Source organism: Oryx dammah, unplaced genomic scaffold (genome assembly GCF_014754425.2).
Source record: "Oryx dammah isolate SB20612 unplaced genomic scaffold, SCBI_Odam_1.1 HiC_scaffold_2, whole genome shotgun sequence".
NCBI classification, from domain to species: domain Eukaryota; kingdom Metazoa; phylum Chordata; class Mammalia; order Artiodactyla; family Bovidae; genus Oryx; species Oryx dammah.
The window spans coordinates 164,661,277-164,803,086 of NW_024070186.1; the positions used below are offsets into that span (position 1 = coordinate 164,661,277).

Here is a 141,810-nt window from a genome sequence, read left to right on the forward strand (position 1 = left end):
AGGCTCTAGAGCCGTATTAGCCGGTTCGAATCCAAGCCTCGCCACTTAGCTGGGTGATCTTGAGCGAGTTATGTAACGTCTCCCGCAGTCGCAGGTCCATCCCACCCAGGACAGCCACCATCCCGCCAAACCTGGGCAGGTGAGAGCAAACCTGCGCAGGTGACAAACGAGCTTCTTCCGAGCTGCCCCAGACGGCAACGCTGGCGTGCACGCGCGATTCGGCAGGTGGGCGTGGTCACGAAGCGACGCAAGGAAGACGGGTGCGCGGGGGGTGGGGCCGCGCCTGCGCAGGCCGCCCCGCCATGGCGGCCGCCTGAGCGCCGTGGTGAGAGGCTCGGGTGTGACTTCGGGCTGCGGCCGGCGGCGGGTAAGCCCTGTGGAGGAGCGGTGGCACGGGGAAGGATGCAGGGGACCTCTTGGCACCGAACCTGGCCTTGAAGCACGGGCTGCCCCACGGACTTGAAGCCTGGGTCCCCGGTCAGCCTCAGTTTCCCTAAGCGAGCATGTGGCTGGGCGGAGCCCATGCCTGCCTGTGGGTTTCCGTCTGGGGTCCAAGCAGCCCCCTGGGTTTTGGATTAGGAAGGGACGACGATGCTGGAGCTGTGACTCCTGATTGAGAGGGCATGCGTAGCCCGCCGGCTGGAGTCCTCGGAGACGGCATGACAGAGGGAACGAAGAGTCCAAGGACCGAGGACCCTGGAGCCCCCGACTCTGACCCGCGCCGTGCCCGGGGCCAAGTCCCAGGCCCCCAGCCCTGGGCCTCGGCTCCGGAATTGCGCCCAGTTCCCGGCGACTTCACTTTGACTTTTCACTTTCAGGCACTGGAGAAGGAAATGGCAACCCACTCCACTGTTCTTGCCTGGAGAATCCCAGGGACGGGGGAGCCTGGTGGGCTGCTGTCTCTGGGGTCGCACAGAGTCGGACACGACTGAAGCGACGCAGCAGCAGCCCGGTCATTGATAACCCTGTGACTCCTGGCAGAGAGAGAGAGACTGGGAGGCAGGCAGGTGGTTCAATCCCCCAGATCCTGGCAGACTGCTTTTAGCGGGTAGCCCTGGCAGGGTTAGGATGACAGCATCGGCGTCAGGCCCCCATAGCCTAGCAGAACCAAGGACACTTGTCAGCAACTCCTGTGAGATGAATCTGCAGCACGAAGGAGGGGGCGGAGGTCCCATCTGCATTTGGGGTGTCCTTTCCCACCTCCCCAGTCAGGAGAGGGGACTGAAGCCCATCCAGCCTCAGAATTCCCAGACCGACCGTGAGTCAGCTATTCCTAAGTAGAGAAACTGATTATTGCCTTTTCCCATCTTCTAGCACATCCTTTAATAATTACTCTTATCAGTGCTAAAATGATGAAAGTGAAAGTGTGAGTCACTCAGTCGTGTCTGACTCTTTGCAACCCCATGGACCGTAGCCCCACCAGGTTCCTCTGTCCATAGATTTCTCCAGGCAAGAATACTGGAGTGGGTAGCCATTCCCTTCTCCAGGGGATCTTCCCAACCCAGGGATCAAACCCTCTTCTCTTCTCTCTCCTGCACTAGCAGGCAAGTTCTTTACCAGCTGAGGCACAGGGGAAGTTGAGCACTTACTATGTATTGAACCCTGAAAGTTGATCATTGTTTCATTTAATGCTCACGTAGACCCTGAGACGGAATTCCCAGAAATCTGGTTCTAGGCAAAGCCCCTTAAAGGGAATCCCCTTTACCTAGTACTCCATAGTGGAGTGGTTCCTAGAAAGCTGGGGCACGTTGGATTTCAAAATAGAAATTTCAAGGAGTCTAGATCATACCACCTGAACGCGCCCGATCTCGTCTGATCTCAGAAGCTAAGCAGGGTCGGGCCTGTTTGGCACTTGGATGGGAGAAATTTCAACTGCAGATTAAGAAAGGAGCCTATTTTTTTGTCTATATTTAAAAGTATTGGTGTATAACTGCAGTGTATACACCAATACATCTTTCAGTCCTCAGGGAGCCAAATATGCCTTTAAAACGCATGGTTGGCCTACACTGTGTTTAGACTGGATCCTCTTTGTGGATCCATCCTAATTTTTCAAGTCTTCATTGTTTGAGGTCTTTTGCCTGTGAGGCAACAACCCTCCCCACCCACCCACCCCCAGCATTTCTCCTCCATCACTTTCATTGACACCATGAAATCTTGCATCCTTTTATCAGATTCACCTCACAACCCACTTACTTTGTGCTGGCTTATCGCATCAGATAGAAAAGCCAGCGTGGAGTGACTCTTTTATAGAAAACGTTTGTGTTGGTGCTTTTGCTTGCCTGTGGCCAGTGCTTAAATGTAGGAACTCCAGTTACGTGGACTCAGATTATAGACTGTGGCTTATGACGATCCCATTTTCCAGTTGAAGGAATGGAGGCTCAAGAGGTTTCATGACATTCGTGGGGCACACCGCTAGTGCACACATCTACCCAGATATGTCGGGGGGGGTGGTCAGAGGGTCAGGGATTGTGGCAGATTTGTGTCACAAACACCTGAAACCAACCCCATGACAAGAAAATTGTGGGGTTTATTAACAGTTGCTGTGCACCAGGGACTCTGCTCAGTGCTTGACACACAGCCTCCACATTCTGCTGCCCCCCAATCCTGCGAGCTGAGAATATAGCTGAAGAAACTGGTCCAGAGAGGTGACGTAATTTTCTCAGGGTCACACAGTGAGGAGGTTGGAGACCAGATTTAGCACCCGCTGCGCCCAGCATCACAGCCCTAGGCTCTGTCCACATGCTGCTGCTGTTTGATGGTTTTTGATGAGGTAGAACATTTGGATGGAGGAAGAGCCTTCCTGGTTTTGTTTCTTTTGTGGGGGGGGGGGGGGGGCATGCCTAATGGCATGTGGGATCTTAGTTCCATGACCAGGGATCAAACTCACCCCCTACATTAGAAGTGCAGAGTCTTAACCTCTGGACTGCCAGGGAAGTCTCAAGCCTTCCTGTTTTGTTTTGTTTTTCCCACATTTTAGAAAAGCGTATTTTTGTGTGTGTATGTTGGTTTCTGCCAAACAGCATGAATAAGCCACAGGTATACTTATGTCCCTTCCCTCTTGAGGCTCCCTCCACCTCCCTCCCTATCCCACCCCTCTAGGTTGTTACAGAGCCCCAGTTTGAGTTCCCTGAGTCATACAGCAAATTCCCATTGGCCATGTATTTTACATATGGTAATATCACCCTTTCCTTCCTCCCCTACACCCCCACACCCACCCCTTCCCTGCCACCGTGTCCATAAGTCTGTTCTCTATGTCTCCATTGCTGCCCTGCAAATAATTTCATCAGTACCATCTTTCAGTCGTGTCTGGATTCTTTGTGACCCCGGGGACTGTAGCCTACCAGGCTCTTCCATCTGTGGGATTTTCCAGGCAAGAATACTGGAGTGGGTTGCCATTTCCTTCTCCACCATATATATGCATTAGTATATAATATTTTTTTTCTGACTTACTTTGTATAATAGACTCTGTGTTCATCCATTAGAACTGACTCAAATAAATGTGTTTACTTTCATGGCTGAGGAGTATTCCATTGGCTCTGTGTACCACAACTTCTTTGTCCATTCATCTGTCGCTGGCCATCTAGGTTGCTTCCCTGCTCTAGCTACTGTAAATAGTGCTGCAGTGAACATTGGGGTGCATGTATCCTTTTCAGTTTGGGTTTCCTCAGGGCGTATGCCTTGGGGTGGGATTGCTGGGTCCTGTGGTGGTTTTATTCCTAGTTTTTTAAGGAATCTCCAAACTGTCTTCCATAGTCCAAGCCTTCCTGTTTTTAACCACTTTGCCTCCAGCATGAGTTTCCAAATTTTAGTTACTGCTGGGTCACCTTCATAATTTTTCAAAACCTGTATATCACCTGTACAATGATTCCTTTAGTTGATTTTGCTTTAAATCCACTAACTTTTTAAAGTTTAAAAAGAAAATTTTAAAACAAATGATATTTGGGCAGCTGGTGTCAATTTCTAGGAGGAAAAAAGATTATAGGGAAAAACTACTAAATGTGATGTGTAAATTATGATTAAATACTGCTTTAGGAAAAACTTGCTGCCAGAGACAATTGACTAATGGAGAAAACTGACCGTGAACTGGGTTTTAAACGATATAAAGGAATTCTTAGTTATCTTAGGTCTGCTAATGGTCTTTTGGTTATGTAGGAGCATGTTCTTACGAGACAGACATGCTGAAGAATTATTTAGAGTTAAAATGTCATGATGTCTGGAAGGTGCTCAGTTCAGGGGAGAAAAAAAAACCTAGATAGATTGATTGATCACATATGACAGTGTGAATGATCATTGAATCTAAGCAGTGGATATATGGCTGTTTATTACACTGTGCCCTCAACTTGCTAGTATTTGAAATTCTTCATAACGAAAAGGTTGGAAAAAATAAAAAGGGTGGGAAAACTGTTTTCAGTATAAATGGAAATGTGGATCCCTTGCCGTAAATAAAAGGTTACTATGAAAGTCAGCACAGTGCAAAACAGAGTGACAGTTCTGTGTGTTATCTTGCCAGGGCTCTGAGACTTTCGCCTGCAGGATTATGAGAGGACTCGAAAGGGAAGCCTTTCTTCCAGGGTGCCCGGGAGCGCTCTGCCCCCAGGGTGGGTCTTTCACACCGCTCCCCCCCACCCCAGGAGCTGCTGTCTGAGGACTTGCTCTCGCCCCTCAGGTGCTGCTGTCCACGGTCACTGTGGAGCCCGGGCCCATGGGCACTGGCTCCCGCGCCGGCCATGGACGAGATCACCTTCAGAAGCGACACCGTGCTGTCAGACGTCCACCTGTACACCCCGAACCAGAGGCACCTCATGGTGCGGCTGAACGGCATGGGGCAGCCGGGTAAGGAGCCCCCTGTGTTTCCTGAGCCCTCACAGAAAGGACGGGGAGGACGGCTTGTCTGACTTACCCTCGCACCACTTCTTAGGAGCCCCTGTCTCATGGAGCAAGCCCCTGAGCTTTCCCGAGCACCTGCCGTGTGCCAGGCCTGATGCGATGCTGGAAAAGTGGAAGGAATGGGCAGAACTCTGCCCTCCGGAGCCCACTGACCAGTCGGGGAGAGCTGGCCCTCTACCAGGCCGGCGCCGCCCACCAGGGCTCCCGGGTTTTCTTCCCACACACCCTCCCCCACTCCTCTAGCCCAAGGGATCTTTTCTTCCTTTCTTTTTAATATTTACTTTTATTTAATTATTTGGCTGCGCCAGGTCTAAGTTGCAGCACACAGGTTCTTTGCTCGTCTTTGCCACATGTGGGATCTAGTTCCCTGACCAAGGATCGAACTGGGACCCTCTGCACTCAGAGTGCAGAATCTTAGCCACTGGATCACCAAGGAAGTGCCCCAGGGGATCTTTTGAAAAATGCAGATCACACCACCACCCAGATTCAGACTCTCCGATGGCTTCCCGTGTTCTCAGAATGAAACCAGAGTCCTTTACCTTGGCCTTTGAGGCCCTGCCCGGCCCTGCCCGAGTATCCACACCTCTCTCTCCCGCCATCAATGCCCAGCAGTCACTTCCAGGTCCTTCTGTCCCTCACAGCAGGCACACACCTTCCTCTCTGAGCACCTTTGCGCCTGCTCTTCCCTCTACCCAGAACATTCTCCCCTCCCAGGACCTCCCTGGCTCCTGTCACTCTGTGTTTGCTTATTGCTCTTATTGCTCACAATTAGTCACTCTCCCTTTCCCTCGTGTCCCCCTTTGAATTCCAAGATTCAGGAAACTGGTTCAGGACAGATGAGCTACTTGCCCTGGGGGTCAGAGGGCAGGGGCGGGGAGGAGTCTGTCCCAGGACTGCCCACTCAAGTCCTGGCACCATACTCTTACCGAAACCTGTCCCAGTGACTCTCTGGGCCCCAGGTGGTGAGGGCCCTGGCATCCATATCCCAGCCTGCAGACCTCAAAGCCTACAGCTGTGTGACTGTGGTCAGCTCACGTAACCTCTAAGCCTCAGTTTCCACATCTGTAAAATGGAACACCGCTGTTGTGTTCACGGCCGCTGTGCGGCGTCAATGAGAGCACGTGAGCTGAGTGCCTGCAGCGCAGGCAGAGCGCAGCTGCTCTGAAGGCCACAGCTCCACGGCCGAGTCACACGGGCCTTCTCTGCTGCTGTCAGGACATCCCCACCTGGCGTGAACAGAGTTCCCTCTGCTGTGCAGTAGGACCTTATTTGTCTCTCCCCTCTCCCCCCGCCCAGCCTTTAAAACTCTTTCCAGATGGAAATTGAGGAAAAGAAATACAAAAGGAGACAGTGTAGAAATACTCTACTTGTGTGTTTCGCTTTCAGTCTTCCTGTCCCAGTTCAAGCTTCTATGGGACCGAGACTCTCAGACTGACTCAGGGGCCGAGGGTGGCGACCACACAGAGGGGACCCCTCCTGCCGGCGCCGTCTGCAGCCTTGTGGGGGCCTCCCTGCAGGCGGGGGCCAGCACCACCACCCCAAAGGGGTTGGCGGCTCAGCTGGATGAGGATGGGGACTTGGATGTCGTGAGAAGACCCCAGGCTGCCTCCACCTCCGAGCCACCGGGGCCTCCGAGAGACAAGGTACATCCCACGATTCTAACACAGGAGGAAGACGACGTCCTGGGAGACGAAACCCCAGAGAGCAGCCCCTACAACGTTATCAAAATAGGTAAATAAAGGGCTGCTCACCTGCCGCCAGGGCAGCGCCACAGTGGGTCAGGGCACACAGCCAGTCCAGGCATCGCAGGGTGGGCCGGGTCAGCAGGACCCGAGTGCGGACACTGGAGCCCACCAGGGAGCGTGCCAAAAGGTGGTCTGATCCCCCTCCTACTCCAGGCTCCTCAGTGGCCCCCATTGCCCTCAGGACACAGTCCGTGTGCTCAGCTTAGCTCCGCCCACCTCCCCAGCCTCAGTTCCCACCACCACCCACCCTGTCACCTTCCCTGCGCTTCCTCACCTGCACGCCTCTGCTCAAGCGAACCGCCGTCCCGGAGGGCCTGCCCCTGCCCTGCTTCCCTGGCTGACCCGTTCCCAGTTGTTGTAGTCTGAGTCCCAGCTAAGCATCAGTTGTTCCAGAAGCCTGCTGCCGCCACTGCCACCTGCATCAACGTTCTGAGCCCACGCAGCTGCCCGGCTGTGGGTCGGGGTTGTCGGTGGACGACTGGGCCAGCAGGGACGGGCAGAGGGAGACCTGGCAGATTCCAGAGCCAGATCGGGGCAGAGGAAGACGAAGAGGGAAGTAGGTCCATAGTCAACCTGGAGGAGCGGATGGGCCGATCAGTTGGCCACAGGAGTGGGAGCTAGAAGCTGGGGGGGCGGTGCAGACACAGCGGCAGGAGAGGCGAGGCGGAAGGGGGTCTCAGCAGGCCCTCAGGCAGGGCCCAGAGCGTCCATACCTGCCTGGGGTCAGGGTAGAGGGCGTTGGCGGAGCAGGGATTTTGATCTCTGGAAATGCCAGGAGTGGAAAGTGGCCAGGACAGGAAGTAAACCGGTAGTGATGAGGCACCTGTTGTATTTTGATATCAACCTTCATCACCTCACGTGGTCTCACAGCCCCTCTAGGGCGTGGTTCAGATGAGGTAACAGGCTCGAGGCCGTGCAGTATGGGGCCAGTAAGGGAGGTTCTGAACCCATGTGGACCATCTCCCCAGGCAGGGCTCCAGCCACCCCAGCCCTGCTCATCTGCGGGGAGGAGCCCTGATTTGAATCTGTTCATTGAGGTCCAGAGTCCAGGTGGTGCCTGGGGTTCCAGGTAAAGGCCTCCCTCGATACTGGCCCAGGCTGGGGGCTTGGGGTCCACTGAACTCTCTCAAAAATCCTAATAGAACAGCCACTCTGATGGCAGCCCAGTCAGCGGCCCAGCAGACAGTTACTGAGCGCCTGCAGTTCTCCGGCCAGCTGGGTCTGGATCACCCGGTGGGGACCCTTCTCTGTCTTCTGTGGATTGTCTCTAGTCCCTGTGGGCTTCCCAGGGATGAGTATTCCCACTTCACAGAGGCAGGAACTTGCCCAGGTCACACAGCTAGTCAGCAGCAGAGCCTTGACTCTCACCGGGTGTGTCCGACACCACCGCCCATGTTCCCTACCCACGTCGTGTGATCAGAACATTGGAAAGTTCTGTTGTCAAAAGTCTATTACTCATGGACCAGCTAGGAATTCACAGACACAAGGTTCCAAGTAAATTATGAGCATTTCCCCCACTTTATAGATAAAGAACTGGAACCCAAAGAGAAAGCAGAAGAGGCAAGACTGGAACTTGGGCTGTTAGATCTCAAGTCACTTGCCTTTTCCATTGGCCTGTGACTCAGGCAAGTACTTTAACATCAGAGTTCAGTTTCCTCTTCTGTGAAATGGGTATAATCTCCCCTGGTTGTAAGGAACAGAGGGAGCTGGCCCACATAGAGCTCTTAGCACAGTGCCTGGTGCATAGTAGGTGCTCAATAAACATGAGCTGCCATCAGGTTTCATTCCTGAGGATCAATCTGAGTGCGGAGGAGGGAGAAAGCTGAGGAGGAGAGTCTGAGTTCCCACAGGTCTGGAGACTATACTGCCAGCCAGGCACCCCTCAGACACTGAGACTATTTGCCTCACCCCCTTTGCTAACCCTGGGGTTTCTCATGGGGCTTCCCAGGTGGCTCAGTGGTAAAGAATCTGCCTGCCAATGCAGGAGACTCGAGTTTGATCCCTGGGTCAGGGAGATGCCCTGGAGGAGGAAATGGCAACCCATTTCAGTATTCTTAGCTGGAAAATCCCCTGGACAGAGGAGCTTGGCGGGCAGCAGTCCATGGGGTCACAAAGATTTGGACACAACAGAGCGAATGAGCACGCATGAAAAGTTCCTTGGGCTGGGCTTTTATGCTCTCATGAGGCCACTGGGATTGTTTAAGTATAAACTGGCTTTCCCGTGAATCAGGAGCTCCCCACCCTTGACCCTGGTTAGGGAGGCCTTTGAGCCCACGAATGAGGTGATATTATTTCTGCATCTTGTGAAGGAGCAAACCATGGCTCTGGTGCTGAGAAGGTTGGTGACTCATGCCACCAGCCAGATCCGTGACCGAGCCTGGGTCACCCTCAGGTCTGTGAGCTCAGTCCACGTTCTCGCTCAAGGGAAGCCAAGCACCCCTTAAATGCAGCCGGAGGCAAAACTTAAGTCCACGGGACCTCTGGGAGAAAAGACCAGGCTCAGACTACTGAGATCCCCATGGAAAGGTGCCCCTGGCTTGGCCAGGCAGACTGGAAGGAGGCAAAGAAAGATGGGATGAGGCCCCTCTGCGGGGGGACCCGAGTCACGGCAGGGACAGTGGGCCAGGGGCCGTGCAGGGGCCACAGAGACTGGGGAGGAGGTGGGGTAGGGTCTTGGGACTGAAGGTCCAAGGCAGCTGGAGAAGAGAGCCCCCCGGGAAGACCCCTTCTCACACACACACTCACTCAGACACGCGCGCACCCCTTCAGCCTCGCTGTTTCTTCTCCCGCCCTTGCTCCCTGCTCCTGGTTTGATGGGGGTCAAGCTGCCCTGCTGTGCGTGTGTCCTGGTATTTGATTTGCTGGCCGTCACCATCTCGCTTCAAGACGCAAGGGCCGGTTCTCCTCTAACAGGAAAAATGTTTGCCGTCACTCTTTCTCCTTGATCTCGTAGTTCTGTGCTCCATCCCGACCCCAGCAACCAGCACTAGATTGTGTTCTGTGTTTGAGCATACTTCGAGTGGAGTGTGGGGTATGTGTTCGTGGTTAAGTTGGGCCAAGTCCTCTTGTGACTGGTGTGTGAAGGCTTCAGTGATCTGAAGGAGAGGAATGCTCATCCTGCCTTGGAGGCTAGCGGAGGCCCGCGTGGCCTGTTTCTGCTGCTGTTTAGAATGCCCGCCTCCAGCCCCCGTCCCACCGTGTCGGCCACCTCCCCCGCACCCCGTCTGTGTTCTGTCCATCCCTGTTTTCACGGTGGCCCTTTCTCTCTTGGTTCCCGCCCCCTCCAGAGCACACCATGGCCACCCCCTTGGAGGATGTTGGCAAGCAGGTGGGTAGGTCCCGTCCACTCCCCGCGGCCCTGCAGGGTCTCTTGATTGCCTCCGGTCACCCGCCGTTCCTGCCTCCCTCTCCCCTCCAGGTATGGCGGGGTGCCCTGCTCCTGGCAGACTACATCCTGTTCCAGCGAGACCTCTTCCAGGGTCGCACGGTGTTGGAGCTGGGGGCGGGCACCGGGCTGGCCAGCATCATCGCAGCCACCGTGGCGCAGACCGTGTACTGTACAGGTAATGCCCCGCCATCCCAGGCTGGGGGGAGTGTTCTCTTCACAAAGGTTAACAAACAGCAGTAGGGAGACTGGGAATCTGACCTTGGCAGCTCTTGATTCTGCCCTCTCCCTCGGCTGGCTTTCTCCACCCTCCGCTGTTTTCCCGGCAATCTAGGGTGCAGGGCCAGCAGCTTGACTGGTACCTGTGCTCACACCCCCTCAAGAGAGTAAACATCTCAGGACAGGAAGAATGTGCCTCTAATAAGGCTTAAAGATGGGTTTCCCAGGTAGCCCTAGTGGTAAAGAACCCGCCTGCCAACACAGGAGACGTGAAAGACACAGGTTCAGTCCCTGGGTCAGGAAGATCCCCTGGAGGAGAGACTGGCAACCCACTCCAGTATTCTTGCCTAGAGAATCCCCATGGACAGAGGAGCCTGGTGGGCTACAGTTGCAGAGTTGGACATGACTGAAGTGACTTAGTATAAGGCTTCAGTTCAGTCGCTCAGTTGTGTCTGACTCTTTGAGACCCCATGAACCACAGCACACCAGGCCTCCCTGTCCATCACCAACTCCTGGAGACTACTCAAACCCATGTCCACTGAGTTGGTGATGCCATCCAACCATCTCATCCTCTGTCGTCCCCTTCTCCTCCTGCCCTCAGTCTTTCCCAGCATCAGGGTCTTTTCAAATGAGTTACCTCTTTGCATCAGGTGGCCAAAGTATTGGAGTTTCAGCTTTAGCATCAGTCCTTCCAATGAACACTCAGGACTGATCTCCTTTAGGATGGACTGGCTGGATCTCCTTGCAGTCCAAGGGACTCTCAAGTCTCCTGCAACACCACAGGCTTAAAGACAGGTTTGTTTGTTTTTTTTCCTGATTATGGAAATCTTTCCTACTCTCCATGGAAAATTTGTAGAACAGCAAATAAATTTCATCATAATTTCACAATCCCCAGATAGTGTCAACAGTATGCAGGTCACTGCATGCCAGACGTGGGAAACCTGGGGTGAATGAAGCAGATGAAGTTCCTGTACGCGGGAGGCTTTGGAGTCTATTTTTTAACTGTGTAAATTATTTTTTACAATCTTTTTCTTTGTGTGTACATGTTCCCAAATAACTTAGATCAAACTACATATATTCAGTGCCTTATCCTGTCAAAAATGTCAGAAAATAGAAAGCACATTTTCCGTTGTCATTAAAAGTTACTTATAAATAACTTTTAATGGCTGATTCATGTCAGTGTATGGCCAAAACCACTACAATATTGTAAAGAAATTAGCCTCCAATTTAAATAAATTAATTTTAAAAAATCAACTTTTAATGATCAAACAGTATTTCATCTCTTTTCTCTTTCTTTTTTTTTTTTTTTTAACCATTCTCCTATTGCTAGACATTTGGCTGTTTTCATTTGGTATGGTGTTTTGTTTTTTTTTTTTTTTTCTTTTGCACTGCAACCAATACCTTTTTGCATCTTTGGTTGATAATCCTTAAACCAGATTCCTGGAAGTGAGTGGGACCTTTCTTAAGCTTTTGATGTAAGTGTGTTAGTCAGTTGTGTCTGACTCTGCCACCCCATGGACTATAGCCTACCAGGCTTCTCTGTCCAAGGAATTCTCCAGACAAGAATACTGGAATGGGTTGCCATGCCCTCTTCCAGGGGATCCTCCCAACTCAGGGATCAAACCTGGGTCTCTTGCATTGCAAGCAGATTCTTTACCGTCTGAGCCACCAGGGAAGCCTGTACTTAATGTACTTAATGATTGCTTTTTAAAAGTTCTATTTTGAAATAATGTTAGATTCACATAGAAGTTGCTAGAACAGTACAGAAAGTGCCATGCACCCTCTGCCCAACTCCCACCATAATGACATCAGGGATCACACCCACAAACTGACCCAGGGCAGTACTACCAGCTACGCTCCAGACTTGGCCAGCATGCTTTCTCAGGGACAGTCTACCAGTTTATAAGAAAGTAGGATCTCAGCAGGCTATTATTATTAATGTTACTATTTTTTAAATCTTTAATAGCCGCTAGGCAGAAAGTGGTGTCTGCTGACGCGCTTTGCATTTCATCAGATTCTTCCTTTTATGTTTCTGTGGCACCCATCTTTTGCATCTGAGCTGAGAAAGGGGAAGCCTGGGAGGCAGGCATCCTGCTCAGATACCCTGCGTCAGCCACTGGTCAGGAGTCTGCAATGAGGCCACTCTGTGGCTCCTTGGCAATTGGGTATAAATGGCCGGTGAACTTCACAGAGTCAAGCCACCAAGCAGCGCCTGAGGGCTATGCTCATGCCTGGAGCCTCACAGCGGCATCTCATCTCTTAGTGATTATCTTCCCCTTGAGAGGGTGTGCATGCAGGCAGCATATACAGTTAGTAAGGCCTTTTCGTGAGCACCAGCACCTGCAAACTCACAGCGATTCCAGGCAGCCTGTCACCATCCCCTCTTTCCAAACGAGAGGTGCTGAGGTCAGGTGGCTGGCCCACGGTCACCCGGGGAGCCCCCTCGGGGCTGACTGAGGGGTGGAGGGTGGAGGCAGCCCCAGGGCTCTGGGTCTCCCTCCCCCACTCAGCCAGCACTGCTCCTCTCGAATCCGCTTGGCTCGTTAGAATCCCACACGAGATGTTCTGACAGAAGTACCATAAGGGCGTAAAAACTGCTGACCCAGTCCCGTGCTGCCAGGCACATCCCTCAGTGTTCTCTGCTCCCAGACCCCCGGAAGCAGGGACAGGGCTTCCCACACCCCCACCTCCCCCGGGCCCCGCATGGTCGCTGGGGTGAGACAGTGGTCCAGGCCCAGGGAGGGCCGGGGCAGGGGACAGTGGGGGCTGCTCTATGGCTGCAGGGAGCCCAGGAGAAACAGTCACCAGGCTTCCGGTGCCCTCCACATGCTCACTCTCCTGACTGCCCTGGCCCCCTTCCAGGGCTCACTAAGCTACAACTCAGTTCTGCTCAAGTGGAGGGAAGCCCTGCCTGGTCAGAGCAGCAGGCGGGTGGGGAGACGCAATGGTGGCGACAGTGAGTCGGGCCCTGGGGCGTGGCCGTCAGCCCGCTGACTCTGCTGTGTCCCCACCAGTCACATCCAGACGCCCTCTTGGCTCATCCGTCTTCCGGGGCATCAAAGAGCGAGCCTCGATTTGGAGTCAGAGACGCTTGGGTTCAGACTTTCCTGATGGTCTAAGGATCCGCTAAGGATCCTGCCAACGCAGGGGACACAGGTTCGATCCCTGGCCCGGGAAGATCCCACATGCCACAGAGCAGCTTAAGCCCCGGGCACCACAGCTGCTGAGCCCGTGCTCTAGAGATACTTGGGTTCTACTCCCAGCCGTGGCTCCACCCAACCGCATGACTCTGCGCCAGCCACTTCCTCTGTGATGAGGGACCGTGACACCAGCTCAGGGTCGTTAGATCAAGGGTAGACTCGGGGAGTGTGTGTGTGTTTCATGAGCTCTGAAGATGCTGGAAGCTCTCATTTCTCCTCTCTGGAGTACAGAGTCTGCCCCACGAGGACAATCTTCTCTAAGGAAGAGATCATAAGAAGGAGCCTTAAGGTGAACATGCTTCATTTTGGCATAAAACACACGGGAGGAACGTTGGTTTCCGTTTTGCACATCTCTGCCGCCGGGCTGTGGACAGGAGCTCTCTGCAGGCCAGAGCACGGGGGTTAAGGGCCGTCGCGGCCGGCGCTTCACGGCTGCCCTCTGTCTCCCCAGATGTCGGTGCAGACCTCTTGGCCATGTGCCAGCGAAACATCGCCCTCAACAGCCACCTGCTCGCCTCTGGAGGTGAGGCCTGGCGGGTCCCCGCCCGGGAGAGAGGCTCCTCTGGCAGGTGGGGCAGACACCCAGAACCGGGACACCGGGAGGGCGGGGTTCTGCCCGCACCCGTGGGCGCTCCAGACAGTGGAGGGAGCGGAGGTCCTGGCCTCGTGTCCCTGCACGTGCGCCGTGGCTCTGTCCTTCCTCCTCTCTGCCCACGCCTCCGCTGCGGCCCACCTCCACCCTCCTCCCCGCAGGCCATGGGACCCCTGCCGGGTCTCCCCAGCTCCTTGTCTGACCGCTTCCCTCCCCGCTGAGCATCTTCCAGGGGCAAAGTCTGAGCTCCTCCTCTGGCTCCAGACCCCCTGCTCTGGCCCAGCCGGCTCCTGCCCCCTCTCCTGACAGCCGCACCGTCCAGCCCTCCGCCCAGTGAGCCACAGACTCACCCCACATGCCCTTCCTTCTGCCTGGGGTGCCCCGCTGCCCCATCGGCCTGACCACCCGAAAGAAGAAGCTGCTGATGGAGGCACACACCCCCCTCACACAGCCGGGGGGATTTCCCAGACTCGGACAGGGTCAGCCGGTCCTACAGGCTTCAGACCCTTCAGAGATTGCCCGTTGTTCTTGGAGCAGAGACGCAGCTCCTTTGCTCGTCTGTGGGGTCTGGTCCCTGCCCATTGGCAGTCCCTACCCTACCTCCACTCCAGACATTCTGGCCTGGCTGGAGACTTGGTGCCCTCGGGGCCTTTGTTTGGCTCTTTCCTCCTGTCTGTTTCCCTTCCCTCTGCCTCTTGTGAGTTCCTAATCGGGCTCAGGCCTCCAGCAAGGTCACAGTCCCCTCACAGACCCCCCTTTTCACCCTGAGCCATTGTGTTTGGACATCTGTCCATGTGACTAGTTGATAGGGATCTGCCATTCCACTAGAGCTCCCGCCCCTGAGGGCAGGGCCCCATCTGTGGTGGACCCTCTGTGTCGTGTTTGCTGAGCACCCAGGACAGAGCAGGCCTGGAAGGGAGGAGCATGCATAAAACACCTCCTTCCGGAAGGCCTCCCTGACACCTCATCCACACGAGAGCCCCTCTCCTCCCTTGCACCTGGTGCGTCCTTTTCATATCAGCGTCTTCTACCTGCCGGTCTCCTGGGACAGGGACGTGCCCCATGAGGCTGCTCCCTGGGCTAGCACCAGGCCTGACGCTCAACGTGAAAAGGGCGGGGTGGCGGACTTCCCTGACGGTCCAGTGGTTACTGCTCCATGCTTCCACTGCTAGGGCCCCAAGTGCAGTCCCCAGTCAGGAAACCAAAGTCCCGCAAGCCACACAGCATGACCAAAAAAAAAGAAAAATAGTGGGACGGGTGGATCATGAGGTGAAGTGTGAGGTTCATCTTCCCTAACTGTGCTCAGGGTTTCGGGGATTCTACTTGAGTTTGTTTTGCAGGTGGTGTGGTTAAGGTCAAGGAGCTGGACTGGCTGAGAGACGACCTCTGCACGGGTGCGTGGCCTCCTCGCTCGGGCCCCCGTTCATGGCTCCTCACGCCTCCTCAAGGCCATCTGCTGTGTGGCCTTGACTGGCCAGCAGGGTCCTGTGTCCACTGGCTGATGAGCGGTAGCTGCCCACCTGGCTGCCGTGTGCCAGGCACCCCAAGCTCGTTCTGTTGTTCGGACTCACAGCATCACCATCCCGTCTGTCCTGTAGTCCCTGGGTCACGGGGGAATACGGGTGCTCAGCGAGGTGCGGTGCCTGCCCAGGGTCACAGGCACCGGCCAGGCAGGGTGCGAACCCAAGTCTGTGACCTTGGGGACTGAGACCATTTGCCTCCAGGAGTCGTGGTCACACAGTGAGTCCACGGGGCTAGGAGTGCCATGGATGGAGGGGCAGCCCCTGTTCTGTTCAGGCTGCCGGCCGAGGCAGCAGATCAGGCCCCTCGTGGCTGAGGCAGGCCCGGCAGAACCTCCTGCTGGGATTCAGGGCTGCCCGGCGGTGCCCACTGCACCCAGCCTCACCCACTCCAGTTTCTTCTCCTAAAGCTTACTTCAGTCCATCTTGGTGAGAACTGGTGGCCCACAGAGCAAGGGCTGAGCCCACGGTGTCCTTCCGTTTTCACAGACCCCGAGGTCCCCTTCAGCTGGTCCAAGGAGGACATCTCCCACCTGTACGGCCACACCACCATCCTGCTGGCAGCCGAAGGTGAGGGCACCTCTGCCTCACCGCACGTGGTCCTCGGGGGGTGGTCCTTGGGTGGCCTCCCACCACGCTCCTGCCACTTCCCTTCTGAGCTGCGACTGTTCACGTCCATACAGATTCCGTCCAGGGGTCCTTGGGATGCGCTTAGGGATCCTCCTCCCCGACATTGGCCTGTTTGCTTCCCCTCAGTGTTTTACGACGACGACCTAACTGATGCTGTGTTTAAAACCCTTTCCCGACTGGCCCACAAGCTCAAGAATGCCTGCACCGCCATCCTCTCGGTGGAGAAGAGGTGAGCTCCGCGCGGGCCAGGCCACCCTCGCCTCCCAGATGCATCCATCCGTGTTGTCCTCATCCTTCCTCATCCAGCGCCTGCTGTCCCTGACATGCGCAGCCTCGTGTGACCCCCCACTCAGCAGCATGTGCAGGGGCGCTGCTGCCCCCATCGCACAGCCGCAGGGGGGAGGCTGAGATCTCAGGCTGGAGCTCTGGGGACCCATGCAGGCCCCGCCAGGGAGTGGGCATCCCAGAGCCTGGATACATGGCCGCTGCGCTCGCCGAGACGCTGCCCGTCTATGCCCCGGGCCCCCGTCCGGGCTGGCTGCACTCACAGCCCCTCCAGGGTGTTTACCCCGGGACGTCTTGACACGCTAGGGCTCCCGTTGCGGGAGTGACCCTCATGGTGGATGCAGCGCGGGGCCCGCTACACATGTTTTCCTCTAATTCATAAGCTGCTGCTGCTGCTGCTAAGTCACTTCAGTTGTGTCCGACTCTTAGCGCCCCCATGGACTGCAGCCCACCAAGCTCCTCTGTCCATGGGATTCTCCAGGCAAGAACACTGGAGTGAGTTGCCATTTCCTTCTCCAACGCATGAAAGTGAAAAGTGAAAGTGAAGTTGCTCAGTCGTGTCCAACTCTTAGCGACCCCATGGACTGCAGCCCACCAGGCTCCTCTGTCCATGGGATTTTCCAGGCAAGAGTACTGGAGTGGGGTGCCTTTGCATTCTCCTAATTCATAAGCTAGCCCCCAGCTATCCTGAAGGCAGTTTAGAATCCATAGCAAAAGTCAAAACCGAGCAGACTGACTGACCCAGCAGTTCAGCTTCTAGAACTGGCCCCATGGCAGCAATCGCAGCCAGGCACAGAGCCATCCAGTTGGGTATGGCTGCTCCAGCAGCTTTTACACGATGAGGCCCAGGACTCCCTCCTACTTGGTCCCCATGACCTGTGGCACCTCGTGGACCCGATCACTTGGTTTGAACGTGGACACCTGCCCCTCCCCTCTGAGCGCCGTCCTTCGGGGGTGAGTGGAGGCGGTCACTAACTCTTCTCCCGGGCTTCCTGCTCAGCACGCAGCGGCGCTCACTTAAAGTCCAGCGGGACGGGAGGGACCGAAAGCGCCGGGGGTGACGGCGCGCTCTCCGGTTGTGCACAGGCTGAACTTCACACTGAGGCACCTGGACGTCACGTGCGAGGCCTACGACCACTTCCGCGCATGGCTGCAGCGGCTGGAGGGGCTGGCCAGCGGGCGCCTGCGCTTCGCGGTGGAGCCGGTGGACGCCACGTTCCCGCAGCTCCTGGTGTACGAGCGCATCCAGCAGCTGGTAGGTGCGCACGCCAGCGCCGGGCCACCGGCTCTGGGTAAGGCCGCGGGTCGCAGGCACGGGAGGCGATGAGCCAGCATCCGGATCAGGCCCGGCCCGAGCTCTCCTGGCTGATCGCTGCCATGGGCCCTCCTGGTCTGGCGAGGGCCCGCTGGGTGAATGGTCACCCGGCTTAGGGCACGTCCTTTCCCCGTGGGCTGTGCGGACTCCAGGGGAAGCCGGCAGGCAGGGGAGGGGCCACTTGGCTGGGCTGAAGACAAGAGTTGACGGCCACTCTTCACTGTGAAAGTGTGTGGCCTCGCCGGCCAGGGGGGCGGGTCTAATGGCCCAGGGCCTTCTAACTGTGGCAGGCGGGGTCCTCTCAGGGGACCTCTGAGCTGTCACCCTGATGACAGGGCCAGGTGCTGGCTGGCTCCCCGCCCGGGCAAGGTGAGTTCCTGTGGGAAATGGCAGTTGGGTGTGCTCGGTCCCTCAGTCGTGTCCGACTCTGTGTGACCCCATGGACTATAACCCACCAGGCTCCTCTGTCCTTGGGATTCTCCAGGCGAGAATATTGGAGTGGGTAGCCTTTCCCTTCTCCAGCAGATCTCCCTGACCCAGCAATTAAACCCAGGTCTCCCGCATGGCAGGCAGATTCTTTCCCAGGGAAGCCAGGGTTAACCCTACAGACACGTTGCTTCCTAGGACAGTTTTAAAATCAGCACTGGGGGAAAATTTGGAAAGTGTAAAATCCCTGTAAAAATCCCTTAAAATGCCCAGGAGCTGAATTCATAGAAGTCCCAAGGGCTTTTGTTCCCTTGGCCCCTTGTCTGCAGCCGCCCTTTCTCTGGGCCTGTGAAGACCAGGCCTGGCTCCCAGGAGGAGGGGTCCTGCTCGGCTCCCCCTAGGTCTGTCCCACCAGCAAGCACAGCATTGGGCACAATGCTCCCAGAAGCAGGAGCTGTGTGACCTGCTGCCGTCCTCGCCCCTTAGACCATGGGCAGCCTCAGCCTCTCAGATCCGTGTCAGGACTCAGCATGCAGCTCCTCCACGGAAGAGCCCAGAGCCATCAGAGGGGGCGCCTGTTCTCCCAGTAGCCTCCACGCTGCCCAGTGTTCGCATCTTGCTGGGGCTTCTCTTTTGCCAATTTACAGCCCTTTGTGAAACTAAAGTCTCGTTTGCTCACCTGGAAATCCGTCCCTCCGTTTGCTGCAGGAACTCTGGAAGATCTTTGTGGAACCAGTAACGGACCCCACCGTGTCTGTAGACACAGCTTCTCAACCATTCTCGTGACATTTCTAATAAAATTGAAAGCTCACAAAGTCATGTGCTGGAGAATTTTATCATTGATTTTTTATCATTTAAAAAATATGGTAAATGGATCTTCTATGACCCAATACAGTTTTAACTCTTCATAACCAAAATCAGGGGTCTTCGGAGCAGATGTAAAAGCCGCCGCCTGGCTGCCCAGGGTCCGGGCCCCCACAGCCATCTGCCTCATGGGCATCTCCCTTCCTCAGCCTGGGCTGGCCCCCCTCCCCTCTTCTCTCCACTGTGTGTCACCTGCGCAGGTGCCTGTGTGATCTTTAACCCGCTTCCCTGGGCCTCTGCTGCATCTCACCCCTCACCTTGTCATCCCCGCTCCTCCCACCCCCTCTCTCCCTCCTTCTCTCCTGCTTTCCAGTTTGAGTCCCACCTTCCCTCCCCTCGGTCCTCTCCCCCCACCCCCTCGACACTCCTGCACACTGTCCACACCCCGCCCCAGGTGCGCACGGCCCCACCCCAATACCCCTCCAGCTCCAGCTCAGCCACCCCTGCCCATGTCACTGCCCCCCAAGCACAGGTCCCATTTCTGTCCTGACACAGTGGGCCAGGCTTCTCAGGTCTTGATTCATTTCATTTTCCCAACCACTCGACTCTAGTAAGTCAGCCGCCTGGTTAGACCAACCCATTCAATGGTTAAGAAGACTAAGGCTGGTGAAGGGGAAAAGTCTCCGTGAAATCAGAGACCTGTTTGTCTTACACACCAATACATTGCTGCCGTCTGACCCTGGCCCAAAGCAGGGGCTCAGTGCATTTTATGGAATTAATTGTTCAGAGAAATTGTTGCTTCGGATGGTGTTTTTCAGTTGTGGGTGCTCTTGCTTCCAGAGGCATTTGGCTAAGTTTGGAAACATTTTGAGTTGTCATACCGCGGGGAGATGGGTGCCCCCGGCCAAAGAGGCTGCTAACCATCCCATACCACAGGACAGTCCCCGCTGCAAAGAACAGTCTAGCCCCAAAATGGTAGTGGTACCAAGGCGGAGAAACCGTGTCCTGGAAGAAGAGCATCAGCTACTTTAGGAAAGAAAAATGGGCCTCGGTTGAACCTGCCATGAAGGCGACGCAGAAGAATGAGTCTCAGCCCTTCCCACAGGGAGTGGAAGGGGATTTACATGCACCATCTTTAAGTCTTACCAAGACCTTGAGAGACAGAAGGATCCCCATTTTAAATGTGAGAAATCTGAAGTTCAGAGAGGTTAGCAATTTGCCCACCACCACACTGCTACCATGTGGCGGAGTCAGGCTCCCAGCAGGGCCGTGTTTGCCCCTCATCCCCAGTGTGGTGCCCAGACCAGCAGCCCTGGCAGTGCCATCTCCTGGGAGCCTGTTAGACGTGTAGCAGCAAGCCCAGCCCAGACCCAAGTCAGACCTGCATTGACAAGACCCCAGGCGATTTGTGAACACAGAGCTTTGAGAAGCCTAGCCTTTGAGATTGTACCCTTTTCCCAGGTTCCTATACACAAAAAAACTTCCCTGATTGTTAATCAGCTATACCCCAATACAAAATGTTTTGAATATTAAAAAAATTAAATTTTTAAAAATAAATTTAAAATTGTGAAAAAGAAAAACCTTCCCTGATTGACTTGCCATAATCAAGCAGAGTAGCAGATCAAGACAGGATTCATTTATATTTTGATATGGATTTCTGATATAATTCCACAGTGATAAGAGAACAGACTGTATAATTTCAATACCTTTAGACCATGAAGTTTTTGTACCTTGTTTTATGTCCCTGGATATGTTCCAGTGTCTCCTGGTTTATAGTCTATGGGAACTTGAATTTGTATCTTACTGTTGTGTGAAAATTGTATAAATCTTAATGATGTTGAATTGGTTCATGGTGCTTTTCAGGTCTACTATATCCTTCTACTTTTCTGTCTATTCTAATAGTTTTTGAGAGTTTGATATTGAAACTCCAACTAAAAATCTTAATTTATCTACTTAAATAATTGTAATATAAAATGGAACTATATGTAACTTGAAGAGGAAATAACCTCTTGATGAAAGTGAAAGAGGAGAGTGAAAAGGCCAGCTTAAAACTCAATCTTTAAAAAACTAAGATCATGGCATCCAGTCCCATCAACCCATGGAGAATAGAAGGGGAAAAGGTGGAAGCAGTGACAGATTATCTCTTCTGGGGCTCTAAAATCACTGCAGATGGTGACTGCAGCCATGAAATCGGAAGACAGTTGTTTCTTGAAAGGAAAGCTATGGCAAATCTAAAAAAGCAAAGACATCACTTTTCTGACAAAGGTCCATGTAGTCAAAACTGTGGTCTTTCCAGTTAGTCATGTATGGATGTGAAAGTTGGACCACAAAGAAGGCAGAGCACTGAAGAATTGATGCTTTGAAATTGTGGTGCTGGAGAAGGCTCTTGAGAGTCCCTTGGACTGCAAGGAGATCCAACCAGTCCATCCTAAAGGAAATCAACAATGACTCTTCATTGGAAGGACTGATGCTGAAGCTGAAACTCCAATCCGTCAGCCACCTGATGCGAAGAACTGACTCATTGGAAAAGACTTTGATGCTGGGAAAGATTGAGGGCAGAAGAGAGTGACAGAGGATGAGATGGTTGGATGGCATCACCAATTCAATGGACATAAACTTGGGCAAACTCCAGGAGATGGTGAGGGATAGGGAGGCCTGACATGCTGCCGTCCATGGGGTCGCAAAGAGTCGGACACAAATTGGTGACTGAACAATGACTTTCATCATTTAAAAAAGAGAAAAGGGGAGAAAAAAGACAGGATTTATTAATAATAAGTGTTCAAAACAGAGCACCACCGGTGACTTTCCCAGCAATCCTGGGGACAAGCCTATCAAGGTAACTGACACCAAGTGATAGAGTTGTCGTGCCTTTCACCTGGTGCATCAGGGGACATGCTTTTATGTGCAAACCACTCGGCCTGAAAGCTTCCTCTAAGTGGAGCCTGGAATTAATCTTGATTCACTATAATTCAAAGCATCATCAGATTTTCGCTCCTCGGAGTCTAAATGCACCCTTATCATCACCGTGTTTTACAGCTTTGCTTGAGCTTCTGGAAGTGTCTGTTTGGCAGTGATAGTTCAGAATCATCAGACCTTCGAGATGGTATACTAGGGTAGGGAATTAATCCAGGCCATTGGACTCTTTTTTTTTTTTTTTTTTTTGACATATTCTAACATTTTCAGAAGATATACAGCCCAGGGAGGGGACTTGATGGTTCAGGCCTGCCTGGGAAATATTTGGTAAAACCAACAAACAGGAATGATATGGGCCCAACACTTCTCAAATTCTATGCATGGGAATCACCCACGGTTTTGACAGACACAGTTTCTCAGTCCCAGGTGGGGCTCCATGCTGCAATTTAAACAGGCTCCCAGGTGACGTTGGTGCTTCTGGTCAAGGGACCACAGGTCATCCCTTCTTGAGAACACAGACTCTGGTTGGGCAGAACTGGGTTCAGTCCTAGCTCTGCCATGGACCAGCCAGGTGACCTTGGACAAACGACCTAGTCTGTCTGAGCCTCAGCTTCCTCATCTGTAAAACGGTAAGACTCCCCGTCTTCATGGAGCTACTGCAAAGATGACGGTAGATAAGCCAAGGAAGACGCACCAGAAGACTTCCCGGTGGTCCAGTGGCTGAGAATTCGCCTTGCAGTGCAGGGGACACACGTTCCATCTCTGGTCAGGGAACTAAGATCCCGCGTGTCCTGGAGCAGCTAAGCCCAGATGCCACAGCTGCTGAGCCTGAGTGCCACAACCGCTGAGCCTGAGTGCCACAACCGCTGAGCCTGAGTGCCACAACTACAGTTGTTCCCATATGATTCAATTGCACATGCCACAGCTGAGACCTGACACAGTTGAATAATTAGTTAAATATATATTTTTTTTAATTTTTTAAAAAAGATGAACCAGGGAAGTTTTCCCTAGATGGCAGGTATTGGCCCAATGCAGGCTTGTTGGGGTGGGAGCATTTTTTGTTTGTACACTGTGGCCTGCATGATTTGGTCTGATTGTCCTCGTCTCATGCTGGATGGAATCACCGAGAGCTGTCTCTTCCTATCTGTGTCAGTAAAAGGGGTCCTGGGAATTCCCAGGTATCCCAGTGGTTAGGACTCCGTGCTTTCACTGCCGTGACCCGGGTTCAATCCCTTTTGGGAGAATTAAGATCCTGAAAACCGAGCTGTGCGGCCAGAAAAAAACAAAAACAAAAACAGACACAATAGCTGGACAGAGAGCAAATCTGAAGAGTCACATTATACAGACCTGCCTAAAATCCCAGGCTCCATGTTACACACAAAAGTCACTTTGGAGCACTTGGGTGGCCTTTAAAGAAGGAACAGGAAAGTCACCCTCAGCACCACTGGTAGGGGAGCCTGCTTCCTGGGGAAATGATCTTGGGGTTCAGGTATCTCATACAGTAGCAGTGGCCCCCAAACTTTTTGGCACCAGGGTCGGGTTTCATGGAACAAAATTTTTCCACAGACTGAGGCACTGAGCGAGGGGCGGGGGCTTAGATGGTTTGGGGATGAATCAAGTACATGACATTTGTTGTGCACTTTATATTTCTATTATGATTACATCAGCTCCCCCTGAGATCATCAGGCATTAGTGCCCGGAGGTCGGGGACCCCCGTCACACAGGGTGGAGCTGAAGTGGGATGTCGTGTCTGCCCATCCGTGGTGAGACCCTCGTGTGTGGGGCTGACCAGGCACTGGCAGGCCGATCCTGGCCCTCTGTGACTGGCATAAAGCTCCTTACAGGAGCCCCAGCTCACTGGTCTCTGTCAAGGTGACCCTTAGGCATCTGGGCGCTCAACTGCAGCAGCCGTCCAGGGCGCCCCGGCACTGATCTCCTGAGGAGATGACGGTGCTGTGCATGCTGTGTCCCTTGCCCGCAGCCTTCTAGAAAGCCACACAAGAGTGGTATTAGATCTCAGGAGTGTGACTGCAGGGTCAAGCCCACCTCAGCCACTAGACCAGCACACGGGCTCAGGTGCTGAGCAGGCGGTCACCCCACAGATGAGGGAAGAAGGCAGCAGTTCACCCCTGGTCCCAGCAAGAACCTGGGAGAGGCCCCACATTCGGGGCCGTTTCCCATCTGGCATGGTGGTACAGTGCCCCAAAGCCGGTATCTGTCAGGACTTGCAGATCTGAGCCTGACTAGTGATTCTGCCCTGAAACACTGGATGGTTTTGAAGTCTGCAAACTTTCAAATGATGTTATGGTCTCCTTCTCTGTCTCTCTCTCTCTGGCTTCCCGGGTGGCTCAGCGATAAAGAATCCACCTGCAATGCAGGAGACACGTTTGATTCCTGGCATGGGAAGATCACCTGGAGGAGGGCATAGCAACCTGTCGGGGTCCAGCCCCAGTAGGATCTAGGGGAACCTGAAGGAAAAACGGTGTCGGCAGATGATTTAGAGAGAGAAGGAAAGAGTATTGTAGATAAGAAAATAGAAGAGAGAAAGAGGCTGATATTCCTTGGTTTATACAGAAAGCTAATAAAGTCTTAGAAGCTCAGGCAGATAAGTGAATGCAGGGAGCCTCTGTACTCCAAGGGATCAGCCTGAAAAAGAGAGGGAGAAGGAGAGAGAGAGGGAGAGAGAGAGAATGATTGACGAGGGGAGACCAAGCTGCTTCGGTGAGCGAGGCCCATTTTTTTTTTAATTTTTAAAAGGGTCTTTTATACCTTTACTTGTACATAGAGGGAAATGAAAGATGCAAAGTCATACAGAGTCAGCCCAAACATTACATCTGTTTGGTCTTTATCGAAACCAGGATTTTTTCTGCAAAACTTTCCCATAGACAATGTTGTGTACATTATCTTCTGGCCTTGGAGGCCTGTGGACATTTTATGACCCTCTTTTGATAAAGGCTGAACAACCAGAAAACTTACTTTTCCTTGAAATGTTTTTTCTTTATATTTCTAATCTATGTCAGCCTCAGAAAGTATTAAACAAGTTACATTTCTCAGGGAGCAAAGGTGCAGTGAGTTACAAGAAAGAACCAATTAGCTCAAAAGTCTGATGTGGTTAATTTCAAGGCTACACTTGTTTTTCTTACTTTCCAACTATGTTAACTAATGCACTCCCAGGTGCACAGTGGATAAGAGATATGGGAACTTAGCAACAAGCATTGGCCCAATAATGAAGTCCTACACCAGCACTACTCTAATAACTTTTAACTCTTTAAAAGGCTCTATGTTTTAGGCTTTCCATGCCTCTCACAATTAGGAGGCTGTAAATAATCATAGGCATAGCTGCAAGAGTCTGGATATACCTGCCAAGCAAGCTAGAATGCTAACAGAGGGGGTTTGATTTGAAATATTTTTCTCATGTCCGAGAGACTTATTAGCTATAGCCCTAAGTTGATTTTCTCCGGAGAAAGGTGGTCAGGGATAGCCCCCTGTTAATGTCAGAGGAGTTGGTGAAAGTCATTAAATGGTAAAACAGACAGATTCTGGTTTTGGGGTAGATGCTCGAGAAAGCCTACGGAGCCCGTTGAGTCCTGAAGTCTTGCTTAACAGTTCTCTTCCACATGACCTTGCCATGGGTGGGATCTCCCGTGATGGCTCCCGACAGCAACCCACTCCAGACTTCTTGCCTGGAGAATCCCATGGATAGAGCAGCCTGGTGGGCTACATACAGTCCAAAGGGTTGCAAAGAGTCGGACACAACTGAACAACTAGGCATGCACACATGCAAGGTCTCTCTACCAGCAGACTGAGAAATCGGCCTGATGGCTTTGTGCATTTTAACCCTCTGTTAAAACCACTGACTTCCCTGGTGGTCCAGTGGCTAAGACTTGGAACTCCCAATGCTGGGGTCGGGGGTGGGGGGCAGGTTTGATCCCTGGTCAGGGCGCTAGATCCCACATGCCACAACGAAGGGCCTGCGTGCCATAACTAAAGATCTAGCGTGCTGCAGCAAAGACCCAGCACAGCCAAATAAAATATTTCTAAAATAAAACCGCAAAGGGCGAGGGCAGCCCCTCAGACCAAAAAGACCTGTGGGCTTGGGTGATGGAAGTAGCCCTAAATGCTCACTCCTCTGTCCCCTCACAGGCACTCTTCTCATCAAAACAATCTGGCACCCGGTGACTGTGATTTCTGTGCTGATCAGAAAATACTGATGGATGATTGGAAAGAGCATAGGAATCAGAGAAAGAAACAATTCCACCATTGATGATTACATCCATAGGAATAAACCAATGAAGTGCAGTGGACAAATGAATTAATGGAAAAAAATCAGTCTCTGTTGATTGATAGATGCCTGATCCAAACGGGTCTTGAGTTTGTTTCCCATAGGGAAAGCTTGCTGATTTTAAGCAGCAGAATTATAATGATTAAAATCTAACTTTATTCTTAAGCTGCCCTCTGTATTATGTGTGCGCGTGTGTGTTAGTCACTCAGTCATATCTAACTCTTCGAGACCCCCATGAACTGTAGCTCACCAGGCTCCTCTGTCCATGAAATTCTCCAGGCAAGAATACTGGAATGGGTTGCCATTCCCTTCTTCAGGGGATCTTCCCAACCCAGAGATGGAACCCAGGTCTCCCACATTGCAGACAGATTCTTTACGATCTGAGCCACCAGGGAAGCCTGTCCCATGTTGTAAAATCTTAATTAATTAGAACTCAACCCACTAAACTTGCTTCCCCATCACTTCCAAGGCTCAAGTCACTGGGAGTTAAGCATAATATGGGGACTTGAAAAAAGATCATAGCACAGAAGTCCCTAAACACCTGGGCAGTGAGCAGCCACCTAAAAAGATGGTGACCTCAGAGCATGAGAAAGCCTGAGACAGGACTTCCCTGGTGGACCAGTGGTGAAGACTCCCCCTTCCAGTGCAGGGGGCATGGGTTCAAGCCCTGATAGGGGAATTAAGATCCCACATGCTGCAAGGTGTAGCCAAAATAAATAAAGAGAACTCTTTAAGTTAAAAAAAAAAAGTGAAGATTGTCTTTTAAAAAACATGCTTTAGATGGATCGGGAGTTTAGGATTGACATGTACACGCTGCTATATTTATAATAGATGACAAGGACCTACTTTATAGAGCACAGAGAAAGCCGCTCAATATTCCGTAACAACCTAAATGGGAAAAAGAATTTGAAAAATAATAGATATACGTATATGTATAACTGAATCACTTTGCTCTACACCTGAAACTAACGCAACATTGTTTTTCTTACTAAATTTTGAAAAGTAATTAACACATATTGTTAAGAGGAAGAGATGTGACAGAGAATGGGATGGTTGGATGGCATCATCGATTCAACAGACGAGCAAACTCCGGGAGACAGTGAAGGGGAAGCCTGGTGTGCTGCAGTTCACGCGGTTGCAAAGAGTCAGATGCGACAGAGCAAGTGACCAACAGCAACACATATTGTTAATAAACTATGTTCCAATATTAAAAAGAAAAAAGACCTGAGTAGACTGCTCCTCTGGGAGATTCAGATGAGTGAATGAACTGCTTGGGGACCAGGGCCCCAACCCGAGGTGACAAAGGAGTTCTGAAAGCTCCTTTTCTCCTCCCACCTCGCCTCTGAGCAGGCCCCTGAAGGCCTTTCGCCGCGGGGTGGCGCCCCAGCCTCATGAATCGACTGCAGTGAGGACTCCAGGACACGGTCGTCTGTCCCCTTGGCCACTGGCAGCCTCTCCCAAGCGGACCCCAGGAGCCACGGAGGGACTCTCCACCCAACCCATGCTACATTATTCAATGGCACATGAGTTCCGAGAGCAGCCAGAACCCAGCTAACCCCATACCCTAATTCAGATCAAGCCTGGCTTGCTGGTGGCTCAGATGGTAAAGAATCCGCTGACAATGTGGGAGACCCAGGTTTTATCCCTGGGTCAGGAAGATCCCCTCTGGAAAAATAAATGGCTACCCCTCGTCTTCTTGCCTGCACAGAGGAGCCTGACAAGCTACAGTCTTTGGGGCCACAAAGACAGACATGACTGAGCAACTAACACACCATGGCTCTCATTTATCAGCCCACCAACCCTGAACCCATTTTAGAGGTAGGTAAGCTGAGGCTCAAAGAGCACACACAGGCTGAGGTCACACTACTCTGAAGTAATAGGAGTGGAATCTAAGCCCAGGTCTGCCTGGCTCTGTAGCCAGCATTCTTCCAATTACCCTCTTGCCCAAGGTGAGGACTGTTTTTCTGAAGGCAAGCAGGAATCCTGTGGATCGGAGACTATGTTATGATGTTGTGCTGGGATAGAGCTAAGGGTCTGAAGGCCCTGACTGAGACATGATTCTGCCTCAGGCCTTAGGAAACAGTGGACATGGGAGCCACACAGGACCATTCTTCTGGGGCCAGAGTGTCTGGACCAAGTAATCAAGCTCAGAAATGGGTCCTGTGGGCAGATCAAGGCGTTTCCAGCTTCCAGCTTACCACAAAGAGAGCCTGGAGCTGATGGTTTGGGTGCAGGGGTCAGGGACAAAAGGAACTGAGCCTTCTTCCCCCTACCCTCCTCCGCTGGCCGCTCCTGAAAGGCAATAAAGATTGGTGGCTAGAGCATGGCGCCTGGCGTCTGAACTGGGCTCAAGGCAGCCCAACACTCGTTTCTCTGAACCTCGACATTTGTGTCGCTTAAAGATGGTACTTGATGCATGTAAAGCATGTGGCCCACCACCTGCTTCAGGAGAGGCACAAGAGCGGTGGCCATCATCTTCAGCTCATCACCACTGCCACCACCATCACCAGCATCACTCTTATTAAGTGTCCACTGTCGTATCTCGATTAACCGCCTGTCTCAGTGGGGGTTGGAAACTCCCCAAGCAGCTAATGATGTAAAACCATTTTGCCTAAGTGTTGTTTGACTGACAGGATGGGTTATTTTGGGGAGGAAAAAAAAACCCACTCGAGCTCTTGAGTGCACCGTCTCTGAAAGGTTTCCACGACAACGCACCCCTGGATGTTCCAAGGGGAATGCAGCCACGTGGGGGAAGAGCGAGAATGAAAATCAAGAGATGGGGAGGGGTCCCCCCTACTCCGCCTATTTTTCTGGCTGCATTTGTACAGCAGGATGCTTTACACAGGTTCTCTCTTTTACACCTCATCAGGACCTTCAGGGCTAAGCACTATTACATTTTCCAGATGAAGAAACTGCAACTCAAAGAGATTAAAACTTGCCCAGGGGGTGCTTTCCTGGCCATCTGGCAGTTAGGACTCTGAGATTCCACTGCAAAGGACACAGTTCGATCCCTGGTCTGGGAACTAAGATCCCACATGCTGCCCGGTGTGGCAAAAAAATAAACTTAAGTCTCCCGCATCGGCAGGCGGATTCTTCACCATTGAGCTACCTATGGTGAAGAATCCGCCTGCCGATGCGGGAGACTTAAGTTTATCCCTGATTCAGGAAGATCACATGCCACAGAACATCTAAACCCATGCACCACAACCACTGAGCCTGTGCTCTAGAGCCCAGAAGCTGCAACACCTGAAGCCCGAGTACCCAGAGCCTGTGTTCCTCCAGAGATGCCTCTGCAGTGAGCAGCCCAAGCCCTGTAACTAGAGAGCAGCCCCTGCTCACCACAACTAGAGAAATGCCCTTGCAGCAATGAAGACCCAGCAAAGTCAAAAAAAAAAACCGCACACACAAGAGACTTGCCGTTTGGGGCCAGATAGCTCTTTGTTGCGGCCCATCCTGTGCACCATGGATACTGAGCAGCATCTCAGGCCTCCTTGCACTAGCTTCCAGCACCACCCCCCTCCTCCCCTGCTCATGACAACCCAAACCCGCTCCAGATACACCCAGGCATCCCAGTTGCTGACCCTGGGCTAGGTTAATAGTCTTTCCATACATGTGTAGGACACACTCCATCGGTAAAGCTCTGTCAGAGGACCTGCCTCCTGGGATCCCATGCAGTCGTGTGACTTTGAGGTCTTTTAACGGTGAGGATCCTGGGAACTGGGGTTAAGCCCAGTGCCTGAGCCAGCAGACAGACACGGGAAATCAAGGGGAAACTCAACCATCTAACCTCCTTGCTGGGCAGACACATCTTGCTGGGCAGTACCACCTCTTCTTATGGGCAAGGAAACGGAAGGTCAGGGTTTCCCAGATGTCTCTGCAGGAAGGAATCCACCTGCCAATGCCGGAGACGCGGGTTCGATCCCTGGGTTTGGAAGATCCCCTGGAGAAGGAAATGGCAACCCACTCCGGTATTCTTGCCTGGAGAATTCCATGGACAGAGGAGCCTGGCAGGCTATACAGTCCATGGGGTCACAAAGAGTCAGACATGACTGAGCAGCTAAACAAAAAACAACAGCAAAACTGAGAGTCAGGGAGGAGGAGCGGCCCCCGGGGGTCCCTGGGCCTGTGAGCGGCAGGGCTGGGTGGGCACCCAGTGAGTGGTCTCCACTGTAGCCTCTAAGGGCTCCAGACCTCAAAGATCACATTGGTTCACATGGACCCACCCAGCTCCACTTGCTATGCGGTATCACAGACTGAAGGGTGGGCCGAGGCAGGCAAGGAGGGTCACAGGCATTCCGCTCAGGACCCAGCATGATAGAGGTCGGGCCCTTGGTGACACATAGGACCATGGTGTAGGGGGGAGGGCTGTCACCTGCCTGTGGCTACAGAGGAGAGTGGAGGATATTTCCACATTACATGCTGCAACAAAGATGGAAGTTCCCTCCTGCTACAACCCAGAGACCTGGTGCAGCCAAATAAATATCTTGAAGGAAAAAAAAAGATATTAAGGAGTTCCCATCCTGGGTCTCAAAAGACACTTGCTCCTTAGAAGAATAGCTATGACAACGTAGACAGTGTATTAACAAGCAGCGTCATTACTTTGTTGACAAAGGTCTATATAGTCAAAGCTATGGTTTTTCCATTAACCATGTACAGATGTGAGAGTTGGACTATAAAGAAGTCTGAGCACTGAAGAATTGATGCTTTGAAACTGTGGTGTTGGAGAAGACTCTTGAGAGTCCCTCGGACTGCAAGGAGATCAAACCAGTCAATCCTAAAGGAAATCAACCCTGAATATTCACTGGAAGGACTGATGCTAAAGCTGAAGCTCCAATACTTTGGCCACCTGAAGGGAAGAGCTGACTCATTGGAAAAGATGCTGGGAAAGATTGAAGGCAGGTGAAGGTGGCGACAGAGGATGAGATGGTTGGATGGCATCACCGATTCAATGGTGATGGAAGTTGGTGATGGACAGGGAAGCCTGGTGTGCTACAGTCCATAGGGTCGCAAAGAGCCAGACACGACTTGGTGACTGAACAACAAATCCTGGGTCTCAATCAGCTTCTGGAAGACCCCTGGAGGCCCAGACGGCCCCACAGGAAAACGGTGGGGCCGTGGGAAATGCAAGCAAAGCTAAGGTGAGCAGGGCTTTCTCCACCTGCCAACAGTTTTCTTCACAAGTGTCACAATGAAGCTATTGGAGAACCAGCTTGCAAAGCGCTTGGCTCTAAAAATCCTTCTCACAGGCTCCCCCAAGCAGAAACAAGGCATTGCCTCCCGAATGTCCTATGCCAGGCCCTAACCTGCAGTGATGCTCCTTTACGTAGACGCGTGAATGAATGAACAGATGAATGGAGACGCCGCCGCCCACTTTGTCTCCCCTGATTGCCTCAGACCAGGGCTTGGCAAACTTTTCCTGAAAACGCCAGATGGTAGATATTTTTGGCTTTGCAGGCTGTACGGTCTCTGTCGCAACTGCTCCTCGGCTCTGCCGGGGTAGCACAGAGACAGCCACAGACATCCAGAAGTGGGTGGTGCGGCTATGTTCCAGTAGAACTTCATGCACAATGAAATGTGAATTGTATGCGATTTTCCTCCCATACAAAATCTTCTTTTCATTTTTTTTCTACCATTTACAGTGTAAACCCCATTTTATAGCTCAGATTGCAGGTCATGTAAACGGATGGTGGGTTGCATTTGACTACACTTTTGCTTTTTGTTTTTCATGTTAACTATTTGTTCTTAGTACAAAAGCAATGTGTGTGTGTATATATATATATATATATATATATGACACAAGTAACATGCAGATGAAATAAAATTATAGTCATCCACAATTTGAACATGTAGAGATAACTACTTCTGCTCTACTAGTGGGCATTTATTTTTTCAGTCTATCAATCTATGTATCATCTATATTGGTGATGTCCAGTGTGATAGACAGGAGCTTCCCTGATGGCTCAGCGGCAAAAGAATCCACCTGCAACGAGGGAGACATGAGCTCGATCTCTGGGTAGGGAAGAACCCTGGAGGAGGAAATGGCAACCCACTCCAGTATTCTTGCCTGGGAAATTCCATGGACAGAGGAGCTGTGTGGGCTACGTCCATGGGGTCCTGAGAGTTGGACACAATTTAAGAACTAAATCACCACCACCACCAATGTGTGACTATTTAACTTAAAACAAAAGTTAGATAATATTTTTAAATTCCATTTCACAATCAACGAATGACATGTCAAGCGTTCCATACCTACCTTGGCTGGTGGCTACCATATTGAACAGCACATTTCCACCATCATGGAAGGTTCTATTAGACAGTATTGATTTATCGATATCTATTTAGATTTACCAAAAATAGAACACCAAATAAGCTTTTTTTGGCAAATATCTTTTACCCACTTAATATTTTCAGTAAACCATTCAATATTCAATACCTATGTTTTATTTAATTCCATACCATTCAATATTCAACGTCTATGCTTTATTGGAGGCATCTAATTTCATGCAACAGATGTCCTTTCTGAGTCCCTGTTGTACTCAACTTATAAGTACTTATAAGTTGTTTCCAGATGCTACAAGAAGCAAAATGACAGTAAACCATTTTATCACTAAATTTTAGCACCTTTCATTGTTTTAGGATAAATTCTTAGAAGTTTAACTGCTAGGTCAAAGGGTAAGCTTATTTTTCAGATTTTTTTGAATAGGAATACTCAGTTTCTTCCCAGAAAGGGTTTGAACATTGATATTCCCTACAGCAATTTATGAAATTGTCCACTTCCTTGAAACCTCCACAAATAATGCTAATAATAATAATAAAAACAAGGCCATTTTGGTAGATGAAATTTTCCATCTCTTTAACTTGTCTTTCTTTGGCAAACCTTCCTTCCTTCCATATTTACTGAGCATTTTATTTCTTTGGACAGTAAAAGGCATTATCTGCATGGCTTGGGTTTTAAGGAAAAATGTATAATCCAGGCCTCATAAAGTTCTGCAAGGTGACAGCATTAACATACCAAAGAGACTGGCAAAGCTCTCGATTTTAGCAGAACTGTGGTTCGGTGGTATGTTCTATCTGTTTCTTTGTAGTATTCTTCGTTTGGGGCTGCACTGGGTCTTCGTTGCTGCACTCAGGTTTTCTCGAGCTGCAGTGAGCTGGGGCTACTCTCTAGTGGTGCAGTGGCTTCTCACTGCAGTGTCTTCTCTAATTCTGGAGCACAGACCCTAGAGCTCGCAGCCTTCAGTCGTTGTAGCCCACGGGGTTAGTCGCCTCTCGGCATGTGGGATCTTCCCAGAGCAAGGATTAAACCCCTGTCCCCTGCATTGGCAGGCAGGTTCTTAACCACTGGACCACCAGGGAAGCCCTCCTTTGTACTACTCTCATGTATTGTTTCTTTTGGTCCCTGTAGTCACAGACCACACTAGAGGGCACATGGTTTGTTCGGCAGTTTTTAAATGTATTCATTCGCTTTGGCATGCTCAGTTGCTTTAGTCTTGTCCGACTCTGTCACCCCATGGACTGTAGCCCGCCAGGCTCTTTTGTCCATGGGATTATCCAGGCAAGAATACCGGAGTGGGTTGCCATACCCTCTTCCAGAGGATCTCTCCAACCCAAGGATAGAACCTGAGTCTCCTGTGTCTCCTACATTACAGGTGAATTCTTTACCCACTGAGCCACCTGGGAAGCACCGCCCCCCCAACTTTTTTTTTTTCTTAATATTTATCTTAATTCCCAGGACTATAGTCCTGCTCACCTAATCGGATATAGGGCAGCCTGGATTCATGGAAGGCAGGAAGGAAGGACCTCAGGGTTTTGCAAGATGCAAACAAAGGAAATAGTTACCTGATCAGGCTGAGTGGGGAAACCCAAGCTGTATTCTTTCTTGGCATTTTTAATTCTGGAACAGCTATTCATCATGAACTCTTGGTGAGCTCTTGTTGTTTTCTGATGGGTAGTTTCCTGTGTCTTTGATTTTACCATTGAACCAATGCATCCTCTTTCCAGATACCTTTAGAAAGCTACTGGGCCAGCAGTTATGCACACTTAAGTATTAGCTAGTGTTCATACAGCACTTTAATTTTTGTAAAGGCAGCTTCATCACATCTACCCTCTCACTTGTGCTCGTGAAGGAGGTGTTATCACTGCTGTCTCCACTTACTGTTGAGGATCAGAGAGGCAGAGTGACCTGCCCGAGAACATGCAGCAGAAACCACGGACTCCTATAGTCCAGTGATTTTTGCACTACCCCAAGGATGCACTAGCTCGGAGGTGTTAAATGAATGGCAGCTCAGAGAGCTGAGAGCGAGAAGACCCTGAGCACTTGCCCGGAGGGAGGGTGTGCGTGGGCGGGGTGGTGGTGGTAGGTGGAGGGGGACTCTATGCTTTTTCGCCCTCTCTTTCTAACGGAACTTTGTCTAACTCTGAATCTAGGCTTCCCGGAGCCAGAAATCTAAGGCTCATGGTGCAGAGGGGGCAGCTACACACGTCTGCAGCCCCCAGTATCCAGAAAAGGGGCAGGGGGCAATTAAGGTCTAGGTTAAACCTGCCTATAGAGCCTCTCCACCCCGCCCCCCATTTCAGAGACTGGCTCCCCACATCCCAGCTCGGCTGGGGATCCTCGCCGCCCGCGGTCACAATCCGGCTCCTCCATCCCGGCCCTCGCGGCCCCTCCTCCGGGCCCCAGGCTCCTCCGCCCCCGGGAGGCCGGACTCTGCCCCCGGCCCGCCTTCCCCCGCCCTCCCGGGGGCGGTGGCCCGTGGCGGGCGCGCTCATTGGCGGTGGCGCGCGCGAGGGCCGGGACCCGCAGCGCTGATTGGCCAGCGCGGCTCGACGGAGCCCAGGAGCCCGGCGAGTCGCTGGGGGAAGCGGGGCAGAGAAGGGCGCCGCCGGAGCGCAGGGCGCCGATCGCTCAAGTCGCAGCCGGGCAGATCGGAGTCCGCACATTGGAGCAGAGGCCTGGAGGTAAGGACCTGGCGCCGGGTCGCATGAGGCGAGCCCTTGCGCGCTAGCTGAGATGGAATCCTTCGGCCCTGCCCCCCAGGGAGCAAAAACGGGGCATCTTCTCTTAAGAGACCGAGCCCTCCTCTTTCCGAGACGCGGGTCCCTCTGTCCCGAAAAGAGGGAGCCGTCCACCGTCCAGAGAGCAAAATAGTTTCCTTTTCCCTTCGGATATGGGCCCTGCCTTCCTGGCCCCCCGGCTCTAGAAATAAGATTGCTCTCCCCACATTCCCCCTTGGAATGGAACGTGCTTCCCTCCGCCCCCAAAGTGGGTTCCAGCCTCCCCGGGTTTCTAGGGCCCATCATTTCTCGGGAACGCATGCCTCTACCCTAAAAAACTAAGTTTGGATTCTTCTCCCCACCCTCCCTTCTCAGCTCGGAGATAACGGGTGCTTCCCCCAGGAGGGAAAATAAGCCCCTCCCTAAAAGAAGGATATCGCTGGCCAGAGACGCTGCATGTAACCCTCAAATGCAATCAGACCTCCGTGTAACCCTCCCCCCCCCCCGCAACTCAGAAACTGGACTCAATTCCCTATCTCCCCCCGCCCCAACCCCTCTTCATCCATCAGAGAGAGAAGATTGATTGCCTTGAATACCTTTACATTTAAGGCATTTGGGAGATTACTCCTCTTTCTCAAGATGTAAGAGGAGGGGTTTTCACATTCAGAAACAGTCACTCGTCTGGACCAAGCCACACACCTCAGCCCACCCCTTTAACCCTTTTGCACAAATCCCATCCCATTAACTACCACCCTACCCTGTCCCATCCCTCCCACCTCTCTACTCCACCTAATCTCATCTCTCCTCAGAGATAAGAGCAGAGATTGAGGCTTAATAAGGTTTAGAAGACTGAAACCCTTAGAACTGGGCTCCTCAGGCTAGAGATCATACCAGAGCCTCCAAACTGCCAGCAGAGATGGCCTCTGAGGCAGCAGGACCAGTGAGGACCGCCCCCCCCACACACACACACATACACAAAGGACTGTGTTCCAAATATCCTCCCCTGAGACAGACCAACCCCTCTCCTAGAGAAGAGGGTGTCCATGCGGAGAGAAGGGCCCGCATTTGCCTCCTGGGGCTCCCCCTTTCTAGCTCCTGTGGACATTGCTCGGTGGAATTCCCTAGGCCCTTAGCCAAGAGAGATGCTTGTAGGAGCCATCCATCGGACTGGCTCCAATGAAGCTGGACTGAGGGACAGGTTGATGGTGACCTGATGGGGGCAGGGAACCGCTTTGATCCGGCGGGTCAGAGTAAGGGGTGGCAGCAGAGGAGAAAAAGCAAGGAGCTTTGCTTTGGAGCTGCAGCTGAGAGGTGGAGAAAGGAGAAGTGTGTGTCCCAGATGCCCAAAGAGGTCAGCCCCGAAAAGAGAGAAATGGCGATACCTGGAGACCTTAGACCTCCCAGGGACTTGAGACCAAAGATCTTGCTCCTTCATTTGACAGTTGAACAAGCAGAGGCACCAAGACGGGAAAAGACTTGCTCAAGGTCACCCAGCCAGTGGGTGGCGAAGCTGGTCACAGTCTCTCTGGGACTCGTGGACCGGCAGGGTCCGGAATACTACCTCCCGTCCTCACATTTAGAACCAAGGTGGTTGGGCACCAGGCTCCCCACTTGTCAGAGGTGGTGCAGAGGCTCCGCCAATGTCATGCAGCTAGGAGGGGACACAGCTGGAACTCGGTGCTGCCCCCCAGCAGGCCGCTGTGTAGGATCCATTCCCAGGCCCCTGCACTTCCCTGCTCAGCCCGTGGCATCTTTTTATTGAGCCAACTGTCAAATCTAGGGTTGCCAGAATCCGAATGGACTCAGGATGGCAAGTGAGATCAGTTGTATTAGTCTGGAGCTGCTGCTGCTGCTGGAGTATCTGTTGCAGGCGAGGCTTGCTCCAGGCTCTTTGGACAGCACCCCACCCCCAACCCGCAATGGAAGTCACAGCCCCTCCCTCCAGGGCCCCCTCCCTCTCCATCCCTGCCTTTTCCCTGTGACCCCAAGTTCTCTGCTGCCATCTCCCACCCTAGCTCAGAGCCTGCTTCTTTTCCTGAGGCATTGAACCCCCACAGAGCAGCAGTAACCAGGTCCCTACAGATGGGAGGGTCTTGAGATGGGGACTCCCCCCTGCCTCCAGCTGAGGGCTTGGCAGTGCTCCAAGTTGGAGCAGGGATCCAAGTTCAAGGTGCCAAGGTGAAAGTTCACAGTATGAGGGAGAAGCTTGGTGCAGTGGGGGTTGAGGGATCCATCTCTGGCCCCTCTATTCAGGGTCAGAGCCCAGATTTGCTACTTAGTATGTGTCTTGGTGGAATGATTAACCTCTCTGCAGCTAATTCCCTTAGTGTACTTATTAGGGTAAAATGAGTTCGTCCTGGTAAAGTACATAGCATATGGCAAGTGAGGGGAAGCAGTGATTATGACAAGTCATAAAACCTCTAAACCTGGGTAGGGAGCTTATGCTTTTAGGTAAGACTTATGACTCCCAATGTAGATCATCTGTCAGGCAGCGAACAGTCAGCTCTTGCTTGGAGACTAGGGTGGTGTCTTCCCAGAGAGATGGTACGGGATGTGGAATGCACCCCAGACCCTAAAGTCAGATGGAGCCGGGGATCTACTGTTACCGCTGGCTGGGCAATGTTGGGCAGGTCATCGCCTCTCTGAGCCTCAGTTTCCCCATCTTCAAATTGGGCTTGTTGGTGGGGGGAGAGGCTAGGCATCAGATAAGAGATAGGTCTAAAGCAGGGTTTTCTTTTTTTTAAATCATCAACAGTGTTGCCACTTGGGGCCGGATCATTGTGTTGCCAGGGGCGGGGGAGGGGGGCTGTCCCATGCATTGTAGGGTGTGGAGCGGCATCCTTACCCTCTACCCAATTAAAGCCAGTTGCAACCATTTCTAGTGATGGCAACTAAAATCATCTCCAAGCATGTCCTCTGGGGGAGCAAAATCCCCCTCCCCGCATTGAGAACTGCTGGTCTAATGTAGATTCTCCACTCATAGTGGATGATTGATATTAGGAGGGCATCCTTCTTACCCAGGCTCCTCGTTCCACTTTGTGCATCATAGAGGTCATGTGTCAACTGCTGAGCCTCCTAATGTTGAAGGCATTATTAACCCCTCACATTTCAACAGGAAAATCCAGAGCACCTCCATGTGCGTTACTGTAGGCTTCCCATTTTACAGGTGAGCAAACTGAGGCCGACGGAGGTTAAAGGACTCTGCTAACAGCATTACCCCCATCCCTGCTAGAAGTCAAATCAACTGTCCCTGCTGGAAGTCAAAGACAGTTTTAGAAATAACCTAGTTCTGGAGCCATCTCAGTTCCTTTAGCAGAATTTTAACTGCATGCTCTGGGGCCCAGCCATCCCATGGCTAAGAAAGAATCTTCTGTAGAAATGCTAGGCCAAGAAAGAATCTCCTGTAGAAATGCTGGCCAATGCAGGAATGTTCACCCAAGGGCTTGGCAATCCAAGATGGGAGGGGGTTACATTATGTGGAAAAATGAGCCGTCTTTTTAGGAGAATGGGGTGGAACTATGCTCCTGACCTGGAGAGATCTCTAAGACATCATTTAGTGAAAATGATAGTCACAGGATCGATATATAGGTATTTTAGTGAGTATATGTACATACATATAGGGAAGCGAGAAACATGAAAGGGGCCGCTCTGTGTGTGTGTGTGTGTGTGTCTGTGTGTCTGTCTGTCTGTCTGTCTGTCTGTCCATGGGGGAGGAAGAGGAAACAGGATCCTTTAGCCAGCTTACCATGCATTAAAGGTGAGCCAGGCACAGCCCCAAGAGGTTGAGACTTGCTCAGAGTCCTTTAGCCACAAAGATGGCAGGGGATGACTGCATCCCGAGTTCTGCAGGCCAGGCTGGGGCTCTTTCAGCTGCCTGGCCCCCAGGAAAGAGAGGCAGGCAGGGTCTGAGGACTGGACATTCCTGCACACCCACTCCCTCTTTCCTGGAAAGTGGTCATGCCAGCAGCTGCCAGTGACCGGAACTCAGGCCTTTGAGCTTCCTAAGAGTTCTGGAGCCAGGAGACAGAGATCTGAGGCCTCATGTCACCCTTCCGCCCTGCCCACAGGGGATTCTTATCACCAGCATCCTGGTGGGGCCTGAGGTCACACTGACCAGAGCTGAACTGGGCTTCCACCAGCATGAGGGGGGCTTCCCTGGTGGCTCAGATGGTAAAGAATCCACCTGCAATGCGAGAGACCTGGGTTCAATCCCTGGGTGGGCAAGATGCCCGGAGAAGGGAATGGTTACCCACTCCAGTGTTCTTGCCTGGAGAATCCCATGGACAGAGGAGGCTGGCGGGGCTACAGTCTGTGGGGTCGTAAAGAGTCAGACCCGACTGAGCCCTAACACTTCCACTTCCCTTTTTTCCTCGCATCATGACAGCCTAGGCCGTGGCCATTCTGTTGTTAGTGTCACATTTTCCCATCTTTAGAAGGTGAAAGAAAGGAAAGAAGGAAGGCATAAAGAAAGAAAAGAAGGAAAGGGAGAACAGGCGGAAGGCAGACGGAGGTGCAATGGGAGAACGCAGCTCTGGGTTACTGTGAGGACTGGCTGAAACCCCTGTTCAAGCCCCTGGTACCTAGCCCCTCTTCAGCAGTGTGAGCCCTGCTCTCCCCATCTCTCTCTCCTTGTCTGCCCTCCTTGCCAGGCAGCCCGGGACAAAAGCATCGTGGGTGGCAGCTGGGGGGCCTGAGGGCTTCCAGAACGCCCGGCTGGCTGAATCACCACCCGCTCCCCGCTGCATCCCTGCAGAAGGCCCAGGAGGTGGTTCTGAGCTGTGTGTCCTCCTTTGTCTCTACCACGTCTGACTAGCCTCGCTTTCCTAGAGGCACCAGGCATTTTAAACTGTCTTACCCATCCCAGGAATGGCATCGCCTGATACAGCCTCTAATCACACACTCTGTCTTGGGGTCGACTTCCCAAGGGCAAATTGCACTCCTCCTTCAAAAGCTGTCTCCGTGACCCTTCCCGCCTCCAGCCTCCGCCCAGCGGGGATCCGTTTATCCTCAGAACTGAGCGCTTAAACATCCGAGGCTTCCTTGGGTCTGTGACTGTTGGCTGGGTTTCCTCCCCATCTGTATCCCTGGGGAGTAGACATACATTCGAGTCTCTTTCACTTCCATCCTGAATGCAGAGCACCGTTCCTGGCACACAGTAGACACTGGATGAGCGTTTACGGCGCAGTGTGTGCAAGAGAGTGCTTGTGTGCTCATTCATGTCCGACTCTTTGCGACCCCATGGACTGTAGCCCACCAGGCTCCTCCATCCATGGGACTCTCCAGGCAAGAATACTGGAGTGGGTTGCCATTTCCTTCTCCAGGGGGCCTTTTCCCAACCCAGGGTTTAAGCCAGCGTCTCTTGCATCTCCCCCATTGACAGGCGAATTCTTTATCACTGCACCACCTGGGAAGCCCCAGGTGATTAAAAAAATGTGTATGGGATCTTAGTTCCCTAACCAGGGATCAAACGCATGTCCCCTGCATTAGGAGTAGAGAATCTTAACCACTGGACTGCCGGGTAAATCCCTTAATAATTTTAAAAGGTACAATTCAGTGACATTAAGTACTTTCACAATATCGTGCAACTATCACCTCTCTCTAGTTCCAGAACTCTTTTATCATACCAAAAGGAAACCTTGTCCCCATGAAGCAGTCACCCTCCCTTCCCCCAGCCCCTGCCAACCATTCGTCTGTCTTCTGATTCGATAGATTTGCCTGGTCTGACTACTTCATATAAATGGCATCATCCAACATGTGGCATATTGGTCTGACTTCTCTGCGGTAGCATGTATCAATACTTTGCTCCTTCTCATGGCTAAATAATGTTCTATTGTGTGGATTATAGACCAGTTGGTTTATCCGTCTGTCAGTTGAGGGACACTTGGGCTTCCGACTTTTGACGGCTATTGAATGATGCAGCTGTGGACGTGTGTGGACAAATTTCAGCTTGAAGATCTGCTTTCCGTTCTTTGGGGAGTGGAACTGCTGGGTCCCATGGTAGCTCTTTGCTTAACATTTTGAGGAACCGCCATGCCAGACTCCACCATTTTACAAGCCCACCAGCAATGTGCGAGGGTTCCAATGTTTTCCACATTTTTGTCAACACTTGTTATTTTCCGATTACTAGTATTACAATGTATTACCTTATTCTAATGGATATGAAGCAGTATTTGATTGTGGGGGGTTTTTTAATCTTTTTTTCTTACTTTTTCTCACTGTGGTTTTGATTTACGTTTCCCTAATGGTTAGTGATGTTGAACATCTTTTCATGTGCTAATTGGCCTTTTATGTATCTTCTTTCGGGAAAGGTCCATTTAAGTCCTTTGCCCATTTTTGAATTGGGATGTTTGTCTTTTTGTTATTGTTGTTGCAAGAATTCTTTATATACCTAAGTACATCTTTGTCTTGCTATTTCCTCTAGCATTTAAACATTCACTTAGCTCCTGGGGGTCAGGCCCTGTCTTCTGAGTTTGGGATGTCAAAGTGACTATAGTACAGTTCCTGCCCTCAAGGGGTTCCTAGTTTAGAGCAAAGTCTTTTTTTTTTTTTGCCTCACTTTGCAACTTTCAGAATCTTCATTCCCCAACCAGGAATTGAACCCAGGCTCCAGCATTGAAAACACCAAGTCCTAACTACTCAACCACCAGGGAATTCCCAGAACAAAGTTTTTTTTACAACACTATTGCCACGGCTGGGGTGGGGTGGGCATGGAGGCGGGTGGGGTGTCCTGTGTACTATGGGATGTTCAGCAGCATTTCTGGGTTTTATCCCACTCAATGCCAGTAGCACACTTACCTCCCAGTTTTGACAAGCAATAATGTCCCCAGACATTGCTAGATATCCCCTGGCTGAGCATCAGTGGTTTAGAAGCTTAGACAGGCATGTCTAGCTACAACTTCTTGTGCCTAACAAGATGCCTAGTGGGCATTCACAACTTATCTGTTGGATGTTGGACGGGTGGGTAGATGGATAGATAGGTGAAATAATGAATGCAGTTTACAGGGTCTGGACATGTGCCTGAAAGTCGACTATGTGAAACAAAACATTGTTCTTCCAACTGGAATATTGTACCCCTTTCTGCCTAGCACAATAATTCTCAGACTTGCACATCAGAATCCCCTGAAGGATGTATTAAAACAGAGATCAACAGGTCCCACCACCAGAATTATCACTCTGTTGAGTCACCGGCCTGGCAGAATTCTCCCAACCTGGTTTCCATGCCCCTTGGGAACCCTGCACCCAACTACCCCGTCTCGCCAACCTGTCCATCCTCGGAGTCTCATAGTCTTAACTGCCAGCCTCTCCCACTTGGGCACTAACATTTATTACTTTGAACTATCAGCAACCAGGGCTTCCCCAGTGGCTCAGTGGAAGAATCTGCCTGCAATGCAGGAGATACAGGAGACGTGGGTTCGATCTCTGGGTCAGGAAGATTCCCTGCAGGAGAGAATGGCAGCCCATGCCAGTAATCTTGCAGGGAAAATCCCATGGATAAAGGAGCCTGGCAGGGTACAGTCCGTGGAGTCACAAAGAGTCGGACACGACTGAAGCAACTGAACACACATCAGCCCCCTATTGGTTATCTGTCTTTCAGCCACTGCTCGGAGTTCCTGCAAAGCTGGGACGCACTGTGTCCTGGCATCTTGCTGCTCAAAGTGTGGTCCAGCACCCAGTGGCATGACATCACTGGGGAGCTGGGGGGAAAATGCGGGCGCTTGGGCCCCACCCAGCATCCTACAAAATGCAGTCTGCTGTTTAACACTATCCTGGTGGGACGAGGGGCTTCGTGTGCACCTTCAGGTCGTTTGGGAAGCTTGTCCTTGGCCATCTCTGTAACCTCACAACTCAGAGCTAACCCCTGTAGCTTCGCTGATGTGTTACCTTGACAGCTTCTGTTATACTGTAAATGGTGGCTGAGCCGGAACATCATTAGGGTATTACTAGCCATCCATATCTCCGCTTGATGTATTTTATCTCTTGGAATGCCTGAACTGACCTTGCTTCACCCATTGGAAAGCCAGAGGGGTGGCGTCTTGCTCAAGGTCAGGCGATGACCATAAAGCAGAACGGAGAGATGGCCATCCGTTCCCTAGAGGGGAGCAGTTGAAACGCCACGGTTACGACACATGAAAACACAGAGCAGAAGGGTAGCGTTCGGAGGCTGCTGGGGTGCTTTTCACATGTGGAGAGCTGGGAGATGATTTAAAAGTAGGCCAAAAATAGGAACTGAAATGGTATTTTTAAATTAATTAATCTGTTTTTGGCTGTGCTGGGTCTTCGTTGCTGTGCGGGTTCTCTCTAGTTGCGGTGTGCGGGCGTCTCATTGCGGTGGCTTCTCTTGTTGCAGAGCAAAGGCTCCAGGGCGCATGTGGGCTCAGGACTTGTGGCTCTGAGACTGGGCTCACAGGCTCAGGAGTTGTGGCTCACGGGCTTAGTTGCCCCGTGGCATGCAGAGTCTTCCTGGACCAGGGATCGAACTCGTGTCCCCTGCATTGGCAGACGGATTCTTAGCCACTGGACCACCAGGGAAGTCCCGAAATGGTATTTTTGTTCATTTATTCAGCCAGTGTTTGTTGAGTACTTTGTAGATGTCAGACATTGGCATCCCATGCATGGTATTAACAAGGAAAACAAGGTCTCCCTCTTAGTGGCTTCTGTCTAGGTGGGCAGTCGAGCAATCTGCATTCATTCATTCCTAAGTGAACGTGCCTGCTTGTTGTACAACTCCCACTTGTCTTATACACTAATGGTAGGGTGTGTGTGTGCATGGTAAGAAGAGACAAACACCCAGCTTCCACGCCAGAGGATCTTCTAGGCTAGCTGTCTGGAGGTGCTGTGTGCGCTAAGTCACTTCAGTCGTGTCCGACTCTTTGCGACGCAATGGACCATAGGCCGCCAGGCCCCTCTGTCCATGGGATTCTCCAGGCAAGAATACTGGAGTGGGTTGCCATGCCCTTCTCCAGGGGATCTTCCCAACCCAGGAATCGAACCAGAGTCTCTTATGTCTCCTGCATTGGCAGGCGGGTTCTTTCCCACAAGTGCCACCTGGGAAACCCAGCTATCAGGGAACAGGCCCATAAACAACCAATCAGAGAGAAGAGTACCAGGAAGGTGGGAGAAGATAGAGAAGGAAGAGGTTCTCTGTCTCTGTACCTGGGCATGCTGGGAAAGAAATTTCTGGAGGAAAAGGCAGAAAAGACAGGGAAGATATTCTCAACAGATAGAACACAAACAGGGGCTCACAGACTTCATCGAAAACTCTTAAAATCTTCAGGAAAAAGTAAAAAGGGGGGTAGTGATAAAACTGACTCCCTTAGAGATACAAAGATGAACACTTAATGATTCTGTAAAGCTCATTCAATGAAAGAATCAAGCAGATGTTGGAAGAGGTTCAAAGGAAAAGTCAAATAAAGCACAGTTGTCTGTGGAATAAAGGAATGGTGAAATGCATTGCAAATGGAGGCAAAAAAATGACTGGACAAGACAGAATTGGCTCCTCTGTGAGATTCCTGGGCTTCCCAGGTGACTCACTGGTAAAGAATCGCCTGCCAATGCAAGAGACTTGGGTTCGATCCCTGGGTTGGGAAGATTCCCCTGGAGGAGGAAATGGCAACCCATTCCAATATTCTTGCCTGGAAAATCCCATGGACAGAGGAGGCTGGCAGGCTACAGTCCATAGGGTTGCAATGAGTTGGACCAACTAAGCAGCTGAGCATGCACACACACATCAGATTCCTACAACTTAGAAAGAGTTGGAAAAAAAAAGGAAAAGCTTGAAGATAATGTAATGAACAAGGCTAGAATCAGATATCTTAAAAGTTTGTGTGGTATGTAAACAATGCATGGTTTTCCATTGAGATGGCTTTTTTAATAAAAAAAAAAATGTTCAGAGGATGGGGGAAGTGTTTGGCAGAGGCTCCCCCGGGTGGATGGCTAAGAAGAGGGGAGCTGTGAGAAGGCTAGATCATAAACAGCCTGGTGGCCCTTGATGCTGAGTTTAGACTTGACCCAGAGACCCCTGGGGAACCTGGAAGGGTTTTAAGTAAGGAGGTGACCTGATTTGATTAGCACTTGAGAAATACTCTTCAGGAAGCTTCATGGAGAGTGGACTGACTGTAGGAGGAGCCTGTTTGTTAGAAGGTGGGGGCTCAACAGATTTTTTTTTTAAAGGGCAGATAGTAAATATTTGAGGCTTTGTGGGCCATGAAGCTATAGTCACAACCACTCGACTGTACCGTGAAATGTAAATGAATGGATGTGTTTGTGTGCTAATAAAACTTTATCTACACAAACAGGCTGGGGGGGCCGGAGGTCTCCCGCCTCCCAACCAGTTTGTCAATCGCTGACCTAGAGCTGCTAGAGCTGTCCATGGTTTTAACAGGCCTCCTGTATCCCTTTCTCTAGATGTTTAGAGTCTACCGGCAGCTATTGGTCAGGCTTTCCTGATGGCTCAGCCCCTGTTAGTGGGAGCAGGGACAACGGTCCCCTAACTTTGCTGCGTGTGGGTTCCCTGAGGGAATCAGACAATCGTGGGGGCGGATCCCTGGCCTTTCAGCAAAAGCTTTCAGGACCTCGAAGCTCCTTCAGGGCGAGACTGGCTGAACAGCCTGTTAAAGCAGCCAAAAGAGCAAGCCACCACCACCTCAGCAGGGCCATTCCCATGCGAGATCAGAGCCTGCCTCCCTTCTCCTTGCCCAGAGCTGTAAATAGCTCTCTGCTGGCTTTGCAAGCCGAGCGCCGTTCTGGGGACAGGCTGGAAATGAGCACACGAGGAGCATTTGTGCAAATTACTGCCTGCATGCGGATCTGCATGGCTGGCATTCTGCCCCAGCTGTAAGTGCACAGTCCTCCCAGGGGCTGAAAATGGGACTCAAAGAAGAGCCACCCACAGAAGAGCATGGATACCACCACCTAGGGTCAGGGTCCCAGAGGCAGCCAGGGCTGGGCTGCCAGGGTGATGATCAGCTTCAGGGACAAGAGGAGACATTCAGAGGACCCTGGACAGACTCTCAGCTTAGGCTCTGTCCATCCTATTGCAACAGCCCATAAACACTGGCAGCTCATATTTGCCGAGCATTCAGCGGGTGCTAGGGCTGTTCTGAGGGTGTATTTGCTCATCTCATTGCTCGTAACAACCTAAAGAGGAAAGACTGATCATGTTTCAGAGGTGGGAAATGCAGGCTCAGAATAGATGATTGACTTCAGGCTCTCATAATAAAAACATCAAGTCTAGAGAGAAACCCAGGCATACAGACCATCTGCTAATACTAAGCCCCATGGATGCCGCTGTTCTCTCTGGCCTCAGTTTACTCATCCATCCGTGGGAATAATCTTGTCTTATCCTTTGATGATCACAACAGAGTTTGCGAAGACCAGCTCTGATGGCAAATGAGAAAGCAGTGTTCGAAAGTCCAAAATGCTGAATAAAGCTAGTGGTGAGTGGGTTCAAAGTTCCAAGCGCTTCCAGAGGCAGCCAACAACTTGGATCATTTGCAGTAATTGATCAGGTTCAATCCTGTGCAGCCCCTTGACATCCTGCTATGGGCTTAGGTTGGACTCTGTTGCTTAGATGTTCCTTTGGTGTCGAGGAAGAAGTCCTATGTTTGGAAAGCAGCTGTGTAGCTGGCCTCCTGAGCTCCCTGGAGGTTGTGACTTCTGGGTCTCAGTTTCCTCATCTGTAAAATGGCAACAGTACTGCCTTTTGAAATAGCATATTGGTGGTTATTAGGGCTTCCCTAGTGGTTCAGTGGTAAAGAATTTGCCTGCCAATGTAGGAAACTCGGGTTCAATTCCTGGTCTGGGAAGATCCCTTGGAGAAGGAAATGGCAACCCACTCCAATATTCTTGCCTGGAAAATCCCATGGACAGAGGAGCCTGGCAGGTTACAGTTCATGGGATCGCAAAAGAGTCAGACACAACTGAGCTCACACACACACACACACACACACACAGATTAGATGGTAAGAGTGAGTGGTCGGATGCTTTCTACCTGCCAGGCACTGGGTTCTGTTTGGATTATCTCATTTAAAGCTTTCAATAATCCAGGTGGAATGACCTTCTTTGTGGACGTGGAAACAGAGTCAGAGAATTTTAAGTTTCTTGGCCAAGATCACAGAGGAAAGAAGGGCCAGAAACTGGACACGTGAAACATAATCCAGTCCATAGCAAGACTATTATGGCAACAAACTGATTGCCCCATTTAGACTCCGCCAACTGTGTGTATGAGGAGTCCCCTTCCTCCATACCCTCTCCAGCTCCAGCACCTCAACTTGCTATTATATTTCAGCCATTCCAGGAGTCGTGTATTTTTTTAAACATTTCTCTACTAACTGAATTCATCACCTTTTCTATACTGTGTATGTTGACTACCTGGAATTCCTGTTTAAGAAGTGCCTGTTAAGATCGCTTGTCCATTTTTCTTTGCATTTGTCTGTTTTTCTTTTTCTTATAGATTTGTAAGAGTTTTCTTAATCTTTCTGGATAAAGATCCCTCTGCCAGTTATGTGTTATGGATCTTCCTCTACTCTGTGGCATGAATTTACTTTCCAATGGTGACTTTGGGTTATTGGGACTTTAATTTTCAGATGAGCTCATACTCATCTCTTTTTTTGTGGTTTTGTGTGCTAGTTCAGAAATTTAAAGTCATTCATGTTGCCCCTCTATTTTCTAGAAGCTTTCACATTTAGTTTTTCATATTTATCTCTATCATCTGCCTGGGGTTGATTTTTAGGTATTGAATGAGGTAAGATCATGCTAAATTTTTCTTTCCATATGAATAATCCCACTGAGCCAATATCACTGACTCTTTAATTAATTTATTTACTTTTGGCTGTGCTGGGTCTTTGCTGCTGTTCACAGGTTTTCTCTAGTTGTGGTGAGCGGGGGCTACTCTTCAGTTCGGTGGCTTCTCTTGTTGCAGAGCAGGAACTCTAGAGCTCAGGCTCAGTAGTTGCGGTGCACGGGCTTAGTTGCTCCGAGGCACGTGGGATCTTCCCAGCCCAGGGATTGAACCCATATCCTCTGCATTGGAAGGCGGATTCTTATCCCCTGGGCCACCAGGGAAGTTCTTGGGTTGCTTCTATGCTGGGGAATCTGTTACCTCTGTAGTAACACATGGGTCCTGCGGCCTCATCCCACAGTTTCTGGCTCTGAGCATCTTGGTTTTGCCAGCAGTGGAAGCGACAGTTTTTCCTCGCAGGCAGCCCGGGTTCCTCTGGCGATAGCATCTGCCAGGCTCGACATCAGGTCTGGAACCCTTCCGTCCCCGCCAGCGAGCATGTCCTGCCTGCTGGGCATTTGCAGGACGTGCCTGATGCAGGCCCTGTGCCATGGACTTGAGCCAGTGCTCTTCATTCATTGCCATCTCTGCTCATCACCCCACGGATGAGCAAACAGCAGCCCAGAGCACTCAAGCCGCTGGCCTAAGACCACACAGCTTCCAAGGGGCGAACTTTCTTTCTTTTTTAAATATTATTTATTTCTTATTTTAGTTTTGGCTGTGCTGGGTCTTTGCTGCTTTGCACAGGATTTCTCTAGCTGTGGTGTGTGGGGGCTACTCTCTAGCCGCGTCATGCGGGCTTCTCACTGAGCTGGCGTCTCTTGCTGTGGAGCACAGTCTCTAGGCTCGCTGGCCTCACTAGCTGCGGCTCTAGACGCAGACTCCATCGCCGTGGTGCACGAGCTTAGCTGCTCCGTGGCACACGGGATCCTCCCGGACCGGGGATCAAACCTGAGTCCCCTGCATTGGAACACGGATTCCTATCCACTGTGTCTCCAGGGAAGTCCATGACAGGTTTCAGCTTGCTACGAATTTTATTTTCTAAACTTGAATAGTACTTTTTTTCCCCCCTCTTCTAAATGGTGGATCTGATTCTTCAGGAATTTCACCTGAAGAATTCCAACTTTGTTTAGAGTCTGGATTCTAAAATATTCCCAATTCTCTGCCTAAGACCCCTCATTCTGCCCTTGGCACTGCTTTTTCAATTTTGTGCCCAGCATGGGGTTTCGTTTCTTTCTGCACCATGTAGAATAATTAAGAAGATTTTAATGTGTCAAGATACATGTCTGCTGGTTTTTACAGAACTGGAGGAGGGGGGAGAGAGCTCTGTCTATGCCAGCATTCAAAATCTCATTAAATGGATCCATCCCTGTTTTGGGAGGGCTTCCCTGGTAGCGCTAGCGGTAAAGAACAATGTAGGAGATGTAAGAGACTTGAGTTCAGTCCCTGAGTCGGGAAGATCCCCTGGAACAGGAAATGGCAATCCACTCCAGTACTCCTGCTTGGAGAATCCCATGGACAGAGGAGCCTGGTGGGCTATAGTCCACAGGGTTGCAGAGAGTCAGACATGACTGAAGTGACTTAATACGCGCTGTTTGGTGATGGGAAAGCCAGACAGAGCTGACAAGATTGATGATGTTTTCATGAAACTGGGCATCTGTTGTGTTCCTTGTGGGTTCTTATTGCAGGAATTTTCTGGCGAGAGGACAAAGAAGCAGAAACTTTAGAGTCTGGAGAGATGGTGTAGTTTTGGAATAAGGATCCGCTTCCCCTTCCACAGTGGGATGCGTGGGGGGTGGAGATGACACACTTCCCGACTACAGATTTCCATTAGTCCCTCCATTTGCAAACTGCGCTTCCCATACTGGCTCCCACTTCTCTTTTCTGAGCACCTACTCTGCACGGCAGTGTGCTGGATGCTCCAGTTACCCTCTCATTATAGTTGTCGTTTAGTTGCTAAGTCATGTCCAATTCTTTGCCACCCCATGGACTGCAGCCCACCAGGCTCCTCTGGGATTCTCCGGGCAAGGACACTGGAGTTCCCTTCTCCAGGGGATCTTCCTGACCCAGGGATCAAACCCACATCTCCCTCGTTGCAGGCGGATTCTTTACCACTGAGCCACCAGGGAAGGTCACCTCAAAGAGAAATAAAGCAACTATACTCCAATAAAAATTAATTAAGAAAGAAAGCTGGCCTTGGGCCACATCCGGGCTGGTGCTCACCCACAGAGAAGGAGAAAGAAACTCTAGAGGCCACCGCATCCTAACACCAGAGTTCCAACTGGGGACCCTCAGGGTGTGCGTTCACACAGCTCTGTGCCCCATTCTCCACTCACACAGCGCACATCCCTGACCTCCTCCCCGTCCGCACCTAAGACCATGCTCTGGGAGCTGCTGAGCTGGTACTGGGAATGCTGGCATCCACCTGTGTCTACCCCGAGTTCGTATCCAGGAGAACTTTTTCCCCACATCTCTTCAATTCTGTGGAATGAAAAGTCCCAGGTTTGCTTGGGGACATCCTTTGGAAAGAAGTGGCATGTCAATGCCACATGGTGATTGGGGAAAGCTGCTGAGTCTGCAAGGCATCGCCGCACTTGAGCTGGCGATGGGAGTGAGAACTCCTCGGAGACGTCTGTGAAAAGACAGGAATGAGAAGCAGATGGTTCCTAGTGGCTGCGATAAGAGGCCAGTGACTTGGTGTACTTCTCATTTTCTGCAGGAGCCAAATGATGGTATAGATTATGTTTCTCTGCAAGCATAGTATCACCTCATAGCACCGTGCTCGTGATTCTGCAGAAAAGCAGGCCCCGTTGTCACTTATTCAGTAGAGCAGGGGCGGGGATGGGGGGTGAGACTTACTTAACCTTCTGTGGGTCTGTGTCCCCATCTGCAAAAAAGCTCTGCCTTTGCCTCACAGGATGTTTACAAACATCATTGATCAGAGAGCAGAGAACACCAAGGGGCACTTCAGCTTTCTTTGCCTTGGCTTTCTCATCCACTGAATGGGAAGAAGTCTTCCTTGTTGTGGAGCAATTTTTTTTCCTGTGCTGGGTCCTCATTGCTGTGCACTGGCTTTCTCTAGTTGTGGCGAGCGGGGGCTACTCTCTAGTTGCGGTGCACGTGCCTCTCATTGCGGGGGCTTCTCTTGTCACAGAGCACAGGCTCTAGGGCTCAGTAGTTTCAGCATTTGGGCTTAGTTGCCCTGAAACATGTGGGGTCTTCCCAGAACAGGGATGGACCCCGTGTACCCTGCACTGGCAGGCAGGTTCTTAACCACTGAGCCTGATGCCCCAGCCCCAGAGGTTTCCACATCCCAAGGACTGAGCCACACTCAACACATAAATTATATTTTGTATCAACAATAAGAGAGAGGTGAAGGGGAGCTTGCATCCTGGGGCAGGGAGACAGATGTATCCATGAACAAATGGAAAATGGCGAAGGGCCTCAATGAAAATCAAATTCCGTTACTTGAATTAATGGGAGTCAGCAAAGCCATGTAAGAGTCGGACCATAAAGAAGGCTGAGCTCCAAAGAATTGATTCTTTCAAACTGCTATGCTAGAGAAGACACTTGGACAATAAGGAACTCAAACGAGTCAATCCTAAAGGAAATCAACCCTGAATACTCATTGGAAGGATTGATACTCCAATACTTTGGCCACCTGATGCGAAGAGCCAACTCATTGGAAAAGACCCTGATGCTGGGAAAGACTGACCGCAAGAGAAGTGGGTGACAGAGGATGAGATGGCTGGATCGCATCCCTGGCTCAATGGCCATGAGTTTGAGAAACTCCAGTAGATACTGAAGGACAGGGAAGCCTGGCATCCTGCAGTCCATGGGGTGGCAAAAAGTCAGACACGACTGAGCAACTGAAAAAAGAAAGAGAGGCCTCTCTGACTGGGTGGTTTCTGAGCTGTGAAAGATGCCAGTCTTTCAGAGACAGGGAAGCATGTTCCCAGGTTGGGGGCTAGGCTCTGCACAGCAGGTGCACGCGGGACCCAGTCCAAGGACTTTGAGGTTATAGTGAGAAGGTGGGGTTTTATCCTCTTTGCAATCAGACATCGTTGGTAGGTTATTAACCACTGAGTGACGTGATCTGCTTCACTTTAAAGCAGTCGCTCTGGGTTCAGCCCTTGCTACAAAACTGGTCCCTGCTGCCAGAGAGGTTGGGACCACTGCTCTACAGTGACCTACAGCATAATACCGCTTTCCAGACGCTAGAGTGATGTACAAGTTTTCACTTAAAATTTTTTTCTGGTCAAAAAGCAAGATGGAGGGCTTCCCTGGTGGCTCAGTAGTAAGGAATCCACCTGCCAATGCAGGAGACATGGGTTCGATTGCTGGTCCAGGAAGATCCCACAAGCCACGGAGCAGCTAAGCCGATGCGCCACAACTACTGAGCCTGTGCTCCAGAGCCCGTGAGCTACAGCTATGGAACCGCGAGGGCCCTAGATCCCGGGCTCAGCGACAAGAGCAGCCACCGCAACAGGAAGCCCGCTCACCGCAACTAGAGAGCAGTCCCACCTTGCCGCAACTAGAGAAAAAGCCTGCACAGCAACGAAGACCCAGCACAGCCAGAAATAAATAAACAACTTTTTTTAAAAAAAGCAAGATAGGATGTCCCTGGCTGTCCAGTGGTTAAGACGCCACACTTCCATTGCAGAGGACTCCGGTTAGATCCCTGATCAGGGAACCAAGATCCCACAGGCCACACGGAGCAGCCAAAAACTAGGGAAACAAAAAAAGCAAGATCACGTCAAGGTGGGTGTGGGGGAGTCTTGTAAATGTTGGTAAAGACAGAAAAATGGGGCAGACAGCAAATGCTGGCACCGGAGGAACACACACCTTCAGCGCTGCAGGTGTGTTAGCAGGAAAAAGAGCCCGTGCATGCTGCAGCGGGTGGTATGGCCAAACCCGTGCAGCGTGCTTTCTCTACAGACTGAACTCTGAACCTGGAGACGCGTGCGTCACCGCTGTGTCCTAAGGAAGATAGGATCGATCTGTGGTTTCAAAGCTTGGAAAGCTTGCATCAGTGTCAGCTAACTTTTTCTGGAAGGGCCAGATGGCCAGTGTTATCCGCAGTGCGGCTACATGCTTTCCGTCGCAGCCACAGAAACGAACGAGCAGGGATGAGTCTTCATTTGCAAAAATCACGCAGCTGGCCACAGTGTGCAGACTGATAGCCTAGAATTTGAATCCCCAGGCTGCCAGGCCTCAGCACATGCTCTTGCCTGGCCTTCCAGGAACTCCAGGTTTCCTTTCCCAAGCTCCCCTTTCCTTCTGTGTCTTGGGATGAGTCTAGAAGTTTCGAGTTGTGGCGACAAGACGTGCCCTGTGCTCCCTAACCCTGCTGACCTACTTTCAACTTTCAAGTATTTTACACCTGGGATCAGAATCCAGTGTGACCTGGTTCAGTGCCAGAGAACACATGTCCTCTTTGGAGTCCATCTGAGAGCTCATCTCTTCCCACACCTTTGGAAACCAAACTGAACACAGATCAATGTCCCAGTGCCTGTGAGGCTCTCTGTGAATGCCAATAATGTCAAGTTATCCAGTGCTTATTTTCCTGTGATTAGCTGTCTAGACACATTCTGTGCCATCAACACAAGGCTGCCCGTGTTATAGTTTCTTTCTGTGTATTATTAGAGAAAGAGAGAGGCTGCTTTCAGGTCATTAGCGAGGATTCAGAAAATAACAAAAGGTGGAAAAGAGTAGACTTCTCCATAGTTCCATATCCAAGGCAAAACGGTGTTGAACAGAAATTTCATTTCCTTCCAGCCTTCCTTTTTCCCGTATTGGTTTATGGGCTTGTTTTTGCGTCTGTATGAAATTCTAGCCAGACTGCATATAAAATTTTATGGTCTTTTCGCTCTCATTTATATCACTTCAAAAATCGTTCCCCTGCCATTTTACATGGTTTTCAGTAAATAATTGTAATATCACAACTTATTTGAGCAGTCCTTTGCTGTTGCTTGTTTACATCGTTTTTAGTGGTCCACTCTTCTAAAATACACTGTTCTAAACAACAGAGCCCAGAACTGTTACTTTATTTAAGATTGATTGCATTAGCTACATTTCTGGGGGTGGAATTATTTGGGATTCAGATATTTAATATCTCTTGACTCTTTGGGGCTCCATTGTTTTCTAAAAGTGTTGAACCCAGATACCGAACATCACAATCTGTTTGGAGAGAGAGCAGGCATGATGTTCTGACTCTCAGATCGGAAATGCAAATAACATAACTCCCAGGTGCTTGCTTGCTTGGTTGGTCCTACCTTCTGGGTCTCATTTCAAAGAGAGGGAATTGACTCCATACTTAACACACACCCTTAATTTCACAGGTGCTATTTCTTGAGTTTAACTGTTTGCTAGCAAATTGGCCACATTTCTAGAACTTCTATACCCGTTGGGTTAGGGCTTTGCACACAAGAGCATGTCATTCATTTTTTTTTCTTTTCCTTTTTAGTTGACTATAAGATGTTGAATATATAAGATGTTGAATATAGTTCCCTGTGCTATATAGTAACACCTTGTTGTTTATTTTATATAACGTAGTTTGTATCTGCTAATCGCAAACTCCTCATTTATCCCTCCCCGCCTCCCTTTCCACTTTCGTAACCATACATTTGTCTTCTATGTCTGTGGGCCTCTTTCTGTTTTGTAAAGTTCATTAGTATCATTTTTTTAGATCCATATGTAAGTGATATCATACGATGGATATCAATAATTTTGTAATATAGTTGTGTCATTTTGGAGAAGTTTGTTTTCTTCCAAGTCCTGAGCTCTCTCATCTATAAAATGGGAATAGTAAGAATCCACTCAGGTCAGGAAGCAACAGTTAGAACTGGACATGGAACAACAGACTGGTTCCAAATAGGAAAAGGAGTACGTCAAGGCTGTATAATGTCACCCTGCTTATTTAACTTATACACAGAGTACATCATGAGAAACACTGGGCTGGAAGAAGCATAAGCTAGCATCAAGATTGCCAGGAGAAATATCAATAACCTCAGATATGCAGATGACACCACCCTTATGGCAGAAAGTGAAGAGGAACTAAAAAGCCTCTTGATGAAAGTGAAAGAGGAGAGTAAAAAGTTGGCTTAAAGCTCAACATTCAGAAAACTAAGATCATGGCATCTGGTCCCATCACTTCATGGGAAATAGATGGGGAAAGTGAAAAGTGTCAGACTTTATTTGGGGGGGCTCCAAAACCATTGCAGATGGTGATTGCAGCCATGAAATTAAAAGATGCTTACTCCTTGGAAGGAAAGTTATGACCAACCTAGACAGCATAATCAAAAGCAGAGACATTACTTTGCCAACTAAGGTCCATCTAGTCAAGGCTATGGTTTTTCCAGTGGTCATGTATGGATGTGAAAGTTGGACTGTGAAGAAGGCTGAGTGCCAAAGAATTGATGCTTTTGAATTGTGGTGTTGGAGAAGACTCCTGAGAGTCCCTTGGACTGCAAGAAGATCCAGCCAGTCCATTCTAAAGGAGATCAGTCTTGGGTGTTCTTTGGAAGGACTGATGCTAAAGCTGAAACTCCAATACTTTGGCCACCTCATGCGAAGAGTTGATTCATTGGAAAAGACTCTGATGCTGGGAGGGATTGGGGGCAGGAGGAGAAGGGGACGACAGAGGATGAGATGGCTGGATGGCATCACCAACTCGATGGACATGAGTTTGGGTGAACTCCGGGAGTTGGTGATGGACAGGGAGGCCTGGCATCCTGCAATTCATGGGGTCTCAAAGAGTCGGACACAAATCAGGGACTGAACTGAAGTGAACTGAACTGACTCAATACCTAGTGCTTGTGTGCCAGGCACTGTGCTAGGGACCCACCCCTTCTCTGGGGAATGGGGAATGGCCTGGAAGACACAGATTAAGAAAACACGCAGGGCTTCCCCAGTGGTCCAGTGGTTAAGATTCCAGCTGCCAGTGCATGGAACACTGGTTCAATCCCTCGTCTGGAACGATTCCAAATGCCACAGGGCAACTAAACCCATTCAGCACAATTGCTGAAGCCCACGCTCTCCAGAGCCCATGTTCCACCACAAGAGAGGCTACCACAGTGGGAAGCCGGTGCACAGCAGCAAAGATCCAGCACAGCCCCAAATAGATAAACAATAAAGATTTTTAAAAAGGAAGATATACAAATAAAAGTAGATGTGCAATCTGTGATAAATGTGAAGGAATAATAACACAGGGAGTGGTGAGAAATTCCAGCAGGATAAGCATATTTCCATGAGGTTAAAAAAAAACAAGCTTCTCTAAGGAGATAACATGTGATGTTGGAGACCTGCGTGTGTGTGTGTGAGCTCAGTTGTATCCAACTATTTTCAACCCCTTGGACTACAGCCCACCAGGCTCCTCTATCCATAGGGTTATCCCAGGCAAGAATACTGGAGTGGGTTGCCATTTTCTTCTCCACAACTCCAGTATTCTGGCCTGGGATAACCCTATGGACCGAGGAGCCTGGTGGGCTGTAATCCACAGGGTTGCGAAAGGGTCAGACTCGACTTAGCAACTAAACAACAACAACGTTATATATAACCTTAAAAAAATTGGAATTATTGTATCAGCTCTCTAAAGAACATGATGCTGTCATCACACCACTTTTCATATATATCCTTCCATACTGAAATCCCCCAAAAAACAACAGGGTTTACCTTATTGTCATTAAAGAATATGAAAGAGAAAACCAAAAAAAAGAATACTGGAGTGGGTTGCCACTTCCTTCTCCAGAGGATCTTCCTGACCCAGGGATGGAACTTGTGTCCCCTGAATTGCAGGCAGATTGTTTACAGTCTCAGCCACCAGGGAAGCCCCAAGTAGGACATACAACTAACTTTAAAATTTCATCTCTTTCCCTTTTTTGGTAACATGTTCAGTAGGGGTTGGGGGAGGGGGGAGCTTTAACAGGGATATTCAGTCATTTGAGAATGGCTCAGGTCTTTTTGTTTTCTTTTTTTAAATTTTTATTGGAGTACAGTTAATTTACAATAGCTAAGTGAATTAGTTATACATATATCAGCTCTGGTCTTTATCATGTCCTGTTTTAGATGTTAGGTGATCTGTGAATTTCCCAATGATTTATATCTTTTTATTTATTTTTAAAATTTTATTAAATTATAGTTGATTTAATAGAAGATTTTAAATTACATACCTGACTCGCATTTAGAATTGACCCTTGCCCAACAGATTGAACTGCACAGATTGTTTTCAATAAATATAGAACCTAGAGACTTCCCTGGCAGTCCAGTGCTTAAAGACTTTGCCTTCCAGCGCAGGGGATGTGATTCAATCCCTTGTGGGGGGGTTAAGATCCCACATGCCTTGCGGCCAAAACATCAAAATATAAAACAGAAGCGATATTGTAACAAATTCAATAATGACTTTAAAATAATGATCCAAATCAAAAATATCTTTTGAAAAGTACAGTACCTATATTTTCACCTTACAGGTCTTTGAACTAACTAAGCGTGGTGGAGAGTTTGTGCAGGATTAGAGCTCACAGTATGTGGAATACAAAAAACTAAGATTTGCATCCTGATTCTGTCCACATATGTCAGCTTCCCGCCCCTGGGTGAGTCGTTTATCAGTTCTTTTGTTTTTGAGGCAGAGAGGGTGCTATGCAGATTTTGGACCTTGGGGGTCGGTGCCCATGATCCCCATGTTGTTCGAGGGTCAGGTGTCTATTTTTAACTGCACTGATCTAAATGGGGCTCCCCAGGTGGCCCACTGGTAGAGAATCCACCTTCAATGCAGAAGACACAAGAGATGCAGGTTTGATCTCTGGGTCCGGAAGATCCCCTGGAGAAGGAAATGACAACCTGCTCCAGTATTCTTGCCTGGAGAATCCCATGGACAGAAGAGCTTGGGGGGGCTACAGTCCCTGGGGTAGCAAAGAGTCGGACACGACCAAGTGACTGAGCACGCACACATACAAAGTTCTGATTTAAGAAGTAGGAATGATTAAGGAATGAGAAAATCGTGGACTCGGCAGCCAGAAAGATTCGGGGTACCTGCATAGCATCCTTCTGTATGTTATCGGGGAAGCTTATTAACCTCTCTGTGCCTCTTTCACATCTGCAAAATAGGAGGAAAAATCCCTAACAGAAAGGAGTTGTTTTGAGGCTTAAAAGAGATTGTATAGGAAAAGTGCTCACCTCAGACCTAGACACAAAATAGGTGCTCAGACAGAAGCAACAGGTACAGCTTTTGTTCCAGGTGCTTAGGGGTGTTTGGCATTCAAAGTGCCTGAGCACGCTATGGAGAACAGTATGAAGGTTCCTTAAAACACTCAGCATTCAGAAAACTAAGTTCATGGCATCCGGTCCCATCACTTCATGGCAAATAGATGGGGAAACAATGGAAACAGTGAGAGACTTTATTTTGGGGGGGGAGGGGGCTCCAAAATCACTGCAGATGGTGACTGCAGCCATGAAATTAAAAGATGCTTGCTCCTTGGAAGAAAAGCTGTGACCAACCTAGACAGCATATTACAAACCAGAGACATTACTTTGCCAACAAAGGTTCATCTAGTCAAAGCTATGGTTTTTCCAGTAGTCATGTATGGATGTGAGACTTGGACTATAAAGAAAGCTGAGCACCAAAGAACTGATGCTTTTGAACTGTGGTGCTGGAGAAGACTCTTGAGAGTCCCTTGGACTGCAAGGAGATCCAACCAGTCCATCCTAAAGGAAATCAGTCCTGAATATTCATTGGAAGGACTGAGGCTGAAGCTGAAGCTCCAATACTTTGGCCACCTGATGCGAAGAACTGACTCATTGGGAAAGACCCTGATGCTGGGAAAGATTGAAGGCAGGAGGAGAAGGGGACGACAGAGGATGAGATGGTTGGATGGCATCACCGACTCAATGGACATGAGTCTGGGCAAGCTCTGGGAGTTGGTGGAGGATAGGGAAGCCTGACATGCTGCAGTCCATGGGGTTGCAAAGAGTCGGACATGACTGAGCGACTGAACAAAAAAAAACCCTAAAACTAGAGTTACCACATGATCCAGCAATCCCACTCCTATCCATCCCAGTGTTCACAGCAACACTGTTCACAATAGCCGAGACAGGGAAACGACCTAAAGGCCCATCAACAGGCGAATGGATCAAGAAGATGTGGTCCATGGACACAACGGAACACTACTCAGCCACGAGGAAGAATGAAACCATGCCGTTTGTAACAACATGCATGGAGCTAGAGATGATCATGCTGAGCAAAGTAAGTCAGAAAGAGAAAGACAAATACCGTATAATACCCCTTATATGTAGAATCTAAAATGCAACACAAAGGAACATATCTGTGATAGAGAAACAGACTCAGGCACATAGAGAACAGATGTGCTTGCCAAGGAAGAGGGGCGTGGGGGAAGGAAGGATTGGGAGTTTAGGATCAGCAGATGTAAACTATTATTTATAGGATGGATAAACAAGCTCCTACTGTATAGCACAGGGGACTATATTCAGTATCCTGTGATAAACTATAAGGGAAAAGAATATTTTAAAAGAATATACATATACATATACACACGCATATAGGTATAACTGAATCACTTTAGTGTTCGACAGAAATTAACACAACATTGTAAATCAACTATAATTTAAAAAGAAATGGGCTGGGGCTACCCTGGTGGCTCAGTGGTAAAGAATCCACCTGCCAATGCAGGAGACAGGGATTCGATCCCTGGTCTGGGAAGATCCCACATGCTGCAAGGCAACTAACACCCGGCAGCACAGTTACTGAGCCTGTGCTCTAGAGCCCGGAGCCACAGCTACTGAAGCGCACACCCTAGAGCCCATATGCTCCGCAAAAGAGAAGCTACTGCAGTGAGAAAGCTACACACTGCAACTAGAGAGCAGCCCACACAGCAACCAAGACCCAACACAACCATAAAGAAATAATTTCAAAACAACTAAAAATAATACAAAGAAGTGGGCTGAATAGATCTGAAGGTAACTCCCTGGGTGTAGCAAGATGGCTTCGGGATATGCTTTTCACCTCTATCACCACCTTTGATCTTGAGAACCACCCTGCAAGGTATAGTCAGCCCCTTGCAGAGCTGGGGAAACTGAGGCACAGAGGCCCTGCAAGGTCCGAATGTGACCTCAGACCAGGTGTCCTCCTGTCAACCCCGTCGTGCTCCCTTGAAATCTGCCACACCTCCGAAGTGTGTTCCAGTTTTTGCTTCACCCTCTGGTTATGTATGGCGCTAGACGGGGCAACCTGGTGGGCTGCCTTCTATGGGGTCGCACAGAGTCAGACATGACTGAAGTGACTTAGCAGTAGCAGCAGTGGTGAAAGAACCCGCCTGTCAATGCAGGAGACTCAAGAGATAAGGAAATGGCAACTCACTCTAGTATTCTGGCCTGGAGAATCCCATGGACAGAGGAGCCTGGTGGGCTACAGGCCATGGGCTCGCAAAGGGTCGGGCACAACTGAGCAAAACACACACTCTGCTGTCCTCCTGAAACAGGGAAGAAGAGCATCATCGAGTCCCGAGCACCCCCTGCAGGGCTGACCCTCCCTGAGGGTGCAGTGGGGGTGCTATGTGTTTTCTGGGGAGGCTCACAAAGCAAGGAGGCATTTCTCATGAAGAGCTAGTGTTGACACTTGTAACTGCTCATAAAGCCATGTTCCCCAGACCCACTGGTCCACTTAAGTCTCAAACCAAGGTGATATCCAAGTCTAAGGGCTGCTGGGGACTCAGGGGACATTGTCTCATTCTGCTCCTTTGCAACTTCTTTAGCTTAGATTTTGATCAGTTGCTCTCCCAGGTATTTGTAGAAATGTGTGCCCCTACCAGCATGATCAGATAGTTCATGATGATCAGTCAGTGTGGAGAAAGCGGAGGGAGAGTGAGATGGCAGTCAGGAGGCTGGGGCAGCCGTCCACCTAAGACACGATGGGGACCACAACTGGGACAGGAGAAGGAGGAGAGGGTGGAGGCTGGAGCTGGTGTGGAGGGGAAATGCCAGGGCGTAGTACTGAGCAAAGGGAGGGAGGGAGGGATCAAGGCTGTGTCTCGGGTTTCTGGCTTGAATAACTGGGTAGACAGTGGTTCTACTTGCTGCTATGCTGAACACAGGGAATGGAATAGAAGCGGTGAAGGGGAAAAACTGATGGTGTTTAGCTGGAAATGTATCGAGCTTAATGTGCAGGACTCCGGTTGGAACAAGGAGGAAGATTCAGGGATGGGGAATCATGTGTGGAAACCATGAGCGCACATGAGCACTCCCAGGGGGTGCATGGATGGATGGGTGGATGGATGGGTGGGTGGACGAGGGGGAGACTGGGTGGGTGGATGGATGGAAGAAAAGATAGGTGGACAGATGGATGGATGTTTAGGTAGATTAGTGGGAGACTGGGTGGGTGGATGGATGGAAGAAAAGATAGATGGGTGAAGGCAACTGGAAGTATGTAGAAAAGCTGATTTGTGTAATGATCTTATATAATTTGAATTTTTTTTTTCAAAATCAATACTGTGATACTAGTTTTGAGTTGAGGCTCATATGTATCTAAATCTGAACATTGTCTTTCTATTTCCTTTTCCTGTGAAACTTGTTGGTTATGTATTATACAAATATTTTTCTCCTAGATGGACCTCAAAGGCATGTTGCTAAGTGAATAAGTCAAACAGAGAAACACAAATACTCTATGATCTCACTTATATGTGGAATCTAAAACAAAAGTACCCACAAAACTCATAGGAAAAAAGATCAGACTTGTGGTTGCCAGAGGTATGGGCTACAGGAAGGGAAAATTGAAAGAAGGCAGCTGAAAGTTATGAACTTCCAGTTATAAGATAAATACTAAGGATGAAATGTATAAGGATGACTATAGTTTACACTGCTGTACAATATAGAGGAAAGTTGTTCAGAAAGCAGACCCCAAGAGTTCTCATCCTAAGGAAAATTTTTATTGTATCTATGTGAGATGATAGATGATAACTAAACTTACTACAGTGATTATTTTACAGTATATGTAAATCAAACCATCATGCTGTATACTTTAAACTTAGTGATGTATGTCAGTTATTTCTCAATAAAACTTTGAAATCTTTTTAAAAAAAAGATAGATGGGTGACTAGATGGATGGATGAATGAGTGGGAGACTGGGTGGGTGGGTGGATGGATGGAAGAATAGATAGATGGGTGACTAAATGTTTAGACAGATGGGTGAATAGATGGATGGACGGATGGATGAATGAGTGGATGGATGGATAGAAGGATGAGTGGGAGACGGAGTGGGTGGATGGATGAATGGATGAGTGACAGACTGGATGGATGGATGGATGGATGAATAGATGGGTGAATAGATGGATGATGGGTGGGAGGATGGATGGATAAATGAGTGGATGGATGGATGAATAGAAGGATGAATGGGAGACTGGGTGGGTGGATGGATGGAAGAAAAGATAGATAGGTGGATGGATGGATGGACAGCTAGATGACAGACAAATCTAGATTTTATTCTATTTAGATTGAATCATGGGGAATTGCTGTTTTGGTTGTTAAAAATGATCAAATATTTAATTTTTTGCAGGCTGAAGCACTTGAGGGGGAAGGGTACTGATGTCTGCATTACTTTGAAATGCATCAACAAATCAGGAGGGTTAATGGATGGAGAAAGGGGTAGATGCTGTGATGAAGTGATTATGGTAAAAACGTTAACAGCAGAAGCCAGGCTGTGGGTGGACAGGTATTCAGTGTCAAATTCATCTTTGCTCTATGTTGGGAATTTCCATAATAAATTCAGGGAAAATGTTTTCCAGTGGTCAGATGCTGGCATTTTCGTGTCGTTTCACCGAGTTTTTATTCCTCGTTTCGCCAAAAGATCCTTCCAGGTTTCCTTTCTATGTCATCAGCAAATCTGCCTTGCTGAGACTCCTCTGGCCTTATTCTTCCCAGAATTGGGGGCTGGGGGCGGGGGTTATTGTCCCCCACGCCACCCCCAAAGTTCAGGTTGAATTGCCCCAACGTGCTGATTACCGCCCCAAGTTCGCCGGTATCTGGCTTGTAATAATTATAGATTTCCTCTGCGATTTGATCGCATTGGTTGCCACGGCAACGGCGTAATAGCTCAACTGAAGCGCTGTCACGGTGATTTAGAACCAACCCGTCTCTCTCGCATCCTCCGGTCTGGGCGACCCCACCTCCTTGCCGTCGTCATGGCAACTGATGAGCAGCATGTGATGGAAAGCTCTGGGCTCCCCCCACTCAACCTCCCCATCTTGTGACCATTGCCACGCCCTCTTCTGGGCCCCGCTGTGGACAGGCACTGACCCCAGCTTGGGCTGATGGGGAGGCTAGAGTAATCCCTCAGACCCCCTCCCACAGAGGGGGGTCAGATGGACTGTAAGGACCAGGGCAGCCGCCCCTCCCCCTGGCCGCGGAGGTCTTGGAGATGCCCTGGCACCGCTCAGAGCCCCTCAGGGCTGTGACACAGGCTGGTTCTGCCACCACCGTCCAGGGGAAGCCATTTAGTCTTCCGCAGCCTTGGGTCTGTGCTTTGTAGGCTCAGGAGTTCCTGAGCTGGCTAGAGAAAAATCAAGAGAGAGGCTCCTGGAAGGGGTCAAGGGGACAAAAAGCCTATTTCAGAAAGTCCCAGAGCAGGTGGTTTGTGTGGATCTTTTCCTTTCTGCTTCTGTCCGGAAATCTTTCTCTCTCTCTGTCTGAATCCATCTTTCCACCTCACGCTCTCTCTCCCTTCCCTCCTCCTCACCTTCTCCCCATCTCTCTCCTCTAAGCACTTGCTAGGAGCCAGCTGAGTGCATCCTTTTCCAAAGCTGCTTTGCTTCGGAGGAGCCCTGTTCCCCCTCCAGTATCTGAGCCAATGTTCTGGGGACAGCCTGGGAGTCTAGAGCATCCTCCCAAGGGGGGAACTGGTACCCGGCGGCGCCTCTTAGGACGAACCAGCTGGCCGCGTCCCTGAAACTCTGCAGGATGGCATAGAGGAGGCATTGTAAGCAGGCACGAGCTGGGCTTGCTGCAGGACCCTGACCACCGGGCACTGTGAGTGCAGACGTGTGTGTGTGTGTGTGTGCATGTATTTGCACGTATTGCACGTATCTGCTGACATATGGAGGTGTGTCACTGTTATCTGTGGTAGCGGGTGTGTAAGTGTGTACCCCGCGGCACATGTGCAAGTGTCCCTGTGGGTGACTTTCTATCTGAAGGACACACAAACCTGCATGACAGATTTTTTAAGGATATTTTGCCAAGAGAACATGGCAGGATGAGCCCTCCTATTTTAATTTTTTATTGAAGTTTAGTTGATTTTTTTTTTTGATGGATGAGCCCCTTTCAAATGATAACAAGATAAGCAAAGATGGATGTTAAAATGCTAAGTAAGGAATTGAATTTGCCTCAGTAGGTTGGCAGAACCCCTTCTGAATGCATCTGCCTTCTGGCCCTAGAAAATGAAGTGAGGGTCACCTTGAAAGGGCATTTTTGCTCAAGCCCCCCCAAAGAGATCCTTGCCTTTTGTCATAAGGGCTAAAACAGCACATAGGCACACACACACATACATACACGTACACACACACACACAACTTCCTCTTTGAAACTCGAAGGCTCAGGGGGTCCCTTCAGGGTACATTTCGCTTTCTTCCTCCACAAGACAGGAGGGATTTGCTTGACATATGGGGGGCTTATGACAAGGAGATGTAGGAAACTTTGGCTGGAACATGCTCACAGTGTTTATTTCTGTGGTCGATTAGAAGTTCCTTTTGTATTTTTTGACTGAAGCAGCCCAGGCCTCAAGAGGCAAGCAGGTTGAGAAAGGGAGATTTGATTTCCAGGGCAAGATGTGGGAACCCTGGCAACTTGCCATTTAAGATCGAGCAGTTGGTGCGTGAGGGCAGGCGGCCACGTCGCCCCCGGAAGGGAATTCTTTGTGCTTCTCCGTTCCTAAATGTTTGGGAGGCTTGGCGGCCAGTATCTGCAGGCAAACGCTGCTGGTGGGCTGGGTAGTGCCCTTGGCATTTTGAAGGAAAGAACAGATCCAAAGACAAGGACCAGCCTCAGGAAGGTTCCAGTTCACGTAGGCATGGACCCTGCTTATTCAGCACCTCGCCCTTGAGACCTCGCTGCTATTTGTGATTCTAAGTCTCTGCCCTCATTCCCCTAGGCCACAGCCTCTGTCTGCAGAGGTCCTGCCACCCTGGCCCACCTGCCAAAGTTCTAATCACCTTTAATCATCCTCCGTCACTGCTTCCGGGAACCTCTTAGACCCAGGTAGACCTGATGCCCTACGTCTTCCTCTACAGGCCCCCAAGTCCCCTGCATCTCTGGCATCAGGTACCCTGTAGACTGCTTTCTGCATTTACTCATGAGCTACAGTTAAAAATTTTACAAGGAGTCAGAAAAATATGAACACATTCAAAGTGACCAGCCTGGACTCTTAAAATATCAGTGGCATGAAAGGCAAAATGGCTGAGAAATGGTCCCAGGTTAAAAAGAGATGAAAAGAAAGAAAAAAATGAGAGAGAGAAAGAGATGAAAGAGCCTTGCACATGAGTATAGTGATGAGTGGTTCCCAGGGGGAGTTTGAAAAACAGAAAAAGCCACCAGAGATGTTTTGGGGACAAATGGGGAAATTTGAATACAGAAAATATTTGATACTATTATGTAAAGAATCCGCCTGCCAGTTCAGGAGACACAGGTTCTGTCCCTGGATTGAGAAGGTCCCCTGGAGAAGAAAATGACAACCCGCTCCAGTATTCTTGCCTGGGAAATCCCATGGACAGAGGAGCCTGGCGGGCTACAGTCCATGGGGTTTCGAAAGAGTTGGACACGACTTAGCGACTAAACAGCAACAAATTATGTCAATGGTGAATTTCCTGAAGGTGGCATATGTTGTGTCTCAGATCATTTGTAGTGAAGTTCTAGTAGACAAGGTCTCATTTTCAGAATGTACAGGCTGGAGGATTTAGGGATGAAATATCACAAAGTCTGCAAGTACCTCTCAAAGAATTCAGAAGAGAGAGAATCAGTACATTGATTGATAGATGGGATAGGTACATATGTGGCTCAGCGTTAACGGTTGGTGATTCGGCGATTATAGGTGGGTGTTGAGCAACTTGCAACTTTTCTGTAGGTTTGAGACGGTTTGAAGCCCCACCACGTGCTGGACATTCTGCCTAGCTCAGTCCGTGGACGGCTTTACGTAATGCTCAGAGAAGCCCCAGGTTGGGGGAGCTCTGTCATACCCATTTTCCAGTTGAGAAAACAGAGACAGAGCCAGATTCCAGCCCCAGCCGAAATCCACACAATGCCACTGCTCTACCACCTCCCTTCTGGGGAAATTATGAAGGGAGGTCTTGCCCACTTCCAGTCTGAATCTGAGTGAGTTCACATCTTCACTCTGGTGTAGAGGTTAAGAGCACTGGATCAAGAGCCAGCCTGGTCTTGTAGCCTGGCTCATCTACTTAGTGGTTCTGTGTTTTGGGGCAAGTCACTTAACCTCTCTGTGCTCCCATTTCTTTATTGGTAAGAGAGGATGATAATTGTAACTGCTACAGAGAGCCATTCTAAAAATTAAAAGCCCTAGTATATGTAACGGAGAAGGCAATGGCACCCCACTCCAGTACTCTTGCCTGGAAAATCCCATGGATGGAGGAGCCTGGAAGGCTGCAGTCCATGGGGTCGCTGAGGGTCGGACATGACTGAGCAACTTCACTTTCACTTTTCACTTTCATGCATTGGAGAAGGAAATGGCAACCCACTCCAGTGTTCTTGCCTGGAGAATCCCAGAGACGGGGGAGCCTGGCCGGTTATTGTCCATGGGGTCACAAAGAGTCCGACACGACTGAGCAACTAACACACACACACACACACACACACACGTGACCCCTAAATATTGTTGTTGCTATTCCTATTACTCTTGTAAACCTGGCGTCCTTGCCTCAGCCAGTGATGGATAGTCCTAGAGGGGTCTTTCTCTTCCACACCCAGGCCTGGCTTGCTTTCTAGACCCTGGCAGTCTCTGCAGAGATATCAGGCTGGGGTTGGGGGGTGTGGTAAGAGGCCATCCTATCCCACCTCTTCCCAGCAGAACTGCCCTCCACAACTCACCTGCGAACCAGTTTCTCAGGTATGTTGTAAAGACCTCCAGGGAAATACACACCAGTTTAGCCAGAGCTCGTAAGCCCATGAGCTCCCCAGAGCCTTCAAAGTCCATCCCCAAGGCTGGAAGCAGGCGCCGGTGTTTCATCTGTTGGGTGTCGCTCTCACCGCTTGACGTTTTAGGGGCAGCTCCGCAGGGTGATCAAGAAAGAATCTCGATCGGGAGTGTTTATCCATTCCCTCGTGGCCTTTAGGTTTTGTGAACCAGATGTTCACACACCTGAAAAGTCATCCTAGGAGTGGACTGTGGGGGCCGGGGGTGGGTTGGGGGTCGTGTCTCAGTCCTGAGCAGGTGGGGTTGTCCTCGGTCGCCTTGGTCCCCCTCCACCTCCCCCTTTCGAGAGGTGGGAAAGGAAAGGACTGTCACCATGGTGATCACAGAACCCAGGCTGCCTCGGCGGGACCCTGTGCTCGGAGCATCCAGCGTGTGAGGTGCTGCTCGGTGCTGGAGGTGATGGGATGAACGAACGGGCCACTCTCTGTCAAGGGATGCCGATGACTCTCATCACAATGGGAAATTATCTTCTTTGTTTATTTATTTATTGTCTGTCTCTTCGGCCAGAACAGAGGGCAAGGACTCTGCTGTCTGGTCCCACCACCCCCGCCTGGGTCGTCGGTATTTACTGTTGTGTCTTTAGGTGACAGGCGGTCAGGAAATAGCAGAGCCTGGTGGCAGACCTGTGAATGAATGAATGAGTGAATACGTGCATTTCACAGGCTAAAGGCAGAGACAGGGACTGTGGACAGATTGTCACAGTACGGGTGAACATACGTAAGAATATGTATGTAAATCTGTGGCTAATCTAATCATAACAAATATTGACAGTTGGAACAAGGTGATAGGTAGAGCTAAGTTCATCTTGTGTGTCTGCTTTTTTTTTTTTTTTTTGGCACGGGCTTGGGGGCCACACCATTCAGCTTGCAGAATCGTTGTTCCCCAACCAGGATCGAACTTAGGTCCCCTCCAGTGGAAGCTCAAAATCCTAACCACTAGACCTCCAGGGAATTCCCCTGAACTTTTTTATTAAAAAAAAAAGAAAAGAATGATTGCTGAGATTTCCCTGGCGCTCCAGTGGGAAGCAGGGGGCGTGGGTTCTATCACCAGCTGAGGAACAAAATTCCACATGCCTCAAGGTGCGACCGAAAAAAAAAAAAAAAAAAAAGAATGATTGCTGGAGAAATACAGATGAGTGGTGTATAACCCTGAACTGAGTGCCAGGAAGGCTTCTTGGAGTTGGTGGCCAGAAGTGGCCACTCTGAAAAAGCACCCAAGATTCAGGGAATACCCACAGGAGGAGGGGGCAGAGAGGACAATCCAGCAGACAGGATCTCATGAGAGATGACCTGGAGGCAGCAAAGAGCATAGTGTATGTGAGTCATCGCCCAGGGGACAGGGGGAGGGGCAGGACATACAGGTTGCAGGCGGGGGTGGTGGTAGGGGGTACCCAGATAAGCAGCTGGGCTTTATCCTGGGGGTAGCAGGGAAACAGGGAATGTGGGTAAACTAAGATGATTTCAATATAAAGCTTTTAATTCCTTCCTACAACCCTTACCTTTTTGCCTGGAGGATGGCTGGGGGTTTTGTACCTGTCTCAAGGAGTATCCTTCCCTGGTGGTTCAGCGGTAAAGAACCCGCCTGCCAATTCAGAAGATGCAAGAGACTTAGGTTCGATCCCTGGGTTGAGAAGATCCCCTGGAGGAAGAGGAAATGGCACCCACTCCAATATTCTTGCTTAAAAGAGAATCCCATGGACAGAGGAGCCTGGCAGGCTATCCATGGGATGGCAAAAGAGTGGGACACGACCGAGTGACTAAACAGAAGCAAGGAGTATGATTTTAGAGATGTGCTTTTTTTACTTAGCAAGTCTGTTTTCCTAAAATTGTCTAAACGCATAAAGTGGAGGCATTTTTCTCAACAGGAGGTAAGGTAGAAGTAAGGTAGAGAATGACTGCTGATGACAGAAACCAAGGGAGGTTTGGACACCTGGGTGGGTTTCTCCTCCAGGGAACATGCCAACCAGGATAAATTCCATCCTAGGTTTTTTTGTTGTTGTTGTTTTTGGCGGCGGGGGGAGGCGGGGGACCTGTGCCATGAGGTATACGAGGCTGCCTCAGTGGCTCAGCAGTAAAGAATCCACCTGCAATGCAGGAGTTTTAGGAGACTCAGGTTCAATCCCTGCGTCAGGAATGTCCCCTAGAGGAGGGCATGGCAACCCACTCCAGTATTTTTTGCTGGAATCCCATAGACAGAGGACCCCATAGACAGTCCATGGGGTCGCAGAGGCAGACACGACTGAGCGACTGAGCGCGCACGCATGCAGCATCCAGCATCTTAGTTCCCCAGCCAGGGATAGAGCCCAGGCCCCTGCAGTGGACGCTCACAGTCTTAACCACCGGACCACCAAGCAAGTCCCCATCCCAGTTTTATTTACTCTGAATATCTGGCTCTATGTGGACAAAAGACAGGAGAGGCAATTGATGTTTTGCACTTGCTTGACACTCTACTTTGCACACTGATAATCACCAGCAGCTGGGACCAGCCTTCCTCCTCAGGTTCAGGTCCCAGCCCTTTCTTTGGTGCGCTGTTGTGTCCTCGGGGCCCCACTCCTTTCAATAAAAATGCTAAACAAGGCATTGCTAGCTGTACGGTTAACAGCTTCAGTCACCTGCCCTCTGGTACCTTGGGAAGCCTCCCTAAACAGACAGGCTACATTTGATGTCTCAGATGCTGCCAGACTGCAGGGGGCGTGGGGGGAGGTGGATAAGATTGGCATGAGGATCTTGGAAATCAACACACATGTGTCATCCAGGAGGCCCCAGGTTTTGGCCAGGGTCACGTGATTGACGGCCATTGTGCCAGTCAACAGCTTGATTGGTTCAGAATACGATGCATCAGAGGCTTTTTCATGACTCTGTCCTTGGCTCTCCCCTCCTCTTCACTGTCTCTCCTGCACCAAAATTTTGAAAGCATAGGCTAGAAGAATTAGGAAGCAAGAAAAGGTAGGCAAACTCTTGGTCATATATTGATTTTCTTAAAATTTTATCTTTTGGCCATTCCACATGGCATGTGGGATCTTAAGTCTCCAGACCAAGGATTGAACCCACACCCCCTGCATTGGCAAGTGTGAAGTCTTAACCACTGGAGCACCAGGGAAATCCCTCATATACTGATGTTTGAAATGTGCAGGCAGCATTCTCTGTTACCTGGAGCTGTCCTGAGTGCTGTAGAGTCACAGAGATGTTGCTTCTTGTATACCAAGGACCTTACGTGCCTTAGGATAGGATAGAGTGCTTCGTGGAATTCAGACCTCTGCACCCTGAAAGGGAAGGTGGGATGAGAATTGGGATGTAGGGCAAGTGCCAAGTGTGGGCTGAGGTTGGAAATGAGTGCGAGGCCAAAAGATGAAAACTTTCTTGGGACTTCCCTGGTAGTCCAGTGGTTAAGACTGCATGCTTCCAATGCCAGGGGTGTGAGTTCGATCCCTGGTCAGGGAACTAAGTGTCCACATGCTGCAGCCAAATAAATGCACAAACGAAAAAAGATGAAGATCTTCAGGAAGACTGCAAACAGTGATAGCTGTTAAGTATTTTAGTCCCTGTAAAGGAACTGTTTGTTGGTCTCAGTTGATTGATGAGGTTTCTGGGTAAGGACCACAACCACCAATCTGGTAATATTCCCAGATCTTGGTCTTCAAGCCCAGAGGGCCCTGGTTCCAACCCAGCTCCACGATCTCTGGCTGTGTGTCCTTGTGCAGGTGTCTGAACCTCTCTGAGCCTGTCCCCTCATCTGAAAAATGGGAAGAGTAGAATTTGCATTTGGGGAGTAGATGAGATGGTGTGGGTCACGTTTGGCACAGCAGGCATTTGTTCGCTGAACCATAGCAGACCCTCCATCAGATCCTTTGAATTTCTGAAGCTAAGGCATTTCCAGGGGATTGTAGAAATACTGTCAGACATAGGTGGTAACTCCGATCACCAAAAGAGTGTTTCCAAGTCGCCCTTGGTGTAGACTGGGGAGAAAATAAATGGCTCGTTTGTAACACGCTGTGCTATTTGCACCCTCAGCAGTTCCTGGAGTCCTTAAAACGATTTGGTTTCTCTGAACAGGAAACGTGTCTCTTCTCATCACGTGGGCCTTATCTGCTGGTTTTTCCTATCCCCCCACCCCAACCCCCCGACCTCTCGCAGGAACGCTGGGTCCCCGAGGCAGAGCAGAGCATGTGCTCACTGGACTGACACCTGGTAAACATTCATGAAACTGAGCAAACAGACTCCAGTCTACTGGCCCAGGTCAGCTTGTTCAGCGTTGGCACAGCATCTTTCCCAACCCGGATTCTGTTCTCTCACTCCCGCTCCCTTGTGAGGTCAGAAATCCGAAACTCACCCAGCACTTCCAGGACGTGTCTTTCCACTTATGTCCTGCCTCCAGAACAAAGCCTCTGCCTCTCCCATTCAGGGCTTGGGTTCGAAGCCTTGTCTGTTCTTTTCTCCTTTATTCTAGAGACGCCATGTCCATGCTGCCTGCGTGAGGGATTTAAGTTCACCTTATTCTTCCTGACGGGGCTTCCCAGGAGGCTCCATGGTAAAGAATCCGCCTGCCACTGCAGGAGACACAGGTTCGATCCCTGGATTGGGAAGATCCCCTGGAGGAGGGCATGGCAACCCACTCCAGTATGCTTACCCGGAAAATTCCATGGACAGACGAGCCTGGCTGGCTACAGTCCATGTGGTCGCAAAGAGCTGGACAGGACTTTGTAACTGAGCACGCATGCACACATTCTTCCTGATAGAGCCTAGGGGCCTGGGGCAGTGTGGGCAGGTGAACTGGGAGACAAACCTAAGGATGGAGAGATTGAGGCAGACCAGCTTCTGTCTCGTGGAAGCTAGATCTTCAGGCTCGAGCAGAGCCACAGATTTGCACGCGCAAATGGTCCCTCCCAGGATGTTAGACTGCAGAAGAAATGCCTTCCCTACAAGGTGGAGGTTTCTTTGGTAACTGAGAACGTGGCCTGCGAGGAGCAGTCTCTTCTACAACTTGTGTGCAGGCTTCAGTTGGCCAAATTCTGTTCTTCGTGACCACGTGGGTAGGTTTAATTCTTCCTATTTCACAGATGAGGAAACTGAGGCCCCGGTGAGCTGAGCAACCCTTTTTTATTTGGCCATGCCATACAGCTTGTGGAATCTTAGTTTCCCAACAAGGGATTGAATCTGGGCCCTTGGCAGGGAGAGTGCGGACCACTAAGGAATTACTGAACTGAGCAACTTGCCCAATCGTCGAGCTACTAGATGGCACATTTGAGCCCAGTTTCTGGCTGATGTTACTTTCTCAACTGCACCCTCCGTCTGTCTTAGGAGTCAACACTTGCCCGTTTCTAAGAACAGTATTCCTCTCCCCTTATACAAGTCAGTGATGATTGTATGGTGTTCCACCAGCAGGTTATAGGGAATCATGAATTCATGAATGCAGGGAGGAAGGGCTGGGGTCTGTTTTGCAGAGAAAGCTGGGGTAGGGAGGGGGGCTAGAGGAGGGAAGCCAGGTCCGAGATAAAACCTTCTGTCCCAAGGCCATCATCACAGGCCCTTGAATGGGGCCCTGTTAGCCATCTGCAAAGGCCAGGCCTCTGGCTTTTTTGGTTGCCATGGCGACCTCTGGCCTTGACAATGGAGGCCCACTTAGCTTGAGCCGGTCATTGTGTCCCACTGAGTCTGCAGAAAAGCCGACAGTTGGGGCTGCAGACAGGGAAAGGAATGTCCCCAGCCTCTGCCAGCGTTTCTGTCTCCATTCCAAGAGCAGATAGAAGAATGAGAGAGAGTATCTGGGGGGGGCCTCAGAGAAGTCCAGGGGTTCCATCTCCAGCCAGTGACACATGCGAATGGTAGAGAGATGAGTCCGTCTTCATCGGATGGTTTTGGAGCGTTTAGTATGTATTCAATGATTGTTTGCAGCGCGGCACGGGGGCTGGGGATAGCTGTTCACCCGCAGCTAGGCCATGAGCCAGGTGGAACTGGGGCTGTCCCCATTTTACAGAGGAGGAAGCTGAAACCCAGAGAGGTTACTTACGGTGCTCAAGGTCACACAGCAGGCGAAAGAGGCTGGTTTCACATCAAGCACTCCAGCTCCCCAGAGGGCCACCTTGGTCTTCATTTTTTTCTCTTCTTTTTCATCTTTGGAATGTTTGACTTTCAAAGCCATTTCCAAGGACTTGGGGGCAGTGCAGACCTGGGTCAAGTGCAGGGCCCACCGTCTACCTCTTAGGAAGGTGGTTGTAACCCTGCCTCGGGAGCGTCGCCAATCCCAGGTCACACTCATGGGTGTCTCTGGAGGGAGGGGGTGTCATAGATGGAGAGCTCCCCTGATTCCTGCCGGCAGCGAGGGTAAGAGTCACTGGCTTTTGAGCCCCAAGACCGTGGGGAGTCATTCACCTCTGAGTCTGTCACCCAAGGCAGACACAGAATGTCACACAGAAGGTACAATGCACACGATAGGTGAGCCATAAGCGGCAAGCAACACTGATTGTTGTTCAGTTGCTAAGTTGAACTCTTTGCAGCCCCCTGGACCGCAGCATGCCTGTCTTCCCTGTCCTTCACTGTCTCCCAGAGTTGGCTCAAACTCATGTCCGTTGACTTGATGATGCCATCCACCCATCTCATCCCCTTCCCCCTCCCCCCCAGCTTCTCCTCCTGCCCTCAATCTTTCCCAGCATCTGTGTCTGTCTTTTTATTCTCTATGACTTTTTATTCACAGAAAAAAATCAGGAGGTGTTTTTTTTTTTTTTGCCCTTTCACCTGAATTCCTCTCGCCCTATTGATTTAAACATTGCTTCTGCCCAGCCCACCCTCCAAATGCACCAGGAAGATAAGAGGCAGCAGAGAGAACTAATTAGCATTTTAATTAAAGGAACCGGGATAGGGAGCGGTGGGTGGAAACCCAAGGACTCCAGTATCTGGTGAGACCAGGGTTTCAACTTGTTTTGACTGAAACCTCACACTGAGAAACAGATTCTTTGTAGGGGCTCCACGTGTCTGAAACAAAGGTCACCCCCCACCTACCGTGCGCTCTGATGGTTCCTATTCTCTTTAGTTTATTGATTGATTGAAATTTCTCTTTTGGTTCTCATCATGGCAAGGAGAAAAGTTCCTGTCTGATGCTAGCCTGCTTTTAACACCTGTCTGAGAGCTGCTGGTCTCCATCTTAGCAAGAAGATGGGGCCCTCTGCAGAAGATGGGGCCCAGCAGAGGCTGGAAACCTTGGGCAGTCAACCGCATCCAGCTTTTAATTTGACAACCTGCCTTGATTTTATTACATTCTTTCCCCGATCACTTTTATTTGCAGCAAATGAAAGTTTGAAGGAAGGATGCTGGGCAGTGATTAGTAGGGGCTGTTGTTGATCAGTCGTTCAGTTCTGTCCGACTCTTTGCGACCCCATGGACTGCAGCTTGCCAGGCTTCCCAGTCCTTCATTATCTCCCAGAGTTTGCTCAGACTCATGTCTATTGAGTCAGTGATACCATCCAACCATCCCATCCTCTGTCACCCCCTTCTCCTGCCCTTTATCTTTCCCAGCATCAGGGTCTTTTGCAATGAGTCAGCTCTTTGCATCAGGTGGCCAAAGTATTGGAGCTTCAGCATCAGTCCTCGCAATGAATATTCATGGCTGATTTCCTTTAGGATTGAATGTTTGATCTCCTTGCAGTCCAAGGGACTCTCAAGAGTCTTCACCACCACCAGCTATAGGAAAGTAATTTTAAATAGGAAAGTTTAAAAAGCAAGTTGATCTCAAGAAGTACATTAAGTGGGGACTTCCCTGGCGGCCCAGAGGTTAAGACTCTGTGTTTCCACTTCACAGGGCATGGGTTCAATCCCTGGTCAGGGAGCTGAGATCCCACATGCTGCGTGATGGGACCAAAAAGACAAGGATTTCAGGGGCCAGGGGTGCCTGGCAAGCAGCCTGTTTTCCATTCAGAGTCGGGATTTCTCCAGCCCTTCCTTGGTCCCAAGCCTCAGGGTGGGCTGGTGCTCAGAAAGCTCTCCCTCCAGCCCGGGATCCCTCAGGCCACCCCATCCCTTTTCCAGATGTGCAGCAGATTGCAGACGGAGGGACCCAGTGGAGGGGAGGCTGGTACCACTTCTGGGGTGGGAGTGGGGCCCAGGAGCAATGCTGCAAAGAATTCTCCATAAACTGCACCCCAGATGCTTCTCAGGGTCAGAAGGGAGCTTAGAAACGACATAACCCAACACCCACGTTTTACACACAAGGAAACGGAGGCCAGAAGTGGGGTGTTTCTTCGATTCCAGAGCCAAACAAGGGCTGTGGTAAACAGGCAGAGACTCAGTGACTTCAGAGTTAGGGGAGGGCAGTACTATTATTAAATTCCCGTTTTAACACGAATTTCAGACCTGCTCACTAATTTTTTTTTTTTTTAAATTATTGTTTTTGGCTGAGCAGGGTCTTCATTGCTTTGCACTGGCTTTTTCTCTAGTCACGGAGTGTGGGGACTACTCTCTAGTTGCCGGGTGGAGGCTTCTCATCTCAGCGACTTCTCTTGTTGCAGAGCGTGGGTTCAGTAGTTGTGGCTCCAGGGCTTAGTTGCTCCTCAGTTGTTCTGTAGGATCTTCCCGGATCAGGGATCGAACTCGTGTCCCCGGCATCGGCAGGCAGGTTCTTAACTACTGGACCACCAGGGACATCCCTGGATTTACTTACCTATCCTCGAAGTTTCAGACATAAACAGAATCGTACAATAGGTGACCCTTTATGTCTGGATTCCTGCAATTACGATGTCTTGAAGGTTCATGGTGCTGTATCCGTGCTTCTTTCTTTCCTTTTCATGGTGAATAATAGTCCATGGCATAGACAGACCACATGTGCTCATCTGCTCCTCCATCAGTGCCCGCTGGGTTGTTCCCACCTTTTGGTGATTGTGAATGGTGCTACTGTGAACACACGTGTTCATGTTTTTCTTCAAGTTGCTATCTTCAGTTCTTGTGGGTGTATATTTAGAAGTCGAATTGCTGGGCCATATGGTAATTCTGTGTTTAACATTTTGAGGGACCTGTAATTCTCAAACCACCAGCTCTAAGGCTAGGGGTTTAGGAGCTGGTCCCTGGCTTCTTCCTCGCCGTCAGTTCCCACCCCACTTGATGTTCTCCACTTAGCTCATCACAGCAAGTCCCCCTCCCCAACTCATCAATGACCCCAGCATCTCATTAACATCCCGAGTACCTATTCCCTCCTTGCCCTCTGGGACTTGGCTGAAGAGGTTCCTTCTGGATAAGACAAGAGCAACTGGCACCTTCCTTCCTTCGGAGGGTCTCTAGTGGGTTCCATCTGGCAATTAGAAGGTTTTTTTTTTTTTTTTTTTTAATATTTGTTTACTTGGCTGCGCTGGGTCTGTTGTAGCGTGTGGAATCTTTAATCTCTATTGAAGCACGTGGGATGTTATAGTTGCCGCTTCTGGGGCTAGTTCCCTGACCAGGGATAGAACCTGGGCCCCGTGCATTGTGAGCATGGAGTCTTAGCCACGATATCATGCTTGAGTCCATGGGCATTCCACATCCTTTCATGCCTTTGAGCATTATAGCTCAGCTTCCCAGGTGGCCCTAGTGGTAAAGAAGTCGCCTGCCAATGCAGGAGACATAAGTGATGTGGGTTCGACCCCTGGGTCAAGAAGATCCCCTGGAGGAGGGCATGGCAACTCACTCCAGTATTCTTGCCTGAAGAATCCCATGGACAGAGGAGCCTGGCACGATACGGTCCATAGAGTCGCAAAGAGCTGGACACGACTGAAGCAACTTAGCATTCATTTCTTCGTTCATTACCTCCCCTTTCTTTCTATGGCTTCTGGAACCTTGCAGCTTTTCAAGGGGCAGCACTGCCACATACATACACTTAGAATTAATTCCTCTGTTCCCCTGGCAGCTTGTTTATACCAGCAAAGGTAAAGATTCCATTCTGTCTTATGCAGAATTAGCTGTTGACAGTGAACTGGGCATTTCTTTATCTACATACCCTGCCAGGTTATTTTAAGGACTTATTGACATGATGGGTAAAGCAGTTACTACATTAAATTCTCCTGTTTTCTCCCCCTCATTCCTCTGACACTAAATTATGAGCTTTAGAAAGAGAGCAGCATTTTATTCATCTTCGCTTTCTCCTGTGTCTAGATAATGCAGTGCCTTTCGTGAAACAGGTACCTGATTAATTTTGTTGATTGGATTAGGGGGCCAGAGAAAGTGAATGAATGACCTCAACTCTTCTGATTGTTGGAAATATATTGTGCTGAGAACTAACCTCTGATAGAGATCAGGTTTCGTTATAAGGTCAGTTTCAACTGCGGGCCACTGAAATGTCACCGAGATATATTTCCCAATGTGACATTTTGTAATTGAAAGTGTACGGGTGTGACTTTCACTTTTGCAGAGCTTTCAAATGTTAATATTCGAGTTCTCCGAGGTTCTCGCATTTTCAAACACATATCTGATGGAAATTGAATTGCGTGGAGTCCTTAGTGCTCCCATTTGAGACGAATAGTCTTCAAAGAGAGATAGCAATCGCTCTTTCTGCCTAGTTGTTCTGTTGTTGCACTTAGTCGCTCAGTTGTGCCTGACTCTCTGCAACCCCACGGACTGCTGCCCTCCAGGCTCCATGGGATTTCCCAGGCAAAAATACTGGAGTGGGTTGCCATCCCCTTCTCCAGGGGATCTTGCCAACTCAAGGACTGAACCCGAGTCTCCTGCGTTGGCAGGCAGGCCTTCACCACTAGCACTACCTTGTTACCAGGCTGCTAAATTAACAGCGTTGCATTGAGTTGGCTGTTCTGGAATAGATCAAAAAATCCATTGAGGTATCATAGAAAGAGTCTGGTTTCTCAGTTAATTTATGGTCACACTTTCCAAGACCATGCTTTCCTCAATGATATTTTCTCAGGTGAAAAGCAGCAAGATTTCCTCTCTTAACAGGAACATTTGTATTCATCAAGCCCCTTGCTTCTATAGTTAGGTGTTTTGCTAGTCACTGAATTAATCCATGTTGTCATGAGCAAGGGTTTCGGGTTAGGCAGTCCAAAGCAATCCTATCATCAGGCCAAATACCATGACCTCGTCTCATATCGGAAATATCCCTGGATGGTGGAGCAGATTGAGGAGAATCAAATACCCTTCAAAACAGTCACTTCTTGGAGGAAGAAATGGCAACCCACTCCACTGTTCTTGCCTGGAGAATCCCATGGACAGAGGAGCCTCGAAGGCAACAGTCCATGGGAGTCCCAAAGAGTCGGATGTGACTGAGCATGCTCACACATTAATTAAACGCATCAATATGTTTTTAGAGAGGGATATTATCAATTAGTTTGAGAAGCACTGCCCTGGGGGTCCTCTGGTCTCACTTATTTCTTTCCCACACCTAGAGTTGCTAATATTTCCCACCCTATCTCTTTTGATTTTTTTTTTTTTTTTGGTGACAAAGGGAAATAATAACATTTCAGCAAAAGATGGAAAATTTCAAAATCACTCCTCTTCTAAGCTTCCAGATAATAGTGGTTTCCATTGTGTCTATGTGTTCCCTTCTAATCTTTGTCCACATGAAAGCCTTCTGTTACAACATTTTTTTAAAAAAAAATAGTCACTTCCATCCTGGAGGATTCTGGTGGCTCAGACGGTAAAGAATCCATCTGCCGTGCAGGAGACCCAGGTTCAATCCCTGGGTCGGGAAAACCCCCTGGAGAAGGGAATGGCTACCCTCTCTTGTATTCTTGCCTGGAAAATCCCATGGACAGAGGAGCCTGGTGGACTACAGTCCATGGGATCACAAAGAGTCAGACACAACTAATCACATACATGCCACACCACAGCAGAAACCAATGCAGCATTGTAAAACAACTATACTCCAATAAAAATGAATGAATGAATACATATACAATGAGAATCAGAAAAATAATAAAATAAATAAAGGCACCCCATATTCATGTGATTGCCATTTTTGTGAATAAAAATTCTATTAAAAAAAAAAAAAGGCAAAACCTGAAAATTCCACATCCTGGAACCCTCTTGGTCCAGAACACACTCGGGATGGTTGGTTGTGCTGGAGAAGTCCACCCCTCAGAATGGGCCCCGGGTACTGCTCTGGATCTGCAGGGTTCCCAGCGACCCAGCCACCAACATTCTGGGTGTGGACAGGGCAGGGGGCCTCCTGGCCTCCCCCACTGAGCGGTCATCGGGACACCTGCTCTAGAGTTTCCTCCATCTGGGTTTTTCGCTGCTTTGCTTATCCAGGTGAACGAGACCCTCTCACCAGCTTGCCCACAGAGGGTCCTCCAGCCAACTCTGTCCTCTCTCTTTGTTTTTCCATCTGGAATGTGGGTGTAATAATCCTACCTAGATACAAGGTCAAGAAAAACACAACGTGGGGAACTTCCCTTCCAATGGCTGAGACTCCAGCTCCCAATGCAGGGGTCTCAGGTTCGATCCCTGGTCGGGGAACTAGATCCCACATATCGCAGCTAAGAGTTCTCACGCTGCAACTAAAGATCCCACGTGCTGCAACTAAGACTCAGCGCAGCAAAATAAACTAAGGAAAAAAAAAAAAAAAGGTGAACAGGCTTTGATTTAAAGTGTATATACTCTGGAGACCTCCCTAGCAATCCAGTGGTTAGAATTCTGCGCGTTCACTGCCATGGCCTGGGTTCAATCCCTGGTTGGGGAACTAAGATCGCGCAAACCAGGCAGTCAAAAATTAAAAAAAAAAATAAAGTGTAGGACTTCCCTGATGCTCCAGTGGTTAAGAATCTGCCTGCCAATGCAGGGGATACTGGTTCGATCCCTGGTCTGGGAAGATCCCACATGCCAGGGAGCGACTGGGCCCAAGTGCCACAACTCCTCAAGCCTGTGCTCCTCAACAAGGGAAGCCACTGCAGTGAGAAGCCTGCCCACTGCAACTGGAGAGTAGCCCTAATGGCCTCCACTAGAGAAAGCCCTTTAGTTGCACAGCAGGGAAGAAGCTAAAAAAATAAATTATAATTTTTTTTAACCATAAAAAATAGTGTACCTTCTGCATGAAAGCAGAACCTTCTCCACCATGTGGGGAAATGGTGGGGAGTGGGATACTTGGCCAGCAAGGGCGTGGCCTCTGTTGGCCTGACTCTGAGTCTCTGGTTTCTTTCAGGGCTGGAGCGTGTGACGGGGGTCTCTGTTCCCAGCGGAGGGGACCATGGCCTCCATGTTGCTCACCCAGCGGCTGGTCTGCAGCTTGCAGCACAACTACCGCCTGTTGGTGCCGGGTAAGCCCTGGGGGATCTTGGCAAGGACTGGTCCTTGGAAGATGCAATCCAGCCTAGAGACTTAGGGGTCCAGAAGAGTTCTTGGGGACAAAGGGAACTGCTGTCCCACCCACACCCATGAAACTGTCCCCTTGGCCACCCCTCCCATCTCCAGTGTGTGCTCCTGTGCCTGGGAGGACAGCTCAGCCATGGGCAGGGAGCTGATCTGCCCTGGAGCCGCTCTGCTTGCCAGAAGGGCCCAAACCATCCTCACAGGGACCGTTGGGGGAAACACAGAGGTAGGTTTGCTGCCAAGAAACAAGGAAACTACAAAAACCCTGGTAATTCACCTAAAAGCTTCAAGGACTCTAGAGAGTGGGCCCTATCCAAGGAATGGCCACCGTGCCCTTCCCTCTCCCTTACCTCCACTCACCCCACACCCAAATGGCCAGCAGCTCATGCAGTCACCACCACAGCCCCTCTCAGTTCAGTTCAGTCGCTCAGTCGTCTCCAACTCTTTACAACTCCATCGACTGCAGCACACCAGGCTTCCCTGTCCATCACCAACTCCAGGACTTTACTCAAAGTCATGTCCATAGAGTTGGTGATGCCATCCAACCATCTCATCCTCTGTCATCCCCTTCTCCTACCTTCAATCTTTCCCAGCATGAGGGTCTTTTCCAATGAATCAGTTCTTGCATTTGGTGGCCAAAGTATTGGAATTTCAGCATCAGTCCTTCCAATGAGTATTCAGGACTGATTTCCTTTAGGATTGACTGGTTTGATCTCCTTGCAGTCCAAGGGACTCTCAAGAGTCTTCTCCAACACCACAGTTCAAAAGCATCAGTTCTTCGGTGCTCAACTTTCTTTATGGTCCAACTCTCACATGCCCACCTGACTACTGGAAAAACCATAGCCTTGACCAGACAGACCTTTGTCAGTAAAGTAATGTCTCTGCTTTTATATGCAGTCCCTCTCAGATGCTTCCATTTCTCTCTGCCTCACTGAGTTCAGGCAGCATAGCCCAGTGAGCACCCTGCCTGTATCTCAGGAGACCTCTTTTCATAGTTCCCACAAGGAAGGAAAGGGTGAATCCCAGTTTACAGATGAGAAAACTGAGGCTCAGAGAAGCCAAGTCACGCAGCCCCTTGAAGGCAAGTCAGATGTGGGAAATAGAGCCCACCGACCCAAACCCAAGAAGTGGACTTGGAGACACTAGGTGCAGCGAGAAGCAAGGCTTTAATGATGATGTTGCAAGATCAGGCATCTGGTGGGCAAGTTACAGTGGGGTTTTTATCTTCTCGGCACCCAAGTCCCTCCCCCAGTCCCTCATTGGTTGTGTACTACGGGGTTAACAATCTTCCCGAGAAAGTCACCTGGATTTATTACTCCCCCTTTGTCTGGATTTTCCCACGCAAGTATCCTAACGGCTGTTACATCAGCAAGCTCTCCCTCTAGTCTAGTTGTCCTTTAAAACTGGACCGCTTTAAGTTTTTCTTACGTCAGTCCAGCTCCAAACACTGGATTATTATCCACCCCCTCAATGTTCCTCCTGGGCTTCTCTGGGGGCTCTGTGGTAAAGAACCTGCCTGCCCATGCAGGAGACGTGGGTTTGATTCCTGGATGGGAAAGATCCCCTGGAGAAGGAAACGGCAACCCACTCCAGTATTCTTGCCTGGGAAATCCCATGGAGCCTGGCGGGCTGCAGTCCATGCGGTCGGGCATGATTTAGGACTGAGCATGCATGCAGCTTGCCTCCCCGTAGCTCTGGGAGGAGGAAGCTTGTGGTAGCCTGCTTCAGATGCCTGCCCCTCCATGTTGCCCCCAGTTTTCAGAGCTCCATGCTTGGCATCACGATGTCTCCTCCTTATTGTATGTCCCATCTGCCTTCTGAAGACAAATTGTCAGTGGAGTCCTTGGTCTCCTTGTTGAGTGTGGCAGGAGTTTCTATCTTGAGTGTGATAAAAAGAAGGAGTGTTCTCTCCTCTCCCACAGGCTTTATTTTTAAATATTTTAGATGTGCAGAGAAATTGCAAAGACAAAGAGATCCCACATGCTGTTCACCCAGTTTTCCCCAGTCTTATCATCTTACATCACCAGGATGCATTTGTTATTGCTGAGGAACTGACCTTAGTACTTTGATCTGAACCAAACTCTAGACTTCCGTGTGAATTTCGGCAACTTTTTCTCAGGGCTTCCTGCTCCAGGGTCCAATCCAGTTTCATTGTCTCCTCTGGTCTATGAGTTTCTCCGTTTTTCCTCTTTTTTTTTAAACCTTGATAGACTTGAGAAGTTATTAGTGGGTTTTGAGGGTTTGTTTTATTTAATTAGAAGATAAGCGTATTAATGCTTACCCCTAATTATGTAACAAATAAACCCCAAAGATGCAGGTCTGTTGTGTTCCAAGTAGAAGGGAGAGTCATTAGCACGGAAGATTCATCAGGTCTTAGCTGCAGCTCATGACTACCTACCTAGCAGAGGCTTAGTTGCTCCGCAGCTTGTGGGATCTTAGTTCCCCTGACCAGGGATTGAACCTACATTCCCTACATTGGAAGGCAGATTCTTAACCACCGGACCAGCAGAGGAGTCCCAGGTGTTTTGTTTTAAACAAAAGCAGAGCAAATAACTTCAGCTGAACTTAATCTTGATTTTGGCTAGGCTCACATAGAGAACCCTTGCTGTTTGGGAAAATGGCATTTATTTACTGCTCTCAGAAGATCTAGAGGACATTAAACACATCGGGTGGCAGCTTTTACAGTTTGGAGTTAAAAACTGACTCTGTGGATTGGCACAGTCACGGAGGGTAGCGAGCATCATTATCAGACCCAGAGGATTGGGTTGAATTTACCCACCCTTCCTGGTCTTGCCTGTCAGGGAACACCCCTACCCTCTGGGTGTGCTATTTTATTCATGAATGGAAATGTTGGATCATTCAGTGTTGATTCAAACTTCTTCCTCCTTTTGGTAGTAATTTGCCTTTGGGAGAAAGGAGTTATTTTCCTGCGAATGTTTCATTTCAAAAACCCACACTAGATGAGATGGACTAGACATCCATGATGCTCACAGCATCTGGGAAAGGACAGGTCCAGTGGGCAGGCTGCCAGCGTCACCACTTCCCATCTGTGTGACTCTGGGCAAATTAATTGACCTTTCTGAGTGTAGTGTCTCCTTTAACATAAGACTCATAATAACATTTACCTCCGATGGGGTTGTGAGGATTACGCGAGGTAATCCATGGAAATAACTCGGAATAATGTCCAGTACGTTCACCAGGAGTGCTCAATAAACGGACATCTGCTCACACAGCTTGATAGAAGGGATCCTGGAAAAGGCTTTCTCGATCATTCAAATCTCATTCTTTTTTCTTGTGGTTTACGGCACTACATGTCATCATTAAGTGTTGTATTGGCATCTGGTTATTTTCCTCTACAAAAAGTCACAATTGAGATATAGTAAGAAAAGCACAAGTTTTCTGGACTCAAGTTCTGGCCTTGCAAACTCACTAGCTATGTGATCTCAGGAAACTCGCTTAACCTCTCTGACCCTCATCTGTGAAATAGGGACAGTATCTTCTCACAAGAAGGTTGTGGATTAATCAAAACAATAGGTGAGGGGCTTCCCTGGCGTTCCAGCGGTTACGACATCACCTTCCAGTGCAGGGGGTTCAGGTTCGATCCTTGGTCTGTGATCTGAGACGCCACAGGCCTAGGGGCTAGAAACACCAAAACATAAAACAGAAGCAATATTGTAACAGACTCAATAAAAACTTTAAAAGTGGTCCACATCAAAAAAAAAAAAGTCTTTAAAAACAGAATAAAATAATAGGTGAGCGTTTGCCTGAATATATGTGAGCTTCTCCATCTTCCTTTTTCCAATAGCACATTTGAAAAAAAAAAACCTCAACAGACTCTGATTTTCAGGATTTCTGCCCAGCATTTTTGTCCCTCTCCCATCCACACCCAGAAAGACTTGGAACACGGTAGGAACCAGTATGGTTCCTGACGCAGATGCATCTGCCTCGCACCTGGCCTTGGCATCCCCGTCCCACGCCCCGTCCATCTGCACTGTGTCTCCCAGGTCCTACCCTGACCCCGCCTCCCAGCCCTGTTTACTCATGGTCCCGGCATCCTGGTAACCACAGCTCCCCGGGACCTCACACGCTCCGCCTCGAGGTCCTTTCAGCTGCAGGTCCCACTGCCAACTGCCTCCACCCCTGGTATTCCTGCTTTCCAACCCCCAAGAAATTGCTACAGTGTGATGTCAAGACATTTTCTGGAGAAAGGAAGAGAGGACTTGTGTGTCCTCATGAGAGGACGACTTACTGCTTATAGATTTCTCACTTTCCCCCCTTCTCTGGAAACAAAGGAAGAAGAGCAGGTTAAGAGCCCTATTTATCCAAATAGACCTGTTGAATGCAGGTCTGGTTGGAGTCAGTCTTGACCAGTAATGCTGAGTTCAGGCCAAGGAAGTGAGAAACAGTTGAGTGTGTGTGCATTGTGGTTTTGTTTTTTTTTTTTTTTAAGTCATCAGTATGGTCCATGATTTTTAACTCTGCTGTTGGAATAAGATCTTTAGGAATTCCTTTTTCATTGTGAGATCAAACAAAAGATAATAAAAGCTGGTATCTTCATGCCTGAAAATAAGGGTGGTATTGGATTTTAACTGGATTTTATGTTCAAAGGGCTCCACTTTATTGCATAATTAATTCAGAAACCTTCTTTGATATTCCAAGCAATTATGAAAAATTAAGAATTTATGTTTTCTAATATCATGGCTTTTTCTAGATTGGCAGATCGTATGTGTATGTATGACAGACACTAGCATGTTTTAGTACTTATTTCCCCTCCTGTGTAATGCAGTAAATAGCAACTACCCCTCAGGGTTGTGGAAAGATGAAATAAGATCACATACATGATTTTTCTTTTTTAAAAAAATTTATTTATTTATTTTAATTGGAGGCTAATTACGTTACAATACTGTGGTGGTTTTGGCCATACATCAACATGAATCAGCCACGGTGTACATGTGTCTGTCCATCCTGAGCCCCCCTCCCACCTCCCTCCCCACCCCATCCCTCGGGGTTGTCCCAGAGCACCGGCTTTGAGTGCCCTGCTTCATGCACTGAACTTGCACTGCTCGTCTGTTTCACATATGGTGATATACACGTTTCAGTGCTATTCTCTCCAGTTGTCCCACCCTCGCCTTCTCCCACAGAGTCCAAAAGTCTGTTCTTTACATCTCTGTCTCTTTTGCTGTCTTGCATACAGGGTCGTTGTTACCATCTTTCTAAATTCCATGTATATGCGTTAATATACTGTATTGGTGTTTTTCTTTCTGACTTATTTCACTCTGTATAATAGGCTCCAGTTTCATCTACTTCATTAGAATGGATTCAAATGCATTCTTCTTAATAGCTGAGTAATACTCCACTGTGTATATGTACCACAGCTTTCTTATCCATTCGTCTGCTGATGGACATCTAGGTTGCTTCCATGTCCTGGCTATTATAATCAGTGCTGCGATGAACACTGGGGTACACCTGTCTCTTTCCATTCTGGTTTCCTCGGTGTGTATGCCCAGCAGTGGGATTGCTGGGCCATATGGCAGTTCTGTTTCCAGTTTTGTAAGGAATCTCCTCACTCTTCTCCATAGTGGCTGTACTAGTTTGCATTCCCACCAACAGTGTAAGAGGGTTCCCTTTACACCCTCTCCAACATTTGTTTGATGGCAGCCATTCTGACGGGTGAGGATCACATACACGATTTATGTGAAACATCTTATTGTTCAGTCACTAAGTCATGTCCGACTCTTTCTGACCCTATGGACTGTAGCTCCCTCTGTCCATGGGATTCTCCAGGCAAGAACAATGGAGTGGGCATGCCACACCACTTTCAGGATTTTAGTTCCCCAACCAGGGATTGAACCCTGGCCAGGGCAGGGAAAGCATCAAAGTCCTAACCACTGGACTGCCAGGGAATTCCCATCTCCTGGATGATTTTTAATTGACACAACTTGGAGCACAACTCGAGGAGATGCCTCTGACCTCTAGTGGCTGGAGGCCAGGGTTGTAGCTAAACATCCTATAGCACCCAGGGCAACCTCCCACAGCAAAGAACCATCCAGCCCACAATGCCAGCAGTTCCAGGGCTGACAAATTTGAGTTTATATATACATATGGAGGAGACACAGGTTTGATCCCTGGGTTGGGAAGATCCCCTGGAAAAGGAAATGGCAACCCGCTCCAGTATTCTTGCCTGGAAAATTCCATGGACAGAGGAGCCTGGCAGGCTACAGTCCATGGTGTTGCAAAAGAGTCAGACATGACTGAGCGTGCACACACAATACATATGGATATAGATTAATTTTTTTTTACAAAATCTGGATAATTTTTATTATGGATACATAATATTCCCAATATTCTGCTGTCTATGAAAATGGTGGGACATGGCACATTCTATTTACTGGCCCTCCTTTGTTGGATGTTTAAGCTGTTTCCTCTCTGTTGTTATTAGAAATAATGCTATGATGAATATTTTTAATCTACATCTTTTTGCACTGGTCGAGTTATTTTCCAGATGAATCCTGAAAACTGAGGTTGCTCAGTCGAAAAGACTAGGAAGTCGGCATCACCTTAGCCTCACGATAGTGGGATGTGAGCATGCCTGCTTGCCTACAGCATCACTGGCACCAGGCTTTCCCACTTCTTGAAATCCTCAGAGTGCTTGTGGTAACCCGTATCTGACCACACTCAGAGTTCTGGGATCGTCAGGCTGGCGTGGGTCTCAGGCCCTGGCACTGCCTCTGTTGGGCACTCCCACTGTTGTAAGGGCAGGATTCTCGTACCCTCTGTGCTCAGGGGTTTCTCACCACCTCTGTTTACTGCAGGTTCCAGACACATCAGTCAGGCTGCAGCCAAAGTCGACGTTGAATTTGACTATGATGGACCTTTGATGAAGACGGAAGTCCCAGGGCCTAGATCTCGGGTGAGTTGAGCACACTTGAGTGGTGTGTTTCAGAAAAGAGCAAAAAGGGCCCATGGGGCAAAAAACACAGCCATGCTGAGGGCCCTGTATCCTTAACTGCTTTCAGAGAGTTCACCATTAGAGATCCAGAACTTTAAAGCAGGCCATCCTTCCATAAGAAGTTAAAGAAGTCTTTTTAGAGGATACGTTCAGTTCAATACAGTTCAGTCGCTCAGTCGTGTCTGACTCCTTGCGACCCCATGAATCACAGCACGCCAGGCCTCCCTGTCCATCACCAACTCCCAGAGTTCACTCAGACTCACATCCATTGAGTCAGTGATGCCATCCAGCCATCTCATCCTCTGTCGTCCCCTTCTCCTGCCCCCAATCCCTCCCAGCATCAGAGTCTTTTCCAGTGAGTCAATTCTTTGCATGAGGTGGCCAAAGTAAGTTATCAATTGCTGTAATAGTGCTGCATAACAAACAGTCCCAAAACTCTCATGTTTTGCCATACATCAGCATGAATCAGCCACAGTGTACATGTGTCTGTCCATCCTGAACCCCCCCTCCCACCACCCTTCCCACCCCATCCCTCTGGGTTGTCCCAGAGCACCGGCTTTGAGTGCCCTGCTTCATGCATTGAACTTGCACTGCTCGTCTATTTTACATATGGTGGTATACACGTTTCAATGCTATTCTCTCAAGTCATCCCACCCTCGCCAAGTTGCTCATGCATCCATGAGCAACCAAGTTGCTCATGCATCCATGGTTAACTGGCAGTTGGGTAGGCAGCTGTGTTGGGCTCATCTGTGTGCCTGAGGGATGACTGGCCACCAGTTGATCTAGTTAGGCTTGTCTTGGGTCGCTGTGGTAATGTGACTCTGCTTCATGGGTCTCTCATATTCCAGCCAGCCAGCCTGGGCTTGTTCTCACGGTGATGGAAAGGAGTACTTGCCCTATGTCTCTTGACCCAGACTCCCCACTGACCCACCATTACTTCCACCTCGTTCTGTTGGCCAAAGCAAGTTACATGGCTTGTTTCTGAGTCCAGTGTCAGGGGCTGGGGCAGAGCAACCCACCAACAGTGAAAGAACCTGACTGTGTGATGTGGCACGGGGCGTGTATGGCAGATGCCTCCCTGAGCTTGGTCTTGAAGGGCCACAAGGAGCAGCTGGCAGGAGTGCATTCTGTTCTGGGTGAGGGGAATGGTGACAAGCCTGCAGGGGCCCAGTGCATGGTGTGTGAGAGACTTTGGGCAGCTCAGAATCCCTGGAATAGATGTTAGAGACACAGACAAATGTGAGGAGAGGTGTTGAGGCTTCTCCCCAAAGAAGCTACAAAATCTGCATACACCACACTTTGCAGGTCTGGTTAGCCTTGATTCTGGGTTGTGAGTCCAATACTGTTTCTAATGTTTGCATCTAAAACATAACAGTGTAAACCTTTGTGATACAAATTTATTTTTTCTCTGCATATTTTGCAGGTTTTATCCATACACAGTGGCTTTGTTTTTTAAAAGTCAAAAGATGTTTCTTTTGACATTGAAACTATTTAATAAACTAGAAGTCTTTGTGCTCATGTAAATGATTGCAGCTATTTTGCATGGTCTTTTGCTAACAAAAGAAGACTTTTTTCATGCATATTTCTATTGATGAGGGGTGAATTTTAATTTAATAATAGTAAAATAGCTGGAATAAATTTCATATTCTTATCATGAATATTATTTTGTGTTTTTACATGGAAATATATGATTTTATGACACTAATTGCTAAAGTTTACTTTCTGTGACTTCTTTTCAGAAATGAAATCCTTGTAATAGTAAAACCCCTAGTTTATAATTCCCAGCTGCTATGTCCAATTGTACAAGTGATTTATGGAATGTTCAGATTATAATTATAAATGGTGCAGATTTCTATTTCCCTAATGGAATGTTAGAGCTTTTTTTCCCCTAAGTAAAAAAAGAACCCATGCTTTTCTGGACAGTAGATAAATATCTTTAGCTCCGTTTTTTTTTGGTTAAATATTTTAGTTTACTTGATTGTTATCTTTGAAGTGTCCGACCCTCCAACCTGTCTGTTGTACTGGTAATTGAACTAGCAAGAATCATTTCCCACCAACTATTTCTCTTAAGGATTTTTAAAAATATGTATAATATTGTTGACTAACTATTAAGTTACTGACATGAAGGGGGGAAAGCCCCAAGACTTGGGAAAAGATGAAAGATTTTAAGCAAGTGTGTGTCCTTGCTATGATGCTTTTTTTCTTCTCTCCTGCAGGAGCTAATGAAACAGTTGAATATAATTCAGGTGAGTGGGGATGAAATAGCCATCCTCTCTTTGCTTCTTGGTTATAACTTAATCTGTGCTGATTCTTTTTATAAAACATGCTTTTGTTCTAAAACGTTCTTTTTCCCTAATTTCATCTGTTATTTCTTCTTTGACTCGTTGGTTTTTTTTTAAATATTTATTTAATTTTTTCTTTGGCTAAGCTGGGTCTTAGTTTCAGTACGCAGGATCTTAGATCTTTGCAGCATGGGGGATCTTTAGTTGTGGCATGTGGGATATAGTTCCCTGACCAGGGATTGAATCTGACCCCCCTGTCTTGGGAACATGGAGTCAGCCACTGGACCACATTGGTGTCCCTCATTGGTTATTTATATAGTGTAATTCCCACATTTTGGTGAACTTCCCAAACTTCTGAGATTTCTATCTCCTTCAACTGGGGTTGGAAAACTTATTTTGAATGGTTTCAATCCTTGGAAATTTATTGACCCTTTTTTATGGCCTGGCATGTGGTCTATTCCAGAAAATGTTCTGTGCGCTTGAGAGGGACATATACCCTGCTCTTGTTGGGTGGGGTGTTCCACACGTGTTTGTGAGATCTGCTGATTTTGAATGTTGTTCACATCTCTTTCCTCGTTAATTCTCTGCCTGGTTGTCCTATCCATTATTGAAAGCCAGGGACTGAAGTGTCTAGTCTTATAGAATTATCGTTTCCCTTCAGTTCTGGCAGGTTTCACTTCATGTATTTGGGGCTGTATATCAGGTTTCCCAAATGGCTTAGCGGTAAAGAATCTGCCTGCAATGTCGGAGACATGGGTTCGATCCCTGGGTCAGGAAGACTCCTGGAGGAGGGCATGGCTACCCACTCCAGTATTTTTGCCTGGAGAATCCCATGGGCGGAGGAGCCTGGCGGGCTGCAGTCCTTGGGGTCGCAAAGAGCCAGATGTGGCTGAGCAACTAAACAACATCAGCTGCTTACATGTTTATGGGCTTCTTTGTGGATGGACCCTTCTGTCATCATAAAATTCCTCTCTTTACCTCTAGGAACGTTTTGTTTGTTTAACCGTTTCATCTGATATTAGCATAAAACATCCAGCTTCCTTATGATTACTATGAGAATCATGTATCTTTTGCTATCTTCTTACTCTCAACCTAATTTGTATTCTAGAATCTAAAATATATCTCATGTAGATGACATATCATTAAATCTTTTAATCCAGTCAGACAGTTTCTGATTTTTTTTTTTGACTTGCTTAATCCATGCACAGCTAATGTTACTATTGATGTAGTTGTATTTACAAGTTTGGTTTTATTTTCTGGTTTTTTAAATGTATAACATTTGTTTATTTGGCTGCACTGGGGCAGTGGCATGTGGGATCTAGTTCCCTGACCAGGGATTGAGCCCATGCCCCTTGCAGGGGGAGCAAGGAGTCAGCCACTGAACCACCAGGGAAGTCCCCGGTTTTATTTTTTGTTGTCTTTCTCTTGTCTTTTTTTGTTCCTCACCTTATTTTCTACTATTTTTTGGTACATAATGTGAAACTCTTCTAGTGTGCCATTTTCATTTCTTACACTATATAATATATATGTTTTATTATCAATATATAATCACTATCATTTTTTAGTTTTCTTAGGCCCTAAGACTTACCATATACATCTTAACTTTCCAGAATTTTCTTCAGATTTATTTTTCAATCTTTTCTGTTGGGATAAATAAAACACATACAGAAAAAAAAATCATCAAATACAAATCCACAGCATCATAAACGATTATAAAGCAAATCACCTATGTATTGATAATTACCTGCAGGGCAAAAAATCCTACACTGTCAACAACCACAGACACCATCCATGTATCTTTAAATGATCAGAACATGGTTTGAACCCAGGTCTTCTGCACTGCAGGGGCTTCCCAGGTGGCGCTAGTGGTAAAGAACCCACCTGCCAATGAGGGAGACATAAGAGATATGGGCTTGATCCCTGGGTCAGGAAGATCTCATGGAGGAGAGCGTGATAACCCACTCCATTATTCTTGCCTGGAGAATCCCATGGACAGAGGAGCCTGGTGGGCTACAGTCCATGGGGGTCACAAAGAGTCGGACACTTCCAACTGAAGTGTCTTAGCACGCGTACTCCTGCATTGCAGGCAGATTCTTTACTGTCTGAGCCATCAGGGAGACGCTTTACTTCAGCAGTTCAAGCTTAGTCCTGAAAGACTGAGGGTCTAGGGAGTTTCAGTGATCCAGTCTCTTCTTTCCCCAAGAATGCAGAGGCTGTGCACTTTTTCTGCAATTATGAAGAGAGTCGAGGCAATTACCTGGTGGATGTGGACGGCAACCGGATGTTGGATCTTTATTCCCAGATCTCCTCTGTCCCTATAGGTAAGAGCTGGAAAATAAATCCTTGGATGGAGCTTCTCTCTCCATGGTTATCTGGACTTCAATCACTCCTTCCAAGAGTGTGTGTGGCCAGACACTTCCCTCAAGGGCAGAGAAAAAGAACAAGTCATTTGTGGAGGGTATATTACAAAAAGAACTTTACATGTCTTTTCTCATAAACTCCTCCCCCAAAACTCGACAAGTATGGGTCTGGGTGAATATGCCTGTTTTGTAGGTAGATAAGCAGAGCTTGGAGAGGAAGCACAGGTAGGATGTGAACCCGTGTCCAACGTCAGCCGTCTTAGGACTCCTGGAAGAAGGTCGTAGGTGGGGATTCAGTGACAGTGGTTAATTAAGGGAGAGCTGGGGGGGGGGGTGGAGGGTTGGTGCGGAGATGGGGAAAGGGGAGGGCGAGAAACAGCAGAGAGCAGAGGGAAGGTGAAGAAGGATGAGGTCTCAGCCAGAGACAAGCCACAGCCTGATTCCACGGCGCAGAGCGGGTGGGGGCTCTGGAATGTGAATTACACCCCAAAGTCCATCCCAGACCGATGCGAAGAGGCTGATCTGTTGGTCCCCCTGGGCCAGTCGGGTCATTGTGCATCAGCTGCCAGAGGGAAGGATGTGTCATCCTTCGGTCAAGGCGGCTTCCATTCATCAGGGGCAATTTGCTGGAGGAGGTGGCTGGAGCCCACTGTCAGTGTTGCGCCCCCCCCCCCCCCCCCCCCCCCGCCGCCAGTACACATGCACGCGGAGCAGCTGGGAGAGGGGTGGCTGGCCCAAGAGAGTGTCTGTCTCAGCAGGCTCGCCTCCTGGCCATCCAGAGCAAGGCTGTCCTCCCGCAGGAGGGAGAGGCAGGGCTGATAGGCACATGCTGTTTGTGGCTCGGCTGGTCCATGTTTCTTGGGCCAGTGGCGTCCTCACGGCATCCGCCGGTCTGTAGGCTGAGTGTCTGCGAAGCCTGTCCCTTCATGCATAATCCTGGAGCATTCACAGCCCCCCACCCCGCTCCAGCCCCCTCCACTCACCCACTTAGGGTCTTTCCGCAGAGATCCACCCCACACCTCCTCTGCTTTTGCCAAGTTGGGTTCCTCAAACCTATTTATTTCCCTTGAAGATGAGATCCAACAACAGACAGAGAGATGACTCATTCTTTCTGGTAAGTTCATCATTCAGAGATGCCTTGGCCTCTGATGGCGACTTGGAGTCTGAGATTTACGAATCTGTCTCTCCACGTCCTACCAGAGTGAAAGGGCTAAAATCTTGCATTATCCTGAAACCATGGGCCCGTCTCTTCCTGGCTAACCCCTACATCCTCCCCACCACCACCCAGGGCTCCTTTAGCTCAAGTCCCCAGCAGCCAGCCTCTGTGGGGCTAGGTGAATCGGGCTGATCAGACTGGCAGCAGTTGTTAAAAGACCAGAAGTTCTAGGGCTTCCCCGGGGGCTCAGTGGTAAAGAATCCACCTGCCAATACAGGAAACACGGGTTCGATCCCTGATCCAGGAAGATCCCACACGCCCTGGAGCAACTAAGCCCGTGTGCCCCTGCTTGTGAACCTGAGCTCTGGAGCCTGTGCCCCGCAATGAGGGAAGCCACCGCAAGGAGAAGCCCACGCATCACAACTGGAGAGTAGTCCCAGCTCTCCGAAACTAGAAAAAAGCCCACACAGCCACAAAAACCCAGAGCAACCCAAAATAAATACATAAATAGAATTATTTTTTATAAAGACCAGAAGTTCTGAAAGTTTTGGCCACCTTTGTTCCTACATCTGTAATTATTGAAATAATTTTTTTTAAACTAATAATCATTGAAAATTTCCTGTCTGACATAGTGTCTTCCAAGGGCTTCCCAGGTGGCCCTAGTGGCAAAGAAGCTGCCTGCCTGTGCAGGAGATGTACGCGACTCGGGTTGGATCCCTGGGTCAAGAATATCCCCAGGAGAGGGGAATGGCAACCCACTCCAGTGTTCGTGCCTGGAGAATCCCATGGACAGAGGAGCCTGGCAGGCTACAGGCCATGGGATTGCAAAGAGTCTGCTGAAGCAACCTAGCCCGCATGCATAACGTCTTCCGTGTTCTCTCATTTAATCCCTACAACCATCCTATAATGTCAGATCTTTTAATATCACCTCAGGGCCATCAATAGGGAGTCAGGTTTCAAGGGGTTTCAGGGTTCCCCGGCCGTTTCCAAGGAAGCTGAAGGTTTGCACCAATGACTCTGCCTCCTAAGCTTACTTCTATAATAGCAGTCTCCAGACAGCTGCCCCTGCCCTGCAGTGTGGGCAGGGGAGGAGGGGAGCCCATGACATCAAAGACTTGGGTGTGCAGGGACTTCCCTGAGGGTCCAGTGGCTAAGACTCTGCGCTTCCACCACAGGGGGCACAGGTTCAGTCCCTGGTCCGGAACTAAGATTCCACCTGCTGCTCAGTGTGGTGAAAAAAAAAAAAAAAAATCCAGGCATAAGATTTCCTGATCAGAGGAGCTAGCTCTGCTTTCATCTTTCTTTCTGAAGCCAGTAAGAAAAGTTGCATCTGTGGTTTAATGTGATTCCCTGACACTGCCTTTATCTACTGAGGCAGAAAAGTCATCAACATCCAGGCAGCATGGTAAGAGTCAGAGCCAAAAGACCTCTGGCCACAGGTCAGTTGGAAAACCCCCCAGAGTGTTCCTGCCTTGGGGAACAATCAATTCCCAATCTTGGTCCTGGCACCCCTGGGCATGGGGTGGGTGGTGGAGAGACTGAGGAAGAGTGTTAATCTCTCTCTCTCTGGTCCTCACACCGCTGCCCCAGTTTACACCCTCTGCATCCGACAGAATGAAGTTACAGGGCTTTTCCCAGGCAGGGCCCCAGGAATGGGCCTTTGTGTGTGAAAAGGGTTGCAGGGTTGGAAGAGAAGGGAGGGGCAGGCGATGGGATGAGGGGCAGGGGACCCCCAGATACAATGCTGGTCTCTAACTCTACCTTCCTCTCCCCAGGTTACAACCATCCTGCGCTCATGAAACTCGTCCAACAGCCTCAAAATATGGTGAGTGCCCAGGGTTGTGTTCATGAAGATTCAGAGGGTGACTGGGGCAGCCTTTGGAAATGGTCCATCCATTCAGTCCTCCTTGAAATATTTGTTGAGTCCATACTGTGTGCTAAGCCCTTGGAACGCCTTGCCAACACGGCGCCCTGCTCCCACAGAGGCACAGTTAACCACACACATAAGCAGAGAATCGCAGCCATATGAAGCGCTCCCGAGCAAGGCAATCAGTGCTGTGTGGCCACAAGACAATGATCATGACACTAATGAGCAATAATTAAGAGCATAGAATGTATAAACACTGTGGCCAGCACAGATCGAATATTGCCAAGTCCCTGAGGCGGCTACTGTTGTTATCCCTGTTTTACAGATGAGAGAGCTGAGCACAGAGAGCTTAAGTATTTGCCCAGAGTCACACAGCCAGAAGAGGTGCTGGAGATAAAGAACCCAAGGGAGCTGGGCTTTTTAAGGATGGACGGGCTGGGGGTTGGGGAAAAGAGTGGTCCCTGTAGGGAGTGGAGGGTGGGAGGGAGAGGTGCGAGGAGCTTCAAGAACAAAAGAGCCAGGCAGGGTCCAAGAGTGATGGGGTGGCAGGCAGGGGCCGGGGACAGCTTCTCATCCTCGGCGTTGCTGCCGCCTGGAGCTGGATTCTGCTCGGTGGCAGGGGCCGAGGACGCTAGCGGTAACACACATGGAGATGTGCACACACACTAACCGCACTGTGTGTGTGTTTAGTCGCTCAGGCGTGTCTGACTCTTTGCGACCCCATGGACTGTAGCCACCAGGCTCCTCTGTCCACGGGATTCTCCAGGCAAGAGTATTGATGTGGGTTGCCATGCCCTCCTCCAGGGGATCTTCCTGACCCAGGGATAGAACTCAAGTCTCCTGCATCGCAGGCAGATTCTTTACCATCTGAACCACCGGGGAAGCGTACTACTGAATGAATTTTCCCCTGTAACCCAGTGTTTCTCAACTTTTTCTTCCTATTATCACTAGCTTAAGGAGCCTTTTTTTTTTTTTTGGCTGCACTATTCTGCATGTGGGATCTTAGTTCCCCAACCAGGAATTGAACCCACAACCCTGTAGTAGAAGCGCAGAGTCTTAATCACTGGAACACCAGGGAAGTCTCTCCAGAGGCTTTTTAGACACTGTTTTCCTAATTGTCCTCCCCAACCATGAAACTTTAATACCACCCTGTTTTAATTTCCTGTTGCTGGCATCACAAACTACCACCAGCCTTAGGGATTTAAGACAACAGCCATTTGGGGTCTCACAGATCTTGTGGGTCTAGAATCCAGTGAGCAAAGCTGAATGCTCTGCCTAGCAGCTCACAAAGCTGAGGTCAGCTCTTAGCTGGAGGCTCCGGGGGAAGATCTGCTTTGGGGCTCATTCAGGTCATTGGCAGAGTTCGTTTCACGTGGTCCCTCCACCATCAAGCCAGCAATGTATGATCCAGCTCTCTTTGTATCCCTTCTCCACTCTGCCCGAGGTCACAAAGGGCTCGTGTGGTTGCAGTTAGCCCACCCAGAAAATCTAGGACTGTCTCCTTTCTGAGCTGAATAGGAAGCTTAATAACATCTGCAAAGCCCCCTCCGCTGTGTAACATATTCACAGTTGTGGGGATGGGATAAGAGTAGGGTATCTTCTTGGAAGTATGGTGCCCACAACACATCTATGATACATGGTGTGTATATACGTATGAAGAAGTGTGAAGCGTTAGTCACTCAGTCGTGTCCAACTCTTTGCGACTCCATGGACTGTAGCCCTGCAGGCTCCTCTGTCCATGGAATTCTCCAGGCAAGAGTACTGGAGTGGGTTGCCATTTCTCTCTCCAGGGGATCTTCCTGACCCCAGGATCGAGCCTGCATCTCCTGCATTGCAGGCAGATTCTTTACCGCTGAGCCACCATGGAAGCCTCCCCTTACTTCTAACAGCACACGGACAGAATCGTACTGCATGTGGCCTTTATCACGTCTGGCTTATTTCACTCAAAATCCATCTGGAGATGTGTCCTTGGTAGCCAAAGGGCATCCATCCTCCCGGCTTTAATCGTTCCATTGTGTGAACGCACTGTAATTAGCATCCTATCTACCTCGGATGCGCATCTGAGTCACCTCCCACAAAGGCCCCTGCTGTGGACCTTCCAGTGTGTCTGTTGGTGACACAGCCATGCGTCCCACGATACAAGGTGTAGATAAAGCCAGTCCATCTCTGCAGCAGTGTGCACACATGGTCAGCCTCAGCAGATCCCCGGACAGTTTCCCCTCTGGCCACTCCCCAACCCACCCCCGACCCCGGGCGCCACGAGTTGTTAGGGCTTCCATTTTCCTCAGAGTGTGACATCATGTCCACACATAAGGGGTGTGATTCCCAAAAAGAAATCAAAGAAAGACAGGAGGACAGAAAGCCTGACCCTGGCAGGAACCAACTCCTATTGTTTTATAATATTTGTATATTTGACTGTCTTGGGTCTCAGCCGCAGCATGTGGATCTTTGTGTGTGTGTCATGCAGGATCTTTGGTTGCAGTGCACGGACTCCCTGGGCTTCCCCCCACCCCCACCCATGGTTCAGTGGGTAAAGAATCTGCCTGCCAATGCAGGAGCCGGGGGTTTGATCCCTGGGTTGGGAAGATCCCCTGGAGGAGGGCATGGCAACCCACTGCAGCATTCTTGCCTGGAGAATCCCGTGGACAGAGGAGCCTAGCGGACTACAGTCCATGGGGTCGCAAAGAGTTGGACACGACTGAGCACACACACACTCTAGTTCAGTGCGCAGGCTCTTCAGCACAGGCTCAGTAGTTGGGGCAAAGCTCCACGTCATGTGGGGTCTTAGTTATCCAGCGAGGAATCGAACCCATGTCCCTGCTCTGCAAGGAGGATTCTTAACCCCTGGACCAGCAGGGAAGTCCCCTCTCCAGCCATAGAGAAGCAGCGGAAGATAACAGGAAAGAACTCAGCTCCTCTTTACCTGTGGGCCGGTGTACCTGCCTGGGAGGGACCTGGGGATGGTTCTCACCTTCGATGGGTTGACAAGTTCAGGGGCTGCTCTGGCAGAAGCCTCTTCCCCCCCAACCCCAAACCCAGGGTGTCTGGCGAGGCCTGTTGGTGTCTCCAAGCGTGTGTTTACATTCAGAGCCCGGCTTTGTTTCGAAACGTTCTGCAGATCCCAGATGCCTCAGCAGTTGGTGCTAAAAAACTCTGTCAACAAACACGCCAGACACATTTGCCGTGTCAGCTGCCTCCGGAGGCAGAGTGGCCCCAACAGCACGTGATTTCCAGGCCCAGGGATTCTGATTTGCGGGGGCCGGGGGGTGGGGAATGCCCTGGGTCCACCTATCCCTGCCAAGAACCTGGACACCACCCCTCATCCTCCCTTTCCCCACCCAGGCAGGGACCAGTCCTAGCTCCCCCTCTTCCAGTTGGAGTTTCCCATCAGCCCCTCTCCATCGTTCCCTCCCATCTCCACGTCCATTCTCACCTCCTCCAAACCATCCTCCAAACTGCTCTGTGCCTGGAACCCTCTCCTGGTACCCACTGCATTCAGGATGCCTCCCAGCTCCTCCTCTTCATTTGCAAAGCCCTTTGTGATCTGGCTCCTGCTTCTTCAGCCTCATTTCTTTCTTTTTTTAAAATTAATTGTGTAGTTCTTGCAGAGGGCTGGGTGTGGGGCAGGGAGACTGGCACAGCCTTAGAGAAGTGACCGTTGACCACCACAAGCTCAGCAGAGTACATCTGAGGCGTCAGACAGGACGACCTTGATTGATGTCTTCCAAACTCTTAGCAAGAGATGCGCTCAGGTGGTGGTCATGGTGTTTTACCTGTCCTGGGCAGGCTATTGCCAAGTCACGGAAGTCCTGAGATGGTGCTTATCAACCCTTTCGTACCCCAACCACATCGTCTATAATTCATGTGCCAGGTCACCTGGATCTAATCGGTTGCAGTTAGAACTTCTTATGTCCCGAGGGCAGCCTCATCACACTGCTCACGGGCTGTACAGTAATCACTGGCCATTGCATGTGCCTGGTCAGTGGAATGAATGATGAATGCTGACTGGCATCCGTGGTACTTTGGCTGGGCTGGCCGTAGGGCAGCTGACCTTGTCAGCTAAGACATCAGTGTGACCGCCAGGCCTTTCCACCTGCATGATTCTGTCCTTCAGGACTAGCTCCTGCCTCATTCGTAGGCTGTGTCCTCTCACTGGCTCCTGACGAGCACCCAGGAAGGCATCCTCATTTTCCCAAATAATGACCAGAGAGGTTAAGTGACTTGCCCCAGGTTGCACAGCCACATAAACCAAAGCCCATTCTCCTCCTTCTGCACTTTACAGCTGCTGAGTCTGGTGGCAAGGATTCTAGAAACCTGTCCTCAATTGATTCTGCTACCCAGAGTCCCAGATACCTTCTGTTCTTAATGAATGTCACGCTTTGCCGAGCAAGAACACCACCCCCACATCTTGCCTGGGCCCAGAGAGGCAGTCAGCCTGGCCATCTCCTCTGCGAGCCGCTTCCCCCACTACCTGTGCTGGAAATTCACCTCCTCCCTGAGCTCATGATGTGTTTGATTTCCTCAGAGGCACACTGACTCTGTGTGTGTGTGCTTAGTTGCTCAATCGTGTCTGATTCTTTGTGACCCTATGGACTGTAGCCCGCCAGGCTCCTCTGTCCATGGGATCCTCCAGGCAAGAACACTGGAGTGGGTTGTCATTTCCTTCTCCAGGGGACACAATGAATGTCCTGAAGCCAAAACAAAAGACCTCTCAGCGGCTCCCACAGGCCACCCAAGGTCTCTGGTCTCTGCCAAGCCTACTTACCAAGAGCATCTATAGTTTCAGGTGGAGGCTGCCTGCAATACCAGCAGAGGCTGGGATCGGAAGTCAGCCAACCTGGGTTTGACTCACGGTTCTGGCTCTTTCTGTCTGTGTGACTTGAGGCAGATTACTTGACCTCTCTGGTCCTCCATTTCCCCGGCTCTACAATGAAAAGGGTTAACTCCCCCCATTGCTTATTAGACCTAGCCAGCTAGTCACGAAGAAGAAAAACCAACAGAGATACGAGGCTACCACAAAGTCTAGCAGGCCACGCCGAATCGCAGTGCCACAGGAGGATGGGTGCTGGGGCCTGCCTGTCCTTGAGTTTCCTCCTGTTTGGATTTGCGCTGAGTTTATTTACACAGCTGAGTCTGAGAGAGAGAATTTCCAGGCTCAGTCAATCCTTCCTTACTTTTTAACTTGACTCTCAGGATCTTAGTTCCTGGACCAGGCATTGAACCTGGGCCCCTTGCACTGAAGGGCTTCCCTGGTGGCTCAGATGGCAGAGAATCTGCCTGCAATGCAGGAGATGTGAGTTCGATCCCTGGGTCAAGAAGGTCCCCTGGAGGAGGGAATGGCAACCCTCTCCAGTATTCTTGCCTGCAGAATTCCATGGACAGAGGAGTCTGGTAGACTATAGGCCATGGGGTTGCAAACAGTCAGACATGACTGAGCAGTTAACACTTTCACTTGCTTGGAAACCGGAGTCTTAACCACTGGACCGTCAGGGAAAATCCCCCAGTCCACTTCTTGATGACATCTTTGCTTATCTGCTGTGCAGACTCCACTCAGACTCTTACTTCCTTCAGGGGGCACTGGCTGCACCTGGAAAGACAGATCAGCTCTGTTCTTATCCCCATTTGCATTTCCATTTGCATCTTTTCCATAAGGGTGGACACATGTTGATACATTTATCAACACCCACAGAAGGAACACCACTCAGTGAACCCTAACATACAACTGTGGCCTTTGCACATGCCATTTTACCAGCAATACGACATTATCATCAGTGAATGCACCTGCGTTTGCTTAACCTAATTTTGGCATTTAGAGTGGTTCTCCTTTTTGTTGAGTGACGCTTCCTCATTTCCAGGGTTTCAGAAGTGAGTGTCTGTGTAGCGTCCGGTGTGCACTGCTGATTTACTTAGAGAGGGACTCCTTCTCTAGACCTACATCTATCAAAAAAAGAGTTTTCTAACACTATTTCTCTTCATCGGCAGCTCTTTCATTAGCCAGCTTCTTCATCAGATTGCTCTCCTACGCCTCACTCTCTTTAAAATTTAGTTACCGAGGCCTCTTCCCCCGTGGTTTTCTTAATTAAAATATAATTCACATGAGGTGAGATCCATCCTTTGCCATATACAATTCTATGGGTTTCAACAAACGCATAAACTGGGAATTCCCTGGTGGTCCAGCATGGTTCCACGGTAGGAGGCATGGGTTTGATCCCTGGTCAAGGAACTAAGATCCTACAAGCCACCTAGTGGGGCCAGAATATAAATACAACTTAAAATGTTTTTTTCAAATTTATTTGAAAATTTTTCAATAATTTTATTTATCATCTATTTATTTTTTGGCTGTGCTGGGTCTTCATTGCTCTGCAGCCTTTTCTCTAGTTGCAGGAAGCAGGGGCAACTCTGTAGCTGCAGTGGACGGGCTTCTCATTGTGGTGGCTTCTTCTGGTGCAGAGCACAGGCTCCGAGGTGTGCTGGGAATCTTTGGAAAAGCAGGCAGGCAGTTTGTCAACGTGAGGCTGCCGTCAAGGCGTCCTTCTTAAATAAAACTTTTTGGTGGTGTTCAGTCGAAATAAAACTTTTTGGTGGTGTTCAGTCGCCAAGTCGTGTCCTACTCTTAGCGACCCCATGGACTAGTATGCCAGGCTTCCCTGTCCTTCCCTACTCCCAGAGTTTGCTCAAATTCATGCCCATTGAGTCAGTGATGCTATCTAACCATCTCATCCTCTGCTGCCCTCTTCTCCTCCCTCCTTCAATCTTTCCCAGCATCAGGGTCTTTTCCAGTGAGTCGGCTCTTTGCATCAGGTGGCCAAAGTACTGAAGCTTCAGCTTCAGCATCAGTCCTTCCAGTGAATATTCAGGGTTGATTTTGTTTAGGATTGACTGGTTTGATTTCTTTGCTGTCCATGGGACTCTTAAGAGTCTTCTCTAGCACCACAGTTCAAAAGTGTCAATCCTTCAGCACCAATTCTTTATTTATAGTGATAGTGCCATAGCCCAGCCAAGAAACTGACACTTTGTTTTCAACTCAGAGCCATCCTAATGGATTTCTCTAAAAGTGTGGGAAAATCTGTCATTCCCAGAAGTGTGAAACACATCCACTCTGAAAAGCATCGCCGGTGGGCGGGACCTGGGTCAGGCAAGAAATCACTGCCGGCATCCTGGCTTTTTTGCAGAGCACATTCATCAACAGACCTGCCCTCGGAATCCTTCCTCCGGAGAACTTTGTGGAGAAGCTCCGGGAGTCCCTGCTCTCGGTGAGTGACTCCATGGGGACAGACTGCAACACGAGGACCCACCTCTGCCCTCCCCACCCTGGCCCTTGGCTCTGATCTCCAGGAAGCCAGAGTAGCTGGAAAGGAAAGGGTTGGCATCCATAGCAGTTAAGGATGGGGTGTTTCTGCATTAGTCTCACTCTTTCTACTATTTCTTTCAGGATGAGTCTTTTTTAATTTTTCCTTGCAAGAAAAGCTGGGATTCTTTGCATGCTGGGGGGTGGGGTGGGGGAAAGGGAACCCAGGGGAACTTAAATTAGCATGGATCCCACAACTGGAGCTTTGCCTGTGTCCTTCAGTCCTCCCTGACTTTGGGTTTCAGTGGCCACAACGATCAGCGTCCTTTGGAATCCTGACTTCCCACCTGTAAAATGTACAGGCAGTGGCGGGCAGGGCCATCAGGAGGGACTTATGGGCTTCATTCACCTTTTTTCCTTTCTGGCCTCCAGCCCCCAGGCCTTTCTGGGCTTCTTGCTCACCTTCCCGGTCTGGCTGCGTCCAGGACTCCATACGTGGTTCCCTGCCCACATGTAGCGGCCCAGCTGGGGCGGGGGGAGCTCACGACTGTTTCCCTCCCCACAGGTGGCTCCCAAAGGGATGTCCCAGCTCATCACAATGGCCTGTGGCTCCTGCTCCAACGAGAACGCCTTCAAGACCATCTTCATGTGGTACAGGGTGAGGCTTGGGGCATGCATACATGCGTGCACACACACACACACACACACACACACAGAGGCTCCTCAGCCCCCAGCCGCACAATCAGCCCTTGTCCAATTATCCACCCCAGTTGGCCAGAATATTGGACATCAGTGACCATGTCCAAAATCCAGGGAGGGCCACTGGCTAGTCAAGCCTTTCGAAATATCCCAGCAGAGAATGGTACACAACCTCCCCAGTGTCCTGCGCTAGTTTACCTGGAATAACATACCATCTCACAGATCTTCACTGTTGCCAGTAGAACAGGGATGAACCTTATCCGTCCATCTGTTTCATTTCGAGCACTGTGAACAATTTCGTGCCTCCGTCCATACATGTAACATTGACATGTGTGAGCAGCTCTTGAGAAAGCACCCCCTCGTGGCCTAGATGTGGGTGCAAAGTGGCAGCTCTCCCTGCCCCAGAGCATCTCTGAAAATCTTTTCTGTTCCATTTTGTCAGAGCAAGGAAAGGGGCCAGTCGAGTTTCTCCAAAGAGGAGCTGGAGACGTGCATGGTCAACCAGGTGAGCCCAGCACCCCCTCTGCCCAGGTCCTGGGGCCTGGGGTGCGTGGGGTCCTGTCCTCCTCAAGTTGGAGGGTGTCTCAGTTTGTACAAAAAAAAAAAAAACCCACAACATCTGTGAAGTGCAATAAAACAAGCTGCATCTCATATCACATTTGGAGATGAACAAAGGAAAATGACCAGAGGGTGTTCTGGAGTTTGTGGGAGAAGGTCCTGGAGTTTTTCCTGGGAGTCTTGGGGTCCCAATGGAGTTGAGCCAGGTCAACCTCCGAGGGACTCAGGGGCCCCCAGGGTGGCCTCTGCAATGTCCCCAGCGGCTCTTCCTGAGTCGCCTGGAGGCAGGTCTTATTTCCTTGCTGAGTGGAGGGTCAGAAGGCAGTGCTGCTGTGCCGTTCGCTTAGGGCCAAGAGAGGCCTGGGCATTCGTGAATTCCTCCTGCTCCCAGGGGCAGCCCTGGAGGGCCAGGGAAAACTGGTGTCCCTCCCCTCCTGCTGGTCCAAAGCCTGGGCGTGTCCTGTGAGGGGCCCAGCTCAGCATCAGGTCATGGGCTGCAGGTACCTGGCCCACCTTGGGCTGTGGGAGTCAGAGCCACCAAAGCAGGGAAGGGAGAGGGGCTGGGAGGAACTTGAAGAGTCCATCGACAGCTGGGGTGGTGATGGCAAGGAGAAAGGGGGTGGTGGGGGCCCTGGGGCAGCACACCCACCCACCTTCAGGCTTGACAGGAAAGATGAGCGCCCGTGATGCAGAACTTGTGAGAAGACAGAGGTTCAGAAATGTATCTCATGAAACCTCTAGATTTAAAAAAGAAAAAAATCCACGGGCTGGATTTTGACCTCTGGTGTCCAGTTTGTAACTTCTACCTGCAAGGGGACCCCTGGGTCCTCTGAGATTTCATGCTCCTCGAGGTTCATGGGAGCAGCCACCTAGGTCCCTAGTTCACAATCCTGACCGATGGTTGTTTCCTGGTTCCAGGCCCCTGGGTGCCCTGACTACAGCATCCTCTCCTTCATGGGTGCTTTCCACGGGAGGACCATGGGTAAGGAGGGCCGTGGGATCCGGAGGTGGCAAGTAGAGTAATAATAACAACAATAGCAATAGCTGCCTCTGATCGGGCATGGCGGCTTCTACTTAGTGTCTCCTTGATTGCACACCATTCCATGAAGACTAGGGGAGGCTCAGCAAGGGAAGGAACATTCAAGGCCATTCAGTGGCAGAGCTAGGATTTAAACCCTTGCCGCTCTGCCTTCAAAGAGTTAGTCTGTGATAAGTCAGAAAGCAACGACACATAGACACACACACAAAGACACAAGCGTGCCCCTTCAGCTTCAGGATGTTCCCAGAACTGGGGTTCTGTGGGCACCGGGTCTTTCCAGGCTGCCCCATATCATTCTCAAAAACAGTCTGGCAGAAACCAACACAATATTGTAAAGCAATTTTACTCCAACTAAAAAGTAAATTTAAACATAAATAAAAAGCATTTGCTGTGGTCCTGCTTTACTGAAGGCATAGTAGTTCTGAAATGAAAAAAGTACAATCTTTGCCTTTAAAAAAAAAATCTAATAATTAGATAAAGACTTTGGGAATTAAGGGTGTATCTTGACCTGCCCTAAAGTTTTTATAACTACTGTGATTAAAACCAGGCATTCGTGAATGTTTAGAAAGACCATGTAATGGATTTGTTGTTGTTGTTGTTCACTCGCTAAGTGGTATCTGACTCTTTGCAACCCCATGGACTTTAGCACACCAGGCTTCACTACCTCCCAGAATTTGCTCAAATTCATGTCCATTGAGTTGGTCCTATAATGATGTAATGAGTCGGTGATATAATGATGTAATGGATAGAGGGGTTAATTCTGTTTATGAGAAGTCCAATCTTCATTTTCTGTGATCCAAAACATAAAATTTAATAAATTCACAAACTTTTGAGATTCTTAAAAAAAAAAAAAAAAACAAAAACGGTCCACCCTCCTTCCCCGAGCCAACCTCTGCTCTTCTGTTCTGCTGGGCTTAGGTTGCTTAGCAACCACGCACTCCAAAGCCATTCACAAGATCGACATCCCCTCCTTCGACTGGCCCATCGCACCGTTCCCACGGCTGAAATATCCTCTGGAAGAGTTTGTGAAAGAGAACCAACAAGAGGAGGCCCGCTGTCTAGAAGAGGTAACACCCGGACCCTCCCAGTCTTCTCCTCAACACCCCATCCTGACCCTTAGCACCCCAAGAATTAGCCCAGATAAGAGGAATACACACAGAGTGTCTGGGGATCCATGTGGCACTCCCTGGGTGGGACAGAGGGACAGGGAGCCACGTGTCCCAATGCTCCATGTTAGGAAAGGTAATGAGACACTGATTTTGCCACCCAGCCTCCATCACTCGGCTTCTGGGACCAACTTCTGTATCATTTAAGTTTCTTTGGGGACAAACTTCACTGACTCCAGAATAAGAGAAAATGAACTGATGGAAAGAATATGGGACAGCTCATAGGAAAACTGATTCTAAGGGATCCTCTAGTCCCCTGTGTGTCAGTCTTCGCCAGACTCCTGGGGCTTTAGGGGGAGCCCTGGCGGTTGCAGGGGTGGGGGAGGGGCTGAGGATGGGCAACCCTGGTCACCACGCCTTCACTTCAACCAACAGCCCCCCCCTTGATCTGTCCCAGATATTAGGGTTCCATGTAAGACATTGAAAGCATTCTGTTGTTTGAGGGGGCAGGTGGGGAGTGGCTATCACTCTTCAGATTTGGATTTGAGCTCAAATAAGGCTGGTTTGCCTCTTACCCACCTCTTTCTTTTGAATTAATAGGTTTCACCTACTAGGTGTGAAGCTGGGTGCTAGGGATTTCATTGTGGTCCTGGTTCAGTCACTAAGTCATATCCGACTCTTTTGCAACCCTATGGACTGTAGCCTGCCTGGCTCCTCTGTCCGTGAGATTTTTCAAGACAAAAATATTGGAGTGCGTTGTCATTTCCTGCTTCAGAGGGTCTTCCCAATCCAGGGATCGAACCCACATCTCCTGCATTGCAGGCAAATTCTTTACCACTGAGCCACCTGGCTATTTAGTGGTAAATAAAAGAAGCAAGATAATGGAGTCCAAGCAAAATAAGGCCAGCCACATGTCCCCACAGCCTTTCTACTCATATTTTTAAAAAAGTAAAAAGACCTGGGAGAATAATTTTAATAACATTTTATTGAACCCAGTGTATCTCAAAATATTACTATGTCAATATGTCATTAATATTTTTAAATTATTGATGAGATATTTTTATTTTTTTTTTTTGTTAAACCTTTGAACTGCTGGGTGTATTTTAGACGTAAAACACATTTCAGTTTGGACCAGCTGCATTCCAAGTGCTGGATAGACATGTGTCTCTTCTGCATCCTATCAGAAAGTGCAGACTAGTGAGAAACACAGCGCTAGACAAATAAATGGGAAAATAGCCATGCAATGACAAATTGGAAATGACACTCAAAGCAAAAAAAAGGCGTCTGACAGCTTCCTTGGGGCCATTGGCGAGGCAGAGACCAAAATTACATCATTCACACAGATGATTTTTCTTTAATTCTCCATAACAGAGAAAGATTGCACTTGTTACTCTATCTGGGTATGTGGTTTGAGTTTTTTTAATTAAGTATAATTATTTAATTAGTAATAAAGTATCACAATTACTAGTCCTTGATTATTTATAAGATGATGCCTGTTTTAGAACAAGACTCCAAGAAATATAACCACTTGGGGAAAATCAGATGCTTTTCTTACTACTCCATCACTGTTAACAGTTAAAAACTTTTTTTTCTTGTAATGACCTATAGGGAAGGAGAATCTGAAAAAGAATGTGTGTGTGTGTGTGTGTGTGTGTGTGTGTGTAACTTAGTTTGCTTTATACCAGCAACTAACACAACACTGTAAATTAACTATACTTCAATGTTTTTTTAATGATTTTAATGTAGAAGGGTGTCCATTTCTCCACATCCTCTCCAGCATTTATTATTTGTACACTTTTGATGGTGGCCATTCTGACTGGTGTGAGGTTGTAACTTACTGTACTTTTGATTTGCATTTCTCTAATAATTAGTGATGTTGAGCATCTTTTTATGTGCCTGTTGGCCATCTCTATGCCTTCTTTGGAGAAATGTCTATTTAGGCCTCCTGACCATTTTTTGATTGGGTCATTTGGTTTTTGTGTTACTGAGTTATATGAGCTGTTTGTATATTTTAGAAATTGAGCCCTTGTCTGTCCCATCATTTGCAAGCTTTTTCTCCCAGTTCATTGGTTGTCTTTTTGTTTTGCTTATGGTTTCTTTCACTATACAAAAGCTTATACATTTGATTAGGTCTCGTTTATTTATTTTTGCTTTTATTTCTATTGCCTGGGAGACCGACCTAAGGAAATGTTGCTAAAATTTTTGTCAGGGAATGTTTCGCCTATGTTCTGTCCTAGGAGTTTTGTGGTGTCGTGTCTATGTCTAAGTCTTTAAGCCATTTTGAGTTTACTTTGTGTATGGCATGAGGGTGTGTTCTGACTTCATTGACTGCCATGCAGCTGTCCAGGTTTCCCAGCACCACTTGCTAAAGAGAAACCGTCTTTTCTCCACTGTATATTCTAATGATAAGGCACCATGACATCGTCAGCATAACTTCCAGGGGTCCACAGCACCCCCCCATGCCCATCCTCCTTGGGAGCTGCCCAAGAGCCCCCACACCCGTCCCCCTTTGGAATCCAGGTGGAGGACCTGATCGTGAAATACCGGAAGAAGAAGAGGACGGTGGCCGGCATCATTGTGGAACCCATCCAGTCTGAGGGTGGAGACAACCACGCATCGGACGACTTCTTCCGGAAGCTGAGAGACATCTCCAGGAAGGTCAGTGCACGGGGCCGGTTAGTTGGTTTTCCAGAGCAAAGGGTGAGCCTGGACTCCTTGTAAACTTCCAGAAGTTCAGAGGCCACCTGTGGGCCTTGTGGGTAGAAAACGTGGGGCTGACGGCAGGACAGGGAATTCTTCCCTAAAATCTTCTTCCAAAGTCAGCCTCCAACTTGCCATCTTAGGTGGTGGTGGTGGTTTAGTCGCTAAGTCCAACTCTTTGCAACCCCATGGACGGTAGCCCTCCAGGCTCCTCTGTCCATGGGATTCTCCAAGCCAGAATACTGGAGTGGGTTGCCATTTCCTTATCCAGGGGATCTTCCCAACCCAGAGATCAAACCCAGGTCTCCTGCTTTGCAGGCAGTTTCCATCTTAGGGACATTCCCAAACAAGAGAATGTCCCAGGGAAAGCCTCAGCCCCCTCGTCCCTTTTCTTTCTAGGGATCCCACCTCATCTTTCAGCCCATTATGGTTCACTCTCCACAGAAACCAAATGAACAAACTTAAATATCATATCTATTTTGGTCTTCCCAGATGACCCTGTGGGCTTCCTTTGTGGCTCAGCTGGTAAAGAACCCGCCTGCAATGCGGGAGACCTGGGTTTGATCCCTGGGTTGGGAAGATCCTAAGCAACTTTCACTTTTAGATGATGCTAGTGGTAAAGAACCCACCTGCCAATGCAGGAGACATAAGAGATGTGGGTTTGATCCCTGGGTTGGGAAGATCCCCTGGAGAAGGGAATGACAACCCTCTTCAGTATTCTTGCCTGGAGAATCCCATGAACAGAGGATTCTGGTGGGCTACAGTCCACAGGGTTGCAAAGAGTCGGACACGACTGAAGCATTTAGCATGCCCGCATATCTATTTTAATGTGTCTTGCATGTATAGCTGGCCCATCCAAACAGTCAGTTTATGAATAAAGGTGATAAAAATTGACTTAAGCACAGATGCTAAGTAAATAATAGTCCAGGTGGACTTCCCTTGTGGTCTACTGGTTAGGACTCTGCGATTCCACTGAAGGGCCAAGGGTTCAGTCCCTGCTCTGGGAACTAAGATCCTGCCTATAGCATGGTGTGGCCAAAATTTAAAAAAGAAAAAAATTAAAACCAATAATAACAATAGTCTGGGTCCTGAGCAGAGCTGGCAAACACGGCACCTGAAGTTTGGGAAATGGGACTGCCTTAGGATTGGGACACACCTCCTTCTGAGCATGTTGGCCTGCTCAGGGACCAAAGCGAGTGGTTCAAGGAGCCTTTGATGTTCCGATTTTGTTCCAGTTGGGCAGTGGGAGGCCACACGCAGACACAGCCCTGCAGGAACAGCCCTCCTAAGCCTTCGTTTGGTTTTGCACAGCCTGAGAACACGGGCTGGGTGTGAGGTTCAGAAAGCAGTGGCTCTTGGGCTGGATTCGGGGATCCGAGGTCCGAGGTGGGCGAGGTGCGCGCGGTCTTCATCTCTCCCTCACCCCGCCTGCGCCAGCACGGCTGTGCCTTCTTGGTGGACGAGGTCCAGACTGGAGGAGGCTGCACCGGCAAGTTCTGGGCCCACGAGCACTGGGGCTTGGATGACCCGGCGGACGTGATGACCTTCAGCAAGAAGATGATGACCGGGGGCTTCTTCCACAAGGAGGAGTTGCGGCCCAACGCTGTGAGTGGGGATCCCGTCTGCCTGCCCCCCCACCTCTGCTTTCCAGGGCAGGGGGCGTTGCTTTCTCTTAACTGCTTCTTTCTCACCAACAAGGCACTCAGTAAATACCTAAATGTCTCACAGAAGTTTCTGAAGCCTTATTTCTTATCAACCTAATTTAAAGGCAATGGTTACAATCACCCCAACTCTCTCTGCAGGGTTGACTTTATAGCAGTCTATCTTCAGGCTTCTAATTTTTCTCTCTGTGCACAAGCAAAAATATTGTCAATAGCTGCCGCCGTGAACAGCGCCTTTGTCTCTGACCCAGTTCTAAGTACTCTGCTTGTACTTTTAATCCTTACAACCTCTAACCAAGTAAATGTTGTTTTTCCCTCCCCTTTTGCTAATGAGGAATCAGGCACAAAGATGTTAAGTAAGTTATTTAAGGTCACACAGCCGGTTAAGTGACAAAGTCAAGATATAAACCCAGAGCTCATGCTCTCAACCACTTTACTGGAATGCCATATGTACACACAGATTCTCTCTTTCTTTCTCTCTCTCTCACACACAGAGTCATCAAGGGCCCAGGGTCGCTACTTCCATCATTCCTTCATATAGCTCCTACCCTCAAGGTCACCTCATGATCCAAAACGGCTGCTTGGGCTCCAGCCCTCAAATTTCAGTTCGAGGCAGTAGGAAGGAAAAAGGAGGCAAGGACAGAGTGGCCCACTTCTCATCCTTAAGCAGCTTTCCCAGAAATCCCACAACGTTTCTGTCTCTCCCGCTTTTGCCTAAGATCTGCTCATGTGGCCACTCTTGATTGCAAGAGAGGCTGGGCAGTGTGTTTCAGCTGGGGTGCACTGATGCCAGAAAGAGGAGTAAAGTGAGTGGCCTTTAAGGGCCAGGCTGCCATCAGTCCACTCCTGACTCCACCAAAGTGCTGTATTTTCACAGACAAATCACTTCACCTCTCAGAACCCCAGCTCATCCCTTATAAAAATAAGAATTGTGGTAATGAGGAGCCAACTGTCTCGGTTTCCCCAGGACTGAGGGATTTTCCAGGGCCTGGATGAGTTGGTGTCCCTAATAGTAGTAACTGGAAGACCCACAGGGCTTCCCCAGTGGCTCAGCTGTAAAGAATCCACCTGCAATACAGGAGACGCGGGCTCAATCCCTGGATCAGGAAGATCCCCTGGAGGAGGGCATGGCTAACCCACTCCAGTATTCTAGCCTGGAGAATCCCCTGGACAGAGGTGTCTGAAAGGCTACAGTCTGTAGGGTCGCAAATAGTCGAACACAACTGAAGCAACTTTAGCACACACGCATAAGACCTACAAGGTTGCTGGGGTGTAGAGAATTTGGTGAGACCATGTGTTATCCTCCCAGCCCTTAGCAACTGCTTGCTGATTGGTCTCTCTCCTCTTAAATGCGGAGAAGTGTGTCTGAGGCTACGTCTGGAACCTTTCTGATACCCCGTGATATCTGATTCTGATTCCAGCCTTACCGGATCTTCAACACGTGGCTGGGAGACCCGTCCAAGAACCTGCTGCTGGCCGAGGTCATCAACGTCATCAAGCGAGAGGACCTGCTGAACAACGCAGCCCATGCTGGGAAGGTCCTGCTCACGGGACTGCTCGACCTCCAGGTACTCTGCCACCCCGGCCCCATCCCAACCCTCCAAGACACCCACTCATGGTTCCTCATGGCCCCTGGGGCAATAGCTGAGCCCTTCAGGGTGGCATCGCACCCACTGCCCCAGCGATTCTGAATGGGCTGTGCCGTTTCTGTAGGGAGCGCCTTCCTACTCCTCATTTCCAACCTTGTTCCTGGTTCCTGAGCTCCTAGTTTTCTGCTAACATCCTCCTCTGAGTTCAGACATCCCTCCTTTGAGAAACCTCCCCAGCACTCCTCTCCTTCCCACCCGTGTGCCGCCTGTTCCCTCCCCTGGACCATCTTCTACACCCTGATCACTCCGTAGCATTGCTCTCCAGGGGGACAGATTGCACGCTTTTGTCGTTGTTCAGTCGTGTCCGACTCTTTGTGGCTCCATGGACTGCAACACGCCAGGTTTCCCTGTCCTTCACCATCTCCTGGAGTTTGCTCAAATTCATGTCCTTTGAGTCGGTGATGCCATCCAACCATCCCATCCTCTGTCGTCCCCTTCTCCTCCTGCCTTCAATCTTTCCCAGCATCAGGGTCTTTTCCAATGAGTCAGTTCTTCGCATCAGGTGGCCAAATATTGGAGTTTCAGCTTTAGCATCAGTCCTTCCAATGAATATTCAGGATTGATTTTCTTTAGGACTGACTGGTTTGATCTCCTTGCAGTCCAAGGGACTCTCAAGAGTCTTCTCCAGCACCACAATTCAAAAACATCAGTTTTGCTTACAGTCAAGATTGCAAGCTATACACATAATTTCAAAGGTCCTAGTAGCCATACTAAAAGTTAAAAAGAAGCAGGTGAAGTTAATTTCAATAATATATTTTACTTCACCCATCATATCCAAAATATTATTATTTCAACATGCCATCAATATAGAAAATAACGTGATATTTCACATTCTTCTTCTTATAAGTCTTTGAAACCCAGTATATATTTTACACTTAGTTGTTGTTCAGTCACGAAGTCGTGTCCTACTTTTGCAACCCCATGGACTGCAGCACAGCAGGCTTCCCTGTCCTTCACTATCTCCCAGAGTTTGCTCAAACTCAAGTCCATTGAATCAGTGATGCCATCCAACCATCTCATTCTCTGTTGCCCCCTTCTTCTCCTGCCCTCAGTCACTTAGGGAATACCTCAATTTGAACTCACATTTCAACAGCCACATGTGGCCACCTCATTGGACATTAGAGCTCCCTATTATAATTATTCTATTATAATTATTTGCCTTTGTTGTGTCTATTCCCTGCACAACACACTCTCCTAGATTTAAGGGGTGGGGGATGTTGCTGGGAGGAACCACAGTGTCTCCAGGACTGGCCAGTCCAGCCCGGGAGTTAGGAGGAGAGCTGACCCTCCCCAGATGGCTGGACAGAAAGAGCCCTTCCTTTCTCCGGGAGCTTGAAGCAGCCAGTCCCTGGTGAGCTCAGCAGAACCGCTGATGATGCTGCTGATGCTGACAGTGCTGTTGACGTTGAAGGGAGGAGGGACGGTAGTGAGAACAGCGTCCACTGATTGAGAGGCTGCTCCTGCCGAGTCCTCTAACAAGGGGCCTCGTGCATTCCTGTTTAAGTCCAACAGTCATGCTAATGATGGAGACACCACTATTATCCCCATTTTACAGATGAGGAAACAGAGGAGTAGAGAGTTATTAACTTGTCCAAAGTTACACAGCTTCTACTGTGCTTCTTTTTCTTTCTTTCTTTTTAAAATGTACTTATTTCTTTGTCTGCACCGGCTCTAAATTGCAGCACACAGGATCTTTAGTTGCAGCAGGTGGGATCTAGTTCCTCCACCAGGGGTGGAACCCAGGCCCCCAGCATTGGAAGTATGGAGTCTTGGCCTCTGGACCACCAAGGAGGACTTCCCCTGGGATTTGAACCTGATTCTGGTGGCCTTCAAAGTCCCTGTTCTTTGCCAGTGTTCACCCCTCTGACATGATCAAAGACATCATCCTTTTTAAAATTATTTTTCCATCAATTGAAAATTTGCTCTGTGCCAAGCATTGTGTTAAGTGCATTATCTCATTTAATCCTCAGAATAGGATTACTGCATTTCAAGGGAAAATAAATGCAGGATCCCCCAGTTACATTTAAATTTCATAAGTCCAAAGCCCAGGGGAGAAAGGAGGGTACTAGACTTGGTTCCCATCACAGGGAAGAGGCAGGAGCTTCAGGGACCAACTTCCTCCTCCCCAGATAGGGATGTGAGAGTTAGCAAATTACAAGACTCTCAGTTAAATTTAAAAGATGAGAATTAATTTTTTTTTTAGCACAAATATATCCCATGCAACATTTGGGATATATTTACACTGAAAAATTAGAAGTTGCTTGTCTGGAGCTTCCTTGGTGGGTCAGTGGTAAAGAATCCGCCAGCCAATTCAGGAGACTCGGGTCCCATCCCTGATCTGACAAGATCCCACATGTCAGAGCAACTAAGTCCATACGCCACAGCTATTGAGCCTGTGCTCTAGAGTCCTGGAGCCGCAACTGCTGAAGCCTCCCTGCTTATAGCCCATGTTCTGCAACAAGAGTTAGTTCAGTTGCTCAGTTGTGTCCAACTCTTTGTGACCCCATGAACTACAGCACACCAGACTTCCCTGCCTATCACCAACTTCCAGAGTGTGCTCAAACTCATGTCCATCGAGTCAGTGATGCCATCCAACCATCTCATCCTCTGTCGTCCCCTTTCATCCTGCCTTCAATCTTTCCCAGCATCGGGGTCTTTTCCAATGAGTCAGTTCTTTGCATCAGGTGGCCAAAGTATTGGGGTTTCAGCTTCAGCATCAGTCTTTCCAATGAAGGAAACGGCAACCCACTCTAGTACCCTTGCCTGGAAAATCCCATGGACAGAGGAGCCTGGTAGGCTACAGTCCATGGGGTCGCAAAGAGTCAGACACAGCTGAGCGACTTCACTTTCCTTTTTCCTTTCCTGGTACGTGCTCCAGAGATATCTGTTCTTTACAATCTCAGATTGGGGATAAAGATATACAATGCACAGTCCTCAATGTCAAACCTTCAGGCCTTCCATGACTCTGTTTAGCGCTTCAGCTAGTGAGGCCCTTTCTCAGCAACTCCCTCAAGGCTCTGGGAACAGTCACTAATGGTTTTCCATCAGTCACATCAGTACTTCAACATCTTGTTTTCAAGATGTTATTCCACGATGTACTTTTTACTGCTCCCAGCCCTTCGCCTGGGGGTGATGAGAAAGTCATTCTTATTTTTCAAAGAAGCTCTGTTAATTATAGTACAGGCCTGTGCAAAGCATATTCCTTACAGTACTCCTCATTATCTGGACGGGAATGGGGAGCTTTAAACCCAGGTCTGCCTGATTGCAGACGCTGAAGGGGTTAAGTGTGGCTGCTGAGACAGCTGAGCCCCTCCAACTGTGCTGCAGGTAGCTCGAAGGGGGATTTCTTTTTCTTTTCTTGGACTGAATTTGCATTTAGACTGAGGCTGGGCTGGAGCAGGTGCTAGAAAAAGCCTCTGGGAAGGATGGAAGCAGGACCTTCCCTCCTGCTGCCCGTTCCCTCCCCCGTTGCCAGGGTGGCAGGGGAAATGTCGGACACTTCTGTGTCCCCTGGGGGGACAGCTGGGCCCCAGTTGCAGTTGTCGGTGCCGGAGTGTGGACATGCCAGGGCCAGCCGGGCTCTGCAAGGATCCTGTTGTTCTGAGGCTGTCCCTACCCTGAGCCGAGTGGCCACGAGGTCCATGTGAACTGATGGCTGCCTTGGCTCTTTTCTCTTTTACTGCACTGGGTCTTTGTTGCTGTGTGGGCTTTCCCTAGTTGCAGTGAGCAGGGGCTAACCTCTAGTTGCGGCATTCAGGCTTCTTGTTGCGGTGGCTTCTCTTGCTGCGGAGCACCGGCTCTAGGATGCGGGCCTCAGTCATTGTGGTGCACGGGGCCTAGCTGCCCCGCAGGACATGGGATCTTCCCGGACCAGGGATGGAGCCCACGTCCCCTGCATTGGCAGGCGGATTCTTAACCCCTGGACCACCGGAGAAGTCTTGACTTTCTTTGCACTAATGCCAGCCTTGTCTCCCGACTGCAGGCCCGGTTCCCCCAGCTCATCAGCAGAGTCAGAGGGCGAGGCACCTTCTGCTCCTTTGACACTCCAGATGAATCCATGCGGAACAAACTCATTTCAATAGCCAGAAACAAAGGTAAGACACCCGGGCCGGGGCGGGGAGTGACCACAGTTCCTGGTGGGGGGCCCAGTTGGGGCACAGGTGAACCTTCAAGGGACTAAAAATAGTCTGAATCTCCTTTCTTAAGAGAAAGTTACCAGGGAGCTTTCTTTATATGTTGATTCATGCGGCAATATTCCCCGAATAGGTGAGTGGTGCCCATGCTGGAGAGGATCAGGAAAACTTCCTTCAAGGAACTTTCAGTCTAGCAGGAAGGGGTGACATGAAGGAGAATATTTCAGAAACAATCTATTACAGTTTTAAGTCCTAGGATGGAAGAAAAGAGCTAGAGAGAAAATAGCTGGGGAAAATGTCCAGGAAATCAGGGAAGGCTTCCTGGAGGAAGCAGCATTTTGCTGGGTGAATAGCAGTTGGCCAGGTGAAGAAGGTGAGAAGGAGCATTTTGGGCAGAGGGAGGGAGGTGTTCCTTTAGCTGGGTGAGACGGGGCTTAGAGTGTGACAAGGGACAGAGGCAGTCAGGTTCAGGTGGATGATGTTCAAGATTCCAGACTTTCTCCTGAGAGCTATGGGAGCCCTAGAAGTTTTAAGTGGGGGAGATCAGAGTGCCTGCTGGGTGTCTAAGCCGGTGTCTTTCACGTGGACCATCTTAGAGGATCCCAGCCGCAACCCTGAAGGGCAGGGTAATTCATCTCTTCTTGAGAATGGAAAAAAAAAAAAAAAGTCTCAGAGACGCTGTACACCCCAGGCAAGGACCCCAATCTAGTCAAAGGTGAAGTTGCCCTTTAAAATAAGCACATTCTGGGGACTCCCTGATGGTCCAGTGGTTAAGACTCTGCGCTTCCCCTGCAGGGGGCGCAGGTTCTGTCCCTGGTCCAGGACACTAAGATTCCCCCAGGCCATAAATAAATAGATTTTTAAAATAAAATAAGCAGATTCCAGGAATTCACTGGTGGTCCAGTGGTTAAGACTCTGCGCTTCCACTGGATGGGGCATGAGTTCAAACCCTGGTCTGGGAAACTAAGATTCCCACAGGCCATAAGTAGATTTTAAAAATAAGTTCCAGGAACTCCCTAGCGTCCAGTGGTTAAGACTCGGCACTTTCACTGCTGGGACCACAGGTTCCCTCCCTGGTTGGGGAACTAAGATCCTGTATGCTAAAAAATAATAATAATAAGCAGATTCTGTCTCTTGGACATGCTGCTGACCTGCCCACACTTTTGTAATTTACTTCTTTTTTTCGTAATTGTATTTATGCAGTTACTTTTGGCTGCACTAAGGCTTTCTCTAGTTGCAGGGAGCAGGGGCGTGGCTTGCGGGCTTCTCATTGTGGCGGCTTCTCTCGTGGCAGAGCACGGGCTCTATAGCACGCGTGGCACACGGGCTTAGTTGCTCCTTGGCATGTGGGATCTTCCTGGACCAGGGATCAAACCCGTGTCCCCTGCACTGGCAGGCCGATTCTTAACCACTGGACCACCAGGGAACTGCTGTAATTTAGTTCTTTACTTGTTTTCTCTCCCTGCCGCACCATGAGTTCCTGGAAGGTAGGGACTTGGACTCAGGGTTTCTCCTGAATCAGCAGGGCTAGTTTGGGGCAACAGAGCTGGCATTTGCAGTTGGAAGGGAGGGAGGGAAGAGAGAAGGGTGGGTGAGCTGGGTGATGGGAGAGAACGATAAGGAAGGCTGGATGGGTGGCTAGGGGAAGAATGAAACAGTCCAGATGGATGGTAGCACCCCTGTGTGACCAGCCCCCTGGTGGACCCCCAGCAGGTGACTCTGAGCCCGAGCCCCTAACCCACCCACCCCTTGCCTCTCCTTCCAGGCCTGATGCTGGGGGGCTGCGGCGACAAGTCCATCCGCTTCCGTCCCACTCTGGTCTTCCGAGATCACCACGCGCACCTGTTCCTCAACATCTTTAGTGACATCCTAGCTGATTTCAAGTAAAGAAGCCCTCTCCTCCACGCTCTGAGGACGGCCCGACCTCAACCGTTGTCCAATTGATTAGTTCGCCTAATTCATGTTTTCACTCAAAGTTTCAGAGGTGAAGGCATAAACTGGAGGGTTACTCGTGAAGAGGAGGGGATGTCTGTGGTGGCTTGGGGGCCGGGAGGGGCTGGTTGGGGTCTCCGTAGCCGGTGGCGCACATTGGTTTTCAGCTCAGAGATTCTGCTTGAGACCTGGACTGTCTTAGGATGGTCCCCGGGGGTCCTGGCCACGTAACTGCCCTCCGGGGACGCCCCAGTACCTTTGGAAGCCAGTCAAGGGGATGACACCTGCTACTGGGCTGGCGGCTGGGACTCCTGGGTTCCGTTCCACTCAAGGGACACATTCAGAGAGGGGAGGATGCTGGTTCTCTCTCCCCTGTCCTATGCAAACAGCCTCGCGTCCCCTCATCCCCCCTGAGCATGTCCCCTGGGCAGTGCAGTGATGGGCAGGGCACAGCGCGGGAAGGCAGGATGGCAGGGACACGGGACTGAGCTTCAGGCTGTGGGAAGGGGGTCTTGTAGCCACTTCCCCAATGCATCTGGGGATTCCTCTCCAAACTGTGAATTCTCTCCTTGAGGGGGAGAATCTCTGGGCGGCATCACCAACAGGTCTTAGTCCCCCTCTCATTCCCCAAGTCCCCTCCCTCCTGTTAGGCGTCAGCCCAGACCTCCCTCCTGGGAAGGAAAGCTGTAGCCCATCACCCTGAGACACACTCCCGGGAGTGTCAGCCCAAGCCGGGGACAGCAGAGACACCCCCTCCTTCCTGTCCCCCCAGCTTCTAGGGTCTGACTTTGGACCCCTGGTCTGGGGGGAGCCCTTTCTCTAGCTTCTGCTCACCCACCTCTGCTCCACATGAGCAGCACCCCAGGAACAGCTTTTCCGCTCCATCAGAGGGAATTGGTCACAGGACCAGGTTTCTTCTTGAGGGAGCCGTCACTCATTAAACGCAGAGCTCCAGGCAGGAAAATGCAGCCTGTCAGGGCGCGGCGATTCCCTTGTCGTTATTGCTCTGAGTCAGAGATTTTCCTGCCATGCTTGAGTGTGAGAGGACCAGGCAGTAGATGCTTAAGAGGATTCACTAGAGGATGGCTGAGGTTCAGGGGGTCTCTCCTGGAGGTGAGACAATTTTGCAACTGATTGATTTGACTTCAGATGCTTCTAAAACAGAGCGGCAGGTCATCCTAGAGCAATGAGGTGTGGTTTAGTGGGTAGATGAAGGAAGTCTGTCCAAAAGGAAGCCACTGGGGTCTCCCCATGCCTTGGTTGACTGTTTTGGGGAGCCGGACAGATCAAGAATCTCAATTCAGCACTTTTCTCTTTTAATAACTAATCATCCAAAGATCTCAAAGTGCTTTGGTTTTTTCTTCCCGCTTCCACTGTTCAGCAGATTTGGTCATCAACCTATCTTTGCCGAGAGTCAAAGGCAAACTCACCTGTTTAACAAGAACACGGACAGATCCGTGAATCCTGGTTCACCCCACATCCTGCACTCAGTGCCAGTCTGTTGCTTTTAAGGAGCTCTGCTGTGTCCGAGGGCATGTGCACTGCCAGCTAAATGGAGTTCCCTCTCTCTACAACTTTCACTCACTTGTAGATTCATTTATTTATCCAGTCATTCATTCATGAAACTTGCATTAAATACCTGCTCTGTCCCAGGCCCAGTGCTAAGCACTAGAAATCCAAAGGCGAAATGAAACCTAGTCCCTGTTCTCAAGGGACTCACCCTCCCATTGGGAACAACAGACTCTTAAACCAACAATCAATGCAGAATGGCAAGTGCCATAACAGCAGTATGTGTGGGAACATCAGGAAATCAGAGGGAGTGACCTGATCCATCTAAGGGTCAGAGGAGGGTCCAAGGAGAAAGTGACATTTAAGCAGGCTTTTGCAGGATGCGTAAGAGTTCACCTAGCAGACAAAGCAAGGAAGTGTTGCAGAAAGGGAACAGCATATGCAGAGACACACCCGTTCACAGCCTCACACCTTTCACAGGGGATCCAGATTCCACAGGCAATATCCCAAGATTCAAGGCCTTATTTAACAAACAAGCAAAATGCAAACCAAACCATACTTCACATATGCTTTCTCTGGAGAACCTTAGCATTGGATCCAAACATACAGTGAGGTTCCTGGAGTCCAAAAGGTTTTTAAGCCAGTGCACAACCAGAAACATGGCACTCTTTGGTGGAGAGAGTGGCTCCAATATTTTGTTCTCTCCCCATAGGGCATGGACAGATAAATGAAATTTTTTTTTTTTAAATCTGGAGAGTCAGGACCAGACTTATTCACTCCTTACCAAGGGAAGTTACTTCTTAGAAAACTTTTTAAGCTATTTATCTCATTGACTCAGGGCTGAGTGAGTTCCTGAGACATCCTCTTTTGGGGGTGGGGGGTCTAGCTGGAAGAATTTCAAGGTAAAGATTCTCAGCAGTGTTCAAGAAACTGTCAGAGGTTAGTGGAACACAGGGAGAGCAGAAGACAGGTGCAGAAGAGTTTTTGTGACCTATGGTCTGGAAATGAATCCATCCCACATTAGTGCCATGGAGTTTAGTACATGTCGCTAGGAAATCTCATCCCTTTTACAGAAAAACAAGGTCCAGTAATAGCAAATCTTAGCACATCCTCACTTTTACTATAAATGGGTGGTTTTTTTTTTAAATAATTTTTACTGACACTCAGTAACCATGCAAAGTTGTGCACAACATTCATCTGTCTATATATCTATACGTGTCTATATCTATATATATATCAACTCACGGTAGAAAACCATAGCTAGGGAACCTCGCCGACTTACCCGCATACAAAGTGATCTTGTTTACAGTATTCTGTTGACAGTGCCAATAAATGATAAAGAAATTAACACGTCACAATGTATCGGATGACCCTACGCCCAATTCCATGAATTCAATCTTTCCTGTGTTCATCAGTATTCTTAAATTAAAAACAAAATGTTTATAATGGAAACATCTGCGTATAAGTGGTCTTTTTGGTTAGAAATGGTTTTGGTAAGGACTCGTTTGGCAGGTTCTTATTAAGCACGTATAAGTGCTTAATTGTAACTCTTCAGGATGTCTTGGGGGAATTCTGTGCCTGCGTTAAGTCTGCCTCGGGAAGCCTGCTGAGGCCATTCAGTTCATCAGAGTTCATCCAAGGTATACCACGTGTCAGGGGTGGACAAGGTGTGGCCCTCGGCTCACCTGCCATGGGCCCGCGTAAGGACCGGGATACAGGAGGACGCTGTTTGTGAAAAAAGGACAGGCCCAAGGCAGGGTGGAAGTCAGGCCCCTGAATTTCAACTTCACGGTTGAGTGAGAACTGCTCCAGTGACTCAGAGGAGGGGTAGAAGGCATTCCAGACCAAGAGAATAGCTAGCAGAAGGCTCGGTGAGGCAGGCAGGTCTGTGGTGTTCAGCATGAGTATATCACAAAGACGAGGAGATGGGAAGAGCCTGGAGACCAGGCCAAAGAAAAAGCCAGGGCACGGATCCAGAGGGCCTTCTGAGCCAAGCTGGGCCTGCCACACAGTGATGGAGGCACCGAAGGTCTGGGCTAAGGGGGTAATCCATGTGCATTCTCAAAAGAATGTCCTGAGTGCCCACTGTGTACAATAGAGTGCCTGGACCACCAGGTGGGAATCTGTGGCCTCGAGATGACCAGGTGGCCTGACCAGGACAACAGTAATGGACCGGATGGGGACAGGATGAACACAGAACCCACGGAGCCCAGGACACTTGACAGTCCACACTAGGTACCTTGTGTTGCCTCATTTTTTTATATTTTTTAATTTATTTGGCTGCATCAGGTCTCCGTTGCAGCACATGAGATCTTTTTTTTTTTTTTCAGTTGTGCCATGTGGGATCCGGTTCCCTGACCAGGGATCGAACCCAGGCCCCCTGCCTTGGCAGTGTGGAGTCTTAGCCACTGGGAAATCCCAACACTGGACGCACTTGTAGTCGCCCTAAAGAGCTTTGTAAAACTCTTGTGTCCCACCCCAAACCAATTCAGCTGCATTTTTTCTGCCACCGCTTGAGGTGGTTAAATTGAGGACCAGCTGGAATCAGCCCGCAGGCAGGTGCAGCATGGGAAAGCAGGGAAGAGAGGCCGAGTCAGCACCTGTGGGGGCGGGGGAAACAGTCTGCCTCTTCGGTCCTCCTGGTGTCCTGACCTGGAAGCAGGCAGGGGTCACGCGCTCCTGACTCGCTTCTGCGCCCAGCTGTCTCCGTACCCCTGCACAGCCCTTATTTTTCTCACGTGGAAAATGTATGGTTTGGATCACAAGATTTCCAACGTTCCTTCTGGCTGGGAGACCCAACACATCTATGAAGTAATTGCATTTGGAAAGTAGTATCTACCATTAAATGTGGTTTTAAGAATAATCACAGGTAATGATATTTATAATTTGTTTGAGCATCTGCTACATGTAAGCATATTCTGGTGAAAGTGTGAGTCGCTCAGTCATTTCTGACTCTTTGCGACCCCATGGACTATAGACAGCCAGGCTCCTCTGTCTATGGGATTCTCCAGGCAAGAATACTGGAGTGGGTTGCCATTCCCTTCTCCAGGGGATCTTCCCTACCCAGGAATGGAACCCAGGTCTTCTGCATGGCAGGCAGATTCTGAGGTACCATCTGAACTACCAGGGGAGCCCATATTCTGCTGGGGCTTTGTAATTGTCACAACACACCTATGCATGTGGGGGCTGTTTGTAAAATGAGAAGCCTGATGCTCAGAGAGGCTGGAGACCCTGCCCAGCATCATAGAGCCTGGAGGCAGGGCTTTGAGACACGGTGGGCTGTGTGTGCGCATACTGCGTCAGCATGTGGTTGCTTGAGGAGCGACCACTCAGAACACTTCTCTGTGCCATTCTGGCCACTGGCCGAAGAAAGCAGACTTGAACGGGCCAGCATTAGTGTAAGCTCCTGAATGTATGTTCTGTTTCCATTTTTCTGTCCTTCTTCCCGTATGGCCCCAGGAGCAGGCAGGACAAGGCAGGAGAATGATCAGCTGCTTCCTAGCTGGGCGACCTTGAGCAAGTCCCTTCACTTCTCTGAGCATCACCCGCAGAGTGAGACTGATCATGGTAATGCTGCTGACACTTATCGAGGGCTTTCCTGGACCAAGCGCCATTTTAAGTGCTTTTCATGTAGGAAGTCAGTCCCTTCAACCACCTTCGGTAGGTGCTTTTAGTGTCATCAATTCACAAAGAAAGAAATCAAGGCACAGAGAGCAATTATATGACTGGCCCAAACTCACAGCCCGGGAGTGACAGGGCTGGGGTTCCAACCAGCTAGAAGTCTTGCTTCCACACCTGGTGCTTTCCATACTCATGCAACTTCTGGCTCTCCAACTCCAGCTGTTGCTGGGGGGGATTCAAGAAAAGTACATAATCGTCGCCTGACACGTACAGGTGCTGAATACATGCTGGTTCCTTCGGCCACTTGATCTTCAAGCATGGAGTTCACACATAGCTCTAAATATAAAATCTACTTCCCAACAAGGACACAAGTCCCACCAGATCCCAGGGTAGATTACAACAGTTAACCGGTAAAATGGATGCTTTGTCTCTAGGGTTGGTACAGACACGGCCAGATGGTATTGGCCCTGCCTGCTTAACCCTCATCAGGCAAGAATTTACAGTTGAATGAATGCTGCACGATCAAAACAAGGCCATTAAAGTTGGGATTCTGCCCAGGTTTCAAAAGGACCCTGTGGCTTTCCATTTAGGACTCATGAGTCCTGAATTCTTAAAGCAGCCTAGGGCAAGCTCCTAGTTATTTGGGTAACTTGCCCCAGGCTGGCCCCCTGCAAGCAGCTAAGCCTATCAGATCTGTTTTGGGGATTGCATTAAATGTGCCTGTTTATGATGGGATGGGGGTAGACTACCTGGGCCTATAACAAGGTAAGGCTCAGTTTTGATAACCAAGAGAGGAAGGACAGGGCTTCCCAGGTGGAGCTACTGGTAAAGAACCCACCTGCCAATGCAAGAAATGTAAGAGACTTGGGTTTGATCCCTGGGTGGGGAAGATCCCCTGGAGGAGGGCGTAGCAGCACACTCGTGTTCTTGCCTGGAGAATCTTCACGGACAGAGGAGCCTGGTGGGCTACGGCCCATAGGGTCACCAAGAGTTGGACACAACTGAAGCAACTTAGCACGCATGCATCCACAGTAAGGACAGTAGTCCCCAGCTCTGCACACTGTGAATGCCTCTGGCTGCAGGTGACCTCACCACAGGCTGGAGGACCCCGTCTTAGCTCAGGCTGCTCAAACAGGATACCATAGGCAGGGACTTCCCTGGTGGTCCAGTGGTTAAAACTCGGGCTTCTAATGCAAGGGACATGGGTTCCATCCCTGGTTGGGGAACTAAGATCCTAAGATCTCACATGCCACACAGCAGAGCCAACACATATAAAGTAACAATAAGAATAATAAAATAACTTTAAAAAGTAAATATTAACAAAAACAAATTAAAAAAAAAAAGAATACCATAGACAGGGCAGCATAAACAGCCAACGTTTATTTCTCACGAGTCTGGAGGCTGGAAGTTCATGGTTGGGTCCTTGGTGAGGGTCTCTTCCTATTTGTCCTCACATGGCGCTGATCCGTCATGAGGGCCCCACCCTCATGACCTCATCTAACAAGAATCACCTCCCAGAGGCCCCACCTCCAAACACCATTACACGGCAGGAGGGGGCGGGAGCTATGGTTTCAACATACGAATTTTAGGAGGGGACACAAACATTCAGTCCATAACAACTACCGTGTGAAAACACGTTACAGGTCACCCCATTTCCTGTTGGCTTTGCTGTTGCTAATCTGGGGCATGGGGACAGCTCCTGGGCGCTGTCTTGCTGGTGCCCTGCAGAGGCCCTAACCCATTTCTGTTGCCACAGGGTGACTCGGGATTGTGGGGGGCTGCGGGGGGTTAGCAGGAAATGAAGGGGTGGAAGGATGCATTTGCTCTGTGCGCCCTCTGCTGGTACTGTGTGAGCAAACCACACGTCCCGGAAGTGGGCTGAAGCGAAGGCTACTGAGTCGTGTCCGACTCTTTGCGACTATATGGTCCATGGAATTCTCCAGGAGAATACTGGAGTGGGTAGCCTTTCCCTTCTCCAGAGACTGGACCAACCCAGGGATCGAACCCAGGTCTCCGGCATTGCAGGCGGATTCTTTACCAGCTGAGCCACAAGGAAAGCCCAAGAATTACTGGAGTGGGTAGAGGTAGCTCTTCTGCCAAAACTGGTGAGAATCTTGGCTCTCCTCTCCCACTGTGCTGACACTTCTGGGCTGTGACTGTCGACCTAGATGACAATGGGAATCATCATCACCTAAGGAAGCTGGGCGTGGGCCTGGGGTGTGCGGGTCTGCTCAGTCTTGTCCAGCTCTTTGCGACCCCTTGAACTGTAACCCACCAGGCTCCTCTGTCCAGAGGACTTTCCCGGCAAGAATACTCAGCAACGGTGTTTTTTTAAAGGTCTCCGGGTTGATTCTACATGTGGAGCCCAGGTTGAGAACCTAGATCATCTATTTCAGAAATTCCCAGCCTGGCTGCATTGCAGAATTAGCCTCAAGCTTGACAAAAAGACTCTGGGGACCCAACCCTGGACATAATCAGAAACTCCAGGGCTGAAGCTTGCTCAGGGAAGTGCTTACAAGTATCCCAAGAGGCCTATTTGAGTTCATTTTGGGTTTTAATAAGTCAAGGTCAAACCATTAATCCTTAAGACATTTTATAGGAACAGACTATCAAATAGTACAGCCTTGGGAAAACAGGCTCACAGGCGTTGAAGGCACTTGATGAGCAGGTGAGGGAAGGGTAGAGCCAGGCACCGACAGTTCTAGATAATTATATAATCAAGTCTTCTGTATAACTGAATCCTCACTATAAACTTTTTTTAAAGTCTTTTTTTGATGTGGACCATTTTTTGTCTTTATTGAATTTGTTGCAATATTGCTTCTGTTTTTTGCTTATTTTGGTTTTTTGGCTGCAAAGCTCGTGGGATCTTAGTTTCTGAACCAGGGATCAAACCCACGCCCCTTGCATTGGATGGCAAAGTCTTAACCACTGGACCACCAGGGAAGTCTCCACACTATAACTTCTTGAGGGTAAAGACAGAGAAAGAAACGGGAAAAGGAGAGACTTCTATGTAGATATCTGGGGAGAAAAGCTTCCAGGCAGAGGAACTGTGTCATTACAAAGACCCTGAGGCTGGAGGGTGCTTGACTATTGCAGGAGGAGCAAGGGAAATAAAGCCAAGTGAAGTGATCAGCGCAGAGCTGTGGATGAGGCAAGGAAGCTGGGGGAAGGATCCAGGCCATGCTCCAGGCGGGACCTATAGACCACAGAACAGTAAGAATTTCAACTTCTATAGAAGTGATGCAATCCTCTTTTTTCAAAGGATCACTTTGGCTGCTGTGAGAACAGGCTCTAGCAGGGTAAGGACAGAAGCAGAAAGCTGCAATAATCCAGAGGCTACAAGGGCAGCTTGGATCAGGGTGGCGGGGCTGGCGGAGGTGAGAGCAGTCAGGTTCTGGCTGTTTTTAAAGTCGGTATAAAACAGTCTGTCAATGGAACCACATGCCATTTACCCTGAAAAGCCGGCACTTCTGAGTGGGTCTGAAGCCCTCCGGGACCCTCCAGGCCCACCACCAGGCTCTGGGTCAGGCCTTCCACTGCACACACAGCCCTTCTACCTAGGGAATTCACAGACACACCGTGGCTAACAATGGGGGTGAGGGGAGGGCTGGACAGCATTCCCAAACATCTGAGACACACAATCACAGCCACACCCCCACAGACCATGGCCTCTGACTGGCAGAATTTAACACAGAGGAAGAAACTGGAAAAGGAAAGACTTTTATGTAGATACCTAGGGAGAAAATTAACGGAGGAAACAACAAACCCATGATAAGCCTAGTCCTATCACATGCATCATTAACTAAAAATAAATACAAATTAAAGCCGCTTCCTCTTGTTCCGAAATGCTCCCAAGCTTTCAGAGTTCTCCCTTTTTCTCTGACCATCAAAGCTTCCCCACAGTGATGTGGATCCAAATCAGAGTCCTCCCTGAGCAAGGGTGTCCGTCCCACTCCTGTCCAGGGTAGGACAGTCTTGCTGCTCCTGCGGCCCACCCCCTCCTCACACCTGGGGTGCCCTTCAAGGTCCGGGCCCCAGGCCATCTGCACCCTGCTCCCCAACTCAGCCCCTGCTGCTGTTCTGCTTTGGACCACCCTACTCTTCTCTTACCTTGCACATTTCCCCGTCTCTAACACAGACACTTAGCATCCGGCCTCCCTCCCCACCGACAGTTGGGCCCCACGAAGGCCCCAGATCCCCTCCTTTTCTGAACTACATGTGATGCCTTACACCCAGCATGAGATCTGGGATGACTGGCTGACTTGGAAGCCTGCGGTAACAAACTGTGTTTTTTTTTTTTTCATTATCTTTTTTTTTTTTTCCTAGCTGTGCTGAGTCTTCGATGCTGTATAGGCTTTTCTCTCGTTGCAGAGTGGGGGTTACTCTCCAGCTGCGCTTCTTACTGTGGTGGTTTCCCTTATTGCAGAGCAGTTGCTCCAGGACATGTGGGCTTTGGTAGATGTGGTTCCCAGGCTCCAGAGCACAGGCTCAGCAGCTGTGGTGCATGGGAAAAGAGGCTACGCAGCACGTGTGATCTTCCCGGACCAGGAATCAAATCGAGCCTAAATCTGCTTCCCTGGCAGGCGGACTCCACCACTGGGGCCCCAGGTAAGCCCCAAACCATCTTGAATTATATGCTTTACTTGCTTCTGTGAAATGCAGTAGATTAAGATCTAACTTGGTGCAGTGGTAGAGAATCTACCTGCTAATGCAGAAGACCCAGGTTCGATCCCTGGGTCAGGAAGATCCCCTGGAGGAGGAAATGGCAATCCACTCCAGTATTCTTGCCTGGAAAATCCCATGGACAGAGGAACCTAGTGGGTTACAGCCCATTGGATCACAAAGAGTGGGACTCAACTGAGCACGCACATGCAAAAAAAAAACGTGTTTCAAGTTATCTTGATGATAAAGTCATCTTTCTCAAAATGCCATTTTTCAGTCTACACAGAGGAAGGAAACCTCTCCAAATATTTGATCTTTATCACATTCTTTACAGCAATGGAAAATGGAAAAGGACCAGCTACATCCACTCAGTGGAATATTTTGCAATTACTGATTTTCTTTTTTTGCATAAAAAGTACTTAAAAGAATCAAACAATCTGGGCCTTTTGTTTTTATGTATTTGTAAGGTATAATCCCCATTTTTTTCTAATTTTGAGATCTAATTGGCATATAGCACTGTATTAACATATACAATATGATTTATATATATATATAGTAAAATTACAGTAAGTTAACATCCAGCATCTCGCACAGTTAACAAGGTTTTTCCCTTGTGGCTATTCTAAATGATCAACCCCTCCGGGCGCTGGGTGCAACAGGAGGCGCAGCAGAGCGAAATCCCTCCCCGTTGCCTGGAAGCCCTTCAACGAGCCACCAGCTCTGCATCAGCAGTGACATCCAACCATCCCAGGAGACCAGAAGGATTTTTTTTCCACTTTACAGACGTGAAAACTAAGGTTCTGAGAGACTTCATAACCTGGCCCAGGCGCGGGCTTTGAGAACTAATAGAACCCAAGTCCCCCACACCTGTCCGATTTCACAGCAGAGGATGGTTTGAGCAAACCTGTCACTGCTTCCTCCAACAACCTACCAGAAAATTCTGGCCATTATCTCGATGCCACACGCAAGCGCAGTAAAGAATTGGCACTCGGGGCCTCTTTCCTAAACCCGGCTACTAATGTCTAGCTTGTTAGTTTTCTCACCTCAGGGGCCCCAGCAGAAGTTTCCCAGCAGCGCAACCCCGTCCTTCAGCCCTGCCCACACCCTCTGCCTTCCTACAGGAGCCTCCCGGCATCCACTTGGGCTCCAGGCCATTCACTTGAGCGTGTGCAGCATCCCGAACACCTGCGTGAACCGCTCTTGGTCCAGGACGCGCCCGTAGCGCAGGGTGAGGTAGAAGGTCTGTTTCCCGCTGTACTGCTGGATCCGCACGAACAGCTCCTGGGGCCAATCCGGGCTCTCCGTCATGGGGATCACGTCAGCCACAGGGCAGTAGGTGTCCTGTCGCCGGCCCCAGAAGGTCAGGTGGGCCACCCGCAGCACGGTGCCCGCCTCGTTCACGTACAGGATGCCCACCAGCCTCCGGAAGAAATGGCTCATCCAGCACAACATGGCCAGGGCGAAGCCGGCGACGCCGCCCGCCAGGCACAAGGAGCTGAAGGGCATGAGGCCCTGGGAGTAGCAGTAGAGGCCCGGCGGCAGGGCGGCCACCGTCAGGGCCGTCTGTGCCACCTTCAGCCGAGACAGGTACCCGAAGGCCTTGATGGCGTCAAACCGGTACACCATCTGAAACTTCTCCGTCTCTGGGCCCGGTGGCTTCTCCCTGGAGGGGGGCGGCCCGCTTCCCACCCACCTCCTGGGATCCTGCCCACCGCAGCAGCACAGCCGGTGGAGGGGCCTGCCCCAGGCGGCTGGCCCTGGCGATGGCGCCACAGCTCGGAGGAAGGCAGCCTGGAAGGAAGACAGGGAGACCATTTCTCTCAGGGAACTCAACCGTGCGGATCACTCAAGGGACAAGTACAAACCCCTCACACAGAGGCCAGTCCTGTGAGATCGGCATTACTGCCAGAGATGTTAAGAAAGGTAAAGCCAGTGGCTTTGTTTGCTGTTGTTCAGTTGCTAAGTCGTGTCTGACTCTCTGCGACCCCATGGACTGCAGCCCATCAGGCTCCTCTGTTGCTTTACCTCACAGATCTTCAGGAAAGCTGTGCACCACAGGAACCACTACTTCTACTTTACCATGGAGGAAACTAAGCCCAGAGAAGGCAAGCAATGTACCCAAAGACCCACAGCCAGTCGGTGGGGCAGAGTCTTATTTTTTAAAGTGGTCCTCTTTCCTCCAGGTGGTTCAAGTAAATATGGGAAAGGAGGCACAACCTTCATTCATTCAACAGTTATCCTGCGAAAGGACAGCTCTACGCTTCCACTGAATAATCCATAGCTTGTATGACATTTTCTCAGGCAGGAAATGCCAGCAGTGTCCTAGTGGGGAACAAACCCGGGAGATAGTCATCACAATAACTTCCCAATCCTCGGTTAGATTAAAGCGTCTTCTTGGGGTCTGAAATGAAACGCTATTTCTTGGCCTAGAGTGAGAAGAGTGAATGAAGGATGAGGGAGGGATGGAGGCATCAACCCGCTGCGCTAGGGTTACATGAGGCGCAGTTTCAAATCTCGAATAGTGCAGTGAAAGATACTTTGGGCGGTGGAGTCAGATCTGGGTTCCAATCCCGACTCCTACAGTCACCAGCTGTGGATCCTTGGGCAAATTACTCCGTCTCTCTGGGCCTCAGTTTCTTCATCTTTCAAAACGGGGATCCAGAATATACTGAATGTGATGATGGTCTGAAAGATTTCAAAACGCACTTGATGCGCTCCAAGTGCTCAGAGAGTTTTAGTTATCGCCAGCTGTAGGTCCACGGGGCCGGAGGGCAAAGTAAGGCGGGAAGCAGCAAATTAAAACCCATGCGGGATGTCCCTCTGGCAGATTCTCCGAATGAGAACCCCTGGCGTCTGCATACTTGCCCCAGGCCTACCCTTGACCCCCAAAGCACTCCATTCACCTCCCTCGCTCCCCACCACTCACTCTCTTACCATGGTATCACTGCCCGGTGCCGGAAGTGAATCCACCTGCTCCCGGAACCGCTAAGAACGCGTGCTGGGCCCTAATAGGACAGCATAGGGGCGTGTTGCATTCTGGGATCTGTAGTCCAGAGCACAGCCCAGAGCCGCTAGTCACCGGCATTGTGGGCGTGGATTCTCCTCCTCCCGGCGTGCCCTACGGCAGGGGGGCCGGACCCGGAAGTTCCGGGCAGAGTTCCAAGTGCCAGCGAGTCCTATTAGGTGCGCGTGGAAACTAGGGTCATGGCTGCCCCCGGCCCAGCGCTCTGCCTCTTCGACGTGGACGGGACCCTGACGGCCCCGCGGCAGGTAAGAGGCGCCCGGCGGTAGCCGGTGCAGAGCCCCCTGCTGCTCCCAGACGGGGCTAACGACCGCCCAGGTAGGCAATCTGGGGCGGCTAGGGACCGCCCACCTCCCTTGGAGCGACTGAACTCTACTCTGTGTTCCCTGGAGGGCTGAGACGGAAGCCCTAACCAGATCTTCAAGACCTCAGGGTGCTCGGAGAGATGGGACAGGCCGAAAAACTCTTAAGAGAGCAAGGAACTTGTGTTGGCTTGGAAAACGCAATTCTGGACTTTTCACCGTCAGCCCTGGCTGTGAAACCCAGCTCAGCCCCTTTACCAGCTTGTGTGCCCTTCTCAGATGTATCACTGTGGTCTGTGCCTGTAGCTTGATGTGAAAGACAGGTTTCCAAGTCAGACAGACCTAAGAGTCTCAGCTTTACCTCCTGACAACTGTGTGACCTTGAGCAAGTCACTTAACCTCAATATCTATGGCTTTAAGTGGGGAGGTGACCTGTTCCTTGAGGTGTTTGTGGAGGTCGAATGAAATCATATAAGTTCATGAAAGTATCTTGCAGGCGGTAGGCTGGGTTCAATAATACTCAATTAGTATTAGTCACCACCACCGCTGCCTTCTCCAGCCCTGCAGTGGAGTGGGGTGATGGATAAGACCTAGATTGCTACAGGCTGCCTGCTGAGAGTCTCCTTGGACTCCTGGAAACTTCTCTTTTCCAGATTTTGTTGCCATGGGCTCAGATTTTGTGATGACGCTCACTCTGACCTCTCCCTTCCATGAATCAGTCACTGAACAGCAGCCATTCAAACTTGGGACTGGTTCCAAGTGGCCTCACTGTCTTCAAGTTCTGTCTCTACCCTGCTTGGTTCGCTCCGGATGGTAGCAGTGGTGGGTGTGCTCTGGAATTCACACGGAATGTATGTGACTTTAGCTGCATCATTGTACCTTTCTGAGCCACAAGTGCTATGTATCTAATGATGGTACTCAATTGCAAGTTCTCCAAAAGCCCTTTTTGACTCTGAGAGTCCACGATCCACACACACTTGAAAGTTGTTAAAAACCCATAGTGGTTCAGAGCCAAGGTCAGTAATTCATTGTTTGTAAAGGGCCAGGTAGCAAATACTTTTGTGTTTGCCCACCATATGGTCAGTACTAACTGCTCGACTTTAATGAGAAAGCAGCCATCCACCATACGTAGACACTATAGCTGTGTTCCGGTAAAACTGCTGCTCAGTTTGGCTCTTCGGTTGTAATGATCTTGGGTTTACATTCCAAGGCTTCTTACACAATATCATTAGAGCCTCTTAACCTTTCTCCCTTTTTCATCCCAAGTAGGGTAGTTATTTTCATTTTAAATTAGGAAACAGACACAGTGAAACCATCACCTTGGTTTCCATACAAGATCTGACAAAAGTCTCTGGGCCTCAGGGTATTGTTATTTGCTAAGTTTGCCATTTTCTGCCAAAGCTTCAAGGTGGAGGCTGTTTTGGTTACTAGGTGTGCCATTCAGGAACATGCTTCTGATTCCCAGAAGGAATCAGGACATATAAGCATAAAGTATGAAATAGCAGCAAAACCAGGCAACCTGCAGTGTATTCCCTTGAAACATTTCTTTGGTGAACATGATTTTTACACTTAAAAAAAAAAAAAATCTAAGTTTTATGCACTGGGTGCTCCAGGTAAAAAATAAAGTTAATTTAGCAACAGATCTGCATTATACAACCTTTCCCTTCCTCAATAAACAACATTCTAAAGCACTGATAAGCACAAGGCAATCCGAAAGCAATCAAATGGATTATCTTTTCTTGCAGCTGCTGAAACAGGATATGACCTAATCAGGTAAAATCTAGCCAGTGGTGTCAGAGCTTTGCGCATTTCAATGTGCTGGTAAAACATTGCTGTTCTGAGTGTTTTCCTAAGAAATGCCATTGCATCTAAAAGCAGTTGAGACTTAGAAGCCTGCAAAGAGAAGCAGAGCATAAACCTGGGTGGACTGTTTTCCAGCTTTCTCTCATGAAAAGCTTCAAATGTACAGAATCGCTGGGGGGAAAAAACAGTACCCAGAAGAACCATATTCACATCACTTAGATTCAGCAATGATTGGATTTTGTTTTGTTTTGTTTTAATTATTGGTTTATTTTGGCCACGTTGGGTCTTTGTTGCTGCCCTCAGGCTTTCTCTAGTTGCTGCAAGCAGGGGCTACTTTTTCTTGGGGCGCACTGACTTTCTGTGGCGGCTTTTTGTGGAGCACAGGCTCTGGGCGCATGGGCTTCGGCAGTTGCAGCGTGTGGGCTCAGTGGTTGGGGTGCACGGGCTCCGTTGCCCCACAGCATGCGGAATCTTCCCAGATCAGGGGTCAAACCCGTGTCTCCTGCAGGTGGACTCTTACACCAGGGAAGTCCTCACTCTCTTTTTTAATCTTTGCTGCATCACTTCCGAAGCTGTAGTCGTAATGGTACTTCAACCCCTGAATATTCACACCTGCAGCTCTTGACAGGGACCTCTGTTGTAACCACAACTTTGTGATCACACCTAAGGAAATGATCAGCAGTGCCCTAAAGTGATTTTATACAGGGGTCAGCAAACTTTGCTCTGTAAAAAGCTGCTTGTGACCACGATCGAGCATCTAACCTCCCCCAGCCCCACCACAGGAGGTAAGAAATGGTTGAGGCTTGCACAGCTGCTCACCCCTGTAGTCATGGCTGCAGACACCACAGAGATGAATGGATATGACTGTGTTGCAGTCGCTGTACAGAAACAAGCAGAGAGTTGGTTCTGGCCCACAGGCCTGGTTTTCTGACTCTTCTGCTCCTTAATTTTCCTAATTATCCCTAGGAAGTCTTCTATATATTTTTTTTTCACATTAATTCCAAGTTTGGGGCTCCTTGTGTTTTGTTTTGTCTGGGATGACTTATAAAGAATTCCTTGAATTTATCACAAGAGTTATTTAGAAACATGACTCAATCAAAAATTGGGCAGAAGACTTAAACAGATATTTCTCCAGAGAAGACAGACAGATGGCCAGTAAACACATGAAAAGATGCTCAACATCACTCATTATTAGAGAAATCCAAATCAAAACTACAATAAGGTATTGCCTCACACCAGTCAGAATGGCCATCATCAAAAAATCTGCAAACAATAAATGTTGGAGAGAGTGTAGAGAGAAGGGAACCCTCCTACTCTGTTCGGGCGTCCCTGGTGGCTCAGCTGGTAAAGACTCCGCCTGCATCGCAGGAGACCCTGGTTCAATTCCTTGGTCAGGAAGATTCACTGGAGAAGGGATAGCCTACCCACTCTGGTATTCTTGGGCTTCCCTGGTGGCTCAGCTGGTAAAGCATCTGCCTGCAATACAGGAGACCTGGGTTCGATCCCTGGCTTGAGAAGATACCCCAGAGAAGGGAACATCTACCCAGTCCAGTATTCTGGCCTGGAGAATTCCACGGTCTGGATATGTATAGTCTACGTGGTCACAAAGACTCAAACACGACTGAGTGACTTTCACTTCACTTTCACTTCCTACACTGTTAGCGGGAGTATAAACTAATACAGCCATTATGGAGACCAGTATGAAGATAAAACTAGAAATAAATCTACCATATGACCCAGCAACCCTACTCCTGGGTATATACCCTGAGAAAACCATAATCAAAAAACACATATGTGTCCCAGTGTTCATCGCAGCACTGTTTACAACAGCCAGGACATGGAAGCGACCTAGATGTCCATCTATAGATGAATGGATAAAGAAGCTGAGATACATATATACAAAGGACTATTAGTCATAAAAAAAGAACGAATTTGAGTCAGTTGTAGTGAGGTGGATGAACCTAGAACCTGTTACACAGAGTGAAGTAAGGCAGAAAGAGAAAAACAAATATTTTAATGTGTCTATATGGAACCTAAAAAAGTGGTATTGATGAAACTATTTGCAGGAAGGAATGAAGATGCAGCTATTACAGAAAATGGACTTGTGAACACAGGGGAGGGAGAGCGAGAGCCTACGGGGGAGGGAGAGCGTGGGATGAATGGAGAAAGTAGCAACAGCGTATAAACAAGATGGATAGCTGGTGAGAAGGTGGCACTCTGATGACCTGGAGGGGAGGGAGGGGGTGGCTGTGTGATTATGGCTGACTTGCACTGTATGGTAGAAATCAACACAACGTTGTAAAAACATTTTTAAAATATATTTAAATAAATGGGTGTGCGCCCCCCTCCAAAAAAGAAGCATTGTGACAGTTTTGCTGTGTGGCTACTTTACTCCATATCTCTGTATCTCTCTCCTGCGGTGGGGGGTAGTTGAGATGCTCGATTGTGGTCAGAAGCAGCTGGGTCTTATTTCCTGTCGAAAAATATTTGCTGCCACCTGGAAAGGAGAAGGTGCCTCTCTGACCCATGCGTGTTGAGCATGTCTCCTGGCTGACCTGCCAGACCATTCAGCTCATCGGTGCTCACAAGGGTCCAGATAAAAATAAATGGTACCCTTTGGCTTCTGTGTGAAGGTGTAAATGTTGTGTTTGTTGTTCGTGTTGCGTTTTTAATGTTCTGCAATCACAGGAATCTTCCCCACTTCCTCCCATTCTGACCTCATGTCTTCAGTCACTGACTCAGAGGCCCCTAGACTGTCCACTAGGTCAAGATCTCACCGGAAGATGTGGAAAAGATTGCACTCTCTTAGAAGCCCTTCTGCACAGTTTTATTAACCATATGCATGTACTACTCTTAAAATAATGCTTTTTAAAGAAAAAGAGAAGATTGAACTCTAGTGTTTTTGTACTGAAGTTAAGTGGATTTTTTTGCTTTTAGTTTCTGGTAGCTTTATTTGTGAAGATAAGTGTACAATCACAGCTTTATTTATGAAGATATGTCCATATAAGTGTACCATTAAGACTGCCAGCAGCAGTGAAACGGGTTTAAAAGATACTTTGTGGTTCGCCTAACACAGGGATGTCACTTCATCTCAGTTTAAAATTTCTTTCGAATTAGCACATGGGTTGGAATTAGCCACAGCTTGAATCCATAAATGCAGTACAGTGTAGCATTTGAAAGGAATGGATCTATGTGCATTCTGGAAAAATCAGCACAACTTAATACTGAGAAAGCAAGTCATTGTGCAAGACAGACAATGAGTCCAACTGGTGTTTCAAAAAGTAGAACATTTTTATATATGTGCCTGCAGAGAAGTGTATAAATGCACAGGAAAAAAAAACAAGCTGGAGCAAACCACAACAGCTGTTACTGTATTATTTGTGTGTTTTAAGCCAGGTAAAAATTTTAATTTAACAAGTTTTGGGGTTTTTTTTCCTGATACCTTGATGTCCTGAAGTGAAAAGTGAAAGTGAAGTCACTCAGTTGTGTCTGACTCTTTGCAACCCCATGGACTGTAGCCCACCAGGCTCCTCCATCCATGGGATTTCCCAGGCAAGAATACTGGAGTGGGGTGCCATTTCCTTCTGCAGGGGATCTTCCCGACCTAGGGATAGAACTCTGTGGTCTCCTGCATTGCAGGCAGACACTTTACCATCTGAGCCACAGGGACTCCCCCAGTGTCCCCAAAGCACAACCAAACAGTTGGTCTTACCTGTAGATGTAGAAGCAGATAGACAAGTATGAGAGTAAAGTTTGCGTTACTCTTAGGGGTCTTAATCTCCCGATTCCTGCGTGTCTCCTGACTGTTTATTTTCCTTTTTGAAATGCAGAAAATTACCAAAGACATGGATTGCTTTCTGCAAAAACTGAGGCAGAAGATCAAAATCGGCGTCGTCGGTGGGTCGGACTTTGAGAAAGTACAGGAGCAACTGGGAGATGACGGTAGGCTCTGCGTTGCTTGTTATGTTTTGGTGAAACAGTAACTTCTTGTGAGGTTATCGGGACCCATCGCCACTTAGTGTCGTGGTTACAGCCCTGAACCCTCCTGCCTGTGGGGCAGCCTTCCTGCTTCCTTGATGGGGGAACATTTTCTCTACCCTTAGTTTTTCTGTTTTGTTTTTTTTTTTTTATCCTATAAATACATTTCTGGAGTTGCTGGTGAAGCAGTTGGTACTCAGACATGTGGACAGATGGACCTAAAAATGTGGGTGTCTGTGTCTCGGCCTGGAATCCTTCTTGCTGATATCCATTAACTGCTTTCCTGGCCTCAGTTTGGGCACCATCCAGACATCCTGCTCACCTTGGTATTGAGGGGTCCTGTGAGTCTTCACGCCCACCTCTGTTGTCCTATCGCTCAGTGTTTCCCAGAGTCACCCAAGGCTCCTCCCCCACCTAGGGAACCAGAATCCAGACCCCCAGGGCCCCAGGAAGCTAGAGACTGACTCAGTGGGTCCGCGGGGACTGGGAATCATACTTCAGCAACTGCCTTCAGGAGATTCTAGGGCTGCTTGTGTAGCGCTGAGTTTTGGAGACTGTCTGCTTCTGTCTGTCTTGAAGACTGGGACTACGGATTATTCATCTTCATGGCCCCAGGGCCGCCGGGGTGCCTGAGACGGGGGCCTGTGAGAAACAGTGGGTGGAGACCTCGAGGGCCTGAGCTTTCTCTTTGGCACCATTGACGTCCGGGGCCAAGAACTCTCGTTGTCCGGTGCACTGGACGCTGTTGAGCAGCATCCGCAGCCTCTGCTCACTTGATGCCAGCAGCGCCCCCTCACCCAGGGTGACAACCACACGCACCTCCAGATGCCAGAGATGTCCCCTGGGGCAGCGTCACCCCCAGCTGAAAACCACTCCTGGAGATGTAATACCTTCCAATGCAAATCTGTGTGGGCTGTATGTATCGGACCGGTTACTGAAAGAGTAATCTATGGGGGCCCTTTAAAACCCTTTGTTCTGGGCTTCCCTGATGGTCCCAGTGGTTCAGACTCCGTGCTTCCGCTGCAGGGGTCATGGGTTCGAGTCCCTGGTCGGGGAACTAAAATCCCGCATGTCTTGGGGTGCAGCCGAAAACAAAGCTCTCTGTTCCTCTTTCACTAATTGTCCTTGTAGGTGCTCTGTTTAGAAACGCCATAAACAACATGTTGTTGTTTGTTATTTAATTTACTCAGTCAGTCATGTCTGACTCTTTGCAACCCCGTGGACTGTAGCCCGCCAAGCTGCTCTGTCCATGGGATTTCCTAGGTAAGAATACCGGAGTGGGTTGCCATTTCCTACTCTAGGGGATCTTCCGGAGCCAGGGATCAACCCTGAGTCTCCTGCATTGGCAGGCGGATTCTATACCACTGAGCCCACCTGGGAAGCCCGTATAAACAACATAATGGGGCACATTAAGACCCTGTTACCAGGTCCTGATTGCCCTTTCTGCCTCTGATCATGTATTTAACCACAGGCTTAGAGAGGTTTTGTTAGTGTAGGACAGTGTCTTACCTTTCAGAGTGTGAGTGGAAACACCAGATTCACAACAGTCACGAGCCAGAAGAAAGTGAAAGAATCACCTGGGGACCTCGTTCAAATGCAGAGCTTGGCCCCCACCCAACACGCCGTGCCTGGGAATCTGCACTATAACAAGCACCTGAGGTTTGAGACCGTCCAGATGGATATGGGCTTCCCCTGTGGCTCAGCGGTAAAGAATCTGCCGCCGGTGAAGGAAATGTGGCTTCGATTCCTGGGTCAGGAAGATCCCCTGGAGGAGGGAATGGCAACCCACTGTAGTGTTCTTGCCTGGAGAATCCCTGTGGACAGAGGAGCCTGGTAGGCTACGGACCATGGGGTCACACAGAGTCGGACACGACTGAAATGACTTAGGATGAACGCAGGCAAGATTGATGTGGGTGGTCTTAATCAACTGAAGAGCTTTTTTTTTTAAAAAAAAAAACATCTGATTCTTAACCCGACCCCTGCAGGTTCTGATTCAGAAACTCCGGGAGCATAGCCTCAAATTCGGCAGATTTTCCTCACTGTCCAGAAGACGCAGGTTACAGTGGGGTTTGGGAGCCATCGTTGGTTTCCACTTGGCCTTTACAAATAAACAGGCGGAAGGCAGAGACACGCAGTGACCCACCACCAACTCTCCAATCTGCAGCCTAGTCGTCATCTGTTAAATTGATAACAAAGTGTCTTTAAAAAAAAATTTTAAGGAGCTTTATTCCACCCTCCCAATCTGTTAAGATAGGTCAATGCTGGAGTTTAGCAGTTTTGTTGACCATGTGTTAATGAAGAAATAGAAACACAGGGTTCAATTCATTGCATTCTAAAGTTTCTTTTGTTTTGTTGGCAGTTATTAAAAAATATGATTACGTGTTTCCAGAAAATGGCTTGGTAGCATACAGAGATGGGAAACTCTTGTGTAAACAGGTAGGTTTGTAAGTATCCAGACTAGGACAGACTGCTAGTCAAATGTTTTCTGGAAAGGTACTTGAGTGCCTCCGGGGGCTGAGTGGTAATGAATCTTCACCCTCGTTTTTCACATTTTGTCTGTTGAACCATGTGACAGTGGTTCCAAATTGCTAACTTAATTTTTATAATTGCTTTTTAAGGGTACTTAATATTTCTGTTAAGGTAGCAGAGACCAGTGCAGGCTGCCTTGCTACAGACATTTTTACGCAGTCCTGTGTAGCTCTTATTACCATTAGGATCATTCTGTTCAGACAGAAGAGGAAACTGAAGTGAAACTAATATGTTTTCTATCCGTGTCTGCAGATATTTTAATGGAATAAAAGCAGCAACGAATAAACTCTTCGGGGGCTTCCAGGAAGTACTTAGAGAGATAATGAACATAAAAATCTTGAGTAATGAAGCAGGAAATGGTTCTGACTGAAGCCCTTTCTAGTTTGCCCAATGTTTTCAGCAAATAAGAAAGAGAGAGGAGGAAGGCAGTGTGGGTGTCTCCCAGCCCCACCAGGTGACCTTCAGCCCGAGGTGGCTGAAGACCTGACTTGGCTGGAAAGCCATTTGAAAACATCTCCCACTGTGTCAAGTAACATCAGCATTTTCTTTATCTAGAATATTCAAGGTCACCTAGGTGAAGCCCTAATCCAGGATTTAATCAACTATTGTCTGAGCTACATCGCGAAAATCAAGCTCCCGAAGAAGAGGTGGGTTTGCTCTCAGCGACAAGGCACCGCTGGAATATGGCGTCATGTCATCTGGCGGGTTGGGGCTCAGTTAACTCCACAGTGCAGTGCTTACAAGGGGCCCCCGGAAGCCTTCTGCGGGGCCCGCAGGGGATGAAGGGAAGTGAAAGGGGAATCCTCAGTCATGTCCGACTCTTTGCGACCCCATGGACTGTAACTCCTCTGTCCATGGGATTTTCCAGGCAATAGTACTGGAGTGGGTTGCCATTTCCTTCTCCAGTGGATCTTCCAAACTCAGGGATCGAACCCCGGTCTCCTGCATTGTAGACAGACGCTTTACCGTCTGAGCCACCAGGGAAGGCCTAGCAGTGGACGAATGAGTATATAAATGCTGGCATGTCCGCATGACAGGAATTGAAAGCTCAATGCTTTCAAAGACTACCAGTCAAGCCCCCTGCCTGTGACACAGCAGCGTGGGAAACGCATCGCCCCCAGCTGTGGGGTCAGAACTAAAGGCCCCCAGGCCAAATCCGCCCCCCAGAGCCAAGTTCACTTGGCCCCCGCTGTTCAATACAATCTGAATTGAGTGCTGTCGTTTTCTAATTTTTATCCATTCATTCATTCGTTTATTTTTGGCTGTGCTGGGTCTTTGCTGCAATGCACGGGCTTTTTTCTAGTTGTGGCGAGCAAGGGCTACCCCAGTTGCGGTGCGGTGGCATCTTGTTGCAGAGCACTGGACTCTCGTTTGCTGCTCGAGGGCTCTTGAGTTCCCAGCTTAGTTGCCCCAAAGCATGTGGAATCTTCCCAGACCAGGGATCGAACTGTGTCCGCTGCCTTGGCAGGTGGATTCTTAACCACTGGACCACTGGTTAGTCCCAGTGCTGTCATTTGAAAGTCTGCTTTCAAATGTCCGGGCTTCCAGTTTCTGTTGCATCTGAAGACCCAATAGTTCAGTGCCCGCCCTCAGCATGGCAGCAGCTGGAGAGGGGCACAGGCACAGTTCTGCCCGCCCCCCCCCACCACCACCATCTCCAGCCTTTCACAGGCTGTTTGTCTCATTTTTCTGGCCTCTCTAGACATTGATTTGTGAACCTACCTCTTGTTCCAAACACTTATCATCTCAATTCCCATTTTAAAATAATAACAGTAACATGCACACATGCCCACAATTAAAAGATTGGCAGGAAATGGACCGGATGCTAACGGTGGCTATTTCTGGGTAATGAGGTCACAGGTGGTTTCTTTGAAATACTTTTCATTTTCTTCTGTTTTCTGCACTTAATGTGCGACACCCTAGAGATTAGGAGGTGAAACGTTTCTTAAGCGGCAATTAAATATCAAGAGATGCTGTGCTTTGAAGACTGAGTTCCTGAATCAGGTGGCCCTGCTCGGCTCCTCCTCTCAGAGGGCGGGGCTTTTGGTTTTCTCCTCTTTTCTCCTCTGTCCCAGGAAGCGGGGTGGATGAGGTGGGCGGGCCCTCAGATCCATTTTTGTTGGAACTGGGAGGTGACCTATGAGCGTTCGTTACCCTGTGGTGTTGACATTTGCGTAAATTAGAAATTCTCCGTTACAGAAAGTATCCCAGGTTAGTTCAGTCTTTACTTTGGGCTAAGCGTTAAGGGAAAATAAAAAGAAGGTAACATCCACTCCTGTTCTCAGAGAGGATGTCGTCTCGTGAGAGACCAGCGTGCAGAGTTGCGACTGAATTAGCCCAAGGTTCCCGGTGGATTCAGCAGGCAGAGCTGAACCCTCTTTGAGCAGCGTTTGCCCACGTCTCTCGTGGGCCTCACTTTGTGCCCCGCACAGGTCAGGCAGGTGCAGTGAGATGTCAGGCAGTCCAGATCTTCAGGGGGGAAGTGAATGCTTGATCAGTCGCCTTAGTCCTGGTCTTAGAAGCCTTTCAGCAATGCGTCAGCTGCCCTCCCTTTCTCGGGA

At 49.3% G+C, this 141,810-nt stretch overlaps 4 protein-coding genes across 9 annotated transcripts in view; 3 read left to right on the forward strand and 1 right to left on the reverse strand.

The window, feature by feature from the left end:
* Positions 1 to 273: 273 nt before the first annotated feature.
* On the forward strand, positions 274 to 19,023 carry METTL22 (methyltransferase like 22). Of its 3 annotated transcripts, none has more exons than XM_040230038.1 (11): positions 274 to 367; positions 4,667 to 4,833; positions 6,274 to 6,618; positions 9,920 to 9,960; positions 10,051 to 10,195; positions 13,888 to 13,959; positions 15,369 to 15,422; positions 16,038 to 16,118; positions 16,305 to 16,407; positions 17,550 to 17,718; positions 18,913 to 19,023. In XM_040230038.1, the coding sequence occupies exons 2-11, from the start codon at positions 4,728 to 4,730 to the stop codon at positions 18,988 to 18,990; spliced, it is 1,194 nt and encodes a 397-aa protein (XP_040085972.1). In that variant the 5' UTR covers positions 274 to 367; positions 4,667 to 4,727; the 3' UTR covers positions 18,991 to 19,023. The 3 variants fall into 3 exon arrangements, with proteins under 3 accessions (XP_040085972.1, XP_040085980.1, XP_040085964.1); XM_040230046.1 differs by having other exon boundaries at positions 285 to 477; XM_040230030.1 differs by having other exon boundaries at positions 285 to 367; positions 17,550 to 17,722; positions 18,852 to 19,023.
* A 16,035-nt stretch (positions 19,024 to 35,058) lies between these two features.
* Positions 35,059 to 120,784, forward strand: ABAT (4-aminobutyrate aminotransferase). Its single transcript, XM_040230060.1, has 16 exons — positions 35,059 to 35,161; positions 80,278 to 80,392; positions 87,257 to 87,354; positions 89,610 to 89,639; positions 91,879 to 91,996; positions 94,967 to 95,016; positions 102,231 to 102,311; positions 102,912 to 103,004; positions 103,488 to 103,550; positions 104,522 to 104,585; positions 105,561 to 105,709; positions 108,269 to 108,406; positions 109,886 to 110,053; positions 111,531 to 111,677; positions 115,741 to 115,852; positions 117,657 to 120,784. The coding sequence occupies exons 2-16, from the start codon at positions 80,323 to 80,325 to the stop codon at positions 117,776 to 117,778; spliced, it is 1,503 nt and encodes a 500-aa protein (XP_040085994.1). The 5' UTR covers positions 35,059 to 35,161; positions 80,278 to 80,322; the 3' UTR covers positions 117,779 to 120,784.
* A 3,522-nt stretch (positions 120,785 to 124,306) lies between these two features.
* TMEM186 (transmembrane protein 186) lies at positions 124,307 to 130,539 on the reverse strand. The gene has a single exon (XM_040230074.1). It carries the CDS (start codon positions 129,428 to 129,430, stop codon positions 128,771 to 128,773), a length of 660 nt encoding a protein of 219 aa, XP_040086008.1. The 5' UTR covers positions 129,431 to 130,539; the 3' UTR covers positions 124,307 to 128,770.
* A 193-nt stretch (positions 130,540 to 130,732) lies between these two features.
* Positions 130,733 to 141,810, forward strand: part of PMM2 (phosphomannomutase 2) — a 25,580-nt gene continuing 14,502 nt past the window's right edge. The window contains exons 1-5 of one of the 4 annotated variants that reach the window (XM_040230109.1): positions 130,797 to 130,885; positions 132,685 to 132,712; positions 136,573 to 136,684; positions 139,080 to 139,156; positions 139,805 to 139,896. In XM_040230109.1, the coding sequence (XP_040086043.1) occupies positions 136,588 to 136,684; positions 139,080 to 139,156; positions 139,805 to 139,896 (266 nt within the window). In that variant the 5' untranslated portion in view covers positions 130,797 to 130,885; positions 132,685 to 132,712; positions 136,573 to 136,587. Of the gene's footprint in view, positions 130,886 to 132,684; positions 132,713 to 136,572; positions 136,685 to 139,079; positions 139,157 to 139,804; positions 139,897 to 141,810 lie in introns of all 4 variants that reach the window. The other 3 variants (XM_040230091.1, XM_040230088.1, XM_040230100.1) reach the window with 3 other exon arrangements.

Excerpts from the sequence above, each read along its gene's own strand:
- METTL22 (XM_040230030.1), top strand. The coding sequence starts at position 4,728 with ATGGACGAGATCACCTTCAGAAGCGACACCGTGCTGTCAGACGTCCAC. Across the intron at positions 10,196-13,887 it reads GCAGACCGTGTACTGTACAG|ATGTCGGTGCAGACCTCTTG; the intron begins GTAATGCCCCGC and ends CTGTCTCCCCAG. Across the intron at positions 15,423-16,037 it reads GAGAGACGACCTCTGCACGG|ACCCCGAGGTCCCCTTCAGC; the intron begins GTGCGTGGCCTC and ends CCGTTTTCACAG.
- ABAT (XM_040230060.1), top strand. The coding sequence starts at position 80,323 with ATGGCCTCCATGTTGCTCACCCAGCGGCTGGTCTGCAGCTTGCAGCAC. Across the intron at positions 87,355-89,609 it reads TCCCAGGGCCTAGATCTCGG|GAGCTAATGAAACAGTTGAA; the intron begins GTGAGTTGAGCA and ends TCTCTCCTGCAG. Across the intron at positions 102,312-102,911 it reads TCCGGGAGTCCCTGCTCTCG|GTGGCTCCCAAAGGGATGTC; the intron begins GTGAGTGACTCC and ends CCCTCCCCACAG.
- TMEM186 (XM_040230074.1), bottom strand. The coding sequence starts at position 129,430 with ATGGTCTCCCTGTCTTCCTTCCAGGCTGCCTTCCTCCGAGCTGTGGCG.